The sequence below is a fragment of the Rattus norvegicus genome, chromosome 6 (assembly GCF_036323735.1).
Source record: "Rattus norvegicus strain BN/NHsdMcwi chromosome 6, GRCr8, whole genome shotgun sequence".
Classification (NCBI taxonomy): Eukaryota; Metazoa; Chordata; class Mammalia; order Rodentia; family Muridae; genus Rattus; species Rattus norvegicus.
The window spans coordinates 121,033,560-121,177,738 of NC_086024.1; the positions used below are offsets into that span (position 1 = coordinate 121,033,560).

Here is a 144,179-nt window from a genome sequence, read left to right on the forward strand (position 1 = left end):
TCTGACCTCATAGGTAGCAATGAATATCCTAGTAAGAGCACCAGTGGAACGGGAACCCTGGGTCCTGCTAAGACTGAACCCCCAGTGAACTAGATTGTTGGGGGGAGGGCGGCAATGGGGGGAGGATGGGGAGGGGAACACCCATAGGGAAGGGGAGAGGGGAGGGGGATGTTTGCCCGGAAACAGGGAAAGGGAGTAACACTGGAAATGTATATAAGAAATACTCAAGTTATTAAAAAAAACATATATCTATGATAATTCCAAATTCATCTTTTGCCACATCATGCTAATACAGTGTAAATATAACAGAAATATATAAACAAGGACTGCAACGTAGAAACAAGACAGGAAATTCTAACATCAAAGTCGGTGTGGCAATCATCAAATAGAATTGAGAGCAAAATATTAGATCGCATGGCATAGAAACATTAGATATAGAAACACTAGATATGAACGCACACTGTTTATGAACAGCACAAACACAATGCATTTATTTGGATTACAGCTCACCTGATGCATTGAAATTTAATAATGCAACGGTTATAAAGAGAGAATTATGCCAGAAATATTTATTTCAAAATGTTTTGGAGAGTGTGTTAATATTTGTTAATTTTCCACTAATCATAAAATGAATGGTGTTTTTGATGATGTGCAGAGATATATCATTAATCCATTTCAATCAATGAACTGTGGAGTCACACATAGTGTCACCACCATGAGAAAATGAAAGAAGCATACACATATGTGTCATTATTGAAAAATAAGCTATTAATAACTTTAGATCTAAGGCATATTATTTTCAACTGAACAATATATCTACATAAAGAGTTGAGTAGTGTCTGACTCAAAATTGAACAAGAGAGACTGGTATAATATGAAGACAGATCAGAGAGAGTGAACTCTTTATTCTATTGTATTTATTTCTTACATATCTGCAGAATGCATGAAGGATAAATATTTGACTTTAGTTATTCTTTTTTAAAACTATCTTTAATCTTTTTTTTACAGTTCAGCCAGTATTCCCCTCCTGTTCTGCCCTCTGACAGTGCCTCCTCCCATTCCTCCTACCCCGTCTCCAAGAGGATGTACACACACACACACACACACACACACACACACACACACACACACTGACAGGCTTCCTGACTCCATGGTGCATCAAGTTTCTCACTGAGGTCAGAGCAGGCAGTCCTCTGCTGGATCTGTATCATGGCCCTCATATAAATTGGTGTATGCTGCCTGGTTGATGGCTCAGTGTCTGAGAGATGCCATGGTTCCGGGTTAGTTGAGATTGCTGGTATTCCTATCGATTGCCCTCCTCAGCCTCTTCTAGCTTTTCCCTGATACAACTACAGTACTAATCCTACATTTTGGGGAAGATTTGTTTTTGTTCTCTTCAGGGCATTTTAAAAGTCCTTTACTGTTATATGACTTCCTTGAAAGATGCGCTCCTCCACATCCTATCTCTTATTACCTACTTAACTTCTGTTTCTCTAACTGAAACACACATATGTGAATCATAAAGGCTGTCATTCATATACTCGAGAAAACATACAGTGTTTCCCTTTTGATTCTGACTTACCTCACTCACTCATAATTGTTTCCAATTCCATTGATATTTTTTCTCATTTATTGTATAAGTTTTCATTTATTTTTTCTTAAACTATATTCTCATCACATTCTTTACCATTGCCCAACTTCTAACATAGTTTTCCTAACACCCTGCCCACTCATATACATTCTTGATTTCTGAATGAAAGCAAAACAAAGCAAACCACACACACACACACACACACACACACACACACACACACACACACACGGAAGAAAGAAAGAAAGAAAGAAAGAAAGAAAGAAAGAAAGAAAGGAAGGAAGGAAGGAAGGAAGGAAGAAAGAAAGAAAGAAAGAAAGAAAGAAAGAAAGAAAGAAAGAGAGAAAGAAAGAAACCTGCAGTCCATTTTGTGTTTGGGCAAATATTCATTGTCATCAAGCCTGACCTAAAGTGTGGATCATTTATTTGGTGACACTCCAAAGAAGATCAATTACAACTAGTTTTATGATTATGAGTGGAAATTTGTATCTACTTTCCCTGCTCAGTTCTCAGATTGTTGCCCACTTTTAAATTGTACAAATCTTCTTCAAAGGGTTATCATTCCTGAGAATTCTGGATCACATTTTCCCTTGGAGTCACCATCAACTTTGGAGCTTATAATCGGTCTCCCTATATTTTCTTATAAAACTGCTTGCTTTGAGGGGAAGGGTTAAATAAAGACTCTTTGCTCTGAAAAATAAATAAATAAATAAAGATAATAAAAAAGGAAAAAGTGAAAAATATTCTAAAACATTCTTAGTGAGACTGAGTTAAAATGAAATAGAAAATTTGAATAAAGCAAAACATGCAAGGGAATTGAATCAGTAATGAAGACATCCCATAAAGAAAAGCACAGAAGATGATGATGTTCTTTCAAGGGAATGTCTACCAAAGATTTGAAAAATAGTCACCAAGTATTTAAATGATTCCATCAAGATTATGTAGTGTCAGTAGTAAATTGATTTTGAAGCCAGCATTGCCTTTATCCTAAAATTATAAAAAAAAATCACACTAAAAGTAAGTAAACTCTGGGTTTGGGGATTTAGCTCAGTGGTAGAGCGCTTGCCTAGCAAGCCCAGGGCCCTGGGTTCGGTCCCCAGCTCCGAAAAAAAAAAAAAAGGAAAAAAAAGTAAGTAAACTCTGTGAATGAATGAATGAATGAATGAATGAATGAATGAATGAATAAAGAGGTTTTAGAGTTTTGTCTGATTCTATTCAAGTTCACCACGAATATGCAGTGCCTGCTGTTGTCAAAAATGTTTTTGAACGCTAGGAACTGGAGTCCCAGGAAACAACTGTTGGATGGTGGGAAGTTACCCTAGGTCCTCTGCAAGAATGGGGAGTCATTCTTACACAGTGAGCCATCTCCCTTCTCCTGTCCTGCGAATAAATTATTAAATAGATCTATTTTGCTTTATTTTTGTCATTTACTGATGATTAAAATCTACACTAAATATTTTATAAAGCTCGATAAATTGTTAGTAAAATTAAATTAGAAAAGATTATTATTTTTATGAGGGATTAGCATATTTTATGTTAAAGATGACAAACATATCCTGTTAAGCTATTAGGATAGAATAAAATGCTCAATCATCAAATCTTCTGTCATAATATTATAAATGCCGATGATACGAATAAAGAGAAAATTAATTGTCTCTATGAATATTAACTATGATGAATTATAAAATTATAGCACTGTGGTTGCAGCTTCATAGTAAGTAGTTTGTTACCATACAAGAATCCTTCGTTTAGATTTTAGAATTATGAGACAAAATGAGAAAAGGAAAAAAATCAAAATAATATAAAAAGTGGTTATGTCCTCAATAGGTAATACAATCTGTTTAAAGAGTAGATTCTTGGGCTGGAGAGATGGCTCAGTGATTAAGAGCACCGACCACACTTCCAGAGGTCCTGAGTTCAATTCTCAGTCACCTCACAGTAGCTCACAACTATTTGTAATAGGATCTGATGCCCTCTTCCTGTGTGTCTGAAGGCACACAAATAAAACAAATAATCTTTAAAAAAGATTAGAAAATTTATAATTCTTCATTTATATCCTGAATCCACAAGTGAATACCAGTGCTACAGCCATGGAAGTAATTGAATAACCAAAGAGAAACATGACCAGAATGCAAAATTTATTATAGGTCTGAAGAAGAATGACAAACAGAAACACGTGTGTGTGTGTGTGTGTGTGTGTGTGTTTAATGGCTAAGTATAATTATATTGCTTCTGAAGTTTCACAGTAAGATTGTGCCATGGATTTAGGAGGAGAAATGTAGCAAGAATTAAACAATAACATCGTTTAGTTTGCTTAAATGAAGGGTAGTCCGGAGAGAGTAGCTTAGGTTGGGAGGGTTCTGCCATTTGCTCAAGAGCACACCACTGCTCCACCATCTTTAGATACCTCTCCTTGTGATTAGTTCCACTTGGCTGTGGTACTTCAGATTCCATGGTTCCATATATAAAAAGTAATTATCTTGATGAAAATGAGATTTCCTCATATTTTTAATTTGTTTCTAGAAATTGAAAACATAATAATCAATTTAAGAAAAGGGGGTATCAATTTGAAAGAGAACAGGGAAGGTTATATGGGACAGTTTTGATCAGAGGGGTAAAGATGAGATCATGTAGGTGTACTGTAATTTAATTTTTTTGTTTTATCCTATAATTCCAAAAAAGAAAATAATAATAAAACAAGCACACACAAATTCCTCAAATTATTCCTGAAAACTCAAGTTGTCCTTGATCACTAAATAATTATTGGCTAATGGAATGAGTATCCTTAACAATTTGTAATCATTTTGGTCAATATTAAACTTCATTTTTTATAAAATTAACACTTATTAAATATATAGTCTTTAAACCTATTTGATTATTTCATATAAAGGATGCTATTTATAGTTTATTACCAAGCAAACAGCTATGAATAATTTCTTTTTGCTTCTTTGGTTTGACTAATTGGCCTCTTCTTGGGGGATCTTCTGATTCCAAAATAATGCATACTGAATGAACCTCACTCATAACTGGTTAGCCAGGATCCTATTGATGTAGCTTAATTTCCTAAATCATTATTTACATTCAACTTTATTATGAGATGCAGAGTAATTGTTTACCTGCATTTTATTTTGTTATTGCTTTCTTTGTATTTCTTATATTTAGTTGTTTTACATGAGAGGGAATAAGAATGGGTAGGATTGCATACTCACTGGAATGAAGAAAGATCTTCTTCAGTTTTGAATTCTCATTCCCTCTAGGATACTAACAAAATATTCTCTACTGGTTTTGCTTTATTATCATGAAAGACAATGGAGTTTGTCTACATAGATTGAAGACACCACCAGGAGATGGAGAGTTCAAATAGGGATGTATATGTAACATTTTACAGCTTTGAAGTAATGCTGGATGTCTTCAAACTATTATAGTGTACTCATTTGAAGTTTGAGGATGGCAACGTTACTATTATTTTTCTGTGCCTGGAAGATTTGATGTTTATCCAAAAAAAAAAAAGACTGTTTTAAATGAGTGGTACTTAAATACAGTGGGCAAAGACAGACTTATCTACAATGTTATTAACATTATACAGACTATATTACTTTCATTTTATGCACACACACACACACACACACACACACACACATGAACATTCAATGAACACTGAATCTTATTCTTTTCAGGGGCCAGAGATGTTAAAACAGATTGAGGTCAGGAGTTAGTAGAAAAAAAATACAATGCAGATGATGAAAAGAATTCTGTCACTTGTCTCTTACACAAATATGTTAAGTTTAACTGCTCTTGTTTTTGTTGGACCTGAACAGAGGGTGAAGTGTGTTAATCTTTTTTCTTAAATATAAGGAGTTGTGGAAATGTAAGGTAACAGCTGTTCAACTGTCAAGTCACCAACAAAATTCAAGACTTAGAACAGAAGACAATCTGTTTAAATGAGACCTTCTTTGAAGAAAGGCCATTGGTTTTTCTCATTTGTGCTTAAAATCTTTTTCTTTCCCGAGCAAGAACTTGCCTTTAATATGTTAGAAAATCAGATTTCTTGATAATAGCCATGTCACTGAGGTGCGTAATCTCAGAATCATTTTAATATGAATTTTTGTGATGACTATGGATGTAGAATAATTTTATAAATTCTTATTTTCAGTTTGTGTTTCTTCCTTGAAGAGTCTTATATTCATTTTGACCCAAAGTTTGATTGAAAGTTTGGCTTTGGCCATATGTACATGTTTAATTTTCACAGTTTTTGGTAAATTCTGTGTATTCTCAGCTATAGATGAACAAGACTTTCCACCATGTTGTGAGCTGTTTACTTTCTTTGCTAATAGTTTATTTTGCTATGCACAGCCTTTTAACTTTCCCACAGTGTACTCTGATTATTGGGATTGGTACCTATTCCATTGAAATTCTGTGCAGGAAGTTTTTGTCTACACAAATGTTTTCTGCTATGTATTTTTCCACTTTACCAAAATTAGCTTATCACAACTTTGTCAATTTATATTTAGGTTCTCTGTGGTGTTCTCTATGTCCATCTATTTTTATGATATTGTAATGCAGTCTTCACTGCTTCCAATCTGTAGTATAATTTAGGTAAGATTTTGTGATTTCTCATCTGTATTCTTTCTCCCTGTTAGTTTATGTGTTTATGGACTTTTGAGATCCAATATGAACAGTTGAAATTTGCTTTTTCTTAGTTCTATGAACTATGTTATAGGAATTCTGACATGTATCACATTGAATCTGTAGGGTAACCTTGGAAGTATAGTCATTTTCAAGACACTAGTCCTTCCAACACAGAGAAGATTATGACTCTATGGAGGATTCAAAGAAATTACAAAGAGAATTACTATATGACTTGAACAAATCATTGTGGGCAAACATACAAAGGAGGTTATATACCACTAAAGGGACATTTTCATATCCATACTTATGGCTAATATATACACAACAGCAAAAAAATGGGAGTAGACTAACTTTTCATCAACAGAAAAGATAATCATCATGACATGGTTCATATCCACTCTAAGAATATTATGGAGCTGCAAAATGTAATAATGAAGAAAATGGATGAATTTGTGAACTATAATAATAAATGAAGTGACCCAAAGTTACAAATGTGTGCAGACACACACACACACACACACACACACACACACACACACACACACAAACTTATAGACACACACACATATACAAACACACAAATACAACAGTGGGTATTGGTTAAAAGTTTAGAAATGAGGTCAAAAGAGGACAATATTATGATAAGGGAGAATAAATGTTAGTCAAATGGATACATGAAATGTAAAAGAATGAAAAATGAAAACCGTGGAACCTACAAGCACTGAAAATGGCCTAGCAGGGTTTTACAAAAATTGAAATGGTGAAGAATTGAAACACAGTTTGAAAATGTGATAATGACATCTAGTACATGATTTAAAATTTTTTTCTGTCCCAAAGAAGATCAGGGACAAAAAAGTGGAGCAGAGACTGAAGGAAGGGGCATCCAGGGACCATCCCACCTGGGATCCATCCTGTCTGCAGACACCAAACCTGACACTGGTGCCATTGCCAAGAGGCCTTTACCAACAGAACCTGGTGTGCTGTTCGAGCAGCACCTGACCAATGCAGATGTGGATGCTTACAGCCAATCATCAGACTGAGCTCAGGGACCCAGATAGGAGAGCTGAGGGCTATTACAACCCCATAGGAAGAAAAACATCAGCTGGCTAGACCAACCAGTGATCCTAGGGTACAAGAACACCAATCAAAGAGTGCAGAGGGAGAAATCCATGGTTCTAAATACATATGTAGCAGAGGATGGCCTTGTCTGACTTCAATGATAGGGAAGGTCCTTGGTCTGGTGGATATTCGATGCCTAATTTAGGGAGATGCTGGATCAGTAGAGTGAGAGAGGGTGGGTGAGTGTGGGAGCACCTTCACAGAGGCAAATGGAGAGAGGAGAGGACAGATGCGGGATGAGTGATTTGTGGAGGGATAACCGGGAAGTGGGATATTATTTGAGATGTAAACAAATGGAATAATTAATACAAAATTTAAAAAAATACATTTAAAACATTAGGATATCACTATTCACCCTGAACCAAAATGATCAGAATGCGTCCTCTGCGGGACCATCAGAATGTGTCCTCTGCGGGACCATCAGAATGTTCAGGAAATAGAGTACCATCATGTGACAAATTCCTATGACAGAGCTTGTTCTATAAAACGATTGTATAAGTGGTATTATTGAAATCCCATGGTGGCAGAGTAAAAAGGACAGAAACAAAGATCTTCTCTTCAGGTTTGCTATTTATAAATAAATTCCCACATGCTCCACTGTGGTATTAGCAGCCTTCTTCATAATACCCAGGAACAGGAAACAACCCAAATGTCTCTAAACTGAAGAATGGACACAGAAAATTGTTTATTCAAACAATAGAATGCTATTCTGCTATTTAAAAAAGGACAACATGAATTTTGCACCAAATAAATGGAACTAAAAAAGTGTTAATCTGAGTGAAGTAATACAGATCTCAGTGGACTCACTGATAAGTGATTATTAGCCATAAACTACAGGATATGCATGATACACTCCAGATATCCAATGAAGAAAACAAGAAGGCCCAAAGGAGGATTCATGAATTTCACGTAGAAAGGAACTCTATCCAAAAGAGTGAGAGATCTATATGACAAGAACTTCAAGTCTCTCAAGAAGAAATTGAAGATGTCAGAAAATGGAAAGAACTCCCATGTTCATGGAATAGTAGAATTCACCTGGTAAAAGTGACTCCCCTACTGAAGGCAATCAACAGATTCACTGCACTATCCATCAAAATTCCAAAACAACTCTTCAAACACATAGAAGCAGCAATTTTCAAATTCATCTGGAAGGGGGGGGGGACAGAATAATGAAAACAATTTTTTCTCCGTCTTTATTAAATTGGGTATTTCTTATTTACATTTCAAATGTTATTCCCTTTCCAGGTTTCCAGGCCAACATCCCCTAAACCCTCCCCCACTTCTATGTGGGTGTTGCCTTCCCCATCCTCTCCCAATTACCACCCTCCCCACAACAATCTCATTCACTGGGGATTCAATCTTGGCAGGGCCAAGGGCTTCCCCTTCCACTGGTAACCTTACTAGGCTATTCATTGCTACCTTTGCAGTGGGAGCCCAGGGTTAGTCCATGTATAGTCTTCAGGTAGTGGCTTAGTCCCTGGAAGCTCTGGTTGGTTGGCATTGTTATTCATATGGGGTCTCAAGTCCCTTCAGCAATATCAGTCCTTTCTTATTCCTTCAATGGGGGTCCAATCCTCAGTTCAGTAGTTTGTTGCTGGCATTTGCCTATGTATTTGCCATGTTCTGGCTGTGTCTCTCAGGAGAGATAAATATCTTGTTCCTGTCAGCCTGCACTTCTTTGCTTCATCCATCTTATCTAGTTTGTTGGCTGTATATGTATGGGCCGCATGTGGGGCAGGCTCTGAATGGGCATTCCTTCATACTCTGTTCTAACCTTTTCCTCCCTGTCCCCACCTAAGGGTATTCTTATTCCCCTTTTAAAGGAGTGAGACCACATTTTTGTCATCCTTCTTGAGTTTCATGTGTTATGTGCATCTTGGGTAATTCTAGCATTGGGGCTAATATCCACTTATCAATGGGTGCATACCATGTGTGTTTTTCTGTGATTGGGTTACCTCACTCAGGATGATATTTTCCAGTTCCATCCATTTGCCAATGAATTTCATAAAGTCATTGTTTTTGATAGCTGAGTAATATTCCATTGTGTAGATGTACCACATTTTCTGTATCCATTCCTCTGTTAAAGGGCATCTGGGTTCTTTCCAGCTTCTGGCTGTTATAAATAAGGCTGCTCTGAACATAGTGGAACATGTGTCTTTGTTGTATGTTGGAGCATCTTTTGGGTATATGCCCAAGAGAGGTATAGCTGGGTCCTCAGGTAGTTCAATGTTAAATTTTCTGAGAATCTCCAGACTGATTTCCAGAATGGTTGTACAAGTCTGCAATCCCACCAACAATGGAGGAGTGTTCCTCTTTCTCCCCATCCTCGCCAGCATCTGCTGTTGCCGGAGTTTTTTATCTTAGCCATTCTGACTGGTGTGAGGTGGAATCTCAAGGTTGTTTTGATTTGCATTTCCCTTACGACTAAAGATGTTGAACATTTCTTTAGGTGCTTCTCAGTAATTTAATATCCCTCAGCTGTGAATTCTTTGTTTAGCTATGAACCACATTTTTAATATGGTTATTTGTCTCCCTGCGGTCTACCTTCTTGAGTTCTTTTTCTATTTTTGATATAAGCCCTCTATCTGTTGTAGGATTGGTAAAAGTCTTTTCCCAATCTGTTGGTTGCTGTTTTGTCCTAATGACAGTGTCCTTTGCCTTACAGAAGGTTTGTAGCTGTACGAGATCCCATTTGTCGATTTTTGATCTTAGAGCCCAAGCCATTGGGGTTTTGTTCAGGAAATTTTCTCCAGTACCTATGTGTTCGAGATTCTTCTCTACTTTTTCTTCTATTAGTTTGTGTGTATCTGGTTTGATGTGAAGGTCCTTTATATGTGCGGACTTAAGCTTTGTATAAGGTGATAAGAATTGATTGATCTGCAATCTTCTACATGCTGACCTCATAAAATACCTTGGTGTGATTTTAACCAAGCATGTGAAAAATCTGTATGATATGAACGTCACGTCTCAGAAGAAAGAAATTGAAGAAGATCTCAGAAGATGGAAAGATCTCCCATGCTCATGGATTGGCAGGATTAATATAGTAAAAATGGCCATTTACCAAAAGAAATCTACAGATTCAATGCAATCCCCATCAAAATTTCAATCCAATTCTTCATCGAGTTAGACAGAACAATTTGCACATTCATCTTGGATAACAAAAACCCAAGATAGCTAAAACTATCCTCAACAATAAAAGGACTTCCCGGGGATTCACTATCCCTGAAGTCAAGCAGTATTGCAGAGCAATAGTGATAAAAAGTGGAAAGCTTTTGTAAGGCAAAGGACATAATCAATATAACAAATCAGCAACTAATAGACTGAGAAAAAGACTTTACTACCCCACATCCCATAGAGGGCTAATATCTAAAATATAGAAATAACTCAAGAAGCTGACTACCAAAAAAACACATAACCCAATCAAAAAAATGGTTTATAGTACTAAACCGAGCATTCACAACACAGGAATCTCGAATGACTGAGAAACACCTAAAGAAATGTTCAAAGTCTTTAATGATCAGAGAAATGCAAGTCAAAATGACCCTGAGATTCCACTTTACACCAATCAGAATGGCTAAGGTTAAAACCTTAGGTGACAACACATGCTGGTGAGGATGTGGAGAAAGTGGGACACTTCATTGCTGGTGATATTGCAAACTGGTACAACCACTCTGGAAATCAATATTTGGGGTTCCTCAGAAAATTGGAACTAATTCTACTTGAATACACAGCAATACCACTCTTGGCCATATACCCAAAAGACGTCCCACCTTGCCACAGGGAATGTGTTCCACTATTTCAATAGCAGCCTTATTTGTGATAGCAGAAGCTGGAAACATTCTAGATGTCCCTCAACAGTGGAATGGATGCAGAAAAGGGGTACAGTTACACAATGGTGTATACTCAATTATTAAAAGCAATGACTTTATGAAATTTGCAGACAAGTGGTTGGAACTAAGAGGGGTAACTCACAGAGAAACGGACATGCAAGCTATGTACTCACTAATAAGTGGACACTAGCAAAAAATAATACTCAAGATACAGTCCACAGAACTCAACAAGTAAACAAGTTGAAGGGTTCAGGTGAGGATACCTGTTTTCCATTAGGGAGGGAGAAGGAAGCAATCACATGTGGGGAGGGAAGGAGGAGCCTAGGAGGGAAAGGCGATGGGGGGAAGGGGAGCATGATATGATATTGGGAGGGGGAAAAGTACTGAATCCCTGAGGGCCAGCAGAAAGAATGGAAACAGGCAACCTCAGGAGGTAGGAGTTTGGGAGGACCCTCCAGAATTTACCAGAGACCTGGGAGGTAAGACTCTCAGCACTCAAAGAGAGGGACTCTAGACAAAATGTCCTATACTAGGCAGAGGGAACTTGTAGAGCCCTCCTCCAGGAGAAAGACAGAGCATTAAATGAGGGATGGGGTTGCTATCTCACAGTCAAAACTCTGACCCATAATTGTTCTTGTCTGAAAGAACTGCAGGGATGGAAATGGAGGAGAGCCTGAGGAATAAAAGGTCCACCAACAGGCCCAAAGTGGGATCCAGCAAGGGAAGACCCCAAAGCCTGACACTATTACTGAGGGTATGGAGGGCTCACAAAAAGGGACCTATCATGACTGTACCCCCAAAAGACCCAACAAGCAGCTAAAAGAGTCAAATGCAGATATGTGCACTCAACCAATGAACAGAAGCTGCTGACCCCCAGCTTTTGAATTAGAGAAAACCTGGAAGAAGCTGAGGAGGAGGGTGATTCTGTAGGAGGATCAGCAGTCTCAATCAACTTAGACCCCCAAAACTCTCAAACACTGAATCACCACCCAGGCAGCATACACCAGCTGATATGAGGACCCCAACACATATACAGCAGGTGACTACTGGATCTGTATTCAGTGAGTGAATATGCACTTAACCCTCAAGAAACTGGAGGCCCCAGAGAATTTAGAGGTCTTTTGGGGTGGGTGAGGTGGGTGGGGTGGGGAAATACTTGTGGAGACATGGGGTGGGAGGAGCTATGTGATGTGGAACAGCTGGAAGGTGGACTGGGAGGGGAATAAAATCTGAAGTGTAAGAAATTAATTAATTAATTATCTGGGGGAATAATTAAAATAAAAAAATTAAAAGAACCAATATGACAAAAGAACAACCAAACAAAAAAATAGTAAAACAAATGGCCAGTTCAGACTTATATCTTCCATACTAGGAGTCCTGACCAGATACCTCCTCACATATTCCAGGAGTTTCCATTGCACTGTTTCCATCTCATCCCCTACATGTCCCCATAATACTAGGTGACTCTACTTGCACTCTCTCTCCATGGTCCACAAAGCTTTTCCCATCCCCTCCAATCACCACCTACTCTAGTCCATTCAGAGTACCTATTCTATTTCCCTTTCTCTTGGATATCCATACCCATTCCTCTAGCTATTCTGTTTTCCTACCTTCTCTAGGTCTGTAGATTATCATTTTCTTAATAGCTAATATCTACTTATAAGTATCAGTATATCAAATTTGTCTTCCTGGGATTGGGTCAATGCACTCAGGATGATTTTCCCTAGCTGTATCAATTTACATTCAAGCTTCATGATATAAATTTTTAAGGGCTAAGTTTTACTTCACTGTAATACTCTGATGTATGAGACCTGGAAAAGTCTGAGATGTCTCTCAGTGGAGAATGGATAGAGAGTAGTAGATCCTTCATTGGATCTAAGGTAAATCAGTATTGGGCATTATCAAAGCATCTTTTGTTCTCTTGGTGTTCAAGAAAGTGATCTTCATGTATTTCTTAAATTATTTTACTTATTTGATAAAGGTTGTGATTGCTATTTTACTAGGGATTATCTACACATTAGTCACCAATGAGAACTTGCAGAGGACTAAGAGTTTTGAGGAGAGACCTGTTATTTTGGCTATGCATCTTGTTGGTGTTTTTGTGATGTGACCTGAATAGGGAGATATTTTCCTTTTATTGTATGTTTCTAATTAAATTCCAGCCTTCCTTAGGTTGGGCTTATGCAAAAAATATATGGCCTGACCTAGGCCAGGTAAAACTGATAGACAAGCAATGTGACTGATTAAGACAAACACAGGACTGGATCTAGGCTTCATGGTGCAGAGCTATTTGTGTGCAGAGCACAGGATGAGAGAAGAGATTCTCAGCAGTCAATGCAAAGAAGGTATTCATGCATGGAAATGGCAACATGAAGGAGAGGATATATGTGGGTGATATGGGGTGGTAAAAGATAAGGGATAATACAAGTACCTAACAAAGTCATCTTAGGAATAAAGGGGTACCTATATCACAGATCTCAAACTCAACCTGTGATGTTTTGCATGTGCTTGGCCCAGGGAGTGGACTATTAGAAGGTGTGACCTTGTTGGAGGAAGTGTTTCACTGTGGGGTAGGCCTGGAGAAGCCCCTCCTAGCTGCTTGGGGATGCTCAGTCTGTTCCTGGCTTCTTTCAGGTGAAGATGTAGAACCCAGATCCCCCTGCACCGTGCCAGCCTGGATGCTGCGATGCTGCCATGCTCATGCCTTGTTGATAATGGATTGAACCTCTGAACCTGCAAGCCAGCCCCAATTAAATGTTGTCCTTTATAAAACTTACACTGATCATGGTGTCTGTTCACAGCAATATGTCCCTAACTAAAACACAACCTATGGGTTTATAGATGATACCTGGTTGTGGTAAAGGAAGAGAAAGGGAAGAAGGAAGTTAACTAGCAAAGGCTGTTTATGAAAAATTGGAGACATGAGGCAGAGGGTTCTGGAACTGATTTGACTTGTTCCGTGAAAACTAAAGCACCAGTTTGTCTAGGTTAACTGGCTAAGGATTTTCTGTCCCCCCAAGTGTGCTCCAATACACCCAGAATTTGTGTGGACACTAAATACCAAATTCAGGTTTTTATACATGTGCTCCAAGCATTTTATCAACTGAGTCTCCACTTTAATTTTTAGAATATTTTATTTTTGTTTTAAACTGTTTCTTTTATTAATTCTTCTAGATGTAAATTGAAAGTACAAATGTCATACATTACTGGATAAGTCTAAAATACTCTTTCATACTCAAGAACTAAATTTTTCTCCAATTGTACACTGATCAATCATAATTGCCAACTTACAGAATGGTGCCTTACTTGCATGTATGTTAAATTTTAACATTTATATGACAGTTGGATGTAAATGAAGATCTCTTTGAGATACAGATGAAAATATTGAGTTAAAGCAATAGAAATTTTTCTAAAGATAATGTATGTAGCTTTGTCTCCTTTTAGTGATTTTGCTTTGTCCTTCAAAGTAGGAAATATATAAAAAAAAATCAAACCTCTACAAACCTTTTCTTCTCTTCTTACTTCTACTGTATATATTTGCATATGACACTGAAAAACTGTTGAACTTATCAATAAACAGTATATAGAAATATATGCTAACCTGTGTTTACATGTATTTGCATATATATACATATATACACACACATACATATTCACATTTATATATATATATATATTCACATTTATGTCACTATAACACTAGAGATACTACTTATTTAGCTCCCTTGTCCCTTGTAGGGACAGCTGTTCCTTCATTCATAATTGTTCCCAAGGGTTATTCCCAGTCTCCTGAATCACAATCTCATTCTTAGACACAATGTATCATCTATTGTAATTCTTCTTTTTGTATATGTCAAGTATGGATATACTATAAGAATTCAGAATCAGGAAATGTAGTGTTATGTCTGATTCAGGATCTCAGATACTATCTACTTTTTTATTTATGTTCTTTAAAGCACAATGTCCACTTATATTTCCTGTATATGTGCACTGGGATGTTGAGAACTCTATAATCATGTTGATATGAATGTTGTCAAAAATTTTGGTGCTGTTTTATAATTGCAAAGGGACTCAGTCATCATCGTTCCCTTCCCTACACCTCTTATCCTTGGAAATCATAATTCCCATTGTTCTCATATGCTAGTTTCATTAAATTTAAGTAGTTAGATAGCCTCTAAATATTAGAATTCGAACTGCATACCATTTAACAAAAGCACATCTCATGCACACAATAGACATATATATATGTATATATATATTTATAATTAGATATATGATAGTGGGTTTTTGTGTGTATGTGTGTATACAGTTAGACCAATGAGTAGAAAGATCAATACTAATGAATCTTTATCTCATGTATTTTATACTACTATACAACTTGTAAGAGTTAAACACATCACTGAGAATGTGATGGAAAAATGTAAAGAGTATTATGAAAGCATATAAGAAGTGATATTTACTTTTCCCTAAGCATTAAATTTTGCTACAGTGAGAAAACCTGTAACTGAGATTTTAACAGTCAGAATAAATTCACCCAAGAGACATAAGAAGAAATGAACTTCCAAATGCAGAATCACATGAACTAGAGGTATAAGGCATAAATATTTATACAAGCTCCCAAGTGCTTAGAGTAGAGATTAAAATCTCAAATATTTCTGGCCTCAGAAAAATATTACACTCATACTAGCTAGAGTTTAATACATAAAAAAGAGGTTCTCTATAAAAAAATTAAAGTTCAAATCTAGTTAAATTCTGCCATTTTATAATGATGGACTGGCAATAATAGACCTAATTTATCTAAAAAATAATTTTTCACTACCAAATATTCTATTCAAAAATATAGTTATCACAGACGTTTTTCTTTAAACTCTTGGAATCTGTAAAGGCTGGTACTGTTAGGCTAAGTAAAGCATGACTTTGAGATCATGTTTCTTAGGAATACTGGTATGTAAAGTGAGCACATTATGTGATGCTAGGGCTGACAATAAATCTCAGAGGTAGAACACTCACCAAGGATGTATTGAAAAGAGACATTCTTGCTAAAATAGCTTGGCTGTCCCTAAATATACAGCAACGACCTAATTTCATTGTCTAGTCCAACTACAGTATTCGAAGAGTAACAGCCAGAGGGGATGGAAGACACCAAAAACACAACATCCTCTAAGTAAACCTGATTGATGCTCATATGACCTCATAAAGACGGAGGCAGCACTCACAGCTCCTAAAACGTTCTGTACCAAATGTTGTCCAAGTCTTGAAAGGAAAAGTGGAAACGTGTGTGCATGGCTTACCCTAAAGCTATATCTAACTGATAGCCATTTGAATGACCCTGAATTACTGATTCTTCTGTTTTTGAATCACATGTTCTTGGATGGGTGATTTGTGCAGCTTTTTGGGAGGCATGAACAAGAAAGCTTCACCAATAACAGGCAGGCACTCTATTAACAGGACAAGTTCCAACCCCTCTAGTGATCTCTACTTCATGAAAGGTCAGTGACCTGAATAATATTGTCTGTTCTTCTGATGGTTAATTCAGATGTTGATCAATACTACTTTCCAATTTTCAACAGTTATTTTAATCCTTTGTTGATTGTAAAATCTCAGTTCAGGACTTAAATAATATGATGCATCTCTTTACCCAATTCAATAAATTCAGCTCTTGATAATCATTTTTTCATTTTTTTAGTGTTTTCAGAGGGTTTGCAGAGAGTTGCATATTTCATTACAAGAACATAATCAAGAAACAGAATTTATAAATAGAATGCATTATTGTATTTCATTAGATATAGAGAGGAAGACTGAAAGGGAAGAGAGAAGGTGAGAAAAGAGGATTGGAAAAAGTGTTGTGTGAAGAAAATGATTGAAGGGGAGAAGAGAAGAGAGAAGAGGAAAGGAGAGGAGAAGAGAAGAGAAGGGAAAAGAAGAGAAGAGAAGAGATAGAAGAAAGAGAAGAGCAGGGCAGGAAAGAGAAGAGGAGAAATGTGTTTTGAAGAATTGGTCCAGGCAAAACAATAACAAAAAACAGGTAGCATACTAGTAGTGTCAATGTCTTAGTACTGAGTAAATGATGTTCAAAGGCTGATCACCATCTTTTTATGAAGAACTGATGTCTTTACAATTAAAGTCTTTAGCTGATTATTTGAAGCATCTCCCTTCTCCATGTCACAGAATAATATAGGCGAATAAATATCCCTCCAATTCATTGACTTACTGTTCCACTGCCTCTTAATCATATAACTTATTTATATAGAGGAATATAGCTACTACCATATGTCTAAGAGAGGTTTGAGGATTCAATGGGGATGACCTTAACTGAAATCCCCAAAAGGGGAAAAATGGAAATTAAAAAGATCACCTCCAAAAGGTAAACCGGGCCCCTAGGGAAGGGATGGGTTCTCCACTATAATTCTACCTCTAACAACCAAAGTAACAGGAAACAACAATCATTGGTCCCTGATATCTATCAACATCGATGCAATCAATTGCTTAATAAAAAGACATAGACTAAAGACTAGGTACATAAAGAGGACCCAGCCTTTTGCTGCATACAGGAAACACACCTCAGTGGCAAAGACAGAAACTGCCTCAGAGTAAAAGGCTGGAAAACAATTTTCCAAGCAATTAGTTCCAAGAAACAAGTTGGAGTAGCCATTCTAATATCCAATAAAATCAACTTTCCTTATCAAAAAGGATAAGGAAGAGCATTTCATATTCATCAATGGAAAAATCCACCAAGATGAACTCTCAATCCTGAATATCTATGCTCCAAATGGAAGGACTCCTACATTTAAAAAAAAAAAAACAACAACAACAACAACAAAAAAAAACCTTACAAAGCTCATAGTACATATTGCACCGAAAGTAACAGGAATTATCAACCAAATGGATTTAACAGATATCTATAGAACACTTCATCCTAAAACAAGATACAAGATACTATACCTCCTTCTCAGCACTTTATGGTACCTTCTCCATAACTGGCCATATAATCTGTCACAAAACAGGCTTAATAGATACAAGAAGATTGAAATAATCCCATGCATCTCATCAGATCACCATGAACTAAGACTGGTCTTCAATAACAACAAAAATGACAGAAAGCCCACATACTCATGGAAGCTGAACAATGCTCTACTCACTAACTTGGTCAAGGAAGAAATAAAAAAAAAGTATAAGACATTTAGAATTTAATGAAAATGAAGCACAACATACCCAAACTTATGAGACACAATGAAAGCAGTCCTAAGAGGAAAACTCATAGCTCTGAGTGCCTCCAAAAGAAACTGGAGAGGGCATACACGAACAGCATAACAGCCTAGAAGGACTGTCCTCTGAGAGGCTCTAGCAGCAACTGACTGAGACAGACATAGATATGTTACATTAAATACTAAATAATGCAGCATCCCACACCAGCGCTTTCTACTCTCTGGCCCAGAGGTACCGCTGCTTTCATGGCAAGTCCTACACAGCGACGACCCATATAGTGGTTCTCTTGTGTGGATTCTACTCACATTCACAGCCATCTGCCCTCTGTGGTTAGCAGTCACAGATCCCTGTAACCCGGTAAAAATCAAAACTCTAGAGGCATGTAATTAATCGATCAGATTTAAATCAGTAAATTCTCATTCCACAAACCATCCACTCAATAAACTCAGAGCCCATTGATATTGACATAGACTGCCCACCTAGATAAGACAGATTGTACTGTAATTATCCACTCCTTATAGGCTATTCATACCCACCTGTGACTATATAGACTCATGCAGAATATGGATCGCCTTTCTTCTCCATTTTCCTTCCTTCTCTCTTGTCTCTCTAATCCTCTCTGTACTTGGCTCTAAAATTCTCAGCCTGCCTTCTTTTTCCACTGCCCAATCACAAGCTCTCACCTTATCTTTTGCCTGTCCTCACCTGCATGTATACAGCAACCCACAGAGATACTTACAGCCAACCACTTGACTGATGTCAGGCACTCCTATGGAAGAGTTACAGGAAAGATTGAAGGAGCTGAAGGGAATGGTATCTTATATGAAGAACAGCATTATCAACTAACCTGGACCCCAGACAGCTCCCAAAGAGGAATCTACCAACAAATACCATACATGGACTGGTCCATGACCCCTGGCACATATGTAGGAGAGGACTGCCTTGTCTGGCCTGAGTGTGAGAGAATGCACCTATTCCTACAGAGATTTCATGCCCTGGGGATGCAGAGGGACAATGGGAGTATGTGAATGCTTGAGGGAAAAGGCACTCTCTTAGAGGTCAAGGGAAAGGGGTGAAGAACTCTGGGATGGGGACCCAGAAAAGCTGTACTACTAAGGCTCATCTTAAAATATGTTGTAAAGAGCGATGACCAATTGTTCTGAAAAATCAAGTGGTAGGCTTTTGCATCTGCTTGCTTGCTTATTTATTTATTTATTTATTTATTTATTTATTTATTTATTTATTATTTATATTCTTTAACCTGTTTTTAATTAATTAATTAATTAATTAATTTTTAAATTTATAGTCCAGTCATTATTCCCCTTCTGGTCTGCCTGGTCTGCCATCTAACAATTCCTCATCCCATTCCTCCTCCACTACCTCACTAGATGTTTCTAATACCTGGGGCCTCAAGTCTCTCAAAGATTAAGTACGTCTTCTCTCACTGAGGACAGACCAGCAGTCCTCTGCTGTATATATGTTGGGGTCCTCATATTAGCTGATAGATGTTTCCTGGTTGATGGCTCAGTGTCTGAAAATCTTGGGAGTACAGGCGTAGTTGACACTGTCGATCTTCCTATGTGTTTGCCTCCCTCCTCAGCTGCTTCAAGCCTTTCCCTAATTCAACCTCAGCTCTGTTCATTGGTTGGGTGTAAATATCTGCATCTGATTCAGCTGCTTGATGGGCCTCTCAGAGGGCAGCTATGCTACACCAGGTTGTTGTTTGCTTTGAGTACTAACCTTTTAGAACGCTTTTTTTCCAAATAGCATTGGAATTTTCATTGCTGTTAGAAGAGAAAAGCAAAGCAAAACAAAAAGTAAACCATTTTTGGAAGCATCTTAATCTGACAACAACAACAGAACGCATCCTTATTTTGTACAATCCACTTAAATAATATACTTTAAGCAATTTAATTGAGTTTGTTGCTTAATTATTCTATTTCCATGAATTAAGACAAATGGAAACAATGAAGCAAATAAGATGGTAAGAGTACTTTCTGGGTTTGTGAGATGTCTCAATGAGGAAAGGCCTTGTTTTGCAAGTGTGAGTCCCTGAGTTGAAGTTCTAGAACTCATGTAAACCTGGCTATGATACCACCTAACCTATAATATCAGTGCTTCTATGGTCATATGGGAGATGGAAATACGGGAATCCTAGAATGCTTGCTGACTAGCTAGCTCTCTATTAGCATACACAGTGAATAGTCACAATCCACCTTGGCTCAAACAGGACAGAAAGTAGAAGTTTATAACTGAGGTTGTCCTATGGCATTTACATGTGAAACATGAATATGTATCACTCTAACACACACACACACACAGATACACACACAGACACACAAACACACACACACACACACACGAAGGACGGAGAATTTATTGATGAGTCGGTATTAATGATCATTTCACTTTGCATACATGAAGTTTTTCTTCATTAGCCAGATTACATAGTATCTAAAAGTTATAATTAATATTTTAAATACAATAAGCATCTGTTAATTATACATATTTGTAGATGGCGTTGACTGTCAAATCAATTGTAGTTTTTTTTTTTAATATTTTAAAAACTATTACCTTAGCAACTCATCATTCTCAGGTGGCTTCGTAATCATTTGTGGTTTTCCTGTATATTTTCCAGGTTTTTGATCCAGAAATCCTTTCTCTCCAAAACTTTTTATGTGAGCCTGGAGTTTTAGTAATATTCACTGCACAAGTTTTTTTTTTTTTTTTTTTTTTTTTTTGAAGCTGAATTTTCTTTATTTTTTTTTTTTATTAACTGGAGTATTTCTTATATACATTTCGAGTGTTATTCCCTTTCCCGGTTTCCGGGCAAACATCCCCCTCCCCCCTCCCCTTCCTTATGGGTGTTCCCCTGCCAACCCTCCCCACATTGCCGCCCTCCCCCCATAGTCTAGTTCACTGGGGGTTCAGTCTTAGCAGGACCCAGGGCTTCCCCTTCCACTGGTGCTCTTACTAGGATATTCATTGCTACATATGGGGTCAGAGTCCAGGGTCAGTCCATGTATAGTCTTTAGGTAGTGGCTTAGTCCCTGGAAGCCCTGGTTGCTTGACATTGTTGTACATATGGGGTCTCGAGCCCCTTCAAGCTCTTCCAGTTCTTTCTTTGATTCCTTCAACGGGGGACCTATTCTCAGTTCAGTGGTTTGCTGCTGGCATTCGCCTCTGTATTTGCTGTATTCTGGCTGTGTCTCTCAGGAGCGATCTACATCCGGCTCCTGTCAGTCTGCACTTCTTTGCTTCATCTATCTTGTCTAATTGGGTGGCTGTATATGTGTATGGGCCACATGTGGGGCAGGCTCTGAATGGGTGTTCCTTCAGTCTCTGTTTTAATCTTTGCCTCTCTCTTCCCTGCCAAGGGTATTCTTGTTCCCCTTTTAAAGAAGGAGTGAAGAATTCACATTTTGATCATCCATCTTGAGTTTCATTTGCTCTAGGCATCTAGGGTAATTCAAGCATTTGGGCTAATAGCCACTTATCAATGAGTGCATACCATGTACGTCTTTCTGTGATTGGGTTAGCTCACTCAGGATGATGTTTTCCAGTTCCAAACATTTGCCTACAAATTTCATAAAGTCATTGTTTTTGATAGCTGAGTAATATTCCATTGTGTAGATGTACCACATTTTCTGTATCCATTCCTCTGTTGAAGGGCATCTGGGTTCTTTCCAGCTTCTGGCTATTATAAATAAGGCTGCAATGAACATAGTGGAGCACGTGTCTATTTTATATGTTGGGGCATCTTTTGGGTATATGTCCAAGAGAGGTATAGCTGGATCCTCAGGCAGTTCAATGTCCAATTTTCTGAGGATTCTCCAGACTGATTTCCAGAATGGTTGTACGAGTTTGCAATCCCACCAACAATGGAGGAGTGTTCCTCTTCCTCCACATCCTCGCCAGCATCTGTTGTCCCCTGAGTTTTTGATCTTAGCCATTCTCACTGGTGTGAGGTGAAATCTCAGGGTTGTTTTGATTTGCATTTCCCTTATGACTAAAGATGTTGAACATTTCTTTAGGTGTTTCTCAGCCATTCGGCATTCCTCAGCTGTGAATTCTTTGTTTAGCTCTGAACCCCATTTTTTAATAGGGTTATTTGTTTCCCTGCGGTCTAACTTCTTGAGTTCTTTGTATATTTTGGATATAAGGCCTCTATCTGTTGTAGGATTGGTAAAGATCTTTTCCCAATCTGTTGGTTGCCGTTTTGTCCTAACCACAGTGTCCTTTGCCTTACAGAAGCTTTGTAGTTTTATGAGATCCCATTTGTCGATTCTTGATCTTAGAGCATAAGCCATTGGTGTTTTGTTTAGGAAATTTTTTCCAGTGCCCATGTGTTCCAGATGCTTCCCTAGTTTTTCTTCTATTAGTTTGAGTGTGTCTGGTTTGATGTGGAGGTCCTTGATCCACTTGGACTTAAGCTTTGCACAGGGTGATAAGTATGGATCGATCTGCATTCTTCTACATGTTGACCTCCAGTTGAACCAGCACCATTTGCTGAAAATGCTATCTTTTTTTCATTGGATGGTTTTGGCTCCTTTGTCAAAAATCAAGAGACCATAGGTGTGTGGGTTCATTTCTGGGTCTTCAATTCTATTCCATTGGTCTATCTGTCTGTCTCTGTACCAATACCATGCAGTTTTTTCACTATTGCTCTGAAATACTGCTTGAGTTCAGGGATAGTGATTCCCCCTGAAGTCCTTATATTGTTGAGGATAGCTTTTGCTATCCTGGGTTTTTTGTTATTCCAGATGAGTTTGCAAATTGTTCTGTCTAACTCTTTGAAGAATTGGATTGGTATTTTGATGGGGATTGCATTGAATCTGTAGATTGCTTTTGGTAAAATGGCCATTTTTACTATATTAATCCTGCCAATCCATGAGCATGGGAGATCTTTCCATCTTCTGAGGTCTTCTTCAATTTCCTTCTTCAGTGTCTTGTAGTCCTTATTGTACAGATCTTTTACTTGCTTGGTTAAAGTCACACCGAGGTACTTTATATTATTTGGGTGTATTATGAAGGGTGTCGTTTCCCTAATTTATTTCTTGGCTTGTTTGTCTTTTGTGTAGAGGAAGGCTACTGATTTATTTGAGTTAATTTTATACCCAGCCACTTTGCTGAAGTTGTTTATCAGCTTCAGTAGTTCTCTGGTGGAACTTTTGGGATCACTTACATACACTATCATATCATCTGCAAACAGTGATATTTTGACTTCTTCTTTTCCAATCTGTATCCCCTTGACCTCCTTTTGTTGTCTGATTGCTCTGGCTAGAACTTCAAGAACTATATTGAATAAGTAGGGAGAGAGTGGGCAGCCTTGTCTAGTCCCTGATTTTAGTGGGATTGCTTCGAGTTTCTCTCCATTTAGTTTAATGTTAGCAACTGGTTTGCTGTATATGGCTTTTACTATGTTCAGGTATGGGCCTTGAATTCCTATTCTCTCCAGGACTTTTATCATGAAGGGGTGTTGAATTTTGTCAAATGCTTTCTCAGCGTCTAATGAAATGATCATGTGGTTTTGTTCTTTCAGTTTGTTTATATAATGGATCACGTTGATGGTTTTCCGTATATTAAACCATCCCTGCATGCCTCGGATGAAGCCTACTTGGTCATGGTGGATGATTGTTTTGATGTGCTCTTGGATTCGGTTTGCCAGAATTTTGTTGAGTATTTTTGCATCGATATTCATAAGGGAAATTGGTCTGAAGTTCTCTTTCTTTGTTGTGTCTTTGTGTGGTTTAGGTATAAGAGTAATTGTGGCTTCATAGAAGGTATTCGGTAGTGATCCATCTGTTTCAATTTTGTGGAATAGTTTGGATAATATTGGTATGAGGTCTTCTATGAAGGTTTGGTAGAATTCTGCACTAAACCCGTCTGGACCTGGGCTCTTTTTGGTTGGGAGACCTTTAATGACTGCTTCTATTTCCTTAGGAGTTATGGGGTTGTTTAACTGGTTTATCTGTTCCTGATTTAACTTCGGTACCTGGTATCTGTCTAGGAAATTGTCCATTCCCTGAAGATTTTCAAGTTTTGTTGAATATAGGTTTTTAGAGTAAGATCTGATGATTTTTTGAATTTCCTCTGAATCTGTTGTTATGTCTCCCTTTTCATTTCTGATTTTGTTAATTTGGACGCACTCTCTGTGTCCTCTCGTTAGTCTGGCTAAGGGTTTATCTATCTTGTTGATTTTCTCAAAGAACCAACTTTTGGTTCTGTTGATTCTCTCTATGGTCCTTTTTGTTTCTACTTGGTTGATTTCTGCTCTGAGTTTGATTATTTCCTGCCTTCTACTCCTCCTGGGTGTATTTGCTTCTTTTTGTTCTAGAACTTTTAGGTGTGCTGTCAAGCTGCTGACATATGCTCTTTCCTATTTCTTTCTGCAGGCACTCAGCGCTATGAGTTTTCCTCTTAGCACAGCTTTCATTGTGTCCCATAAGTTTGGTTATGTTGTACCTTCATTTTCATTAAATTCTAAAAAGTTTTTAATTTCTTTCTTTATTTCTTCCTTGACCAGGTTATCATTGAGTAGAGCATTGTTCAATTTCCACGTATATGTGGGCATTCTTCCCTTATTGTTATTGAAGACCAGATTTAGGCCGTGGTGGTCCGATAGCACGCATGGGATTATTTCTATCTTTCTGTACCTGTTGAGGCCCGTTGTTTGACCAATTATATGGTCAATTTTGGAGAAAGTACCATGAGGAGCTGAGAAGAAGATATATCCTTTTGCTTTAGGATAGAATGTTCTATAAATATCCGTTAAGTCCATTTGGCTCATGACTTCTCTTAGTCTGTCGACATCTCTTTTCAATTTCTGTTTCCATGATCTGTCCATTGATGACAGTGGGGTGTTGAAATCTCCCACTATTATTGTGTGAGGTGCAATGTGTGTTTTGAGCTTTAGTAAGGTTTCTTTTATGTATGTCGCTGCCCTTGTATTTGGGGCATAGATATTTAGGATTGAGAGTTTATCTTGGTGGATTTTTCCTTTGATGAATATGAAGTGTCCTTCCTTATCTTTTTTGATGACTTTTAATTGAAAATTGATTTTATTTGATATTAGAATGGCTACTCCAGCTTGCTTCTTCTGACCATTTGCTTGGAAAATTGTTTTCCAGCCTTTCACTCTGAGGTAGTGTCTGTCTTTGTCTCTGAGGTGTGTTTCCTGTAGGCAGCAGAATGCAGGGTCCTCGTTGCGTATCCAGTTTGTTAATCTATGTCTTTTTATTGGGGAGTTGAGGCCATTGATGTTGAGAGATATTAAGGAATAGTGATTATTGCTTCCCGTTATATTCATATTTGGATGTGTTTATGTTTGTGTGCTTTCACTCTCTTTGTTTTGTTGCCAAGACGATTAGTTCCTTGCTTCTTCTAGGGTATAGCTTGCCTCCTTATGTTGGGCTTTACCATTTATTATCCTTTGTAGTGCTGGATTTGGAGAAAGATATTGTGTAAATTTGGTTTTGTCATGGAATATCTTGGTTTCTCCATCTATGTTAATTGAGAGTTTTGCAGGATACAGTAACCTGGGCTGGCATTTGTGTTCTCTTAGGGTCTGTATGACATCAGTCCAGGATCTTCTGGCCTTCATAGTTTCTGGCGAGAAGTCTGGTGTGATTCTGATAGGTCTGCCTTTATATGTTACTTGACCTTTTTCCCTTACTGCTTTTAATATTCTTTCTTTATTTTGTGCGTTTGATGTTTTGACAATTATGTGACGGGAGGTGTTTCTTTTCTGGTCCAATCTATTTGGAGTTCTGTAGGCTTCTTGTATGCCTATGGGTATCTCTTTTTTTAGATTAGGGAAGTTTTCTTCTATGATTTTGTTGAAGATATTTACTGGTCCTTTGAGCTGGGAGTCTTCACTCTCTTCTATACCTATTATCCTTAGGTTTGATCTTCTCATTGAGTCCTGGATTTCCTGTATGTTTTGGACCAGTAGCTTTTTCCGCTTTACATTATCTTTGACAGTTGAGTCAATGATTATTATGGAATCTTCTGCTCCTGAGATTCTCTCTTCCATCTCTTGTATTCTGTTGGTGAAGCTTGTATCTACAGCTCCTTGTCTCTTCTTTTGGTTTTCTATATCCAGGGTTGTTTCCATGTGTTCTTTCTTGATTGCTTCTATTTCATTTTTAATTCCTTCAACTGTTTGATTGTGTTTTCCTGGAATTCTTTCAGGGATTTTTGCGATTCCTCTCTGTAGGCTTCTACTTGTTTATTAATGTTTTATTGTGTTTCCCTAAGGGAGTTCTTCACATCTTTCTTGAAGTCCTCCAGCATCATGATCAAATATGATTTTGAAACTAGATCTTGCTTTTCTGGTGTGTTTGGATATTCCATGTTTGTTTTGGTGGGAGAATTGGGCTCCGATGATGCCAAGTAGTCTTGGTTTCTGTTGCTTGGGTTCCTGCGCTTGCCTCTCGCCATCAGATTATCTCTAGTGTTACTTTGTTCTGCTATTTCTGACAGTGGCTAGACTGTCCTATAAGCCTGTGTGTCAGGAGTGCTGTAGACCTGTTTTCCTGTTTTCTTTCAGCCAGTTATGGGAACAGAGTGTTCTGCTTTCGGGCGTGTAGTTTTTCCTCTCTACAGGTCTTCAGCTGTTCCTGTGGGCCTGTGTCTTGAGTTCACCAGGCAGCTTTCTTGCAGCAGAAAAGTTGGTCTTACCTGTGTTCCAGAGGCTCAAGTTCGCTCGTAGGGTGCTGCCCACGGGCTCTCTGCGGCGGCAGCAACCAGGAATACCTGTGCCGTCTCTTCCGGGAGCTTCAGTGCACCAGGGTTCCAGATGGCCTTTGGTGTTTTCCTCTGGCATCCGAGATGTATGTACAGAGATCAGTCTCTTCTGGTTTCCCAGGCTTGTCTGCCTCTCTGAAGGTTTAGCTCTCCCTCCCACGGGATTTGGGTGCAGAGAACTGTTTATCCAGTCTGTTTCCTTCAGGGTCCGGGCGGTGTCTCTGGCAGGGGTCCTGCCGCTCCTGGGCCCTCCCCCACGGGACCCCAGAGGCCTTATACGGTTTCCTCTTGGGCCAGGGATGTGGGCAGGGGTGAGCAGTGTTGGTGGTCTCTTCTGCTCTGCAGCCTCAGGAGTGCCCACCTGACCAGGCGGTTGGGTCTCTCTCTCACAGGGTCTGGGAGCAGAGAGCTGCTGTGGGCCGGGATCCGAGGGTGTGGGACTTCCAGTAAACACAGAACGTGCCCGATCCTAGAGGAATTCTGCTTCCGTGTGTCCCAAGCTCACCAGGCAGCTTTCTTGCAGCAGAAAAGTTGGTCTTACCTGTGGTCCCGAGGCTCAAGTTCGCTCGTGGGGTGCTGCCCACGGTCTCTCTGCATCGGCAGCAACCAGGAAGCAAGCATTCACATTTTGATCATCTGTCTTGAGTTTCGTTTATTCTAGGGATCTAGGGTAATTCAAGCATTTGGGCTAATAGCCACTTATCAATGAGTGCATACCATGTATGTCTTTCTGTGATTGGGTTAGCTCACTCAGGATGATATTTTCCAGTTCCAACCATTTGCCTACGAATTTCATAAACTCATTGTTTTTGATAGCTGATTAATATTCCATTGTGTAGATGTACCACATTTTCTGTATCCATTCCTCTGTTGAAGGGCATCTGGGTTCTTTCCAGCTTCTGGCTATTATAAATAAGGCTGCAATGAACATAGTGGAGCACGTGTCTCTTTTATATGTTGAGGCATTTTTTGGGTATATGCCCAAGAGAGGTATAGCTGGATCCTCAGGCAGTTCAATGTCCAATTTTCTGAGGAACCTCCAGATTGATTTCCAGAATGGTTGTACCAGTCTGCAATCCCACCAACAATGGAGGAGTGTTCCTCTTTCTCCACATCCTCGCCAGCATCTGCTGTCACCTGAGTTTTTGATCTTAGCCATTCTCACTGGTGTGAGGTGAAATCTCAGGGTTGTTTTGATTTGCATTTCCCTTATGACTAAAGATGTTGAACATTTCTTTAGGTGTTTCTCAGCCATTCGGCATTCCTCAGCTGTGAATTCTTTGTTTAGCTCTGAACCCCATTTTTTAATAGGGTTATTTGTTTCCCTGCGGTCTAACTTCTTGAGTTCTTTGTATATTTTGGATATAAGGCCTCTATCTGTTGTAGGATTGGTAAAGATCTTTTCCCAATCTGTTGGTTGCCGTTTTGTCCTTAACCACAGTGTCCTTTGCCTTACAGAAGCTTTGCAGTTTTATGAGATCCCATTTGTCGATTGTTGATCTTAGAGCATAAGCCATTGGTGTTTTGTTCAGGAAATTTTTTCCAGTGCCCATGTGTTCCAGATGCTTCCCTAGTTTTTCTTCTATTAGTTTGAGTGTGTATGGTTTGATGTGGAGGTCCTTGATCCACTTGGACATAAGCTTTGTACAGGGTGATAAGCATGGATCGATCTGCATTCTTCTACATGTTGCCCTCCAGTTGAACCAGCACCATTTGCTGAAAATGCTATCTTTTTTCCATTGGATGGTTTTGGCTCCTTTGTCAAAAATCAAGTGACCATAGGTGTGTGGGTTCATTTCTGGGTCTTCAATTCTATTCCATTGGTCTATCTGTCTGTCTCTGTACCAATACCATGCAGTTTTTATCACTATTGCTCTGTAATACTGCTTGAGTTCAGGGATAGTGATTCCCCCTGAAGTCCTTTTATTGCTGAGGATAGCTTTAGCTATCCTGGGTTTTTTGTTATTCCAGATGAATTTGCAAATTGTTCTGTCTAACTCTTTGAAGAATTAGGTTGGTATTTTGATGGGGATTGCATTGAATCTGTAGATTGCTTTTGGTAAAATGGCCATTTTTACTATATTAATCCTGCCAATCCATGAGCATGGGAGATCTTTCCATCTTCTGAGGTCTTCTTCAATTTCTTTCCTCAGTGTCTTGAAGTTCTTATTGTACAGATCTTTTACTTGCTTGGTTAAAGTCACACTGAGGTACTTTATATTATTTGGGTGTATTATGAAGGGTGTCGTTTCCCTAATTTCTTTCTCGTCTTGTTTCTCTTTTGTGTAGAGGAAGGCAACTGATTCATTTGAGTTAATTTTATACCCAGCCACTTTGCTGAAGTTGTCTATCAGGTTTAGTAGTTCTCTGGTGGAACTTTTGGGATCACTTAAATATACTATCATATCATCTGCAAATAGTGATATTTTGACCTCTTCTTTTCCGATCTGTATCCCCTTGATCTCCTTTTGTTGTCTGATTGCTCTGGCTAGAACTTCACGAACTATATTGAATAAGTAGGGAGAGAGTGGGCAGCCTTGTCTAGTCCCTGATTTTAGTGGGATTGCTTCAAGTTTCTCTCCATTTAGTTTAATGTTTGCAACTGGTTTGCTGTATATGGCTTTTACTATGTTTAGGTATGGGCCTTGAATTCCTATTCTTTCCAGGACTTTTATCATCAAGGGGTGTTGAATTTTGTCAAATGCTTTCTCAGCATCAAATGAAATGATCATGTGGTTCTGTTCCTTCAGTTTGTTTATATAATTGATCACGTTGATGGTTTTCCGTATATTAAACCATACCTGCACGCCTGGGATGAAGCCAACTTGATAATGGTGAATGATTTTTTTGATGTGCTCTTGAATTCGGTTTGCCAGAATTTTGTTGAGTATTTTTGCGTCAATATTCATAAGGGAAATTGGTCTGAAGTTCTCTTTCTTTGTTGGGTCTTTGTGTGGTTTAGGTATAAGAGTAATTGTGGCTTCATAGATGGAATTCGGGAGTGATCCATCTGTTTCAGTTTTGTGGAATAGTTTGGATAATATTGGTAAGAGGTCTTCTATGAAGGTTTGATAGAATTCTGAACTAAACCCGTCTGGACCTGGGCTCTTTTTGGTTGGGACACCTTTAATGACTGCTTCTATTTCCTTAGGAGTTATGGGGTTGTTTAACTGCTTTATCTGTTCCTGATTTAACTTCGATACCTGGTATCTGTCTAGGAAATTGTCCATTTCCTGAAGATTTTCAAGTTTTGTTGAATATAGGTTTTTATAGTAAGATCTGATGATTTTTTGAATTTCCTCTGAATCTGTAGTTATGTCTCCCTTTTCATTTCTGATTTTGTTAATTTGGACGCACTCTCTGTGTCCTCTCGTTAGTCTGGCTAAGGGTTTATCTATCTTGTTGATTTTCTCAAAGAACCAACTTTTGGTTCTGTTGATTCTTTCTATGGTCCTTTTTGTTTCTACTTGGTTGATTTCAGCTCTGAGTTTGATTATTTCCTGCCTTCTACTCCTCCTGGGTGTATTTGCTTCTTTTTGTTCTAGAGCTTTTAGGTGTGCTGTCAAGCTGCTGACATATGCTCTTTCCTGTTTCTTTCTGCAGGCACTCAGCGCTATGAGTTTTCCTCTTAGCACAGCTTTCATTGTGTCCCATAATTTTGGGTATGTTGTACCTTCATTTTCATTAAATTCTAAAAAGTTTTTAATTTCTTTCTTTATTTCTTCCTTGACCAGGTTATCATTGAGTAGAGCATTGTTCAATTTCCACGTATATGTGGGCATTCTTCCCTTATTGTTATTGAAGGCCAATTTTAGGCCGTGGTGGTCTGATAGCACGCATGGGATTATTTCTATCTTTCTGTACCTGTTGAGGCCCGTTGTTTGACCAATTATATGGTCAATTTTGGAGAAAGTACCATGGGGAGCTGAGAAGAAGGTATATCCTTTTGCTTTAGGATAGAGTGTTCTATAAATATCCGTTAAGTCCATTTGCCTCATGACTTCTTTTAGTCTGTCGATATCACTGTTTAATTTCTGTTTCCATGATCTGTCCATTGATGAGAGTGGGGTGTTGAAATCTCCCACTATTATTGTGTGAGGTGCAATGTGTGTTTTGAGCTTTAGTAAGGTTTCTTTTATGTATGTCGCTGCCCTTGTATTTGGGGCATATATATTTAGGATTGAGAGTTTATCTTGGTGGATTTTTCCTTTGATGAATATGAAGTGTCCTTCCTTATCTTTTTTGATGACTTTTAATTGAAAATTGATTTTATTTGATATTAGAATGGCTACTCCAGCTTGCTTCTTCTGACCATTTGCTTGGAAAATTGTTTTCCAGCCTTTCACTCTGAGGTAGTGTCTGTCTTTGTCTCTGAGGTGTGTTTCCTGTAGGCAGCAGAATGCAGGGTCCTCGTTGCGTATCCAGTTTGTTAATCTATGTCTTTTTATTGGGGAGTTGAGGCCATTGATGTTGAGAGATATTAAGGAATAGTGATTATTGCTTCCCGTTATATTCATATTTGGATGTGTTTATGTTTGTGTGCTTTCACTCTCTTTGTTTTGTTGCCAAGACGATTAGTTCCTTGCTTCTTCTAGGGTATAGCTTGCCTCCTTATGTTGGGCTTTACCATTTATTATCCTTTGTAGTGCTGGATTTGGAGAAAGATATTGTGTAAATTTGGTTTTGTCATGGAATATCTTGGTTTCTCCATCTATGTTAATTGAGAGTTTTGCAGGATACAGTAACCTGGGCTGGCATTTGTGTTCTCTTAGGGTCTGTATGACATCAGTCCAGGATCTTCTGGCCTTCATAGTTTCTGGCGAGAAGTCTGGTGTGATTCTCATAGGTCTGCCTTTATATGTTACTTGACCTTTTTCCCTTACTGCTTTTAATATTCTTTCTTTATTTTGTGCGTTTGGTGTTTTGACAATTATGTGACGGGAGGTGTTTCTTTTCTGGTCCAATCTATTTGGAGTTCTGTAGGCTTCTTGTATGCCTATGGGTATCTCTTTTTTTAGATTAGGGAAGTTTTCTTCTATGATTTTGTTGAAGATATTTACTGGTCCTTTGAGCTGGGAGTCTTCACTCTCTTCTATACCTATTATCCTTAGGTTTGATCTTCTCATTGAGTCCTGGATTTCCTGTATGTTTTGGACCAGTAGCTTTTTCCGCTTTACATTTTTGACAGTTGAGTCAATGATTATTATGGAATCTTCTGCTCCTGAGATTCTCTCTTCCATCTCTTGTATTCTGTTGGTGAAGCTTGTATCTACAGCTCCTTGTCTCTTCTTTTGGTTTTCTATATCCAGGGTTGTTTCCAAGTGTTCTTTCTTGATTGCTTCTATTTCATTTTTAATTCCTTCAACTGTTTGATTGTGTTTTCCTGGAATTCTTTCAGGGATTTTTGCGATTCCTCTCTGTAGGCTTCTACTTGTTTATTAATGTTTTATTGTGTTTCCCTAAGGGAGTTCTTCACATCTTTCTTGAAGTCCTCCAGCATCATGATCAAATATGATTTTGAAACTAGATCTTGCTTTTCTGGTGTGTTTGGATATTCCATGTTTGTTTTGGTGGGAGAATTGGGCTCCGATGATGCCAAGTAGTCTTGGTTTCTGTTGCTTGGGTTCCTGCGCTTGCCTCTCGCCATCAGATTATCTCTAGTGTTACTTTGTTCTGCTATTTCTGACAGTGGCTAGACTGTCCTATAAGCCTGTGTGTCAGGAGTGCTGTAGACCTGTTTTCCTGTTTTCTTTCAGCCAGTTATGGGAACAGAGTGTTCTGCTTTCGGGCGTGTAGTTTTTCCTCTCTACAGGTCTTCAGCTGTTCCTGTGGGCCTGTGTCTTGAGTTCACCAGGCAGCTTTCTTGCAGCAGAAAAGTTGGTCTTACCTGTGTTCCAGAGGCTCAAGTTCGCTCGTAGGGTGCTGCCCACGGGCTCTCTGCGGCGGCAGCAACCAGGAATACCTGTGCCGTCTCTTCCGGGAGCTTCAGTGCACCAGGGTTCCAGATGGCCTTTGGTGTTTTCCTCTGGCATCCGAGATGTATGTACAGAGATCAGTCTCTTCTGGTTTCCCAGGCTTGTCTGCCTCTCTGAAGGTTTAGCTCTCCCTCCCACGGGATTTGGGTGCAGAGAACTGTTTATCCAGTCTGTTTCCTTCAGGGTCCGGGCGGTGTCTCTGGCAGGGGTCCTGCCGCTCCTGGGCCCTCCCCCACGGGACCCCAGAGGCCTTATACGGTTTCCTCTTGGGCCAGGGATGTGGGCAGGGGTGAGCAGTGTTGGTGGTCTCTTCTGCTCTGCAGCCTCAGGAGTGCCCACCTGACCAGGCGGTTGGGTCTCTCTCTCACAGGGTCTGGGAGCAGAGAGCTGCTGTGGGCCGGGATCCGAGGGTGTGGGACTTCCAGTAAACACAGAACGTGCCCGATCCTAGAGGAATTCTGCTTCCGTGTGTCCCAAGCTCACCAGGCAGCTTTCTTGCAGCAGAAAAGTTGGTCTTACCTGTGGTCCCGAGGCTCAAGTTCGCTCGTGGGGTGCTGCCCACGGTCTCTCTGCATCGGCAGCAACCAGGAAGCAAGCATTCACATTTTGATCATCTGTCTTGAGTTTCGTTTATTCTAGGGATCTAGGGTAATTCAAGCATTTGGGCTAATAGCCACTTATCAATGAGTGCATACCATGTATGTCTTTCTGTGATTGGGTTAGCTCACTCAGGATGATATTTTCCAGTTCCAACCATTTGCCTACGAATTTCATAAACTCATTGTTTTTGATAGCTGATTAATATTCCATTGTGTAGATGTACCACATTTTCTGTATCCATTCCTCTGTTGAAGGGCATCTGGGTTCTTTCCAGCTTCTGGCTATTATAAATAAGGCTGCAATGAACATAGTGGAGCACGTGTCTCTTTTATATGTTGAGGCATTTTTTGGGTATATGCCCAAGAGAGGTATAGCTGGATCCTCAGGCAGTTCAATGTCCAATTTTCTGAGGAACCTCCAGATTGATTTCCAGAATGGTTGTACCAGTCTGCAATCCCACCAACAATGGAGGAGTGTTCCTCTTTCTCCACATCCTCGCCAGCATCTGCTGTCACCTGAGTTTTTGATCTTAGCCATTCTCACTGGTGTGAGGTGAAATCTCAGGGTTGTTTTGATTTGCATTTCCCTTATGACTAAAGATGTTGAACATTTCTTTAGGTGTTTCTCAGCCATTCGGCATTCCTCAGCTGTGAATTCTTTGTTTAGCTCTGAACCCCATTTTTTAATAGGGTTATTTGTTTCCCTGCGGTCTAACTTCTTGAGTTCTTTGTATATTTTGGATATAAGGCCTCTATCTGTTGTAGGATTGGTAAAGATCTTTTCCCAATCTGTTGGTTGCCGTTTTGTCCTTAACCACAGTGTCCTTTGCCTTACAGAAGCTTTGCAGTTTTATGAGATCCCATTTGTCGATTGTTGATCTTAGAGCATAAGCCATTGGTGTTTTGTTCAGGAAATTTTTTCCAGTGCCCATGTGTTCCAGATGCTTCCCTAGTTTTTCTTCTATTAGTTTGAGTGTGTATGGTTTGATGTGGAGGTCCTTGATCCACTTGGACATAAGCTTTGTACAGGGTGATAAGCATGGATCGATCTGCATTCTTCTACATGTTGCCCTCCAGTTGAACCAGCACCATTTGCTGAAAATGCTATCTTTTTTCCATTGGATGGTTTTGGCTCCTTTGTCAAAAATCAAGTGACCATAGGTGTGTGGGTTCATTTCTGGGTCTTCAATTCTATTCCATTGGTCTATCTGTCTGTCTCTGTACCAATACCATGCAGTTTTTATCACTATTGCTCTGTAATACTGCTTGAGTTCAGGGATAGTGATTCCCCCTGAAGTCCTTTTATTGCTGAGGATAGCTTTAGCTATCCTGGGTTTTTTGTTATTCCAGATGAATTTGCAAATTGTTCTGTCTAACTCTTTGAAGAATTAGGTTGGTATTTTGATGGGGATTGCATTGAATCTGTAGATTGCTTTTGGTAAAATGGCCATTTTTACTATATTAATCCTGCCAATCCATGAGCATGGGAGATCTTTCCATCTTCTGAGGTCTTCTTCAATTTCTTTCCTCAGTGTCTTGAAGTTCTTATTGTACAGATCTTTTACTTGCTTGGTTAAAGTCACACTGAGGTACTTTATATTATTTGGGTGTATTATGAAGGGTGTCGTTTCCCTAATTTCTTTCTCGTCTTGTTTCTCTTTTGTGTAGAGGAAGGCAACTGATTCATTTGAGTTAATTTTATACCCAGCCACTTTGCTGAAGTTGTCTATCAGGTTTAGTAGTTCTCTGGTGGAACTTTTGGGATCACTTAAATATACTATCATATCATCTGCAAATAGTGATATTTTGACCTCTTCTTTTCCGATCTGTATCCCCTTGATCTCCTTTTGTTGTCTGATTGCTCTGGCTAGAACTTCACGAACTATATTGAATAAGTAGGGAGAGAGTGGGCAGCCTTGTCTAGTCCCTGATTTTAGTGGGATTGCTTCAAGTTTCTCTCCATTTAGTTTAATGTTTGCAACTGGTTTGCTGTATATGGCTTTTACTATGTTTAGGTATGGGCCTTGAATTCCTATTCTTTCCAGGACTTTTATCATCAAGGGGTGTTGAATTTTGTCAAATGCTTTCTCAGCATCAAATGAAATGATCATGTGGTTCTGTTCCTTCAGTTTGTTTATATAATTGATCACGTTGATGGTTTTCCGTATATTAAACCATCCCTGCACGCCTGGGATGAAGCCAACTTGATAATGGTGAATGATTTTTTTGATGTGCTCTTGAATTCGGTTTGCCAGAATTTTGTTGAGTATTTTTGCGTCAATATTCATAAGGGAAATTGGTCTGAAGTTCTCTTTCTTTGTTGGGTCTTTGTGTGGTTTAGGTATAAGAGTAATTGTGGCTTCATAGAAGGAATTCGGGAGTGATCCATCTGTTTCAGTTTTGTGGAATAGTTTGGATAATATTGGTAAGAGGTCTTCTATGAAGGTTTGATAGAATTCTGAACTAAACCCGTCTGGACCTGGGCTCTTTTTGGTTGGGACACCTTTAATGACTGCTTCTATTTCCTTAGGAGTTATGGGGTTGTTTAACTGCTTTATCTGTTCCTGATTTAACTTCGATACCTGGTATCTGTCTAGGAAATTGTCCATTTCCTGAAGATTTTCAAGTTTTGTTGAATATAGGTTTTTATAGTAAGATCTGATGATTTTTTGAATTTCCTCTGAATCTGTAGTTATGTCTCCCTTTTCATTTCTGATTTTGTTAATTTGGACGCACTCTCTGTGTCCTCTCGTTAGTCTGGCTAAGGGTTTATCTATCTTGTTGATTTTCTCAAAGAACCAACTTTTGGTCCTGTTGATTCTTTCTATGGTCCTTTTTGTTTCTACTTGGTTGATTTCAGCTCTGAGTTTGATTATTTCCTGCCTTCTACTCCTCCTGGGTGTATTTGCTTCTTTTTGTTCTAGAGCTTTTAGGTGTGCTGTCAAGCTGCTGACATATGCTCTTTCCTGTTTCTTTCTGCAGGCACTCAGCGCTATGAGTTTTCCTCTTAGCACAGCTTTCATTGTGTCCCATAATTTTGGGTATGTTGTACCTTCATTTTCATTAAATTCTAAAAAGTTTTTAATTTCTTTCTTTATTTCTTCCTTGACCAGGTTATCATTGAGTAGAGCATTGTTCAATTTCCACGTATATGTGGGCATTCTTCCCTTATTGTTATTGAAGACCAATTTTAGGCCGTGGTGGTCTGATAGCACGCATGGGATTATTTCTATCTTTCTGTACCTGTTGAGGCCCGTTGTTTGACCAATTATATGGTCAATTTTGGAGAAAGTACCATGGGGAGCTGAGAAGAAGGTATATCCTTTTGCTTTAGGATAGAGTGTTCTATAAATATCCGTTAAGTCCATTTGCCTCATGACTTCTTTTAGTCTGTCGATATCACTGTTTAATTTCTGTTTCCATGATCTGTCCATTGATGAGAGTGGGGTGTTGAAATCTCCCACTATTATTGTGTGAGGTACAATGTGTGTTTTGAGCTTTAGTAAGGTTTCTTTTATGTATGTAGGTGCCCTTGTATTTGGGGCATAGATATTTAGGATTGAGAGTTCATCTTGGTGGATTTTTCCTTTGATGAATATGAAGTGTCCTTCCTTATCTTTTTTGATAACTTTTAGTTGAAAATTGATTTTATTTGATATTAGAATGCCTACTCCAGCTTGCTTCTTCTGACCATTTGCTTGGAAAGTTGTTTTCCAGCCTTTCACTCTGAGGTAGTGTCTGTTTTGTCTCTGAGGTGTGTTTCCTGTAGGCAGCAGAATGCAGGGTCCTCGTTGCGTATCCAGTTTGTTAATCTATTTCTTTTTATTGGGGAGTTGAGGCCATTGATGTTGAGAGATATTAAGGAATAGTGATTATTGCTTCCCGTTATATTCATATTTGGATGTGATGTTATGTTTGTGTGCTTTCACTCTCTTTGTTTTGTTGCCAAGACGATTAGTTCCTTGCTTCTTCTAGGGTATAGCTTGCCTCCTTATGTTGGGCTTTACCATTTATTATCCTTTGTAGTGCTGGATTTGGAGAAAGATATTGTGTAAATTTGGTTTTGTCATGGAATATCTTGGTTTCTCCATCTATGTTAATTGAGAGTTTTGCAGGATACAGTAACCTGGGCTGGCATTTGTGTTCTCTTAGGGTCTGTATGACATCAGTCCAGGATCTTCTGGCCTTCATAGTTTCTGGCGAGAAGTCTGGTGTGATTCTGATAGGTCTGCCTTTATATGTTACTTGACCTTTTTCCCTTACTGCTTTTAATATTCTTTCTTTATTTTGTGCGTTTGGTGTTTTGACAATTATGTGACGGGAGGTGTTTCTTTTCTGGTCCAATCTATTTGGAGTTCTGTAGGCTTCTTGTATGTCTATGGGTATCTCTTTTTTTAGGTTAGGGAAGTTTTCTTCTATGATTTTGTTGAAGATATTTACTTGTCCTTTGAGCTGGGAGTCTTCACTCTCTTCTATACCTATTATCCTTAGGTTTGATCTTCTCATTGAGTCCTGGATTTCCTGTATGTTTTGGACCAGTAGCTTTTTCTGCTTTACATTATCTTTGACAGTTGAGTCAATGATTTCTATGGAATCTTCTGCTCCTGAGATTCTCTCTTCCATCTCTTGTATTCTGTTGGTGAAGCTTGTATCTACAGCTCCTTTTCTCTTCTTTTGGTTTTCTATATCCAGGGTTGTTTCCATGTGTTCTTTCTTGATTACTTCTATTTCCATTTTTAATTCCTTCAACTGTTTGATTGTGTTTTCCTGGAATTATTTCAGGGATTTCTGCGATTCTTTCAGGGATTTTTGCGATTCCTCTCTGTAGGCTTCTACTTTTTTATTAATGTTTTCCTGTGTTTCCCTAAGGGAGTTCTTCACGTCTTTCTTGAAGTCCTCCAGCATTATGATCAAATATGATTTTGAATCTAGATTTTGCTTTTCTGGTGTGTTTGGATATTCCATGTTTGTTTTGGTGGGAGAATTGGGCTCCGATGATGCCATGTAGTCTTGGTTTCTGTTGCTTGGGTTCCTGCGCTTGCCTCTCGCCATCAGATTATCTCTAGTGTTACTTTGTTCTGCTATTTCTGACAGTGGCTAGACTGTCCTATAAGCCTGTGTGTCAGTAGTGCTGTAGACCTGTTTTCCTCTCTTTCAGTCAGTTATGGGGACAGAGTGTTCTGCTTTCGGGCGTGTAGTTTTTCCTCTCTACAGGTCTTCAGCTGTTCCTGTGGGCCTGTGTCTTGAGTTCACCAGGCAGCTTTCTTGCAGCAAAAAAGTTGGTCTTACCTGTGTTCCCGAGGCTCAAGTTCACTCGCGGGGTGCTGCCCACGGGCTCCTTGCGGCGGCAGCAACCAGGAAGACCTGTGCCGCCCCTTCCGGGAGCTTAGGCAGCCTCAGGAGTGCCCACCTGACCAGGCAGTGAGGTCTCTTTCCCAAGGGGTCTGGGAGCAGAGAGCTGCTGCGGGCCGGGATCCGCGGGTGTGGGACTTCCCGTAAACACAGGACGTGCCCGGTCCTAGAGGAATTCTTCCTCTGTGTGTCCCGATTTCACCAGGCAGCCTTCTTGCAACAGACAAGTTGGTCTTACCTGTGGTCCCGAGGCTCAAGTTTGCTCGCGGGGTGCTGCCCACAGGCTCTCTGTGGCGGCAGCAACCAGGAAGACCTGTGCCGCCCCTTCTGGGAGCTTCAGTGCACCAGGGTTCCAGATGGCCTTTGGTGTTTTCCTCTGGCGTCCGAGATGTATGTACAGAGAGCAGTCTCTTCTGGTTTCCCAGGCTTGTCTGCCTCTCTGAAGGCTTAGCTCTCCCTCCCATGGGATTTGGGTGCAGAGAACTGTTTATCCGGTCTGTTTCCTCCACAAGTTTAAGCTGCAATGAAAGGTTGAATTGCTGATTATGCCTATAATGCCATTAATATTATGAGTATTAAACATTGATTAAATGCCCACTGTACAATAAATTAAGATGTAGAATACCAATAACCTTGCTAGAAAGTTTCCATACTTTAAAACATGGTAGATCCCTTCTATTGAAATATTCCCTGTACACCATCCAGTTGCCTCATCCAACTGTAAAACCCAGACAAGGAAAGGTTAGTTACCAGTTACTCAAAAGTGCCTTGTGTATTTGAATTCCTGACAGCATTTCTTTTTGAAATAATTCCATTATTTTCCAGGAAGCCAAATCCATTGCCAAAGAGCATTAAGTGTTAATAGCATCCATTCTTGTTTTAAGATAAGTCCTGAGGTAAGACATAAATACATATAAGACAGGAATATTAACGATCAATGAAGATTATTAGGCATCTTATTTTAAACATAAGACAGACATTATTTTCTACTAATTTATACTTTTTTCAGAAGAATAAGTTAGGCATTTGTAGAGTTTTAGGATAGTAAATCACCTGGCCAAGGCAGAAGGGATATCCACAAGACAGATGTCTAACTGCCAGTTTAGAGTCATTACTTAATTCATAGATAGGAGTGAACAAGAATGATCAAAGTTATCATATTTGCTGTTTGAAGTGACTTTCCCAGATTATACAAAATACTAAATTTATTCTGCAATATATGTCAGTGGATAGATCTTTAATTTAATCTGATTACTAATCAGAACATGAATTTATTTGAAAGATTACTTTAGGTATTACATTACTAGTGCCTAATAAATACTGAAAGCAAATTAATAATGCCAGGAAATTAATTATCTTATGTTATTCGTTGAAAAAGTCCAAAACCAGAGTCCCCATTATCCTCTTTTGTAGGACCATGGCTGAGAAGCCATTTCAGCTCCCCATGATCTGAGTGCTTGTGGACATCTGTCGTTCTCCAATTCTTGTAGATTTCTATCTAAACAGCTCCTTTCACTTTATTACACATTAAATTTGCACCACATTTCCTATTTAGTAAGAATGAAAATATTTGTCCATGAAAGGTCCACCTTAATTCAAAGGATATTTTCATTCTGTAACGACTCAAATTACAGCCACAATCTAAGTGACTCAATGTTGGTGCGACTGATAGTAATGGTTAACCATGAATACAATTAAACGCAGAACAGATATGCAAACAATAAGTGAACTTCTCCTTTAAAAACAGGTCTCTAACATTTTAAAATCATGCCAAATAAGCTAAAGGATTAGAAATGTCTAACAAAAAGAATATTATGAGCAAGATTAGAAAGAAAAGTAAAAATTGTTGTCATAATATAATCAAGATTAATGCTTGCATGGGTCTTCTCTGCGTGATGAACTAAAGGGGATGTGCTTTCCTTTGATGGATATAGAGGGTAGTAAGATTTAAGTTAGGAAATTGAAGAGAACGTGTTATATACAAGAAAATAAGGAAACTAAAACCTGCCATTTAGAAGAAGAGAGACTCAGTCTCACCTAATCAAGAAGAGATTTAAATGTATATGTTTAGTGTTTTTATGTGGTTCCTGGGTGTGTAGATGAGGGTTTCTCTGCTTTTTGCACCTTCTATGGGATCTTTTCCTTCTGCTTGCTTATTTTGTCCCATTCTGATATGGTAGCTTTTGTTTTTCTCATATTCTGCATTATAATATTTTTTATTATTTATCAAAGGCTGTATATTTTTAATGGGATACAGAAAAGAAGTCAAGTGAGATGGGGAAAAGCTGGGAGAATTACAGGATGTGAAAATCATAAGCAGTATACTTTATAAAAAAATTATTTTCAACAGAAAGAATAAATTCAGACATAGCCAAAAATACAAAGAAAAAAGTCTTCAATTACTTAACAATCAAATCTATACGAATGGACGAATGGACGCATTTCTTTTTTTTCCTTTTTTTTTTTTTTTTAGTATTGCTATTAAAGTTAGTTTTGGGCATCTGGCCGGATAATAGAACAGAAGCAACACCTTTTCAATTCATAACCTTTGCTTCATTTCAAAATAATTCTTTAAATTCCAGAAGCCTTCCCACTTAATACCTTCAAGTCATTTTTAACTCATTTATTTTTTTAATGTGTGAGGGTTACATAAACAAAGGTGATGGAAAAGGAGTTTTGACTATTAAATGCAAAGAATCAAGTCAAGCTATATAAACTATTCATCTGCTTTCAGCTTTAAGAAAAAAAAAACGGGAACAGAATAGACTTGTTTTACTTTGTGGGCTTGATTGGTGGCTCAGTGGTTAAGGGCACATTCTGGTTTGAGGAGGCCAGGGGTTCAGTTCTGTGACATCTCATAACTGTCTCTAACTCTAGGACCAGGAGATCTGAAATCCTGATGAAATCCTCATCTGTCCCGTGTCTGCATTGTATACATGTGGTACACTAACATAAACAGAGGAAAAACATTGATACACATAAAAGAAAATAATTAAAACACGAGCTTCACTTTCTATGGGACATATTGAAATATTGCAATATTCTTTGCCATACTGATCTCTTTACTTGTCCATCAGTTGGTTTTATTTATGAACTCAGGATTATTGTTGAGCCAAATGAATTAAAGGTAAGATTTTATAAAATTATGAGTGCACATGTTGATATAGGTATATCTGTTTTTTAATATGGTGGATGTATCATGAATCTGTAGCTCTCAGATACTCAAATGGTAAAATCTGAAACTTTATTTTCATTCCACTTTAAAAGAGTAAGCCCTGGTTTTGTGTGTACTAATCTGGCAACAAGATTGCTGGGAGCAGTCAGTATACCACGGTCATAGGAATATTACAATTCTTTGCCATCTGTGAGCACACAGGGGAGACGCTTAGTCTCATATGTAAAGTCCCTAAAATTCTGAATCAATCAAGCTCTCCAAGTTCCCAATCTCTATTCTCTTCACCTAGAAAAACCTAAGCAATATTATAAACATCACAAAAGCACACATGTCAGGGACCTTCTGGTTGTTCATTTTCCTGTATGTCTGGAGCTGACCTAATGTTTCATTTTGTACATAAAGAAATTCATACTTTCTGGAAGAATAAAATTGTTCTATTTTCCTACAAGAAGACTTACAATCTTGCTGTCAATTCAGATGAGACTTTCAACATGTTTGCATCATAAGAAAATCCACCAACAATGTTGATACAGAGTTTAGTATGGCCAGTATTGATTTTTAGTGATGACCATGAATGTAATTATTATGATGACTTTTAGAATAATTCACTTATGACAGGGAAAAATGGTACTAAGAACATGTCTGCAAGGCTGGAAACTTTAATTCATTCTGACATAATTATAGGCATGGGAGTTAATATGCTACAGGGTCAAGTGAGATTTTTTGACTTCTAAGATTGAAAAGTTGTATGTTAGATGAAGCAAATCTCCAGGGAGAGAGCTTCATAATATCCCCAAATCTTAACAACTTTTCTCTGATGGGTAAAAATTTCATTTTCTCTGCCTTCATTCTAATGGCCAAAAAGCATAATCCCACTGTAGTACTCTAAATAATTCAACAATTTTGCTCCTAATAGAGGATGCATTTCACTGCTATTTCTGGAACTCATACTATCCAATCATACCTTTGGTTTAAATTTGCTGTGTTTAGTATTTTTAATTTTCTTCTGAGGACCACAGTCTATGATTAACATGGCTTTTACTACCAGAAGCTTTTGTATTAAGTATGGTCAGATTTATTTAATGGCGATAATAATATATTTTTATACAGAATGAGGATAATATGAAGCAATTTGTGTATTTTTTGCTAACAGCCTTGGTACATTATAGGTTGTATCTGCCAACAGCCAGCTGCCTTGTGATTTCCACAAGGACAAGTAAAACCAATAAAAACAATGAGCACAATAATTTAAAAAAAAGAAACATCAGTACATTAAAAAATTAACAGTAGCACACAAAAAATTGACTCTCTGTTCTATAATTAACATTTGGCATTTTGCTATTTTTGCTTTCTTTTGTTTTTCTTTCCTCTTTTCTTAGTAATATCTTCTGGAACATCTTGTTTGAAAAATTTCTAAACTCTCTCTCTCTGTGTCTCTATCTCTGTCTCTGTCTGTCCCTCTCCCTCCCTCCCTCTCTCTCTCTCTCTCTCTCTCTCTCTCTGTCTCTCCCTCTCCCTCCCTCTCTCTCTCTCTTCCTCTCTCTCTCTCTCTCTCTCTCTCTCTCTGTGTGTGTGTGTGTGTGTGTGTGTGTATGTGTGTGTTTTATCGATCCCTATTCATGGTAATAAGCAGAATCTGTTGGCAATATTGTTTTCTTTTGTTATACCTTGTACCACTGTTCATGATAGGACACTGAATACTACACAAATCTATACCAACCAAAAATTACAATACTGTGATGGAAACATAGAAAATACATTGTATTTAGATAATGTATCATGCCAACTATCCAGAAGTAGAGATTGAAGTTTGGGGGACAGAGATAAGGTATGATTTGCTTACTACTACTAGATATAACAATGCCAATATGCTAATGACTCTAAATTCACTTACTAAGAGTGTGGTGAAGATATTTAAGCCAATTCTGACCTGTGTCAGAGATCAACATGATTATAAGTTGTTCACTTTTTCTCTTTTCATGTTTTGAGCCTGAGTTGCCCTTCTCACTTACTGTGATCAGTAGACATTAAGGAAAGAGTCATAATGATCATACTGGAGATGACATCTCTAGACTTTGCAATGTCTAGACTTGTATAGGAACACCCAAATTACCATAGCAATTCTTCTGACCCAGGCTTTGGAGAGAAAGGGGCAATACTACAACAAAATGCAGCAGTCAGTTTGACACATCATCAGAGAATAGATAGTGCCTTAGGAGTGCACCCCAGAATGCAGGATGACAATAGCAGGATTGACCTCCACATGGAACCATTAGAATTACTCAATAAGGAAGGACTGCTTAGCGAAACAAGAATCATGAACAAAATATTTCATACTACATTTTGAGAATAGTTAGTTTTGGGGTTGGGAATTTAGCTCAGTGGTAGAGCGCTTGCCTAGGAAGCGCAAGGCCCTGGGTTCGGTCCCCAGCTCCGAAAAAAAAAAAAAAGAGAATAGTTAGTTTTACAGGCAAGGTAACTGATTTGGACATACACGAACCTGTGGATAATTTGACTAAGTGGTAGGCATACGTCTGAAATGTTTTCTGTGGTAACATAAAGACAGATATTTCCTGAAAGTTTTCACTAGAGCTACTGTAATATCAGATGTACAATAAGCAAAGTCAAGTGATGACATCACTACACAGCCCTAGGTGCATCTTTCTCAAGGTCATAGCCATGCTAATTCAGACCCTTTAATTTCAAAAGATTATTCAAACTTTCAAACATGTCTGGCAGAACCACTGAAATAAACTAGATACTAAGAAAATCAGATGATGGCAGGCACATTTTGGCATTTAAAATTTTTAACTGCAGCTGAGTATCATATGTCTAAATATTTATATTTTTATTTCCAATCATTTCCAATCCCTATTTCTTAGTTATGACTCCCAAGCTGCTCAGTTCTCTCCTCTACTATTTACTCTTGCCTCTTTCAAGAACTCTGTTTGAGTGTAATACATTCTGATGTTTCAATTTTAGATGTTTCTTGACTTCCTAGCACGGGTGAACAGGATTTAGCATCAGAGCATATATTAGCATTCTGGTTACATACTTGACTTTTCCTCTTATCTCAACATATTACTTTGGGTTTAACTAATATGTATCATTAAATCATCATTATGATGTAAATAATCTTCAAAGTAAGAGCCGTATATGTACTTCTTGTCATCATTTTTCAAGTGTTTCTTTTAAGTTAATAGTTGTTTCCATTACTCATTTTCTTAGACTTCAGTTTCCTGTCTCCTAATTTGGAGCAAATTCCTTCTTTGGAGAGGCAAAACTTGTATAAAATAATGAAACACAACTGGAGATGAATGTATTTATTTATTTATTTATTTATTTATTTATTTATTTATTTATTTATGATTTCACTGGTAGATAGGCAGTTTGTATTTTTTATTAGTTTATGTATTTACATTTCAAATATTATCCACTTTCCCAGTTTCCCCCTCTCCCATCCCCCCTCCCTGAGCTTCTATAAGGATGCTCCCCCTCCCACCCTTGTACTCCCACCTCAGAACTTAGGCATTTCCCTACACTAGGGAAACAAGCCTTCACAGGACCAGTTCTCCATCTAGAATGTTTCACTAACAGTAAACATTTTTCTGAATCCCAAGTTCTTTATTTCTTGTTTTGACGCCTTTCCCGTTAATTTATCATATTTTCAAATGGAAAATGAAAGCAGAATGACCCTATTTTGGTACCAGAAATGTCACCCACCTGTAGTCTCATGATACCAACACCTCAGAACAGGCATAGGAAGGCCTGCAGGCATTGCTTTAGGCATGAGACTTGTATGAACTTTGTTAGAATTCTTGACCACACTAGATTTTTGTTTGGTTTGTGAAGACAAATTTATAAATTAGACATTATATATGGGGGGATTAAAGAACTATCGTTTCAACGTTTGAAACTATTGGTATTCATATTTCCTAAGCTGTTAATCTATACTTTTTCTGGCAAAAAAGTTTTAGAGAAGTGTGTTCTAAGATATCGCAGCAGTATAAACTGATGTATGCATTCTTCACTTTAATTTTCTGGTCTTTGTCATACATCTTTATCATTTTAACAGACATTTCTTCAGATCTACAAAAATGATTTTGTATTCGTGAAAATATTATGAGCTCATTCATGTTAGAATTATTTTGAATAATTTCGTGAGATGTTCTTCAATTAATGCCCTTCAATATCATTTTGATTTATATTTATGTACACATTTTATGTGTGTGTATGTAGGTGTCTGTGAATGTGTGTGTGTTTGTGTGTGTGTGTGTGTGTGTGTGTGTGTGTAGACTCCTGTGTACCACCATTTGTAGGCAGAGATAAGAAGGTACCTTGCTGAAGTTGCTATCTTCATTTTCTTTTTATGTCATGAGTCCTGGAGACCTAACCCCAGTTGTCACACTGGGCAACGAATGTGTTTTCCTCTGGGCAATATCATGCATTCTACACATTCCAACTTTATTAACTTGAAAAATTATTTCTATTATTATTAGTATTATGCAAGTAGATCAATTCCCAAAGTCTTTTCTCTCTGTCCAAGCCCTCTTATGCACCCTTCTATGTTTTCTTTCAAATTCATGTCCTCTTTTTGTCTAATTGGAGTTATTTGAATATAAGTATATATACTCATATGGAAATATCTATATCTATATCTATATATATGCTTGTATATTTATATATGCTATATATAATATGTATATATGAATACATACATTCTCAAATGTAACTTGGTCAATATTAATAATAATTATATTTACACTAATACACATTCAAATAATAACATTTGAATGTATATTTTCAGGGTAATTATTAGGTAGCTATTAGATAATTATTTTGTTTTACCCTAGGGAAGAATACTTTTACTACTTGTCCATTCTATACTTACCTACTGTTTTTTAGGTAGCTTTGCGTCCATGTTGTTTATTTCCCATATACTTTTCATGCCTATTGTTTTCTTTTTAAAGAGGGTAATCCCAGACTAAGGCCATCTGGCCATGGTTTTATTTTTTTAACCTGCTCTTGATTTAACTTCGTATGTGATACATGTCTAGAAAAATCATTCATTTCATATAGATTTTCCAGTTTTGTTGAACATAGGCATTTGTAGCAGGATCTGATGATTTTTTTTTAATTTCCCCAGTTCCTGTGGTTATGCCTCCTTTTTCTTTTCTGAATTTGTTATTTAAGATACTGTTTCTGTGCCCTTTAGTTAGTTTGGCTAGGAGTTTACCTATATTGTTGATTTTCTCAAAAAAAAAAAAAAACGCTTTTGGTTTGTTGATTCTTTGTATCTTTCCTTTTTTTTTTTTTTTTTTTTTTTACACTGGGTTGATTTCAACCCAGAGTTTGACTATTTCCTGCCTCCTACTCCTCCTGGGTGTGTTTGCTTCTTTTCGTTTCAGGGAACTTTTAGGAATGCTGTTTAGTTGCTGGTGTAATTTCTTGCAGACGGCACTTGGGGCTATGAATTTTACTCTAAGCACTGCTTTCGCTGTGTCCCATAAATTGGGTTATACTGTGTCATCATTTTCATTAAAATCCAGGAAGTTTTAATTTCTTTCTTATTTTTTCCCTGACCAAGCTATCATTGAGTAGAGAGTTGTTCAGTTTCCATCAATATGTGGGTTTCCTGTTGTTTTTGTTGTTATTGAAGTTTAGCCTTAGCCAGTGGTGATCTGATAGGATGTGTAAGATTATTTCAATCTTCCTTTATCTGTTGAGGCTTATTTTGTTACCAAGTATATAAATGATAAATTGGCTGAGAAGAAAATAGAGAAACAACACTTCGCAATAATCACGAATAATATAAAATATCTTGTTGTAACCAAACAAGTGAAAGATCTGTATGACAAGAACTTCACATCTCTCAAGAAAGACATCAAAGAAGACTTCAGAAAAATGTAATCATCTCCCATGCTCATGGATTGATAGGATGGGTAGTAAAAATGGCCATCTTACCAAAACCAATCTACATACAATTCAATTGAATCTCCATCAAAATCCCACATATTTCTTCACAGATATGGAAGCATTTCTGAGATTCACATGGAAAAACCAAAAACATAAAACCCAGTTTAGCTAAAACAAGTCTTAACAATAAAAGAACTTCTGAAGAAATCACCATCCCTGACCTCAAACTGTACTACAAAGCAATAGTAATTAAAACTGCATGGTATGTGTACAGAGACAGACAGGTCAATGAATGGAATAGAATTGAAGACCCAGAAATAAAGCCACACAATTATGGACACTAGATCTTTAACAAGTATAAAGACCCAAGTTAGGATGCCTCAGTTCCACTTGGGAAAGAGAATAGAGCAATCATGGGGGTGGGGTCTGGGTGAGAGAGGGGAATGGGAGGAGAAAAGGGGAACATGATTAGATATGGTAGGGGGACCCTCTATAAATTACCAGAGACTTGAGAGGTAAAAGGGTTTCATGACTCAAAGGTTGTGACCTTAGAAGAAATGCCAAATGGTCAGGTGAGGGAACTTGTGAAGTTTATCTGTGGTAGAAAGACAGGGCATCAAGTGGAGGGATGGAGTTAGCATCCCACCAGTCAAAACCCTAACCCAGAATTGTTAGTGTCTAAAAGAACTGCAGGGACTAAAATTGAGAAGAGACTGAGTGAAAGGTGGTCCAGTGACAGGTCCAACTTGGGATTCATCTCTGATGCTATGGGGTGCTTAAAAACAGGGGTCTACCATGACTGTCCTCTGAAAGGTCCAACAAGCAGCTGACCGAGACAGATGAAGATACTTACACCCTACCATATAAATGAAACCAAGGACTCCTATGGTTGAATTAGGGAAAGGTTGGAAGAAGCTGGGGAAGAGGAAGACCCTATAGGAAGACCAGCAGTCTCAACCGACACATAAAATCTCTGAGACTTTGAGCCAACCACCAGGTACCATATACTAGCGAGTCTGGGGCCCCCAACACATATACAGCAGAGGACTGTTGGTGCGGCCTCAGTGTAAGAAGAAGTGGCTTTTTCTTGAGAGACTTGAGGCCCCAGGAAATGGGGAGGCCTGGTGGGGTTTGGAGACATTGTCCTTAAGACAGGAGTCAAGGAGTAATGGGATGAGGAATTGTGGGAGGGCAGAACCAAGAAGGGGAGCAACTAATGGAATGATAAAATAAAACTAATAAAAAAATGCTGAAATTATTCTTACATGTTTGGACTTAGACACTTTTATCTTGATACACAAGAAATTCTGGTATATAAATGAAAGGTGATACCAACTGTTTTTGCTTTCCAGTGTAATCAATATTGTGTTTTGCCTGTAAATAATGCTGTTCTTTTTATTTTGTAGTTAAATGTCTTGGTTTTCATACTTAAAGGTCTAGATTTTTGTTTATCTTTTCCATAAGGGTATTGCCCTCCATTTAAAAGTAACCTATTCTGTGTTCTCTTCCAGTCCTGTTATCTGAGAATGTATTTTTTTCAATAATGGAAAGAATGTAAGAGACAAATATGAAATGGAAATACTATGTTTTACAAAGTTATTTATTTTTAACCTTTTTATTTACAGTCTCATGTAATTAAATATGACATATAGTACTTTAATTCCTTTCTGCAATCTCCACACAATATTCTATTGTTGATCATTATTATTTCATATAAGAAGCTGAAATGTAAATTCTGTAGCATACCTGAATGACATAGCTTGTAATCCTAGGCATCGTGGTCTAAAAGCCTAGCTTTCTCCTCTCAGTTGTACTTCTCTTAAGCACCATAGGGTCTTGAGTCATAGAAGTTCTCACTATTTTCTATCCGACCCTTCGTTTTTCTCATCTTGCTTTACTCTGATGATAGTTGGAATTGTCAAAGTTCAATACTATAAATCAAAGCCTTCCAACAGGTTCAAATTCAAGCCTCTCCTTGCACTAGCATTATTTATCTGATAAAAGATCCCTGAGCCTCCAAGTGTTTTGTATCAAAAAAAAAAAAAACAAACAAAAAAAACAAAACAAAACAAAAAAAAACTGTAGACGAGAAACACAGAAATTGATCCGTTATCTCCTAAGATTTGAGTTCTGGGAGACAAAGACATCTATAGTCATACCACCTAGGTCTCTATAAATAATGGAGGGTGGGCCTATCATGGTATGGGGGGAAAAGCAGCAGATTGCTTACTGATTTCTGAGAAGAGGAGTTATTCAATCTGTAAAATAGATGAAGAGCTTTTAAATTCTTTGTACTCCAGCCAGAGCTCCTCTTTTGTCTTCATTATTTATGAATTACTGTATTCCTAACACTCCCTTTTCTACTTTTATAAATCACTACCCTTCTAATCATCTTTTAATTATTTTATTCTACACGTGAATAGATTTATGATGTTCAAATTTCCTCCTGCTTTGTTTTCAAGAAATAATATTATAAACTGACACTGTTATTTTCAAAAATGTTTGCTTACTCTTCAAAACCTCAATTTTGCAGGAAGATAAGGAAAAGAGACCAATAAATGCCTATACAAAGTCAGATGAGTTTAATGGACACTGAGATACTTGGCAGATATATATTTAAAGGATAAAATATTCTGGTATTATGAATGCCTAAACAGGATAACTTCAAATTAGTTAATCCAATGCTAACATTAAGTAATCCAGTGTGAAGACTTGGTGATCAGTCAATTAAAAAGAGGAAACACTGAGAAACCTGTTTGTGTTCATTAAATGCTGTTCACCATAATTGTGTGGCAATCACTGTGAAGTGGAAAACCAGTGTGAATGACTTGAGTAGCAGGGATATATATTGATAAACATGTATGAAATATTGAAATACATTATCTTGCCATTCTTGAAATAAAATATCTGCAAACCAGAAGGTAGAATACAGGGCACAACCACTGGGGAACATGATTTCTTCGGCCCATTTATCTGTATTCAAAGATAATATTTCTATGCTTCTAGAAGACAACCACCTCTTAAGACATTCTTATATCAGTCGCCATCATCTATACTTCACCCCATACCTCTGAAAAGTAACATGAACATAGGTTTTTCTTTATCTGAGAACCAGCAAGTCAGAAAATGAACACATATGAGGCACATTGAACTTTGAAATTCAGGGAGCTACTCTCTTTGGACCAGTACATGATTCTCTCCTAGATTACAATCATAGCTGGCAAGAAAGAAAAAGAGAAACAATTTGTCTATTGAGGCCCTTGTCCAGAGCATTGATAGGGCCAAGATTTGAAAGGGAGCTGAAATTGCATTACTTTCTTGCAAATGTGAATTATCATTTTTCTTGTCAAGTTGTTCTCATCTTTTGATAACACAGAGGATGATATGTTCTTGGAGTATTTATCATGGCACTTAACCCACTCTGAAAGCAAACTCTAATTCCCTTAGGAGAGCTTCCATTACCAAGTTATCCAATATTCATTTTGCCCTAAGTGCAACCTCTAAAGATAAAGTCCAATTTAAATAATCAATTCTTCTTAATCATCCCACCCAACAATGACTGGAAATGACTCCAAAGAAAAGAAGAGTAGGCTGATCAACTTGGAATACTGCATTATATCTCAAATTTGGAAGTGATTTTCTTCATTGTGAACAAATTTGAGCGGACATGTAATTCATTGAAATTGTTTCCAGAGGAAATACAATGTAAAGTACATCAAATTATTCAAATCAATTCATGAGTTTATCTTAAATCCTGCAATTATTTTTGAATCAGATTTTCATGACATGAACATATAATCCAAGTGTATGTTTTTGTTGTTGGAATGATTTCAGAGTTAGATAATAGAATTTGGAAAATTAACTGACTGTGTTGACATTACAAAAAATCTAAAAGTGTAAGTTTATTTAAAAAATATACATGTTGGGGCTCGGACAATTCCATGAAGTGATGATATGTGGATTACTTTTGCTTTTTAATGTTTCATTGATCAAGACCCTCAACAGCAACTGCTCACAGTGGCACTGTGAAGTTGTAGGCACCAGCACTGAAACAAAAGAAAAAAAATAATGCATGATTATAATAATTCAGTTTTTCATGATACCCTGCTCTTGATTATTTTTTAACTTTGTTCTTACATATAACCCACAAACTGGGCAAAAGGAGAACTGAACTCATGAAAATCTATAAGTCTTTGAGAGAAGTCTTATAGTCACAAATGCAAATGTCATATTTAAATAGCTTCAGAAATCTGGACAAAGGCATCCTTATAATTAGCTTTAAGATATCACGGGCATCCATTCCTGAGATGCGTGCTCAATTTACAACCAGCTTCTAGTCCTTCAGGCTCTCACTTTAATCCTTCAGAGAAATCCTTGACTGTCACTCCCCAAAGATCCTCTCATGTAATAGTCACCAATTAAACTTTTTAATTGTGTAGTAGAAGACAGAGAATATTAAGGGTACTCGCCAGAAGCAGTTGAAATTTTTAATTAAATCTTTATCATAAAAAGTTGTAATATCTTTTAAAACTTAGCAAATGACAGTAAGTCGAGAAATCAAATTGGAGTTACTATTCAAGATCACTGAAAGTGTGTGTTTGTGTGTGTATATGTGTGTGTATGTGTGTGTGTGTTTGTGTGTGTGTATTTAATATACATTTTTGTGTGGTCATCTTAATCTAGGATATGGATGACTTTTCATTTATTTTGATTCACTTTTTTCACACTCAATATATAATAAAAGGAAAAACTGCTTTTATCTCAATCCTGTTCAATCATATAACTCTCCATTGCCCTTGTTGATTTCAAGAAAGTGAAAGCGGGAAAGGGTGGGTTGCAATTCTTAGTTGTAACTTTTCTTGTTAGGTGATTGTGTATCAAGTTTTTCATTTACAGATAAAGGTACAAAATGATTGTGAGGGTATAATATCTGAGGTCACTAGCAGGAAGAAATAAGAGCAGGAGAATATGTATATATCACATGTGTATGTGGATATACATGTACATGTATGCACATAAATGTTATTACAAAGAGACAGCCTATATCGTTCTAAGACTGACACAACTTCTCCAATCATCAGTCAGTTTGGAGATGATTGGAAGAAGACAAAAGTTCTAGGATTAATCTAAAATCTAGAGGAGGAGCAAGGGTGATAAATGAAGTTAATCTCAGTCTCAAAGAGACTGATGTATGTTAAGATCAATGACAATGAGTTATTCCATCCCAATCTTCATCAGACTTGACAAGGCTATTTCACATTAGAAAAAATAATCTACTTGTCTCAATCTGTGTGGATCAGAAGCATCCTTATATATTCACCCACCCCATGTAGTATCACCTCAAATTTCTAACAATCTGTGGGATGAATAAGAAAAAATTTAAAATTAGTTATCATGTGGAGGAGAGCTATGATAATTTAAGGTAAATTATATCTCAGAATGTCACCTCTCTGTAATGATTCATGTCCATTGCAATGAGATGTTTGCTCTGAAAATTTCTAGCACATTTATACTTGCTGAATACAATGCTGAATTTTACAGAAAGTAAAGTGGGCAATGATTCTGAATTAATAATTAGATATCAAGAAACATGTTTCTAATTTATAGAGTAGATAGAATATGGTGACAGAAGATTGGAAGAGACTAATTTCAAAAGTTAAAAGTGGAATAAAGAAATAATTGTTTTAATGAAACAAAGAATACACCTATGGTCTAACTCTTCCTATAAAATAGAGGATGGACCTGAAGGTCTGGATGGGAGTGAGCTTGTTATAACTCGTCAGTTTTCAACAATTTGAAACAAATTTGACTCTGAAGCCCAGGGTATTTCTTGAATGAAGAAATGTGGATTGTTATTCCTCTCATGTGATTTTCGTTGAGCTATTTTGAAGGTCTCAAATATTTCAATGGAATCCTATAGACTTTTCAGAGCATATAATTTGCATTAAGATATTTCTCATCTTTCTACAAGTTTCTGGCCTTAAAGGTATGGTTATTCAGGGAATTTGTTGCTCATTGAATACAACTGGCCAGTAAAATAATAAATATCCATTATAAACTTGAAATCAAATTCCAAACATTTTTTGCATGAGCTGATTACTGTTAACATATGTAGTTTCTCCACTTAGATTATGTCATATTAGCCGTTGTGTTTAACATGTCCATAATTGTGGGACAGTGAAAGGTATCCTGGTTTCTGGTTGAGGAGGCCTGAGATCCTGGTGACCCTGAAGAGATGGTAGGTGTTTCGTCTGACTCCCAGAAAACCAGGCTGTTCACTAGCTGCAGTCCTCCATCAATTTGTGACCACCAGTCACATAAGGGCCCTTTACAGGTAAAGGATGTGACCACTCACTTAGGTTCAAAACAGATCTCTATGATAATGAGGTACCCGAAGGCTTGGATGCTTAGTCAATTAATTTCTCGTCTTAATCACTGCTTCCTGCAAAAGGTATTTAATTTCAGGCCCACTCATATAAGTGGGGTGTGGCTTTATTCATCCACTTTCCACCATAAAAATAAACACCTTGAAACCATGGATTGCCTCTTTTAAAACAAAATTCTCATAAATATTTTCTGTATTTACATTTCCTTTCCCCCCAAAGCCCTACCCCTGCTTCTATGAGGATGCTCCCACACCCACCCTACTCTAACTTCAACCCCTTGCCATTACCGTACATTGAGGAAATAAGCCTTTATATGACTAAGAGCTTTTCCTCCTATTGATGCTGGACAATGCCATACTCGGCTACATATGTGGCTGGAGTCACGATCCCTTCCATGTGTACTCATTGGTTGGTGGTTTAGTCACCGGGAGCTCATGTGTGGTGTGGTTGGTTAATACTGTTGTTCTTGTGAGGTTGCAAACGCCTTCAGCTACTTCAGTCTTTTCTCTAGCTCCTCCACTGGGGTAGCCTTGTTCAGTCCAATGGTTAGCTGCAACCACTGCTCATCTGTATCAGTAGTGCTCTGGCATCCTTAGTTATTGGGAAAATGCAAATCAAAACAACGCTGAGATTCAATCTCACACCAGTCAAAATGGCTAAGATCAAAAACTCATGTGGCAGTAGATGCTGGTAAGGATGTAGAGAATAGGAACATTCCTACATTGTTGGTGGGATTGCAAGATGGTACAAACACTCTTGAAGTCAGGCTGGAGGTTCCTCAGAAAACTGGAAATAGTACTTCCAGAGGACTCAGCTATACCACTCCTAGGCATACACCCAAAATATGCTCCATCATATAACAAGGATAAATGTTCCACTATGTTCACAGCAACCTTATTTATAATAGCCAGAAGCTGGAAAGAAGCCAGATGTCCTTAAACAGAGGAATGGATACAGAAAATATGGTACATCTACACAATGGAATACTACTCAGCTATTAAAAACAATGATTTCATGAAATTCTTATTCAAATGGACGAAATTAATAAATATCATCGTGAGTGAGGTCACCCAAACACAGACACACACAGACACAGACACAGAAACAGACACACAGACACACACAGACACACACAGACACACACAGACACAGACACACACACACACACACACACACACACACACACTCGGTATGATAAATGGATATTAGCCCTAAAGTGCAGAATTCCCAAGATACAATACACAGACCACATGAAGCCAAAGAAGAAGGACGACCAAAGTGCGGATGTCTCATTCCTTCTTAGAAGGGAGAACAAAATACTTATGGGAAGAAATACAGGGACAAAAAGTGGAGTAGGGACTGAAGAAAAGGCCATCCAGAGACTGTCTCACCTGGGGACCCATCCCATATGCTGCCACGAAACCCAGTCACTGTTGCTGAAGCCAAGAAGTGCTTGCTGACAGGAGCCAGATATGGGTGTCTCCTGAGAGGCTTTGCAGGGCCCTCCTGATACAGATGAGGCCTGCCTCTTTTTATCCGTTTCTGCATTGGGAGCCACAGAGAAAGCCTTTGCCTACACAGCTGCAGCCCAATTTTCCCGTTGTCCAACCAATGACTACTCCCATCAGGACCAGCTGGAGGCAAACCTTCTTTTCCCCCTGGGCTCCAGACTAGATCCAGCTAAGGGGCCGCCACTGAATTCTTAGCTCTTTGGCAGTGTTCCAGTGGTGCCTGGATGCCCAAGAGCCAGAAAAGATGAAGGTTGCAGCCTCCTCGCAGGTCTGGGAATCCCCAAGCCAGTTCCTACTGTGTCCTGATCCCAGACTGTGCTTCCCAACCTCTGGAGTGGTGTCCTGCTGCTTCCCACAGCCTGACACCTGCCTGGAGGAAGTGGTGCAGAGGTGGCACGAAGTAAGCTTCCTCAAACTTCCCACCTTTGGCCTCCCAGAGCTTCCCGATCCCTGTGGCGCGAGGGACACAAAACCCCACTAATGCTACAATGGGCATCAGATAATCCTACACATAGTAAATAGTAGAAAAAACATATGTAAAACCATTTATTATTTTATTCGCATATTAATTGAATTTTGAAATATTTTCTGTTTCTTTTTGCATTTTTAAGAAAATATAATTGTACTGGTCAATATTTCTCTACTAGCTAATATTTGATATATGTTGATTCTGTTCTAAAATCTGTTCTTTCATTACTAATTAAGATATTATGTATTTCCAGACAGACTTATCAAAAACTATATATAATATGTATATAACATATAGAGATATAAGGAAATATATAGTCTCTCTATATTGTATATAAACAAAAGATAAAAATCAAGCAAGATATATGTGTTATTTGCCAAAGACAGTGTCTAAAAACAGAGAGAATTTTTTTTCTTTTAGGAGCATTAATGGTTATGCATGTTCCTTGTTGGTTAACATTTATTAATCTCAGCGTTACACCTTTTAACACTTGGAGCGTTTGCATTATTTGTCACATGTTAAACAAAGAATCAAGGGGTAGGTGAGATGGCTGAGCCGTTAAGATCATGTCTTGCTCTTCCAGAGAAATTGGGTTTTGAATTCCATCACTAACACGGTATCTCAAACTATCTATATCTCCAATTTGAGGGTATCTAATAGCCTTTACCGGCCTTCATGAGCACCAAAAATTCAAGTAATAAACAGAACTGTATACAAAGAAAAGACAAAATTGGAAATATTTTTAAAAAACCAGACCTTGGAAAAAACCAAAATAAGCATATATATTTTTTTTTCACAGAAAACAAGTGACATTGGTAGGATGCACCAACAAGCTCAATCTTTCTTCATTTGATCTCATTTTCACATACTTCCTTTTTTCTTCTATTTTCTCATGAAATTTTTGTGTAAAGTTCGAACTCCATGTTGTGAAGTAAGAAGACGACACTAACTTATGGATTAGATACTGTGCTCTTGAACTGGGTGATTATAAGAGAGCTTCAGGGGTTAGTAGGGAAAATCCAGCAGGTGTTAACAGTGATGTTATATGGTATATACTCATGGTAGCAGTCAAAAAATGTAGGAGGAAACAAAGTAAAAAGAAAGAAGTTTCCCTGTCTGCCTTCCCCAATCCTATGTCTTTTAGTATAGGATATACTGACCCTTCTTTATTTTTCTTTCTATTCTTTTCTTAGATTATTTTAATTCACATTTCGAATTTTATCCTCTTTCCTTGTTTTCCCTCCAGAAATCCCCATCCCACCCCCTCTCTCCCTGCTTCATTGATGGCATTCCCCTACACTGGGACATCAAGCCTTCACAGGATCAATGGCCTTTCCTCGCATTGAGGCACTACAAGGCCATACTCTGCTACATATGCAGCTGGATGCATCAATCCCTCCATGCGTACTCTTTAGTTGGAGGTTTAGTCCCAGGGAGCTCTGGTGGGTCTGGTTTGTTGATACTGTTGTTCTTCCTATGGGGTTGCAAACCCCTTCAGCTACTTCAGTCCTTTCTGTAACTGCTCCACTGGGGAACCTGTCCTCAGTCCAATGGTTGGCTGTGAGCATCCACATCTGTATTTGTCATGCTCTACAAAAACCTCTCAGGAGACAGTTATTCCTGGCTCCTCTTGGCATCCCCAATAGTATAGTGACTTTATATGGAATGGATCACCAGCTGGGGCAGTCCTTGGATGGCCTTTCCTTCAGTCTCTGCTCCCCTCTCCAGCTGCTATGAACAGAGTGGAGCACTTGTCTTTGTTGTATACTGGAACACCTTTTGGGTATATGCCCAGGAATGGTATAACTGGGTCCTCAGGTAGTTCTATGTCCAATTTTCTGAGGAACTGCCAGACTAATTTCCAGAGTGGTTGTACCTGCTTGCAATGCCACCAACAATGGAGGAGTGTTCCTCTTTCTCCACATCCTCACCAGCATCTGCTGTCACCTGAGTTTTTGATCTTAGCCACTCTGACTAGTGTGAAATGGAATTACAGGGTTGTTTTGATTAGCATTTCCCTGATGACTAAGGATGTTGAATATTTCTTTAGGTGCTTCTCAGCTATTTGATATTCCTCAGTTGAGAATTCTTTGTTTAGCTCTGTACCCCATTTTTAACAGGGTTACTTGATTCTCTGGAGTATAACTTCTTGATTTCTTTGTATTTTGGATATGAGCACTCTATCAGATGTAGCAGATATAGGTAGACTTTTTACCAATCTGTCGGTTGCCATTTTGTCCTATTGATAGTGTACTTTGCTTTACAGAAGCTTTAAATTTTATGAGGTACCATTTGTCTATTGTTGATCTTATAGCATAAGCCATTGGCATTCTATTCAGGAAATTTTCTCCTGTATCCATGTGTTTGAGGCTCTTCCCCACTTTCTCATCTATTAGTTTTAGTATATCCTGTTTTATGTGGCGGTCCTTGATCCACTTGTAATTGAGCCCTGTACAAAGAGATAAGAATTGATCGATTCACATTCTTCTACATGCTGAACTCCAGTTGAACCAGCAACATTTTTGAAAATGTTGTCCTTTTTCCACTGAATGATTTTAGCTCCTTTGTCAAAGATCAAGTGACCATACGTGTGTGAGTTCATTCCTGGGACTTCAATTCTATTCCATTGATCTACACTGCCTATCTCTATTCCAATACCATACAGTTTTTATTACTAATGCTCTGTAATACAGCTGGAGGATAGGGGTGGATATTCCCCCAGAAGTTTTTTTTTTTTTTGAGAATAGTTTTTCTATCTTGGGTTTTTTTGTTATTCCAAATAAATTTGCAATTTGCTCTTTCTAACTCTAAGAAAAATTGAGTTGAATTTTGATGGGGATTGCATTGAATCTGTATATTGCTTTCAGCAAGACGGACATTTTTATTATATTAATCTTGCCAATCCATGAGCACGGGAGACCTTTTCATCTTTTGAGATCTTCAATTTCATTCTTCACACTCTTGAAGTTCTTGACATACAGACCTTGCACTTGCTTGGTTAGAGTCACACCAATCATACTAATAGCGGCTATTGTGAAATTAGGCTATTGCCCTAATTTCATTCTCAGCCTGTTTATTCTTTGAATAGAGGAAGATTGGTGATTTGTTTGAATTAATGTTATATCTAGCCATTTTGCTGAAATTGTTTATCAGGTTTAGGAGTACTGTGGCAGAATTTTAGGGGTCTCTTATGTATACTATCATATTATCTGCAGATAGTGATATTTTGACTTCTTCCTTTTTAATTTGTATCCTTTTTCCTAACATGCAACACTGAGCTCATATGATAACATCTAAACTAGTTCATCTATTTTCTTCTTAAAATGCCCTTGGTATGCATGTATCTCCTTATATTCTTCTTCTATTTTTGATCCAAGCTAAAAGCATTGTTAATTCTTGTATTGTCTTAAGTGATTTTCAACAATCCTTTTCAGTTCTAACTTTCCACGTGTGTTGCCTTTTAACTTAGTTATGCATAATCCATGTTTACCTAGATTTGTGATGGTATAAAAGAATACTGTAGCCATTTACTTGTGAATAACTGATTTGAGGTAATGGACTACAAACAGGCAAGCAAGGGCTTGTTTTCACAATTTAATATTTTTTCACTGACTTTTAATCCCAGCAACTAGAATAATTCTTGTTTATATAAATTCACTACAAAAAGTTATAGTATAAGTCAGAGGAATTAGGAATTTTTTGTCCCTAAATATTAGAATCATGTCTTTTAGGGATATGGGGGATACACATTGCCTTACTAAATCTACAATTTTAATTACATAGAGATGGCTTACATAGAAGATGAGATTCATGTACACAATTCCTTAAAAAAGTGCATCCTAGTAATAAATGGTTCCTCTTGGGTATGAGTTGGATTAAGGAAGAGCAAATTGTAAATAAATGTAGTTTGCAGCGTAATTTAATTACCGGATGAGGAATTCAGAGATATGATTATTACGATCTTTATAGCACTAAGATATTCCTTCATGATTTTATGGAAAAAACAATGCATTGGACTGGTTTCATCGATTGCCTTCAAAATGCTTTATTTGTCCCATTCACTCCATTTTTACTTCTGTCTTTTTAGCACTATATCTTTATCATAATACTGGTTGAATAGCTGAGGCAAGGTGTTTCTTTAAAATAAAGAAGCAAGTCAATAACAATTCTGTTTTAAACAACAGAAAATGCATGACTGCAGGACAGAAAATATTAGTCCTATACAGGACCGTCTTTAGGTCAATATTACAGTTTTCTCTAGTTGCTTAGTTTCCTTAACAAATAGTTCACATTCTCCAGTGTTTAGTGCACAATAAATCCCTGACAGGGCTCATTTAGCAGTCATAATGCAAAGATTTATTCTCTCTGCAGCCTTAGAAGCTCTGCCAATACTCACACAATTTTATATTTTAAACTTCTGCAATTCAAAGCTATGTGATAGGAAGAAACTACCATCACAAACTTGGAGGTGAAAACATTCTAGAGAGTTTAAAGTGACTGATGAATACACCAAGGGCATACCCTTCCAGCTTGGAGAGGCTCTTTTTCCTCAGCTCTAGGGTACACATTTCTTTTCTCCAACAAAAATCAATCAACTTTGACCCAAGTGATGATTTAAGCTCTAGACTTCTGTAAAAATTCTGCTGTCTTTTAGATGTGAGACTTTTGTAAACTGGAAATAAAAAATTAAACTCCGAGATTAGACAGTGGTACATCCTGTTGAAAATCTTGTGTCCTGCCATGTCTCATAGTGAACATACTAAGAGAAAGCCATAAACTCACCACAATGTCCTTATTTGAGAAATATAACAATGCCCAGTGTATTGCTCCTTAATTCTATTCTATAGGAACTCTGGCTTGATAAGTGTTTATCACTATACAACACTTACATGGCCTGCTTCCTTTGCTTTTACGATGTTTTAAAAATGTGCTTGTAAATTTCTCATAAGCCTCTGAGCTTTAATTAAATGTTATTGTGATTTGCTGATTAATAGCTTACTGTTGGATGAATAAGAAATCACATCCATATTTTGGTTCTCCTTACATACTTTTGTCCAATTGTAGATGAGACAGTCATACTCCTATTTTAAGAGTTTCTTGATATTAACATAAGCTGACCAATTGGATAAAAATCACAGAAAAAATAATGTATGTAATTAGTTATATTATGTGTAGGTTAGTCACTAGGCTATAAAGAAGTTCACTTCATAACATGAATATGTCATATCATTGCTCTACTATTTGTTTAAACCTTTTAGGAACCCCATATTTCTTTACTAAGAGATAATTGCCATTAAGCTAAGCTAAATTAGTTTAAAATATATTTAACAATATTTTGATCTGGAAACTACTCCAAGAAATGTATTTCTTCCATTTTACAAAATTTCATAAACTAAAATATGTGCATCATACTGTAGACACATATCCAAGATTTCAATGGGCACTGCCTTAGCTTCTGAAAAGGCCAATTCCGTAATTATACATTTGTTAAAACTCATGCACATTATGGGAATAGCCATATAAATTAAGACAGACAATGACACCCATAAGTCTCTAATATGATGAATCATGTTTTTTAAACATATTTCAATATAAAATATGTTACAGGCATGTTACATAATTCTATAGGAAAAGCTTTTATAGAGAGATCTAATTCAACTGTAAAAGCAATGCTTAACAGACAAGGGGGGAAAACAAAAGCCCTCAGATATAAATTGCCTAGTGCTTTCTTAACCTTAGATTTTTAAATGCGGTTAATGAACAAAACATTATGGCTGCTGAAAGACATTGGATTGTGGGGGAAAAACTGCTAAACTTAACCAGCCTGTTTATTTTAAGGATGTTCTGACATCAGAATGGAAAACTGGAATGTGTTATACTGGGGTAGTGGTTATAATCATATTTCCACAAGAACAGTAAAACTATGGGTTCTTTCCAAGTTGATAAAAGTGAGACATGACAAACGGAGAACTCCTTAAGACCATGGTTATGGACAGGAAGAACAAGACTAAAGATTAACAAGATAGGTGACATATATGTCTCTGTATGCTGAAACATTTTACATATAATATATATACATATATATACACATATATATATACATATATATGTCCAATAACACTTATTGAGTAACAAGTTCTCATGACTTGTTTTTATATACCATGCTTTAAGATTGCATAAATGGAAATTTTTTTTATCTTTATTAACTTGGGTATTTCTCATTTACATTTCGATTGTTATTCCCTTTCCCAGTTTCCTGGCAAACATCCCCCTAACCCCTCCCCCTCTGCTATATGAGTGTTCCGCTCCCCACTTCGCCCCATTACCGTCCTCCCTCCAAAAATCACTTTCACTAGGGGTTCAGTCTTGGCAGGACCACGGGCTTCCCTGTCCACTGGTGCTCTTACTAAGCTATTCATTGCTACCTATGAGATTGGAGCCCAGGGTCAGTCCATGTATAGTCTTTGGGTATTGGCTTAGTCCCTGGAAGCTCTGATTGGTTGGCATTGTTGTTCATATGGGGTCTCGAGCCCCTTCAAGCTCTTTCAGACCTTTCCCTGATTCCTTCAACGGGGGTCCCGTTCTCAGTTCAGTGGTTTAATGATGGCATTCGCCTATGCATTTGCTGTATTCTGGCTGTGTCTCTCAGAAAAGATCTACATCTGGTTCCTGTCGGCCTGCACTTCTTTGCTTCATCCATCTTGTCTAATTGGGTGGCTATATATTTATGGGCCACATGTGGGACAGCCTCTGGATGGGTGTTCCTTTTGCCTCTGTTTTAATCTTTGCCTCCCTATTCCCTGCCAAGGGTATTCTTTTTCCCCTTTTAAAGAAGGAGTTATCCATTGTTGGTGGGATTGCAGACTGGTACAACCATTCTGGAAATCAGTCTGGAAGTTCCTCAGAAAATTGGACATTGAACTACCTGAGGACCCAGCTATATAGTGTATCTCTCTTGTGTATATACCCAAAAGATGCCCCAACATATAACAAAGACACATGCTCCACTATGTTCATAGCAGCCATATTTATAATAGCCAGAAGCTGGAAAGAACCCAGTTGCTCTTCAACAGAGGAATGGATATAGAAAATGTGGTACATCTACACAGTGGAATATTACTCAGCTATCAAAAACAATGACTTTATCAAATTCATAGACAAATGGATGGAACTGGAAAATATCTTCCTGAGTGAGGTAACACAATCACAGAAAAACACACATGGTATGCACTCTTTGATAAGTGGCTATTAGCCCAAATGCTCGAATTACCCTAGATGCACAGAACACTTGAAACTCAAGAAGGATGACCAAAATGAGAATGCTTCACTCCTTCTTTGAAAGGGGAACAAGAATACCCTTGGGAGGGAATAGGGAGTCAAAGTTAGAACAGAGGCAGAACCCATTCAGAGCCTGCCCCACATGTGGTCCATACATATACAGCCACCACACTGTTAGCTGGATGAAGCAAAGAAGTGCAGGCTGACAGGAACCAGATGTAGATCTCTCCTGAGAGACACAGCCAGAATACAGCAAATACATAGGCGAATGCCATCATTAAACCACTGAACTGAGAACGGGATTCCCGTTGAATGAATCAGAGAAAGGACTGAAAGAGCTTGAAGGGGCTCGAGACCCCATATGAACAACAATTCCAACCAACCAGAGCTTCCAGGGACTAAGCCACTACCCAAAGACTATACATGGACTGACCCTGGACTCCAACTGCATACGTAGCAATGAATAGCATAGTAAGAGCACCAGTGGAAGGGGAAGACCGTGGTCCTGCCAAGACTGAAATCCCAGTGAACGTGATTGTTGGTGGGAGGGCAGTAATGGGGGTAGAATGAGGAGGGGAACACCCATAGAGAAGGGGAGGGGGAGGGGCCAGGCGGATGTTGGCCCGGAAACCAACCGGGAAGGGGAATAGCAATTGAAATGTAAATAAGAAATACTAAAGTTAATAACGATGAAAAAAATAAAGGAGTGAAGCGTTCGCAGGTTCGCAGCATAAATGGAAATTTAAACTGTAGTTTGATTGTGTGATCAAACTAATCTCTAAGGAAAGGCAGTTGCCTGTTGATTTTCCTTAACTGATTTGTGCATACTGCCCATTCCACATGGATGTCTTTACAGAGCTATGTGTTGCTCATAAAGTTTACGTATTGCAGAATGAAAGAGGAAAAATACAGCCCTGACAAGGTTCACCCTCTGGGATGCTGAGTTTCTAGGACCTTCCATTCGAATTACTTGTTCGATTCTACCTCCACAGCTGTTTCCTCTAGGCTGTTTCCTCTAAAGACTTGCTTCCAGGACATTTCCACAAGAGGTAGCTCACCTATCCAGATTTCAGGCTCTTATAGTCAGGATGCAGCTGAGTCATCAACTTTCTCAGCACAGAGACACTTGAAAGCAAATGATGCCACCTTGCTCTCCTTTGACAAAACCAATATCCATTTTCCTTTGGGCCCTCAATTTGGCTAGAAGCAAGCAAATTAAGATCATTGTCCCAGTCCCTTCAATTGGGATTGACGGTTCTTCTTATTTTGTGAATTATAGATAGGTTGTTATTTTAAGGGATAATTTACAAATGTGACTATGGACAGGGAGGAAATTAGAGAGCTTAGAGTCAGAGATTTCTACCTTTTATTTCTTCTTCTCTATCTTTTCTTACGTAGAGGAAAGGGGGGTTAAAGAGAAAGGGGGAATATCATAATATCATAGAAACTAGAGGAATAGACAAATAGGGATAGGTTATCAAGTGTATACTTTTTAAAAAAATTATTTAATCTTCTTTACAGTCTAGATTTTATCCCCCTTCTAGTCCACCCTCTGACAGTTCCATATCCCATACCTGCTTGCCCTGCCTCCATGTGTATGTCGCTTCCATCCACTACCACCCCACCCTACTCCCTGGGGCCTCCAGTCTCTTGAGAGTTAGGTGCATCTTGTCTGAGTCCAGCCCATGCAGTCCTCTGCTGTATAACTGTTGGGGGCTTCATATCAGCTGATGTGTGTTGCATGGTTGGTGGCCCAGTATCTGAGAGATCTTAGGGGTCCAGAGTAATTGAGGATGCTGGTTTTTCTCCAGGGTTACCCTCCTTCTCAGCTTCTTCCAGCTTTTCCTGCATTCAACCACATGGTTCAACAGCTTTTGTTCATTGCCTGGGTGTAAATATCTGCATCTGACTATTTCAGCTGCTTGTTGGGTCTTTTGAAGGGCAGCCATGAGAGGCCATAGCCTCAGTAATAGTGTCAGGCTTTAGGATCTCCCCTTGAACTGGATCCCAATTTGGATCTGTCACTTGGACTTCTTTTTCCTCAGGCTCTCCTGCTTTTTTTGTCCCTGAAGTACTTTCTGAACAATTATGGGTCATGGCTATTGACCATGTGATTGTCATCCCACAGTCAACTTTACTCTTAATGATAACATTGTATAGCCATATATTACATTGGTAGAAATCTTTATAATTAATGCAAATTGAAGTTACAATTTGCATTGGTAAAGAATTTATACATTGGTAAAGATTTACAGTTTTCACTGGTGTGTATTTCTTATGTTGACACAAAATTTAAAACTAATATTGTTATTCTTTGATAGGCATTGTGTCTATGCAACCCATCTAAGAATCCAAGGCTTAGACCCAGCCCTTCCAGTAACTGTCATTGCAAACTGTTTAGGATGATTAAGTAGCACTTGTGGAGTGCCAGATAGTAAACTCATGGTCGTATAAGATTCTGATATTATTATAATAAAGTGTTTTTTATTTGCTCAAGTAGAAATTACTAAGAGTAGCTAAGGTTTAACAGTTCATATTTACTTTACATTGATAGTCTTTAAATGTGTCATAAGTCCACAGAATACAACATTTAAGGTCATTTCATTATTAAAGATCATTTGATTAGAGGCATGTCTGCTTCTATCAGCACCGCTTCTTGGTTCAGAGTAGAAATTGAGTATCAATGGAATTATTCTTGTTGTGGAAAGATAGCCACTGGGGAGGAATTGCCTTAATTTATCTAAAGACAGGAATACTGTCCAGGAAAAAGACGCACTATGCAGAATAGTCAAGGTAAACAGTTCTCCTAGTTCTGCTTTACAAAGGTCTGTCAGATTATCCTGGGCCAGAAGTCTGATGACTGATCCTCCACTATTTTGAGGAATGAACTCTCTACATATTGGTTAAATTTTGGAAGAAATGTTTTGTGACTCCTATAATTTTAGATAATATATAAGTCGTTCTTGGATTTCTGACAGGGTTACAGACTAGTTGTAGCCTCATAGTGAAGCTCACATTTTTTAGTATTGAGAGAGATGATAGAGATTTGAGAGGATGATTTTCATATGGTAGAAAGAGCTAAAACCAGATCATAATTCAGTTAAAGACTTGTAAGCTCTTTATGTTTAGATAGATGGTAGAGTGCTTTATCTAATTTGACCAATATTGTGGACTTGGTATTAAGTGTATCTTATACTTTACAATTTGCTTAATTTTAATGGTCATATTCAATTTATGTCTGAGAGAAAAGAATATTTTTTATCGGACTAAAAGGGGGAAATGTAGTGGGTTACTCTGGTGCTGTTTGTATTCTGATATTATTGCTGCTTCTTCAAGAGGGGTTGTCCCAACCAGAAATGGATCGTGTACTCAGGTGATTTCATGTGAACCTTCTCCTTATTCTAACTGGTCAAATAAAGGCAAAAGCCTGATGTTGGGAAATGGAAGAGAAAGGTGTGATTGGACGTCTTAGAGACTGGAGGAAGCAAAGGGGTATGATGGAAGAAGAAGTTGAAGGAAGATGCAGCAGAGCCATATGGACTGTAAAAAACACAGGTAGTAAGGGATTGATCTCATAGCTGGGGAATAGATTAATGTAGTGGTAGATCTTCCCAATCCAGGTGTATAGCTTATAAATATAATAACTATGTTTTTTTTTTACACAAGCTTATTAAGGTTGGAGATTTTCTGCAACACTAACAATGTTTTAACAGATTTTCAGAGCACTTTGGATAGTGTGTTTTATTTTATTTTGTTATTTATTTGTTTATTTTTATTTTTGACAACAGAGGAGCAAACACTTTACACAAGTCTGTTTAATATCTTAAAGCTTTTGTTGAAGAACTGCATGTAAACAATCTATTTCATCGAAGAACTCAATTCAGTGCCATCGCCTATAGTGTGCTGAGCAACATAAGCAAGGTCAACATCATTCATTAAGCTATGTGCTTCTTTGGGTAATTTCTGCTCAAGCTAGGAAAACATGAGTGTCTATGTGTTAGAAGACTAATTACAGGAAATTATATATCAAGATGTGCTTTTCAAATCATTTCTAAACAGAAATTTATACATAGATATACTTTGTATGGTTGTAAAAAGGGCTGAAGAAGTGCCAATCTTAAATGATTTTATATTTTTAACAAAGTCACAAGGTATCGCTTACATATGTGAGGAGAATGAACTGGGCTGTGTATTGTTAAAGTGCATGAAGAAATGCAAAATGTTAGGTCTCAAAACTAAATGTGTTAGTAATTGAGTAATTTCTTAGTTTTGTGTGTGTGTGTGTGTGTGTGTGTGTGTGTGTGTGTGTAATATACATGACCGAATATATATATATATATATTTTTTTTTCAGTTATTGCAGAATGGATATTCAGAGCACAAAATTTTCACAGAGATTTAAACTCTTGTCATAGGTAGTCACGACTATGTGTCATAGGGAAAATTGTCCTCCATAGATCTACGTCAGAGTGACTTTGTGTGAGGAGTAGAACCGCATAACACATTAACATTATTCATTATTTTATTACAAATATTGTTAGATGACATAAATTACAAATTATGTGATTAAAATCAGTAGGTCAGCTTTACAGACCAATTTACAGTACAATTAAATATATTTTGAGGGTCAAACGATTGTTTATTGTTAAAACCCACACGCTCATATGAGGTTGTGTTCACTGCCATATGATGCAATTGTAGTCAAAGCAAATATGCTATGTCTTATAAATTTATAATGGTATCACAATATATCCTATCATTTATTTCTGTAAACTACTCCCCCTTGCAACTCCCTCTATGTTTATGAGCATATTGCTGTAGAGAAACACATTATACTGTCCGTTCCTCATAAGTACAACATGTATAATCATATGCAATACAGAACCACCCATAATGATAAGACATGACTGTTGTTATTTTATGTATTTACCATACAAAGACTTTATTGCTTTTTCCCCCAGATTGTGCCTCCACAAAATAAGACCTTATTGAAATAATCTACAATTTTATAACTCATGCATTTCTGTAAGACATAATTTTGAAGATTTTTTAATCCTTTATCATCAAGGACTTTACCATCCAGATGCATGTAAGGATACTCTGTGTTACACTTATACAGAATAATATTTGTGCTGAGCTTTTAAAATATGGAAGAATTATTACTATGAAATGCAAATTAAAATAACACATGCTTTCTTACTCAGACCCAAAATCTTTGACAAAATAGCCCTGGTTTACTTGTTTTATAACTAAACTGAAGTTTTATTATAGACAAGCTTCATTATTATATGTTGTTCTTATACTCATGAATGTTCATACAATATACATTATAATGATATTGGAACGCATCAATCCTACATATCTTTTCCTCACCATTTTTCTTTGTGCATTTTAAAATTTACTCATTTATTTATTTAATTTATATCACAATCATTTCCCCTTCCTCCTCTGTTCCCAGTCCCATCCTTACAAACTTTCCCCTCATTATCCTCTCCCCTTCACTGAGGAGAAGGGAAGCCTCATTAGGAACCACCTGACCCTGACACACCAAGTTGCAGAGGACTGAGCTCATCCTCTCCCACTGAGACCTGACTTGGCAGTCCAGATAATAGAAGGGCCTCCAATGCCAGGCAATAGAGTTAGAGATGGTGCAATAGTTAAGAGACCCATGTGAAGACCAAACTGCACATCCATTACAAATAGGTAGGACCTAAATCCAGTTACTGATTGCTCTTTAGATGGTGGTTCAGTCTCTGTTAGCCCCCATGTGTCCAGGTTAATTGACTCCGTAGGTCTTTATCCGATATTCTTGGTCCATCTATCTTGCTCAATCCTATCCCGTACTCTTACATGAGCATCCCCAATTTCCAGGTGACATTTGGCTGACGGTTTTTACATCTGTTTATATCTGATGCTGGATACAGCCCCTTAGGAGACAGCTATGATAGCCTCCTGTTCCCAAGAATGAGAATCATTAATAGTGTCAGGGGTTACTTCTTCCCCATGGTATGTGTCTCAAGTTGAGGTGGTCATTGGTTGGACATTCCTACAGTCTTTGCTCCATTTATATCCATATATGTTGTCTGGGGACACAGCCAGCAGAGGTAAATTGTGTGCTGTTCCAAGACCTCCACTGTCTGGCCTATGGCTCTCTCTGCTTCCCAAATGTGGGCAGCAGGGCCCAAGGTATCCTGGTTATATGCCTCCCCAACAAACCCATTCCTGCCTGGTAGGCCTGGGGTAGAGTCTACTGAGGTGATCTGTACACTGTGTTCTAATCTTCATTGTCTGTCCTACAATTCTCACTTCTTCTGTAGTATCCTCTATCTTAGACCTCTCTCTGTCAATCCTGTGCCTTTTGAGTATACCTGGGGCATAGCCAGCAGAACTGAGCAGTTTACTGTTCCGTGAGATCCATTGTCAGGCTCATTGCTCTGCCTGTCCCTTGAGGAGTCTTACTGCCATCAGGAGCATCCAGTCATCTCCAAGGACAACCTGATGGCTAAATGATAGCATAAGGACATAATCAACAAGAGCCAGGTCAATATGGTACCACCTGAGCCCAGCTATCCTGCTATAGCATGCTTTGAATATCCTAACACAGACAAAAAGCAAGAAGATGGCCATAAATCCAGTCTTATCAAGATGATAGAAACCTTTAGAGAGGGAGAAAAAAACTTGTTGAAGGAATACATGAAAATACAATAAAATGATGAAGAAAATGAATAAAAACTTTTCAAAAACTAAAAACCAAAATGAAATCAATTGAACACACATACACATTAGTATGTCTCAAACCAATGGTCACAATTCCTTAAAAGACAAAGACTAACAGAATGAATGTGAAAAAAGGATCCATTAGGCTGCATACAAGAAACACACACAGATCATGGTCCCCTCTCCTTCCACTTTCCATCTAAGGTCCCTCCTTCCCTCCCCTCTTGTAGTTACCTTTTCTCCCTCCCAAGCTTAATGACACTTGTGACTTCTGTGGACTGTATCTTAAATATTTTTGGCTATTATGCACTTATTAGTGAGTACATACAGTGCATGTCCTTTTGGGTTTGAGTTACCTCACTCAAGATGATATTTTCTAGTTTGATCCATTTGCTTGCAAAATTCTTGTATTGGTGGGGGAAACGGACTGAAGCCCTGTGGGCCAGCAGAAAGAATGGAAACAGGCAACCTCAGGAGGTAGGAGGCAGGGGCAGGGACCCTCCAGAATGTACCAGAGACAAAGGGAAGGGCCCTAGATGAAATGCCCTTCAGTGGGGAAGGGAAACTTTTTGCACCAACCCCCATCAGTTAGACAGGGCATAAAGTGTGGGATGAGGTTGCTATCCCACAGATAAAACTCTGACTCTTAATTCCTCCTGTGTGAAAGAACTGCAGGGATGGAAATGGAGAGGAGCCTGAGGAAAAGTAGGTCCAGCCACAGGCATAAAGTAGGATCTAAAACAAGGGGAGGCTCCAAGGCCTGACACCATTACAGAGGTTATGGAGTGTTCATACAAAGGGACCTATCATGACTGCCCAATCAAAGACCAAACAAACAGCTGAGTCAGCTGCAGATATTTGTACCTAACCGATGAACAGGAGTTGCTTCCCCCTGTGGTTAAATTAGGTAAAAACTGGAAGAAGGTGGGGAGGAGGGCAACACTGTAGGAGGAACAGCAGTCCCAATTAACCTGGACCCGGAGAACTCTCAGACACTGGATCACCAACCAGGCATACATATACCAGCTGATATGAGGCCACCAATACATATACAACAGAGGATTATTGTGTCTGGTTCAGTCAGAGAAGATAATTCTCAAGAGATTGAAGGCACAAGAGATTAGCTATCTGGTAGGGTGGGTGGGTTGGGAGACATCCTCATGGAGACAGAGCAGACTGGGAGGAGCAACAGGATGTGGACCGGGAAGGGAATAAAACCTGGAGTGTAAGGAAAAACAAAAACAAAAACAAAATGAACAAGCAAACAAATTAATTAATTAACTATGTAGTGGTCTGGGGAAAATTAAAATAAAATAAAAAGAACCCTGTCAGTAGGGTGGACCAGAAAGGGAATAAAATCTGGAGTGTAAGACAAAAATAAATTTAAAAAAGAAAGAAATACACCCAAACAACAAAGACTGATATTATCTTTGAGAAAAGAAAGAAAGAAAGAAAACGTTTTTTTCTCTTAATTTTTTTTCATTTTATATTAATTGGATATTTTATTTATTTACATTTCAAATGTAATCCCCTTTCCCCCATCTCCCATCCTCCTCAGCCCTCTCTCTGGTTCTATGAAAATGTTCCTACTTCCACCTACCCATTCCCACCTCAGCAACCTGGCATTCCTCTACACTGAGAAAATGAGCCTTCACAGGACCAAGGGCTTCTCCTACTGATGCCAGACAATGCCATGCTCTGCTATATAAGGGGCTGGAGCCATGGGTCCTTCCATGTGTACTCATTGGTTTGTGGCTTAGTCTTTATGATCTCTGGGATCGACTGGATTGTTAATATTGCAATTTTTCTTATGGGGTTGCAAATCCCTTCAGCTCCTTCAGTCTTTTTTCTAAGTTCTCCATTGGGGTCACTGTGCTCACTCTGATGGTTAGCTGCAAACATCTTCATCTATATCACTGAGGTTCTGGCAGAGCTTCTCAGGAGACATCCATATCAGCCTCATGTCAGTAAGCATTTCTTGGCATCAGCAATAGTGATTGCATTTGGAGGCTGCATATAGCCTCCACATGGGGCAGTCTCTGGAAGACCTTTTCTTCAGACCCTGCTCAGGTGACAGTAGATGTGGGGGAACAGAAATAGAAGCAGTCCTCCTTTGTTGGTGTGATTGCAGACTGGCACAACCACTTTGGATATCAGTCTGGTGGTTCCTCAGAAAATTAGAAATAGTACTACCTGAGGAACCAGCTATACCACTCCTGGGCATATACCCAAAAGATGCTCTAACATATAACAAGGACACGTGCTCCACTATGTTAGTAGCAACCTTATTTATAATAGCCAGAAGATGGAAAGAACCAAGACGCCCTTCAACAGAGGAATGGATACAGAAAATATGGTACATCTAAGCAATGAAATAAAAACAGCTAATAAAAACAATGACTTCATGAAACTCATAGGCAAATGGATGGAACTAGAAAATATCATACTGAGTGAGGTAACCTAGTCACAAAAGAATACACATGGTATGCACTTACTGATAATTGGATATTAGCATAAAAGCTCAGAAAACCCAATAAACAATTCACACAACATATGAAGAGAAAGAGGAGAAGAAGAAGAAGAAGGAGAAGAAGAAGAAGAAGAAGAAGAAGAAGAAGAAGAAGAAGAAGAAGAAGAAGAAGAAGAAGAAGAAGAAAGTAAAAGAAAAAGAAGAAAAAGAAGAAAAGTGTGCATGCTTTAGTACGTATTAGAAAAGAGAACAAAATACTCAAAGGAGGAAATACACGGACATAGAGTGGAGAAGAAAATAGTATTTTAAAGCACAGAAACACAAGAAACAAAGCAGAATAGTCATCTAATATCAATAAAATAGTCAACCCAAAATAATCAAAATTGATAGAGAGGGACACTACAATTCGTCAAAGAAAATAGTTTGCCAAGATGACACACAAATCTGAAAATCTATATCCAGAATTCAAGAATAACCACAGCTGTAAAAGAAAAGTGACTAAAACTTAAATCACACATCAAACCCCCACATTAATAGTGGGAGACATCAACAATGCATTCTTACCAATAGTCAGTTTATCACGATAGAAAACAAATAGAGAAATAATGGTTCAATGAATTTATGAATCAAGTAGACCTAACAGATATGTACAGAACATTTTGCCCAAACACAAGGATAAAACAAATTTGAAATAACCCCTACAAATTGAAAAAAATTAAATCTTATAAATTCATAAATCTAAACAACTCTCTACTGAATGAACATGGGTCAGAGAAGAAATAAAGAAATGAACTACTCTCTAGAATTCAATAAAAATGAAGTCATAATATATCCAATTTATAAGAGACAATAAAAGCAGTGTTAAGAATAAAGTTCACAGCATTAGGTGCCTACAGAAAGAAATTGGAGAGATCTCACATGAGCAACTAAAAGGCATACCTGAAAGCTCCAGAATAAAAGGGGGCAAACATATCTAGGAGGAGTAGATGGTGGGAAATAATCAAAAAACAGGACTGAAATCAATAAGTTAGAAACAAAACGAAAAATCCAAAGAATCAATGAAAACAGGTGCTGGTTGTTTGAAAAAGTCAACAACATAGATAAACCCTTATCCAGACTAACTGAAAAGAAGATAGTCAAATAAGAAATGATGAGAGGTGGTCTTAGGGTTTTACTGCTGTGAACAGAAACCGTGACAAAGGCAAATCTTATACAGGGCAACATTTATTTGGGGCTGGCTTGTAGGTTCAAAGGTTCAGTCTAGGATCATCAAGATGGGAGCATGATGGCATCAAGGTAGGCATGGTGCAGGCAGAGCTGAGAGTTCTAAATATTTTTCTGAAGGCTGCTAGTTGAAGACTGACTTCTAGGGAGCTAGGATGAGGGTCTTAAGCCTCACAGTGACACACCTCTTCAACAAGGCCACAACTCCTAATAGTGCCACTCCCAGGGTCAAGCATATGTAAACCATCACAGGGCTTTATAACAGACAGTGAGAAATCCAAAGAATCATCAGGACTTACTTCAGGAGCCTATCCTCTACAAAATTTGAAAATCTAAATGAGATGGAAACTAAATCAAGATCAGGGAGAAAAATGCAGATAGTCATGTATGCCCTAAGGAAATAGAAGCAGCCATTAATTATCTCTCAACAACAAACAAAAACCAAACAAACAAAAACCCAAAACAAACAAACAAACAAAAATACCATGGGGGCCAGAAGATGGATTTAGGACAGAATTATACCAGACTTTTCAAGAAGAGCTAGTTCCAATACTCCTCAAAATGTTTCATAAAATTAGAAACATAAGTAACATTGCAAAATCATTCTATGAGACCACAATCACCCTGGCACCTAAACCACACTAAGACTCAAGGATAAAAAGAGAATTTCTGACCAATTTTCTTTTTGATCATTGTTGAAAAACACTCAATAAAACACTTGCAAAAACAAAACAAAATAAAATGAAATGAAAAAACTCAATAAAATACTGCAAGGACACATCAACAATATCATTCACCATGGTTAAGTAGGCTTTATACCAGGGATGGTTCAATATATGAGAATCTATCAACTTAATATACCATATAAGCAAACTGAAATAAAGAGAAAAAAAGGAAGTTCATCTCATTAAATGATGAAAAACCCTTTGGCAAAACCCAACACACTTTCATGAAAAAATACTTATAAATCAGGGATTTAAGACCCACATTTAAACACACTAAATACAGTACAAACCAATGTAAACATCAAATTAAACAGCAAGAAACTTAAACTTAAAACAGTTCCACTAAAAAGGGACAAAAAGGCTGCCAACTTGTATCAATTGAATACAGTACTTCAAGTAATAGTTAAAGCAATAAAACATCTAAAGGAGATACAGAGATATAAATTGGAATTAAGTCAATGATTAGTTTATAGATGGTATGAGAGTATGCATAATAGACCCCCAAAATTCTACCAGAGTACTTCTACAGGTGATAAAAACTTTCAATAAAATATCTGGATAAAAATGAATTAAGGACAACAATTACAATAACAGCAACAACAGCAACACACACACACACACACACACAGAGACAGAGACAGAGACAGAGACACACACATAGAAAAAAACAAACAGTGCCCCTTTTTAACGATGCAATAAATGCTAAGAAAGAAATGAGAGAAAAAGGCCAATCACAATAGCCATAAATAATATAAAAATATCTTGATGTAATTCTAGCAAGGCAAGCTAAAGTCCTGTATAACAAGAACTTCAATGTCTGATGGATATACTCCCATACTCATGGATTTATAGGATTAACATATTACAAATAGCCATTTTAACAAAAGCAATCTACAATGCAATTCCCATCAACATTCCTCCAAAAAATCTATAGCTATTGAAAGAGCAATTCTCAACTTCATTTGAAAAAGCAAACAAGACAAACAAAACCCTGTGATATGTAAAACACTTCTGTACAATAAAGGACTTTTGTAGGTATCACCATCCCTTATTTCAACTCTACTATGGAGCAATAGTAATTAACCTGCATTGTGTTGGCATAAAGACTGTCACATTGATCAATACAATAGGATCAAAGACCTAGAAGTAAGCCCACATATATATAGAAACTTGATTTTTGACAAAGAAGTCATTCAATAGAAAACAACCTCTTCAATAAATGGTGCAGGTCTAGTTGAATATCTGTATGTGGAAGAATGAAAGTAGATTCATATTTTTCACCCTGCACAAAACTCAAGTCCAAGTGTATCAAAGAGCTCACCAAAATTCCAGATTCTAAGTTTATAAAAGGAAAAAAGTTGGAACAGCCTTAAAAACAGCGGCATAGGAGACAGTTTTCTCAGCAGAGCACCAATGGCTCAGGCACTAAGTGTGACAATTAAATAAATAAATGGACTGCAAAAAAAATGAAAAGTTTCTGTAAGGCAAAGGATACCATCAAAAGACAAACAACACCGTACAGAATGGGAAGGGATCTTAACCATCTACACGTCAGACAGAGAACTAATATCCAAAATAAAATAAAGAACTCAAGAAATTAGACACCAATATACCAAATGACCAAATTAAAACTGGGGTACAAAACCGAACAGAATATTCTCAATATAGGAGTATCTAATGGTCAAGAAGCACTTAAAAATGTTCAGCATCCTTAGTCATCAGGGAAGTGAAAATGAAAATGATCCTCAAAATGGCTAAGATTAAATACTCAGTGAGGGCTAATGCTGGTCAGGATGGGGAGCCAGGGGCACATTCCTCCATTGCCTGTGAGAATGAAAACTTGTACAATCACTGAACAAAAGAATGGAAATAGAAAATGTGGTACATTTACACAACAGAATAATATTGAGCTTTTATAGATAAAGACATTGTGAAATTTGTAAAACAATAGAGGGAACTTGAGAATATCATCTTGAGTGAGGTAACCCAGACATAGAAAGACATGTAGGATATAAACTCACTTATAAGTGGATATTAGAGAGAAAGTATGGGATAGCTATGCTATAATGCAAAATAAAACAAATAATAAGGAGGGCACAAGGGAAGACGCGTGAATCTCACTCAGGAGGGGAAATAAAGTAACCATGGGAAGTGGATGAAGGGAATGAACTGAGTGCGAGAGCAGGTGAGAAGAGGACAAGGGAAGAGGATGGCGATCTGTGTAGGAATGAGGAGTGGGAGAGGTCTGAGCGAGAGAATGGAAATAGGTTTGGGAGGTATTTTTGTGACAAGCCAGGTATCTGGGATGACAGAGACTCCCAGGAGTCTATAGAGGCTACCCTAGCTGTGACTCCTATAAGCTGATGAGATGAAAACTGAAGTGGCCACCTCGTATAGCCAGGTGGGTCTTTTAGTGGAGGGATGAAACCAATCCTCCTTTGTCACACCTATACGATGTGCAGCAATAAAAATGGGGCAGAGTTTGAGTTAAGGCTCAACCAATGACTGGTGCCACTTGAGAATTATCTGATAGGAGAGATCCAGCTGCCGATCCTATTAATAATACTCTTTTATGCTTGCAGACAGGAGCCTGTTATAACTGTCTCCTCGGAGGTTTCAATCAGCAGCTGATGGACACAGATACGGAGACCCACACCTAAACATTAGGTGGGGCTTGGAGACTCTTGTGGAAGACTACAAGATGGGAATGAGAGAGACTCTTGTGGAAGACTGGAGGATAAGAATGAGGGACTCAGGGCTGGGGATTTAGCTCAGTGGTAGAGCGCTTACCTAGGAAGCACAAGGCCCTGGGTTCGGTCCCCAGCTCCGAAAAAAAAAAAAAGAACCAAAAAAAAAAAAAAAAAGAAAAAGAATGAGGGAGTCAGAAATGTCAAATACACCACGAGAAGGCCCCACAGGAGACTGAACCACCAATCAACAAGCGTGCAGGGGCTGTATCTACGTTCCCTACACATTTAAAGCAGATGTCCAGCTTGGTATTCATTCTGGAGAAACAACTATTTCTAATTCTATAGCCTGCCTTTGGATCCCCTTTCCTAGGTGGATAGTCTGGTCAGGCCTGAGTGGGAGAGAATGAACTTATAACTGCTGAGATTTTTGTACCCATAGTAGACTTCCCCTTCTCTGAGCATAAGAGAAGGCAATAATTGGGGTATGGATTTGTGAGGGTGAGACTGAGAGGAGAGTAGGGAAGGGAGCTCAAATTGGGATATAAAGTGAATAAATAAATTGATGAATTAAAAGAGAAGAAAACAACAAAACAGAACCACATATGTAAAGATTGAATAAATGGGTAAACTATTTATTGAAAAACATATTTCCAGATTTACCCTTCCTGCAACTGGAGTGAAACACAGAATTCAACAACTTTATGAACTAACATATATGTCACCAGAATAAACTCAGAATGATTTCAGCACACACTACTGTGGTTAAGTGAAGGTGGGGCACACCCTGACTTTTCTGTATGCAAATAGTCTACAATAGGTGTGCGCTGAAAATTAATTTTGTTTCCCCTTGAACATACACACCTCACAGGCATTCCTACTCTGTTAAAATTCTACTTATTGGATGACGTATACATAGATTGTTTCAGTAGTATGAGTAGAAATGTGAATGTTCAATTTTAGAAAGTTTTACATGAGTCCCATATATAGAAATCATACTTAAAATACAATAATTATTTACAAATGCTGATACATTCATTATCAAACTGATGTTATTTGCATATCATCATTTACTTTCCTGAAATATTTCATATTTTGGTTGAATTTGTTTGTTAATTTTACATAATTAAATATTGTCATATTGTCTATTTCTCATGAATTATACTGTATATTTTTTTTGGATTTCTGACATTTTTTTTATTAACTTGAGTATTTCCTATATACATTTCGAGTGTTATTCCCTTTCCCAGTTTCCGGGCAAACATCTCCCTCCCCCCTCCCCTTTCTTATCGGTGTTCCCCTCCCCACCCTCCCCCCATTGTCCCCCTCCCCCCAACAGTCTAGTTCACTGGGGGTTCAGTCTTAGCAGGACCCAGGGCTTCCCCTTCCACTGGTGCTCTTACTAGGATATTCATTGCTACCTATGAGGTCAGAGTCCAGGGTTTTATTTTTATAATTTTATGGTGTTTTTTATTATCTCTATTGTATATATCTTAATGCCTTTCATTAGCTTCTATGTACTTAAATATTTAACTTTCACATTTATACGTACTTATTTTGTTTTGAATATGGATTTGTGGTTTTGTTTGGTAATACAGGAATAATGACTTTATTTGATGATTAAAAATAAAATTCATCATTTTTTCCTTTGAAATATCTTGTTTTTATAGTTATTATTCAGGTTTTCAAAATTTAGAGTTTTCCAAGTGAACTATATGTTTTTATAAAAACAATTTAATAGTTTCTTTCACATTTAATTCTTGAATATATATAAATTTATAAAGAAGGTAATGGCTGAAGTGCAAATAGCATTGTTGTTCTAATTGCTTCTTCACAATTTATCTGAGAGTCTGTATTGAGAGCCTGAACCTTTTTGCTTTGAACATAGTTTCTTAATATTGTAAAAAGCTAACATTAATATCTTCCTCCCTCCCTCCCTCCTTCCATTCTTTCTTTCTTTCTTTTTTCTTTCTTCCTTTCTTTCTTTCTTTCCTTCTTTCTCTCTTTCTCTTTCTTTCTATTGTGTTTATAATGCTGTTGTTGGATTTGATAATTTTTTATCAATTATACTTCTAGTTCTTTTTAAGCCTTATCATTTGTCTTCAGGGTAGAAAGTGCAGTAATCCCTTTCTGTTTCCATTGTAGCGTGTGTATGGATATGCATGAGAACTAAGCAAGAATTGCTCAATCTCCTCAAGTCCCAGAATAATTGAGGATGAAAAGTAATAGCAATTTTTTTTCTCATTTTACCTTTGAGCAATGAGACTCTGACGGGCTACATATATTTTTCCTTAGTGAACAAGTCAGGTTTAATGTGTCTGAAAGCTATATATCTCCCAAATGATGTTCTTTGAAAATCATTTTCACAACCTCTTGCCCTGCGAGTACCCAAGAATTTTGTCCTATCACTTATTTATACCTAGTTTATAAGTGGATATACAAAAATATTTCTTTCAATACTTGTGCATATGGGAGATATAAGGCAGAGAAATGGTTTGGATTTTTTAAGGTAACTATAGTTTGAAATGAATATAGTTATGTTTGAGCACATGTTTGAAGAGAGGAGGGACAGAAGGAAAGGGAAGAGAGGGTATGTGGGTAAAGAAAGATGTATGTTAGAATTCTTTCACAGGCATTATCCATCAGCTGGTATTTAGAGATATTATTAACCCATATTAGAAAAACAAACTCGTATTTGTCACCTTCTTGAAGTATCATTGCACAAATATAACTCTGCTGCTCTTCTATTTCAAAAAATACATTGCAATAATAGTATGTGTTATTCAGTATTTTTCTTCCTCATCTCAAATGGAGGTGACCCCAACAAGAGAAAGTGGTATGTCTTGTTTCAAACAAGTATATTCAGCATTTATGGAAAATCAAATTGATGGAAAATGTTGAATCGAACATTTAGTAAGAAAACCTAGAAACTTTAAATATTACTTGATTTTTAATAATTAATTTCCACTGAAAAATGTCTTTTAACCTTGCAAGATAGTGCATGCTAAAGGATACGGGAACTATCTATACCATTTTGCTTGTGAAGTATATGGAAAAAAAACAATAAACACTAGGTCTCATAAATGTCAAAGCAGGTTTTGCAGCTCTAATTTGCAGGTGTATCTGTCTTGTCTAAGTTCTTCCTTATCACTTGGTATTAGCTCTTTAACATTTCACACATTTAATAATTATTTGCTCATAAATGAGTGATTAATAGTTTAATGATGCAATAAGATTCACCATGTTTTTATGGATGCTCTATACAAAGAGGGAAGAATAGCAGTTTGCATATACACCAACAAACACACACAGAGGAAGGATAGGGAAGAAGGGAGAGAGGGAGGGAGGGAGGGAGGGAGGGAGGGAGGGAGGGAGGGAGGGAGGGAGGGAGGAAGAGAGAGAATCTACTTGTCATAAAAGGGCATGGCATTCCCTGCTCTGCAACCCAATGGCCACTAGGAAAATGGACAAAATTTTCACATCAACAAACTAAGATGTTTTTAAATAATGCAATTAGTTATCATGTGTGTCTGAGGTTATGTGAGAGGACTTTGTGAAATGTGAATAGATGCATGTGACACATTCTTGAGCTCTGCTTTTCCAGTGTATCTTGGTGGTCAGAATTCAGCCAAAAGTTAGTGAAAGCTCTTTGGAAATGTGAGAACGTGCAAAGAAAATATAATCTGAAGCTGAAAACTTTCTCCAGGGTTTCAGGAAGGCTAAACCTATTGAGGATTGCACATAAAAGCTAGACAAGTCCCAACACCATGTCAGCAATCAAGTAGACATATCTTTATATGACAGTAGCCATTTACAGATGATCAGAAGAAACCTGCCAGGAAACATGGCTACGTTAGCTTCTGGCAGATTTCCTTTTCTGCTCTTACTGCTGTGGGAAGATTTCTGTTTTCTTCTTTATGCTTTTCTTACAATACTCATGCGTATTCCATATGGGTCTACTTAGTCTGTGCTCTATCCATTGTTTTAGTGTGTGCTGGAAGGACTCCACTATACCACTAAATATAAGACAATTGAAATAAATCTGTGGACAAATGTATACTGGTTATATTTCATAATGCTGATAATATTATTGGTGCTATTACAGGAAAAAAGCAAGAATTAATCATACCCAACGGTATACTTCACAATCTTCCATAATGTTTTGCCTGGCAAGACAATCCCCTTGGTGAAAAACTGGGACAAGCATTATAGGTGTAACCAACTGGTTCCTCATTTTATTTATGTCATAATTCATAAGATGAAACCTGTGCTAGCACCATTTTTATGCTAAGGTAATGGATCATAGATCAAAAATGAGAACCTATCATTAAAATGTTATTAAGTAGACATTGTGTTAAACTGATAAATAATGACCTAGTTATAGCTATACATGAATGAATCTCTGAACACACATCAAAGAAGTTTGTATTTGCAGTTGATGGTGATAAAGCAGAAGAAAGTGCATCTGTGCAACATTAAGAGAATAGGGGATCACAGAAAGACATACATGGTATGCACTCATTGATAAGTGGCTATTAGCCCAAATGCTTGAATTACCCTAGATCCCTAGAACAAACGAAACTCAAGACGGATGATCAAAATGTGAATGCTTCACTCCTTCTTTAAATGAGGAAAAAGAATACCCTTGGCAGGGAAGGGAGAGGCAAAGATTAAAACAGAGACTGAAGGAACACCCATTTAGAGCCTGCCCCACATGTGGCCCATACATATACAGCCACCCAATTAGACAAGATAGATGAAGCAAAGAAGTGCAGACTGACAGGAGCCGGATGTAGATCGCTCCTGAGAGACACAGCCAGAATACAGCAAATACATAGGCGAATGCCAGCAGCAAACCACTGGACTGAGAATAGGACCCCCGTTGAAGGAATCAGAGAAAGAACTGGAAGAGCTTGAAGGGGGTCGAGACCCCATATGTACAACAATGTCAAGCAACCAGAGCTTCCAGGGACTAAGCCACTACCTAAAGAATATACATGGACTGACCCTGGACTCTGACCTCATAGGTAGCAATGAATATCCTAGTAAGAGCACCAGTGGAAGGGGAAGCCCTGGGTCCTGCAAAGACTGAACCCCCAGTGAACTAGACTTTTGGGGGGAGGGCAGCAATGGGGGGAGGGTTGGGAGGGGAACACCCATAAGGAAGGGGAGGGGGGAGGGGGATGTTTGCTCGGAAACCGGGAAAGGGAATAACACTCGAAATGTATATAAGAAATACTCAAGTTAATAAAAAAAAAGAAAGACAAAATAATAAAAAAAGAGAATAGGGGAGTGTATGTGTCTGTACATACACATATGCACATACACACACACACAAACACACACACACACACACACACACACATACACACACACACACACACAGATGACATCTCCAGATCCCTCAGAGTCATTAAAGTCTTCATTTCAGGACACCTTTGTTATGAGCTCATCTCAAGAAAGTCAAATGTATTACTTTCTGGATATTTATAAAAGTTTGACACTACTCTACAATTTATGAAGTAGGCAGTGTCTAACTAAAGGTATACCTATCTTAACTAAACATAGTTATTGCTATAGATCATCACTTCTCAACAGGTGGGTTGTCACCCCATTGGGAAGTTGACTGAATTTTTCAAGGGGGAAGCACATTAGATGGCTTGTGTATCATTATGATTCATAACAGTAGCAAAACTAAAGTTATAAAGTAGAAAAGAAATAATTTAATGGTTTGGGAGTCACCGAAATTTGAGGAACTGTGTAAAAGAGTCACAGATTTAGAAAGGTAGAAAACAACTGGAATAGAGTCTAATAAACACTGTGGCCTTCAATGAATTGTAATACTGTGCTAAAAATCTAGCCTCGATGTAGAAGGCTGTTGATTAACCTAGGTGATGATTGCTGACATTTGTGTTGGCCACTTCTTCAAATGCTGTGAGTTTTAATATCAATTAACATTTCTTTGAGGTTATTTATTTTTTAATTTTATTTTCCTTGGATATTTTATGCATTTATATTTAAATGTTATCACCCTTTTCACCTCTCCCATACCCCCACCCCATCCCCTTGCTTCATGAGAACATTTCAAGATTTGATTCTATGCAGCTCATGATGCTGGTTGCAAGCAAAGGAACCGCATTAGAAGTTTTCTCAAAAATGGAACTGGTATTCTAAACCCTGCTGCTTCTTGATCAACTAAGTTTTTTACAATATTTGTAATTTCTTATTATCATTTCTAGACTCAAGTAACATCATTAGCATCATCACCTGGTTTCAGGTCACACAGACATCTTTGTTTGTGCTCATCCTTAGTACTCCATTATATTTCATCATGGGACTAGAACAATTCACTCACTACTTTGTTCTCTCTCTCTCTCTCTCTCTCTCTCTCTCTCTCTCTCTCTCTCTCTCTCCATTTCAACCACATATTCAGCTATTACCTCTAGGAATGAAGTCTTTAAAACCTAAAAATTACAAATGAGTTTTGGAAAAACTCTGATATGTTGATATTCTAATGACTTCCATGCTGCAAATGTTCTCATTAGCATTTAGGTTGTCTTTACCTGTGAGGCTTAATTTACTCTGTTCCTCTCTCGTGGAAATCACTATGGCATTTAGGATCATATATAACACATTTCCAAGATAATCAGATTTAGACTGCAAGTGAATTTTCACCAATGGGCTGCATAATGATTGTGGTGTTACCAGTGTGAAAACAACCTTAAAACTCACTCTACATCACTTTAAGAGACCAAACTAATTAATAAGAGCGATATTTCAAATGCAGAGTTTTTCCCTATGGTAGGTCTGAACTGTGCACTGCACTTAAAATATTCAATAAAGTTTGCTGAAGATAGATTTCAAGGATTCAGGGTTTTGGATACATTTATAGAGAATAGACCATATATAACTTTTTTTGTCATATTCTTTTGTGATACTTGATTTTACTAGGTAGCCCAGACTAACATTCCCACTCCTACTTCAGCTTTCCAAAGGCTGCGATGGCAGTTATAAACAAGTCCTGGCAATATTTAATATTATTCTTAGAAGTAATAGTTTTAAATTTTATTTTGTGTTGACAGATTCATGTATTTATATGATAAATTTTAGTCATTTATATAACCCTCTCTTATTGAATTCCTTCTTCTAAAAGGATTCACCCCTACTTTCAAGTCTTCTTTTAGCACAATCCACTGATTTCATTTTGAGCTTATTGCCTATGTATGGTGAAAGGTTATTTATTGGAACAAGTTCAACTTTTCTTTGGCTACACCATTGAAGAAAATGACAATCTCAGTAGTCATAAACTAGCAATAGTTCCTAAATTAGGGTTACTGTACCTTCTCTGATTCATATTGAAGTTTTGGTGGGTCCTTTCTTGTGGTGAGACTTACACAAGCCTATTTAGTGTCTGACTGTCACTACTTGGTCATGTGACAAGACATCTTTTTGCTGATCATCTCTTCATCAATTGGCCCTTATATCTTTCTTCTGCCCTAACTTCTGTCATGATCAATAGCCCTGCATCCAGTGATATAGCTGTTCTATTGAGAACAAAGCACTTTTCTATGATTTATTCTCAGCACATTTCCACATATGTGCTCATCTTGTTATCTAAGGTTTTCACAATGCTGGACGTGTGTTGGCTTCAACTGAAATTTGAGCCATATTAGCCCCAAAGAGAAGAGTTTGTTCGCTTTTTAGCTTTGAAATGAAAGACTTGCTACTTTCTAGCTCTGAAAGTCTTAAGTAGAAGTCTTTTCAACCACATACAGAAAGTGTTGCTTGGTATAACTGGATACATTTCTCAGGCTTTCATAACTGCACTACCGGATTTATTTTGCACTGTTAGATAGCAATGATGGTTTCTTCCCCTAACCTTTGTAAACTGACCTCTGTGAGTAGAAAAGTTGGTTGTTTTTTCCTCATTCTATGCCATTTCAACTTTCTTAGCAGTGATTACTCAGACTAAGTATTCATTTTAAAGATGAACTATAACTTTATACATTAATTTTACATTAATTCTCTTTCAGTAAAACATATTAGTTAGAAAATATTATTAGATGTTCTCTGTGGATTATTAAAAAGGTAATATTAGTGGTTTTCCAATATTTACAGATAGTATCATACATAGAAAATTTTATCAATTATTGTGAACTATCCATAAAGCAAAAATACCAAAATCCAAGTAAGGAGAAAAATAACAAAGGACAACTTTTATTACAAAATTTTAACAAATTAAGAAAGTAATCATAAAAGTATATATAGGGCTTGGGGATTTAGCTCAGTGGTAGAGCGCTTGCCTAGCAAGCGCAAGGCCCTGAGTTTGGTCCCCACCTCTGAAGAAAAGAAAAAAGAAAAAAAATAAGACAGGTCTTCCTGGTTGCTGCCGCTGCAGAGAGCCCGTGGGGAGCACCCCACGAGCGAACCTGAGCCTCGGGACCACAGGTAAGACCAAATTTTCTGCTGCAAGAAAGCTGCCTGGTGAGCTTGGGACACAGGAAAGCAGAATTTCTCTAGGACCGGGCACGTTCTGTGTTTACCGGAAGTCCCACACCCGCGGATCCCGGCCCGCAGCAGCTCTCTGCTCCCAGACCCGGTGAGATAGAGACCCAACCGCCTGGTCAGGTGGGCACTCCTGAGGCTGCAGAGCAGAAGAGACCACCAACTCTGCTCACCCCTGCCCACATCCCTGGCCCAAGAGGAAACTGTATAAGGCCTCTGGGCTCCCGTGGGGGAGGGCCCAGGAGCGGCAGGACCCCTGTCCCTGAGACACCACCGGAACCTGAAAGAAACAGACCCGATAAACAGTTCTCTGCACCCAAATCCCGTGGGAGGGAGAGCTAAACCTTCAGAGAGGCAGACAAGCCTGGGAAACCAGAAGTGACTGCTCCCTGCACACACATCTCGGACGCCAGAGGAAAAAGCCAAAGACCATCTGGAACCCTGGTGCACTGAAGTTCCCGGAAGGGGCGGCACAGGTCTTCCTGGTTGCTGCCGCTGCAGAGAGCCCGTGGGCAGCACCCCACGAGCGAACCTGAGCCTCGGGACCACAGGTAAGACCAAATTTTCTGCTGCAAGAAAGCTGCCTGGTGAACTCAAGACACAGGCCCACAGGAACAGCTGAAGACCTGTAGAGAGGAAAAACTACACGCCAGAAAGCAGAACACTCTGTCCCCATAACTGACTGAAAGAGAGGAAAACAGGTCTACAGCACTCCTGTCACACAGGCTTATAGGACAGTCTAGCCACTGTCAGAAATAGCAGAACAAAGTAACACTAGAGATAATCTGATGGCGAGAGGCAAGCGCAGGAACCCAAGCAACAGAAACCAAGACTACATGCCATCATCGGAGCCCAATTCTCCCACCAAAACAAACATGGAATATCCAAACACACCAGAAAAGCAAGATCTAGTTACAAAATCATATTTGATCATGATGCTGGAGGACTTCAAGAAAGACATGAACACACTTAGGGAAGCACAGGAAAACATTAATAAACAAGTAAAAGCCTACAGAGAGGAATCGCAAAAATCCCTGAAAGAATTCCAGGAAAACACAATCAAACAGTTGAAGGAATTAAAAATGGAAATAGAAGCAATCAAGAAAGAACACAGGGAAACAACCCTGGATATAGAAAACCAAAAGAAGAGACAAGGAGCTGTAGATACAAGCCTCACCAACAGAATTCAAGAGATGGAAGAGAGAATCTCAGGAGCAGAAGATTCCATAGAAATCATTGACTCAACTGTCAAAGATAATGTAAAGCGGAAAAAGCTACTGGTCCAAAACATACAGGAAATCCAGGACTCAATGAGAAGATCAAACCTAAGGATAATAGGTATAGAAGAGAGTGAGGACTCCCAGCTCAAAGGACCAGTAAATATCTTCAACAAAATCATAGAAGAAAACTTCCCTAACCTAAAAAAAGAGATACCCATAGACATACAAGAAGCCTACAGAACTCCAAATAGATTGGACCAGAAAAGAAACACCTCCCGTCACATAATTGTCAAAACACCAAACGCACAAAATAAAGAAAGAATATTAAAAGCAGTAAGGGAAAAAGGTCAAGTAACATATAAAGGGAGACCTATCAGAATCACACCAGACTTCTCGCCAGAAACTATGAAGGCCAGAAGATCCTGGACTGATGTCATACAGACCCTAAGAGAACACAAATGCCAGCCCAGGTTACTGTATCCAGCAAAACTCTCAATTAACATTGATGGAGAAACCAAGATATTCCATGACAAAACCAAATTTACACAATATCTTTCTACAAATCCAGCACTACAAAGGATAATAAATGGTAAAGGCCAACATAAGGAGGCAAGCTATACCCTAGAAGAAGCAAGAAACTAATCGTCTTGGCAACAAAACAAAGAGAATGAAAGCACACAAACATAACCTCACATCCAAATATGAATATAAAGGGAAGCAATAATCACTATTCCTTAATATCTCTCAATATCAATGGCCTCAACTCCCCAATAAAAAGACATAGATTAACAAACTGGATACGCAATGAGGACCCTGCATTCTGCTGCCTACATAAACACACCTCAGAGACAAAGACAGATACTACCTCAGAGTGAAAGGCTGGAAAACAACTTTCCAAGCAAATGGTCAGAAGAAGCAAGCTGGAGTAGCCATTCTAATATCAAATAAAATCAATTTCCAACTAAAAGTCATCAAAAAAGATAAGGAAGGACACTTCATATTCATCAAAGGAAAAATCCACCAAGATGAACTCTCAATCCTAAATATCTATGCCCCAAATACAAGGGCACCTACATACGTAAAAGAAACCTTACTAAAGCTCAAAACACACATTGCACCTCACACAATAATAGTGGGAGACTTCAACACCCCACTCTCATCAATGGACAGATCATGGAAACAGAAATTAAACAGTGATATCGACAGACTAAGAGAAGTCATGAGCCAAATGGACTTAACGGATATTTATAGAACATTCTATCCTAAAGCAAAAGGATATACCTCCTTCTCAGCTCCTCATGGTACTTTCTCCAAAACTGACCATATAATTGGTCAAAAAACGGGCCTCAACAGGTACAGAAAGATAGAGATAATCCCATGCATGCTATCGGACCACCACGGCCTAAAACTGGTCTTCAATTACAATAAGGGAAGAATGCCCACATATACGTGGAAATTGAACAATGCTCTACTCAATGATAACCTGGTCAAGGAAGAAATAAAGAAAGAAATTAAAAATTTTTAGAATTTAATGAAAATGAAGATACAACATACCCAAACTTATGGGACACAATGAAAGCTGTGCTAAGAGGAAAACTCATAGCGCTGAGTGCCTGCAGAAAGAAACAGGAAAGAGCATATGTCAGCAGCTTGACAGCACACCTAAAAGCTCTAGAACAAAAAGAAGCAAATACACCCAGGAGGAGTAGAAGGCAGGAAATAATCAAACTCAGAGCTGAAATCAACCAAGTAGAAACGAAAAGGACCATAGAAAGAATCAACAGAACCAAAAGTTGGTTCTTTGAGAAAATCAACAAGATAGATAAACCCTTAGCCAGACTAACGAGAGGACACAGAGAGTGCGTCCAAATTAACAAAATTAGAAATGAAAAGGGAGACATAACTACAGATTCAGAGGAAATTCAAAAAATCATCAGATCTTACTATAAAAACCTATATTCAACAAAATTTGAAAATCTTCAGGAAATGGACAATTTCCTAGACAGATACCAGGTATCGAAGTTAAATCAGGAACAGATAAACCAGTTAAACAACCCCATAACTCCTAAGGAAATAGAAGCAGTCATTAAAGGTCTTCCAACCAAAAAGAGCCCAGGTCCAGACGGGTTTAGTGCAGAATTCTATCAAACCTTCATAGAAGACCTCATACCAATATTATCCAAACTATTCCACAAAATTGAAACAGATGGAGCACTACCGAATTCCTTCTACGAAGCCACAATTACTCTTATACCTAAACCACACAAAGACACAACAAAGAAAGAGAACTTCAGACCAATTTCCCTTATGAATATCGACGCAAAAATACTCAATAAAAATCTGGCAAACCGAATTCAAGAGCACATCAAAACAATCATCCACCATGATCAAGTAGGCTTCATCCCAGGCATGCAGGGATGGTTTAATATACGGAAAACCATCAACGTGATCCATCATATAAACAAACTGAAAGAACAAAACCGCATGATCATTTCATTAGATGCTGAGAAAGCATTTGACAAAATTCAACACCCCTTCATGATAAAAGTCCTGGAAAGAATAGGAATTCAAGGCCCATACCTAAACATAGTAAAAGCCATATACAGCAAACCAGTTGCTAACATTAAACTAAATGGAGAGAAACTTGAAGCAATCCCACTAAAATCAGGGACTAGACAAGGCTGCCCACTCTCTCCCTACTTATTCAATATAGTTCTTGAAGTTCTAGCCAGAGCAATCAGACAACAAAAGGAGATCAAGGGGATACAGATCGGAAAAGAAGAAGTCAAAATATCACTATTTGCAGATGACATGATAGTATATTTAAGTGATCCCAAAAGTTCCACCAGAGAACTACTAAAGCTGATAAACAACTTCAGCAAAGTGGCTGGGTATAAAATTAACTCAAATAAATCAGTTGCCTTCCTCTATACAAAAGAGAAACAAGCCGAGAAAGAAATTAGGGAAACGACACCCTTCATAATAGACCCAAATAATATAAAGTACCTCGGTGTGACTTTAACCAAGCAAGTAAAAGATCTGTACAATAAGAACTTCAAGACACTGAGGAAAGAAATTGAAGAAGACCTCAGAAGATGGAAAGATCTCCCATGCTCATGGATTGGCAGGATTAATATAGTAAAAATGGCCATTTTACCAAAAGCAATCTACAGATTCAATGCAATCCCCATCAAAATACCAATCCAATTCTTCAAAGAGTTAGACAGAACAATTTGCAAATTCATCTGGAATAACAAAAAACCCAGGATAGCTAAAGCTATCCTCAACAATAAAAGGACTTCAGGGGGAATCACTATCCCTGAACTCAAGCAGTATTACAGAGCAATAGTGATAAAAACTGCATGGTATTGGTACAGAGACAGACAGATAGACCAATGGAATAGAATTGAAGACCCAGAAATGAACCCACACACCTATGGTCACTTGATTTTTGACAAAGGAGCCAAAACCATCCAATGGAAAAAAGATAGCATTTTCAGCAAATGGTGCTGGTTCAACTGGAGGGCAACATGTAGAAGAATGCAGATCGATCCATGCTTATCACCCTGTACAAAGCTTAAGTCCAAGTGGATCAAGGACCTCCACATCAAACCAGACACACTCAAACTAATAGAAGAAAAACTAGGGAAGCATCTGGAACACATGGGCACTGGAAAAAATTTCCTGAACAAAACACCAATGGCTTATGCTCTAAGATCAAGAATCGACAAATGGGATCTCATAAAACTGCAAAGCTTCTGTAAGGCAAAGGACACTGTGGTTAGGACAAAACGGCAACCAACAGATTGGGAAAAGATCTTTACCAATCCTACAACAGATAGAGGCCTTATATCCAAAATATACAAAGAACTCAAGAAGTTAGACCGCAGGGAAACAAATAACCCTATTAAAAAATGGGGTTCAGAGCTAAACAAAGAATTCACAGCTGAGGAATGCCGAATGGCTGAGAAACACCTAAAGAAATGTTCCACATCTTTAGTCATAAGGGAAATGCAAATCAAAACAACCCTGAGATTTCACCTCACACCAGTGAGAATGGCTAAGATCAAAAACTCAGGTGACAGCAGATGCTGGCGAGGATGTGGAGAAAGAGGAACACTCCTCCATTGTTGGTGGGATTGCAGACTGGTAAAACCATTCTGGAAATCAGTCTGGAGGTTCCTCAGAAAATTGGACATTGAACTGCCTGAGGATCCAGCTATACCTCTCTTGGGCATATACCCAAAAGATGCCTCAACATATAAAAGAGACACGTGCTCCACTATGTTCATCGCAGCCTTATTTATAATAGCCAGAAAATGGAAAGAACCGAGATGCCCTTCAACAGAGGAATGGATACAGAAAATGTGGTACATCTACACAATGGAATATTACTCAGCTATCAAAAACAACGAGTCTATGAAATTCGTAGGCAAATGGTTGGAACTGGAAAATATCATCCTGAGTGAGCTAACCCAATCACAGAAAGACATACATGGTATGCACTCATTGATAAGTGGCTATTAGCCCAAATGCTTGAATTACCCTAGATCCCTAGAACAAACGAAACTCAAGACGGATGATCAAAATGTGAATGCTTCACTCCTTCTTTAAATGAGGAAAAAGAATACCCGTGGCTGGGAAGGGAGAGGCAAAGATTAAAACAGAGACTGAAGGAACACCCATTCAGAGCCTGCCCCACAGGTGGCCCATACATATACAGCCACCCAATTGGACAAGATGGATGAAGCAAAGAAGTGCAGACCGACAGGAGCCGGATGTAGATCGCTCCTGAGAGACACAACCAGAATACAGCAAATACAGAGGCGAATGCCAGCAGCAAACCACTGAACTGAGAATAGGTCCCCCGTTGAAGGAATCAGAGAAAGAACTGGAAGAGCTTGAAGGGGCTCGAGACCCCAAAAGTACAACAATGTCAAGCAACCAGAGCTTCCAGGGACTAAGCCACTACCTAAAGACTATATATGGACTGACCCTGGACTCTGACCCCATAGGTAGCAATGAATATCCTAGTAAGAGCACCAGTGGAAGGGGAAGCCCTGGGTCCTGCTAAGACTGAACCCCCAGTGAACTAGACTATGGGGGGAGGGCGGCAATGGGGGGAGGGTTGGGAGGGGAACACCCATAAGGAAGGGGAGGGGGGAGGGGGATTTTGCCCGGAAACCGGGAAAGGGAATAACACTTGAAATGTATATAAGAAATACTCAAGTTAATAAAAAAAAAAAAAACATAAAAAAAAGAAAAAAAATAAAAGTATATATAAAGTTAACACTTTATCATCATACATAAATGTTTTTATTCCAGAAAAATGTTTACTTTCTACCTATATCTCAATTTATTCTATTAACTCTATTTCCATATATCTCTCACATAATATAATAACAAAATAAAACACTTGAAAATATTATATGCTGAAAGCAATCTGGTGTAATTTGAATATTAAAAATACTGTTAGTAATTATATTTTGCTAAGTGTATTATCTTCTATACCTCAGTATACGTATACTTAATGATAACAATCTATTTCTATGTATATATTCAGTGTATATACTAGTCATATGAACCGTCAAATAATAAAATACACAATAAGCATTAAAGGTTGCAAATCAAAAGTAGAAATATCATGATATTGATCAACGTCAGAATGAATAAGTGCTTTATGATGTATCCTTCCTATACACTAGTAATGTTGTAATATTAATACTAAACACATGAAATAATACAAAATTATAATAGTAACAAATGATTATTTGCAAAGATATACACAAGTTAAGCATATTGTTTAGTTTTACTTATCAAATCTTGAACATGAGCAGAACTAATACATAATTTTAGAATTTAGATCAGAAATAATGTGGGTGAAAAGACTACTTTATTGCCACTACCCCGAGATAATCTTCTGTTGAGTAACTAATGCAGGACACAGCGCCCAAATCCTTTTGGAGGAGAGAGCTGGACCCTCAGAAGTGTGCTGCGGACTCTCTTGAGAACTCAGAGGACACTACTCTCTGCCCACATTCCCAATTCAAGAGGAAATCATCTAGTGCCATCTGTGCCCCTGGGCACAGGAACATAGGAGCAGTCAGAGAAGGAACCTTCAGGTTTCTGCCTGCACCGAGAGCTGAAAGCCAGTTGCCAAGAGCGCCTACATCCCTCAGAGCAGAGCTCTCTCTTTCCAGATATGGCTGAAAGAAAACAGGTCTAGAGAAAGTGCTGATAGACAGGACTACAGGAGGGTCAAGCCACTATCAGAGACAGCAAGACAAGCTAACACCAGAGACAACCTGATGGCGAGAGGCAGGTGCAGGAATCCAAGCAACAGAAAGGCTACAAGGCAGCATCAGAGCCTGGTTCTTTTACCAAAGCAAATACTGGATATCCAAACACAGAAGAGAAGCAAGATTTAGATTAAAAAACATATTTTACAATGATGATGGGGGAATTTAGGAAGAACATTAATAACACCCTTAAAGAAATACAAGACAACACAAACAAACAAGTAGCCTTTAAAGAGAAAACACAAAGATCCCTTAAAGAATTATAGGAAAACACAACCAAACAGGTGAAGGAATTAAACAAACCCATCCAGGATTTTAAAATGGAAATAGAAACAATAAAGAAAGCACAAAGGGAGATAATCCTGGAGAAAAAAACAAGAAAGAGATCAGGAGTCATAGATGCAAGCATCACAAACAGAATACAAGAGATAGAAGAATCTCAGGAGCAGAAAATACTATAGAAAATATTGACACAACCATCAAAGATAATGTAAAATGCAAAAAACTCCTAGCCCAAAAATCCAGGAAATCCATGACACAATGAGAAGATCAAACCAGAGGATAATAGGTATAGAAGAGAGTGAATACTACAAACTTAAAGGGCCAGTAAATATCTTCAACAAAATTATAGAAGAAAAATTTCCTAACCTAAAGAAATACATGCCCATAAACATATAAGAAACTTACAGAACTCCAAATAGATTGGACAAGAAAAGAAATTCCTCCAGTCAAATAATAGTCAAAACACCAAATACACAAAAGAAAAAATATTAAAAGCAGCAAGGGAAAAGTCAAGTAACATAAAAAGACAGACCTATCAGAATTACACCAGACTTCTCACTAGGGACTGTGAAAGCCAGAAGATCCTGGACAGATGTCATACAGAACCTAAGTGAACCAGGATACTGTATCCAGCAAAACTCTCAATTAACATAGATGGAGAAACCAAGATATTTCATGACAAATCCAAATTTACACAATATCTTTCTATGAATCCAGCCCTACAATGGATAATAGATGGAAAGCCCAAGAAGGGAAACTACACCCTAGAAAAAGCAAGAAAGTTATCTCCTTGCAATGAAACAAGGGAATAGAAAAACATGGACATAATTCCACCTCTAACAACAAAAATAACAAGAAACAATAGTCATTGGTCCCTAATATCTCTCAACATCAATGGATTCGATTCTCCAATAAAAAGACATAGACTAAAAGACTGGACACATTAAGAGGACCCAGGATTTTGATGCATACCAGAAGGAGAACTCAGAAACAAAGACAGACAGTATCTCAGAGGAAAATGCTGACTGGAAAACAATTTCCAAACATATGGTCAAAAGAAACAAGCTGGAGTAGCCATTCTAATATCGAATAAAATTGACTTTGAACCAAAACTCATCAAAAAAGATGAGGAAGGACACTTCATATTCATCAAAGGAAAAATCCACCAAGATGGACCCTCAATCGTAAATATCTATGCTCCAAATGCAAGGACACCTACATTTATGAAAAAAAAAAACTTAATAAAGCTCAAAGCACACATTGCCCCTCACACAATATCAATAGGAGATTTCAACACCATACCTTCATCAATGGACAGATCATGGATACAGAAATGAAACAGAGACATAGAGAAACTAATGGATGTTATGAATCAAATGTACTTAACAGATAATTACAGAACATTCGTTCCTAAAACAAAAGGATATACCTTGTTCTCAGCACCTCATGGAACCTTCTCAAAAATTGACCATATAATTGGACACAAAACAGGCCTCAACAGATACAGGAAGGTAGAAATAATCCCATGCATCCTATCACATCACCACAGACTAAGACAACAACAACAAAAATAATGACAACACCCATATATACATGGAAGTTAAAGAACACTCTACTCAATGATAACTTGGTCAAGGAAGGAATAAAGAAATTAAAGACTTCTTAAAATTTGATGAAAATGAAGGTAAAACATTCCCAAACTTATGCAAAACAATGAAAGCAGTCCTAAGAGGAAAACTCACAGCACTGAGTGCCTCCAAAAGGAAAGGGGAGTGAGTATACATCAGCAGCTCAACAGCACCCCTAAAAGCTCTAGAACAAAAAGAAGCAAATGCACCCAAGAGGAGGAGAAGACAGGAAATAATAATAATAAAGGGCAGCTGAAATCAACCAAGTAGTAACAAAAACGTATACAAAGAATCAACACGGCAACCAACAGATTGGGAAAAGATCTTTACCAATCCTACAACAGATAACTTATATCCAAAATTTACAAAGAACTCAAGAAGTTAGACTGCAGGGAGACAAATAACCCTATTAAAAATGGAGTTCAGAGCTAAACAAGTAATTCACAACTGAGGAATGCCAAATGACTGAGAAACATCTAAAGAAATGTTCAACATCTTTAGTCATCAGGGAAATGCAAATCAAAACAACCCTGAGATTTCACCTCACACTAGTGAGAATGGCTAAGATCAAAAACTCAGGTGACAGCAAATTACAGCAAATGAGGAGAAAGAGGAACACTCCTCCATTGTCGGTGGGACTGCAGACTGGTACAACCATTCGGGAAATCAGTCTGGAGGTTCCTCAGAAAATTGGACATTGAACTAACTGAGGACCCAGCTATACCTCTCTTGAGCATATACCCAAAAGAAGACCCAACATATAACAAAGACACATGCTCCACTATGTTCATAGCAGTCTTATTTATAATAGCCAGAAGGTGGAAAGAACCCAGATGCCCGTCAACAGAGGAATGGATACAGAAAATGTGGTACATCTACACAATGCAACATTACTCAGCTATCAAAAAATGACTTTATGAAATTCATAGGCAAATGGCTGGAACTGGAAAATATCATCCTGAGTGAGGTAACACAATCACAGAAAAACACACAGGGTATGCACTCATTGATAAGTGGCTATTAGCCCAAATGCTTGAATTACCCTAGAGGCACAGAACACATGAAACTCAAGAAGGATGACCAAAATGTGAATGCTTCACTCCTTTAAAAGGGGAACAAGAATACCCTTGGCAGGGAATAGCGAGGCAAAGTTTAGAACAGAGGCAGAAGGAACACCCATTCAGAGCCTGCCCCACATGTGGCCCACACATATACAGCCATCAAACTAGATGAGATGGATGAAGCAAAGAAGTGCAGGCTGACAGGAACCGGATATAGATCTCTCCTGAGAGACACAGACAGAATACAGCAAATACATAGGCGAATGCCAGCAGCAAACCACTGAACTGAGAACGGGACCCCGTTGAAGGAGTCAGAGTAAGGACTGGAAGAGCTTGAAGGGGCTCGAGACCCCATATGAACAACAATGCCAACCAACCAGGACTTCCAGGGACTAAGCCACTACCCAAAGACTATACATGGACTGACCCTGGGCTCCAACCTCATAGGTAGCAATGAATAGCCTAGTAAGAGCAACAGTGGAAGGGGAAGTCCGTGGTCCTGCCAAGACTGAACCCCCAGTGAATGTGATTGTTGGGGGGAGGGTGGTAACGGGGAGAGGATGGGGAGGGGAAGCCCATATAGAAGAAAATGGGGAGGGGTTAGGGGATGTTGGCCAGGAAACTGGGAAAGGGAATAACAATCGAAATGTAAATAAGAAATACTCAAATTAATAAAGGAAAAAAAAGATACAACAAATCCAGGAGCTGGTTCTTTGAGTAAATCAACAATACAGATAAACTCTTAGCCATACTAACCAGGGGGCACAGAGAATTTGTCCAAATTATCAAAATCAGAAAAAGGAGACAGAACAACAAAATCTGAGGAAATTCAAAAATTATCAAATCCTTTGATAAAAGCCTATATTCAATAAAACTGTAAAATCTGGAAGAAACACATAATTTTTTAGGCAAATATCAGGTACCAAAATTAAATCAGGAACTGATAAACCATCTCAATAACACCATAACTCCTAAAGAAATACAAGCAGTTATTAAAAGTCTCCCAACCAAAAAGAGCCCAGGAATAGATGGGTTAGGTGCAGAATTCTATCAGAACTTCATAGAAGACCTCATACCGATATTGTCCAAATTATTGTACAAAATAGAAACAGATGGAGCACTACAAAATTATTTATATGAAGCCACAATTATGCTTATACCTAAACAACACAAAGGCAGAAAAAAGAAAGAGAACTTCAGACCAATTTCTCTTATGAATATCGATGCAAAAATACTCAATAAAATTCTTGCAAACTGAATCAAAAAACACATCAAAACAATCATCTATCATGATTAAGTAGGCTTCATCCCAGGGATGCAGGGATGGATCAATACATGGAAATCCATCAATGCAATCCACTATATAAACAAACTCAAAGATAAGAAACACATGGCCATTTAATTAGTTGCTGTGAAAGCATTTGACAAAATTCAACATCCTTTCATGGTAAAAGTCCTGGAATGATCGGCAAGTCAAGGCTCATACCTAGACATAGCAAAATCAATTCACAATAAAACAGTATCTAATATTAAACTAAATGGAGAGAAATTTGAAGTAATCCCACTAAAATCAGGGACTAGACAAGACTCCCCACTCCCTCGCTCTACTTAATCAATATAGTACTAGAAATCCTACTCAGAGCAATCAGACAATGAAAGAAAGTGAAAGGGATATAAATTGGAAAGAAAGAAGTCACATATCACTACTTGCAGATGATATGATAGTATATTTAAGTGACCTCAAAATTCCACCAGAGAACTACGAAGCCTGATAAACAACTTCAGCAAAGTGTCTGGGTATAAAATTACCTCAAACAAATTAGTAGTTTTTCTCTACTCAAAGGATAAAGAGGCTGAGAAAGAAATTAGGGAAATGACATACTTCACAATAGTCCTAAATAATATAAAATACCTTGGTGTGACTATAACCAAGAAAGTGAAATATCTGTATCACAAGAACTCTGAAGAAAGAAATTGAAGAAGATCTCAGAAGATGACAAAACCTACCGTGCTCATGGATTGGCAGGATCAATATAGTGAAATTGGCCATTTTGCCAAAAACAATCTACACATTCAGTGCAATCTCCATCAAAATTCCAACTCCATTTGTCATAGATTTAGAAAGAGCAATTTTCAAATTCATACGGAATAGCAAAAACCCAGGATAGCCAAATCTATACTCAACAATAAAAGAACTTCTGGGGAATCACCATCCCTGAACTCAAGCAATATTACAGAGCAACTATGATAAAAAGTATATGGTGTTCATACAGAGACAGGTAGTTAGACCAGTGGAATTTAATTGAAGACCCAGAAATAAGCACGCACACCTAAGGTCACCTGATCTTTGACAAAGGAGATAAAACCATCCAATGGAAAAAAGACAGCATTTCCAACAAAGGGTGCTGGTCAAACTGGCATGTAGAAAAATGCAAATTGATCCATTTTATCAGCCTGTAGAAAGCATAAGTCCAAGTGGATCAAGGACATCCACATCAAACCAGATACAGTCAAACTAATAGAAGAAAAGTGGGGAAGAATCATGAACACATGGGCCCTGGTGACAATTTCCTGAACAAAACACCAATGATTTATGCTTTAAAATCAAGAATTCACAAATGGGATCTGATAAAACTGCAAAGATTCTTATGTAAGGCAAAGGACACTCTCATTAGGACAAAATAGCAACCAACAGATTGAGAAAAGATCTTTACCAGTCTTACATCTGATAGAAAGCTTATATTCATAAACATACAATGAACTCAAGGAGTTAGACTCCAGAGAGCCAAATAACCCATAGGCAGCAATGAATAGCCTAGTAAGAGCAACAGTGGAAGGGGAAGCCATTGGTCCTGCCAAGACTGAACCCCCAGTGAACATGATTGTTGGGGGGAGGGTGGTGATGGGGGGAGGATGGGGAGGGGAACGCCCATATCGAAGGATAGGGAAAGGGGTTAGGGGGATGTTGGCCTGGAAACAGAAGGGGAAGAATAATCGAAATATAAATAAGAAATACTCAAGTTAATAAAGATAAAAAAACAGAGTCATATCAGATGGAAAAAATGGGGTATAGAGCTAAACAAAGAATTCTGAACTGAGGAAAATTGAATAGCTGAGATGTACCTAAAGAAATGCTCAATATCCTTAGTCATCAGGGAAATGCAAACCAAAACAACCCTGGGATTCCACCTGACACCACTCAAAATGGCTAAGATAAAAAACTCAGGTGACAACAGAATCTGACAAGGATGTAGAGAACGAGGAACATTCCTCCATTGTTGGTGGGATTGCAGACTGGTACAACCACTCTGGAAATCATTCTGGAGCTTCCTCAGAAAATTGGACATTGCACTACCTAAGGACCCAGCTATACCATTCCTGGGCTTATACCCCAAAAGGTGCTCCAACATACAACAAAGACACATGCTCCACTATGCTCATAGCAACCTTGTTTATAATTGCCAGAAGCTGGAAAGAACCCAGATGCCCTTTAACAGAGGAATGGATTAAAAAAATGTGGTACACCTACACAATGGATAACTACATAGCTATCAAAAACAATTATTTATGAAATTCATAGACAAGTGGATTGAACTAGAAAATATCATCCTGAGTGAGGTAACCCAATCATAGAAAAACACACATGGTATGTACTCACTCATAAGTAATATTAGTTCAAATGCTCGAATTACCCAAGATACAATCCACAGACCACATGAAGCTCAAGAAAAAGGATGACCGGTATGCGGATGCTTCACTCTTTAAAAGGGACAACAAAAATATTCATAGGAGGAGATATTGGGGCAGAGACTGAAGGAATGCCTATTCAGAGCCTATCCTACACTGGTGCCCAACAAAGGCTTCATTTGCTACTTATGCAGTTGGAGCCATGGGTCAGTCCATGTATAGACTTTGGGTAGTGGTTTAGTCCCTGGGAACTCTGGTTGGTTGGCATTGTTCTTATGGGGTTGCAAGCCCCTTCATCTCTTTTAATCCTTTCTCTAATTCCTCCAATGGGGGTACCTTTCTCAGTTCAGAGGTTTCCTGCTAGCATCCACCTCTGTATTTGACATGCTCTAGCTGTTTCTCTCAGAAGACATCTATATCCACTTCCTGTCAGCATGGTTCCTGTCAGCATGTACTTCTTAGCTTCATAAACCTTATGTGGTTTGATTGGCTGTATATGTATTTGTATACACACACACACACACACACACACACACACACACACACACACACACGCACACACACCCCAAAAGAAAGTTGCACTAATGCTTTTTACAGTGCTAATATAAAATTAAAGATTTCCTTCAGTTTGTATCTATCCTGGGAAGCTTTTGAATCCTGTTCAATTATGAAGGAGAGCTTTGTTGAACATAGTAATCTGAGATGATAATTGTTGTATGCGTTCTCTAGGCTTTTCTTTTTTTCTTGAAATAAAACAATATATTTTTCTTAGATATTTCTTTATTTACATTTCAAATATTATTCGCTTTCCTGGTTTCCTGTCCCTAAGACCCCTATCCCCTTCCCCTCCCCTTCATCTATGAGGTGTTCCCCTCCCCATCCACATACCTTAACCCTTCTCTCTGATGTCCCCATGCACTGGGGGTCCAACATTGGCAGGACCAAGGGCTTCTCCTTCCATTGGTGCCCAACAAGGCCATCCTTTCTAGGTTTTTAAAGAATCTTTTCCCAACTCTGCTATTATTCTATTGTGTTTCCTTTTCTATGAGATTTTGTAATTTACCCTCACAATTTTTATTCTTTCGTTATTCTGTACTGTTAGTATTTTAACTGTAACAATAAATGGAAGCATTTACCTCCTCTGTCATTCTAAAAGGCTTCTGTATAGGGACAGCCATCTATTTTCCTATATACGAGAAATTGTCTCGTATAATTTTGAATATTTTTTCTGTGCCTTTATCCCATAGTTCTACTTTTATACCGGGGATTCAAAAAATTTATTTTTGATTGTGTTTCATATACCTCATATTATCATACTTTATGAATCATTCATCTCTGTCATTATCTGAATGTTATAATTCACCTATCTTGTCTTCCAGCCTTGATATTTTTCATACCCACACATGTTTGCTCTTTCTTTAAGATTTCGGTCTGTTTGATGGAGATGTTAATTTTAATACAATAGTTTGTCATTTCTCAGTGCTTCTATTTAGTGAAATCTTTTACTCATATTTAGTTTTGAATTCATTATTCTTTTCAACTTTAATTGAATTCTCTGGAATTATTTCAGAATTTTATTTGTGTTCATTTTGTTTTCATTGAACATTTATAGAATTAGTTAATTTGAAGACTTGTCTGGAATTTTATATAACTTATTTCAATGAGGTATATTATATTTAGGTCTGTCCAGACTGTCTAGACTCTGAATTTTTTTCTTGCAATTTCATGACCAGTTTCTCTGTATTGTTTCTGGATTTTGATGACAGCTATTTCCTGTAATTCATTTTTTTTGCATGCTTCCCATCTTTTCCCCTTGGTTGAACTAGTCATGAAGTTAATATTTTTACTTATTTCCTTTCTATTAAATTGTCACCAGAATGGAGTGTTCTTACAGGCTAGCATTCTAACACTTTTCTTCATTTAATCTTTATTTCATGTATTGATTACAACCTCAATAATTTCATATTATCTGTCTTATCACAACCCTTGTCATTTTTAACTATCCTGGAGCAAAATATCTCTGTGCTGTACCTGTCAGTCCTATATGGTTTCCCTTAGTGTATTGTTCCCTTCCTTGGGGATGGAAGGGCTTTGTTTTGACATTGAACGAAGAACCTCTCCAGCAGGCACGTCTTTTTTTTATTTTTCAAAAACAATATTTACGTATGCTATTATGCTAGGTTATGGCACAAGATGCTTATGAAAACAAAGCTTGAGCAATGGCTTTCAAGAGGCAAAGAAAGTACAGTTTGTGAAATAGTAGTTACAAAAAGCAGAAAAGATTATTTCGGTTATTTCTTTCTATCAAAATCATTTGTTAATTGGTTAAATTTGTTTTTTTTTATTCATTCCTTAATTTTGAGGTAGTTCTCATGTGTGCCAGTCATGCCCCCAACATGTCACCTATCAAAGATGAACTTGAACTCCCAAACACCTTGTCCTCCAGAACATCAACAAATGCCAACATGTCTGAAACATATGGTAGTGGTGACTGAACTCAGGGCTTAGTGAAGGCTAAGCAGGTTCTCTACCAATTGCCCTATACCCTCAGGCCTGAGAGTTTATACTATAATTTTGTTTACACTATGTTTTTTAAATTATTTTACTTAATACTTAAACTCATTGATTTCTTTGAAGTATTTTATTATTTATTAGTTCTAATTATGAAGTATATATAGCAGTTTAAAAATACAATGTACATTTAACAAAAGAAAGCCTCTATATTTTACTGATACTCACATTCAACAATTTGGTGGTATACATATTTCCTCTTTGTTTTCTTTTTTTTTTAACCTTTATTAACTTGAGTATTTCTTATTTACATTTCGATTGTTATTCCCTTTCCCGGTTTCCAGGCCAACATCCCCTAACACCTCCCCCTCCCCATCTACATTGCGGTTCCCCTCCCCATCCTCCCTTCATTACCGCCCTCCCCCCAACAATCACATTCACTGGGGGTTCAGTCTTGGCAGGACCACGGGCTTCCCCTTCCACTAGTGCTCTTACTAGGCTATTCATTGCTACCTATGAGGTTGGAGCCCAGGGTCAGTCCATGTATAGTCTTTAGGTAGTGGCTTAGTCCCTGGAAGTTCTGGTTGGTTGCCGTTGTTGTTCATATGGGGTCTCGAGCCCCTTCAAGCTCTTCCAGTCCTTTCTCTGATTCCTTCAACGGGGGTCCCTTTCTCAGTTCAGTGGTTTGCTGCTGGCATTCGCCTATGTATTTGCTTTATTCTGGCTGTGTCTCTCAGGAGAGATCTACATCCGGTTCCTGTCAGCCTGCACTTCTTTGCTTCATCCATCTTATCTAATTGGGTGGCTGTATAAGTATGGGCCACGTGTGGGGCAGGCTCTGAATGGGTGTTCCTTCTGCCTCTGTTCTAAATTTTGCCTCGCTATTCCCTGCCAAGGGTATTCTTGTTCCCCTTTTAAAGAAGGAGTGAAGCATTCACATTTTGGTCATCCCTTTTGAGTTTCATGTGTTCTCTGCCTCTAGGGCAATTCAAGCATTTGGACTAACAGCCACTTATCAATGAGTGCATACCATGTGTGTTTTTCTGTGATTGGGTTACCTCACTCAGGATGATATTTTCCAGTTCCATCTATTTGCCTATGAATTTCATAAAGTCATTTTTTGATAGTTGAGTAATGTTCCATTGTGTAGATGTACCACATTTTCTGTATCCATTCCTCTGTTGAAGGGCATCTGGGTTCTTTCCACCTTCTGGCTATTATAAATAAGACTGCTATGAACATAGTGGAGCATGTGTCTTTGTTATATGTTGGGGCATCTTTTGGGTATATGACCAAGAGAGGTATAGCTGGGTCCTCAGTTACTTCAATGTCCAATTTTCTGAGGAACTTCCAGACTGATTTTCAGAATGGTTGTACCAGTCTGCAATCCCACCAACAATGGAGGAGTGTTCCTCTTTCTCCACATCCTCGCCAGCATTTGCTGTCACCTGAGTTTTTGATCTTAGCCATTCTCACTGGTGTGAGGTGAAATCTCAGGGTTGTTTTGATTTGCATTTCCCTTATGACTAAAGATGTTGAACATTTCTTTAGGTGTTTCTCAGCCATTCAGCATTCCTCAGCTGTGAATTCTTTGTTTAGCTCTGAACCCCATTTTTTCCTCTTTGTTTTCAAGTCTATCTATATTCATGTAGATATTACATCTGTAAATATAAATGTATATATATATGTATATATATATGTGCTGTGTGTATATGAAGCTGATTATCAAGACAGTCAAGCACATGTGCTTTATAGGTTGTATAGATGGACTGCATATTTCTATGAGAAGATCTGAAGAACTTTGTATGTTTAAAAGTACTCTGAATCTTAGTGTTATAAAAGAGAAGTGTTTTATCATAAAAGATACAGAAAATGGAATAAAATCACAGCATGAATTAAGGGCGAATTTTATCTCCTAAAATATTTCTACAAATGTTGATGCTCATACACAATTTTTAACATATTATATTATTTAAAGTGCTCCTCAGATGTTGTTGTGTGCTTACAAATAGAGCTAGATCCTGGATGTAAAGGGAATGCTAGAAAGTACAAAAAAATACTCAGAACATTTCCACAAATTTTATAAATATATTCATCTATATCTTTAAAACTATTCTTTACCAGTTCATTGATTTTTCTTCTATTTGAATAGGAGGAAATAATGCCTTTGAAATTGCATATATATATATATATATATATATATATATATATATAACTTTTTCGCTCTTTGTTTCTTTTTATTGAATATTGTATGTATTTACATTTCAAACATTATCCCCTTTCCAGATTTCCCCTCTGAAACGCCCATCCCATCACCCCTCACACTGCTTCTATGAAGGTGCTCTCCTTCTATGAAGGTGCTCTCCTTCCCATCCACCCACTCATCTCACCACTCTGATATACACTTACACTGGGAATTCAAGCCTTCATAGGACCAAGGACCTCTCCTCCTATTGAAGCCAGACAATGCCATCCTGTACTATGTATGCTGCTGGAGCCATGGGTATTCTTTGGCTGGTGGTTTAGCCCTTGGGAACACTGTCAGGGGTTTGTTGACACTGTTGTTCTTCCCATGGGGTTGCAAACCTTTTCAGCTCCTTCAGACCGTTCTCTCAGTCCTCCATTGGGGTCTCCATGCTCAGTACAATGGTTGGATGTGACCATCTCCCTCTATTTGTCAGGCTCTACAAGACTGACAACTTCAACAGGCTCCTGTCAGCAAACACTTCTTGGCATTCTCAATAGTGTCTGGGTTTGGTATTTTCATATAGGATGGATCCCCAGGTGGAGCAGTCTCTGGATGACCTTTTCCTCAGTCTCTGCTCTACTCTTTGTCCCCTTTTATTTCCTTTAGACAGGAGCTATGCTCAGTTAATCTTTTGGAGATGAGTGGGTGGACCCATCCACCAAAAGGGGATTTTGCCTAATCTCTGAATATGGTCTCTACAGGTTCTCCCTAGCCTTTGTTGGGCATTTCAGCTAATCTCCTCTCTATTGAGTCCTGAGAACCTCTTGTTTTCCTTGAATCTAGAACTTTCTTGTGGCTACCCCCAGTTCCCCATCCTCCATTGCTACACACCTCTGTTCAATTTTGTGCCATTCTATACATCACCCTGTCTCCTTCCACACCAGATAATGGCCCCTTTCTCATCCCTCTAATCTCTTCCTTCCAAGTCCCTCCCACCCTATACCTCCAGTGAGTATTTTGTTCCCCACTCTAAGAAGGACTGAGGCATCCACACTTGGCCTTCCTTCTTTTTGAGTTTCATGTGGTCTGTTAATTGTATCTTGGGTATTCTGAGCTTTTGGGCTATTATCCCACTTATCAGTCAGCATATACCATGTGTGTTCTTTTGTGACTGGGTTACCCTACTCAGGATGATATCTTCTAGTTCTATCCATTTGCCTAAGAATTTCATGAGTTATTGTTTTAATAGCTGAATAGTACTCCATTCTGTAGATATACCACATTTTCTGTATCCATCCCTCTCTTGAAGGACATCTGGGTTCTTTCAGTTTTTGGCTATTATAAGTAAAGCTGATATGAACATAGTAGAACATGTCTTGTTGTTATATTTTGGAGCATCTTTTGGGTATATGCTCAGGAGTAGTACAGCTGGGTCTTCATGTAGTACTATGTCCAATTTTCTGAGGAACTGCCAGGCTGATTTCCAGAGTGCTTGTACCAGCTTGCAATCCCAACAATGGAGGAGTGTTCCTTTCACATCTTCACTGGACAAAAGGTCCAGCTGGAAAAAATTGGAAATTGGAAAAATTGGAAAAAATTCTTTACAACTGAACTTTCTCAATGGCACTTTTAAAGATTTCTACAAGAGTCCAATCATCAGAGAAGCAGAAAATAAATATCATAAAGAAATATAATTCCAGCATCTACTGCTATATGATATTGGATGAACTTTTCTCTTTCTCAAAAGCTCCAACATTATGGTGCCTTGAAAATATTTCACAGGGCTTTATTATTCTCTGTATAAAAGTATGAAGTATAGCAGTGGTTAAATCTGCTATTTTCATAAATGGAGTAACAAGTAAAGCAGGTTTTATGAATTATGTACACACACCTGATTCCCTAAATCTTAAGATATTTACAAACTCATTTATATTGTTTTCTTCCTTGTTTCTTTAAGAATAAGTGACAGCATACTTTCTACTAAACTTTTCTGTTAAAGAAACACTAGTGACATAAATAAATTTTACCAATTAAATACTAGTCTTCACTAACGTTGCTCAATTAAGACTAAAACCATGGCAATTATCAATATGTACCAGAAAGATGAATATAAATTCTTGAGCACTTGTATTATTAGCATACATTTTTCTGAGCTCAGTTGACAAATAACTGTGAAAAAAGTAATGAAAGTTTGATGATGGACTGTCTAACACATCTCATGATCATTGAGGGATGAAGAATCAGGATTAATTAACATGTAAAAATATTTTTAAATGTGTAGTAGCATAAAAGCTCCTTCATACATCTAATAGGCATGATGGTCCACAATTGGCAATGATCTTGGGAATACCTTTAATGAAAATATGTACCTTGTAATTACTTGTATGATTCTTTGATATCTTACCCCTGACATTTAACTTTAAATATATAAATGCATGAATGAAAAATATCCTCAGTTACCAAATTATGTGCTTACATTTTTCTTATGTTACATGGAAAAAGAGAAAGAAAGAAAATGAACCAACAAGAAACCCTTTTCAACTCAGTGTGTGACCTCAGGCATCAGATTCAAGTCAGGGGAGCCTCTAGGTGTGCTCGTCTTCATCAAAGATCATATCTGTTTGGTTTTCGAACTGTTAAATTTACCCACTCATTCCACAGTGCAACAGTGACTGGAGGAGAACACATGCTACAAAGTTCTTATTGAGCTTTTACCACATAATCAGAATGTACAGTTCCTGAAAATGTCTCTAATATTTGTAATGTCATCATCACAGAACGGACTTTGTGTAATGATCATATTGTTTTTAAAACATAAGAATCAATTCTGCTCCTTATTTTCCTGAACTTTGTCATGCCCAACCTCGACCAGCAAGGAAGACACGACCGAGGAGATCTTCTTCAAGCAGTTTACTCAGGAACCTTGATACAATCTTCTACTATGCCGGGGAATGCCCTACATCAGCTTAAAAGTACCCAACGCCAAACAACCCCAAAGTGCCACGTGGGTCATGCAGACAGGCTGTCACTATGCGGAAGCTAGCAGGCCAGGCAGGCACAGCCAAATAAGGACTTGTTTACTACAAGGAGCGCACACCATCAGGAGGGTGGAAGGCGGAAACCTACACGTCGCAGCTCCCTACAGAACTCCATCTCGATTGATGCGTACAATACAACTGTCCAATACAGGAATAAAATCGAGAAGCTTCTTTTATCTGTTTATGTCATATACAGATAGAATTCATATTGCTGTTTATTTTAACATCATAGGGACTGGCTTCAGTAAGCATGTGTACTTTCTTCTGTATAGTAACTTGTACTTTGTGGGAGAAGGGAAAGTGGAACTTAGAGGAAGTAGGTAACTAGGATGATATTAGTTATTAGGTACCATGTCAGAGGAATGCCATATAGACGGAAATGATCTCCTAAAAAACTGATGAATGAAAAGTATCAGTAATTATCAAATTAAATGCTTATATTTTTCTTATACTAAATGAAAATATAAAGAAGATAAGAAAAAACATATATATTGTAGCTACTAATTACATGCTTCTATGAATTGTGTCAGCACTGCCCTATTTGATCACTCTATGAGGCTTTTCACGTTCAGGAAACACATTGGTATTAGAAGTTTATTGTGATTCAACATTTCTAAAGCTACAATTCCACATTTTCCCACTAGAACTTTGTAATTTATTTGCACATAGAACATCTGCTCAGCTCTCAGCATTAAATGAACTATCATGAACTTGTTCGTAATTGGAGTGTTATAAATTTTCATTTACATATGTTTCAATATAAAATGTATACAGAAACAAGTCCAGGCACACATGTACATGCTTATGTCCTACTACCTGCCAAGGCTTCATGTTGCTTTTCTCATGGACCACTTCTGGTGATCTGATTTTTTCCTTGTGATGTGTCAAATATATGGGAAGTGAAACAGGTCATAGAATTGACTATTTAAAGACTCTTTAACTGACTGTTTAAAGACTTGCCTACTCATTTATCAATGTATAAGATATTTGCCTCTGAGGAAGGGAGGGTGGACGGAGGTCAGGATCAAGCTGACCCAACAGTAGCTACAGGGTAGGATGAGGTGACTCTCAGAGAAGAGTGAGCAGATAGAGAAAACTGTCACTGTCAAGAACACTGACAAGGATCATCTTGGCTGTTAAAATAGTAAAACAGGATCAATATAAAATGCAATAACTAACCCAAAAGGTATCTTTCACAATATGTATAAAAATATTAAAGACACTAATTTAAATAAATTGTATACAATGTCACAGAATCGGAACATTCAATCAAGGCTATTTTTGTCACAATCAAGAATATTGAGCAAAAGCAGTGATTTGTGGATTTCAATACTGATATGGATATGGAAGTACATTAGATGAATGCAAAGAGGGGGGGGGCAGGCAGTGTCGTGTCAGCTCCATCCCGATGTCCATATGCCTGAACTTCTACATCATAAAGCAAGGTTAATAGACAGACTTTGAAACACAAAACAAGCAACTAGCAAGAGAAATATATAATCTTCAGTCAGTGACCCTGAATGTGAGAAAATATTAAATATAAAAATTAGGAAGATACAACTGATTCTGGAAAGCATAGACATTTTTTAAAAAGCAAACTCTTCTTAGACATAAAACATTCATGAACATTAACCACATATCAACAGACAAACCTGTTTTTAAATACCAAAGAGTAAAACTAGCAAGTTATTGCTGATCATAATGCCAAATAATTCAGTAAAGTAATAACACTACAAAAAAAATCCACCTACAGAATCATTAATGTGCCAACTATTGTGATTAGAAATGAGAAAAATGCAAATAATATAGACTCATCTCAGAAAACTAAAATAATAAGTAAAATATAATTGTTCAGAACCAATAGCAACAAGCAGAACAATCACTCACAGAAGATGTATAATTTTGAATCATTATGCTAAAGTTAATGAAGCATCTATATACACATGCACACACAAACATTAGAATAAGAGGGCTCAAGAGATGTTGGCATTGGTAAAGCAATTAATACTCTGTGTCTCAGTCTACTACCACTCATAAAGCCACATTAAAAATAAGTATCTGTAATCGCACCATGTGGAAGTAAAGACAAATGATTCCCAAAGCACCACTGACCAAAGAGTCTAACAGAATAGATGAATAACCACTTCGGTGAGATACCCTGTTGCAAAAATATGATAGAGAGTGTCTGAAGATGTCAAGCTAAATGTCAAGCTATAGTCCCTAAGTGCATGTGCATATGTCTGCCTACACCCAGGAACACACAAACACACACACACACACACACACACACACACACACACACACAAACACAAACACACAAACAAAATGAAATAATTAACCAAAATATTAGAGCAAGAACTACTAAAATCTGAGTAGAATATAATGAAAATAATCAACAAATATATAAAATATATAATGCAATTAATAAAAAGAAAGCAACAGGTGAGCGTTTATGTATTGGGCTCTGGAGGTAAAAATCATTATCAAAATATAAGGACAGGAGTTCAAGTCACCAAAATCCATGTAGAAGATTAGACATGTTCTTGCACGTGCATGAGAAAACATGGCTTTCAGGGACACAGAGAGGAGGAGGAGTTGAGTTAGTGGATTGCCTCCCTTCCTCCATATCCAGTGACAGATCCCCTCTCAGGAACACAACTGGAAAGTGATAAAGCAAGACACATGATGCCATCCTTTTGTATTCAAGACACGCACACACACACACACACACACACACACACACACACACATACACACACACACACAAAGTTCTGAGATCTGTCTGCAGTATTCATTATGAAAAAAGTTTTATAGAAATCTCATTATTACGTTTTTGTCAAGAGTGAATCCTGTGTGAATGTATTTAACAGTGCAGAAGCACACACGCACACACACACACACACACACATACACACTTTGTCAAAGAAGAATAATTTATCTTTAGAAATAAGAGTTATGTTTTCACATATAGACATAACTCAATTGAACAGAGTCACAAATTCTAACAGTAGTCCCTCAAAGGAAGAGTTAATAGTATTCCAAAATACTCTTTAGAGTGTTCCATTAAATAAATACAGATTTTTAAAAAGGGAAATTGTTGAATTTAAAATGCCAGTTTTGAAGTTTGAACACTCACTTACAACTTGTTAAATGTACTAATGTCATTGTCAGAATGAACCACTTTTGTTTCAGTGATTCTCAGCGACAGGGACAAAGATCAGATGCCCTTGTGTATACAGAAGCGCTTTGCACATTTAAGGTCTTAGTTCAATTTAGGTTGTTATTAGGTTGTTATTATGAATTAGTCATTTGCTAAATTACATTCCAGGGTTATTAAAAAAATGAATGGGCTTTCTGAAACAGAAGTCACCTTGTCACCTTTTGTTTATTTTGTATAGAGATTTTAAAACCTTTAACCTGGCTACTAGTAATTGCTGTTGCCATAACCGAGGCACTGTTATAGGAAAAGATAGTTTGATGCTCATGAGGGGCAATTGTAAGGAGGCAGGACTGAGAATGAAGAAAAATGAAGTCAAAAGTATGGGAGAAAGGAGACCCTGTGGAAATGAGAATCTAAACATCTCTATCATCTCTATTAATGTCAGAGGTATAGCTTTAACAGATTTTCAGGCTAGAAAATGACTACACTATATTAAAATTATTATTATTATTATTAGTAGTAGTAGTATAAATTATTGGTAGTAGTAGTTGTTGTAGTAGTAGCAATGTTGTTATTGTTGTTGATGTTGCTACATAGGTTTAGGGATGATTATATATGTCGGAATCTAAAATGAAAATGAAGAAATTTTAAAATTGTTTTTAAATGTGCAAAATGGCACTAAAAATGATAGCTTTTTACAATGATAGAATATATTCTCAGACTAATCAATTAATTTGGCTATTTCCTTTTAAAGTGGAAAACCGACCTTTCAAGTTTACAGAGTAATAGTTCATATTATCACGATACTGAATTTTATTATTTTATGGCTCCTTTTATTGTTAATATCTTGATCCAAGCAGTGATGGGCTGGCATGTCAGTCTGTCCTCCTCAGTTTTCTGTGTGCTAACTTGAGTGGTTTGTTCCATTCAGAATTCAGTCCTTTTGAATTTACTCCTGGTTGCTACAGCTGTGTGTCTCATTATGATAAGTCTCAGAGATGACTTATCATAAAATCAGGTGAGGAGCGCATGGGTTTTCCTCAGGCTAGAAGAGATTCTACAGACCACAGAATTACAATGATAAATTGTTATACTGAAGTATTATGTGTTTCCATGGTGTTACCACAAACTAAGAAAAACTGGCACTGACAAGGCAACCTTTGATTCTCAGATTTGTCTACAGGGTTGGATTGAATCCCAAAGTGACTTTTGCATAGTTTTCTTCAACCAGAAGAGTGAACAAAGAGAGTCAGGAGCCAGGAGATAAGCAAAATGATCTTTGTCTATCTACTGTAAACTTGGACAATGTTTCCTTAATAACAGCAAATGGCATTATCCCTTCTGAAGGCCTGTTTGCTGATGTTACAGATGACAGTTTGTGGATTTTAGTAAAAGTGTTGAGAAATATTTCAGCAGATCCCCTCAGGTGATGATATGGCATCTCTAGAAACTGTAAGCAAGGTGTGTTTATGCTCTACCATGTCTGCATTACAGTGCCTGTGGAGCATTTAGGAAAGTAGGAAACCAGCACTGGATAATGCACAGAAAACTAACAAGCATATGACATTTAACATTTCCTTAGGTGTACTTTAAAATGAAATCATCATTTCAAAATGCAAGCAAAGAATTTTAGGAAGAAAAGAAATTAAGTTTGAGGAAGAGAGAAGGAGGGAGGGAGGTAAGGGAGAGAAGAGGAAGTGAGGGGGAAGGAGGGGAGGGAGCAGGAAGGAGAGAGAGGAAGAGACACAGAGGAGGGGGAGAGACAGAGAGACACAGAGAAGGTTGGAGACAGAGAGAGACAGAATGGAGAGAGGGAGGAGGGAGAGGAGAAAGGAGAGAAAGGGAGAGAAAGGAGAGAGAGAGAATGGAGAGAGGGAGGAGGGAGAGGAGAAAGGAGAGAAAGGGAGAGAAAGGAGAGAGAGAGAATGGAGAGAGGGAGGAGGGAGAGGAGGAAAGAAAGGGAAAGAAAGGAGAGAGAGAGAGAGAGAGAGAGAGAGAGAGAGAGAGAGAGAGAGAGAGAGAGAGACACACAGAGAGGGCTCTTTTAGAATTGCAAAGTTTTCCAGCAATGTTTCCTTCTGTCCTGGAAGTTTCTGGTTTGAAAAATAATTACTGCCGATGGCAGGTCAACAAGACTGTTTTAACAGACAGACATCGTCTTGGGTGTTCTCAGGAGCAATGGCCTTTGGACGTCAGCTCAATGAAAAATGGTAGGGACATTTCATGTTACGAGACACTTGGTGCCTTGCTCAGAATTGTGGAAGTTTTTTTTTTTTTTTTTTTTTTTTGAGATTTTATTTCTAAGTTAGTCTATAACTCACTGTGCAGCCCATGGTGTCCTTGAACTAGTGGTAACTCCCCTGCCTCAATCTCCCAAGCATGCAGGAGGTATCATGCCAATTGTGGAAGTTTTATATACTAAAATATTCAATGTGAAATCGTATGCATACTTTTCAATATAAAATAATATAATGAAAGAAACTGAATACTAAAAAAAAACAAAAAAAAAAAAAAAGAAAAAGAAAAACAGAATTCTCCATGCACCGTAGTTTTCTTGTTGGCCTAGCATCAGCCTCACCACTAGTTAAGCACCTCTTATACTGCCTATCTGTATTGTAATGTATAATTAAAATAAATTATTTTATTATTATAATGGCAAAACTACCAGTTGGACTTAGCCCACTATTTTAACATCCATAACATCTGAACCCCTGGCAATTTTTATGACAAACATTTTCACTAAAATCCAAATGATGTTGATTAAGAAAATGAATAAAGGCACTAATAAATATAGAATGCATATATGAGCTATTATGCACAAGACATCATAAACTTTTATTTCACTTTCATAATAGTCCTGAATTTAAATTTTTGTTTCAATATTTTATGCATACAGGAGGCAAAGCACAGAGAGGAAAAGGAACTACTCGGGCTGCATGAAAAGGGCCTGATAAAGCCTCATGGGCATCTCACGTGTTGCTCCTTTCCCTCTGAGCAAGCACAACATGTGCCCAACGCTGAAAAGTAAGAGTGAGAAGGAAGTGCCCAACGGGTGTCAGGCTCCATATCACTTGCGCTTTCCACAGCGCCACACTTTTGGTCTCTTCCTGTGGCTCTTCATCATTGTACTTCAAGCTCACCGGCTTCCCAATCTGTCAGGCCTCGAAGATGTAAGTGAACAGTACTTGTTTCCAATATAGATATTTATGATATGTCTTAGAAAACAGTAGAATTTTATAGTAGTCTCCTTGGATACTTTAATCTTCAGTTTGAAATTTTACTTTAAATATTTAATTTTTTTTTATATTTGAGACATGGTCTTATGAGCCTAGGCTTTGAATATCTATGTATCAGAAAACAGCACTGAATACCTGAACCACTTGCCTCCATCTCTTCTATGAAAGTTTTTTATGAATTTTAATTTTACATTGCTTTGTACCATAATATCTATTGTACAACTATAATCTGTTTTCTGTTTTTCTACTTATCTGCCTGTTTATCTATCTATCTAATCATCTATCTTTCACCAATCTACCATCCTTAATCTTCTGTCATCTGTCTAACACATATTTGCAATATGTAACATGTTTGTAATATATTATGATTTACATTATATATTTTATACATACTACGTAATATATATGTGTATATGTGTGTTTGTGTGTGTGTATAATTTACCTGTCTATCCATCAATTCTCCCTTAAATTTTTAGTCATGTACAGATTGCTCGATTTACTGATTTAATTTTTAGTGTATATAGGACAAGACGTAAATTCAGAAATAACTCTGTCCTCACTTAGATAAATGCTAGGAAGACAATCATACATTAATATTTCTAAATAGAACTAGGTCTTTTGGCATTACTACGGGTAATGATTACTTACAACAAATTTGCAAAGGAGACTTGCAGTGGATTTTGAAACTTACAACTCAAATGCATTCTCATGAATGAAAAATACTCATTTTTGAGAAATAGACTGAAGAATACCCCAGGATCTCAGTTATGACATAGAGAACAGTCATTACTTGGTGAGTTAAATTATAGTGATCAAATTCTCTTAAGAGAACTATGGACAAAATATTATTTGAAAATTATGAAAGTTATAATAATTCTATGAAAACTTGTATCATTTTAAATCTATATACTATTGAGTATAGCACTAAGCAAATATGGAAAGAAATGTGTTTTTGATATCTAAGTGTGACTAAGCTTTAGTAAGCATCAACACTTTTAAAATAAAGCCAATTGAACACAGGACAAATTAAGAATGCATGGAAATAAGTTCATGTGAGAAAATTGAAATATTATGAATAACAAATTCAAAGTAATTAAAAGAACACACTGGTAGGTGATCCTGAAATTAAGCATTAATAACCACATGGTTATTTATAAAGTATCCATTTTAAAAATGTAAAGCAAGAAAATAGATATGTAAGAATTCTCGTCTGTAAGATGAATTGTTTCTCCTCAAGGGCCATATCACAGCATGGGTTAATAATGGACAGAACACTTTGGTTAATATACCAAATTCTCTTAATAAGAACTTCCAATCTCTCCATTGCTGCTCATTCACTGGGAGGGTCCTATTAATGTACCATCCCCACACACTGGCATGCAAATAGCAAACCATATGCTGTATAGTATACAGACTTACTTGTCGCTGGAGAAGTGTGAACTTCCTTCAAATATCACTGGATGTATCGCTTGTTTTTATCATAACAAATCAAGATTATCAATACAATGGCCAACCCTGAGAAGTATTTCTGATCTGTTTTTTCCCTTGTCCTAGATCACGTCTTCTGTTTACCTTAGTCATGAACATTATTTGGTGACTGCACACACTCCTTGCATCCCTTGTCTATGAAGAAAGCAGGGCATGGTACAGTGCAAGTAAATGCACGCATTCAGTCTCCTGGGCTACAGCACCTGTTTATGAGTTACTAAGCTTTACAGTTTAGCTAGAAACACATCTTGGTCTTTAAGGAAAAGCAGGTTTACTCCCATTTTTCAGGGATTATTCTGAGACGTGTAACATTTGACATGTTGAGAGAGAAAGGTTGGAAAGTGAAATTTCCAGGATGTCAGTTAGATATATGTTTAGATTTGACTAGTTTAGGGAAAAATAAGAACTATAGAAAAATATCAGGAAGTTGATATACACTGCTAAGGTAGGATGGGCGAAGGAGGGAAAGAAGATTGAGAAGAAGAAGAGGAAGAGGAGCCCAGGGAGGGAAAGGAGAAAAGAGAAGAGGAGGGTTTAAGAGTGGCAAAGGTGTAAAGGACTCAAATCCATTTCCTAGCATCCAAGTTGTAGAGCTCCAATGTGCCTGTGTAGCTCTGGTTTCAGGGCATTTGACACTTCCTTCTGGACTCAAAAGTCACATATTCTCACCTGTACATACCTACCCCTAGACACAAACCTAAAATAAAAACAATAAACATAAAACCAAAAGAATGCACTTTCTGGTGCATTCAAGTATGTAGAAAAACAAAACACAAGATAAGCAGTAGTAATACTTAAATGCAAATGCATATTGGAAAAGCAGGAGAGAATGCATGGCATCATAGAGACAGGAGCCGGCCAGTCTCACCCCCGTCGTTCTCTTGTCACATGCCTTTAACACTCAGAATTATCTATCACCGCATCAGGCACATAGTAGGAAACACTTTCAGTCTTTATTTATTAGACTGTAGTTAACTTAAGGTGTATGTAAGATAAAATTTCATGGAGGTCATGAAGAGAATTGTTCTTATCTTAACAGTAGTGCTGTTACCATGCTTTGATATATAAATCAAATTCATTCAAACACAAAGTTACAGTATTTTGACTTTCTCACCTGACCATGCTTTTTATGTAGATCAGGTAGTTGCAAATACCCCAATGACCATAAAGGCATATTGAGAACTTACAAGGAAAAAAGGGGGAGAGTCCGATTTGATAAAATGCAGCTTCAATTTGGAAGGTGTTTTCATAGAAAAGGATGACCAGTAAACACTTTCACACATATAAGGAGTATGTCTCTCCTCAAAAATTGAGACTGCGTTAAGCAGTTAGTGATGTAAGAGTTTAAGCAGTAGTAAGCATTAGTTTAGGTAACCAGGAACTTCCTGTTTCTTAAGACTTCATTTGGAAATGATCCCTGGGTAGAGACACACAGTGAAGATATGCTTCCAGCCTCAGTCTTAGGGGATTCCTGATTTAAAGCAGATAAAGGTGATAATATATAAAGAAATTGTGAAAGAGTAGCTCATAAGGCAAGAGAGATGACTTTAGGCTCTAGGGAACAAGAATAAACTGAGTATTTTGTGAAACAGGAAGTAGATTCTGTTGAATGCTATTGAGAGACGTAGTGAAATAAGAGTCAATGTAGAACTCATCAGGAGTAGAGAAGCTGTAAGATTGCATGTGTGGTCCTGAATGTCATCAGGGGATGACAATATGATCGTATAAACTAATGACAGGCTGAGAGGTTAGAATATATTTACACAAACCAGTGGTACAAAAGAAGAGAGAGCCAACAGCCAGAGGCATTCATTTTACTTCCATATCCCCAATTATCCGATAATATATTACTAGCTAATACTATGCACGCTGGATAGTGTGCTAATTGACTGCGTGTCGACAGCCACAAAGAACTGCCTATGGGGAAAAAAAACAATGAATACTTACTCAGAGACATTGGAGAAAATCAAGAATTCGGGGAATTCATAAGTTTTTGAAGAATATGGTTGGTATGGATGCAAATTGCAAATTTCCTTTCCACATGAATAATGAGTGTGTAGAGCTCTAAGCTTCAGACTCTTAGTTGTATATAAATCATTGTAATCACACACACACACACACACACACACACACACACACACACACACACATATATATATATATATATAATTTTTGCTCTCTGATGTTAGACTGTAAGGGTCATAGAGAAAAGACACTCAGGCATTAAGCTCATCAGTAATAAACCTCTGAATGGAAATTTTATCCATTCCTATTTGAGGCTACCGTTATGGAAGAAAAGAAATATTCTCTTAGAAAACCTGTTTTACTTTTTCTTCTAAATGAATGATGATTATGGTAACTTATAGAGCTTCTCTATCCTCATACATTTTCAAGAAAGGAGAGTCATGTTTTGTGAAGATAATACAATCATCTGAGGACATACCCTGGGTTGTAGTTTGGGAAGATTATAAAAGGAGAATCATATTCCCAACCTTGCAAATTCTGTGGTGAAACATGAGAGAGCTGAGGAGATTCCGGTCTTAGATGGGGAAGGTCAGAAAAGGGTCTGGATTCCATAACTAAATGGTCCCCTTAAGGAAGAGGAAATAGGCAGTTTCTATTGGTGATTGTAAACTTGTGTCATGTTTATTATATCAAATGTTGTTCTTTCAAATAACATTAGTATTATTTGGGGATTTTATTTTTCAATAAATCTAACTTCTTTATGAGTTGACTCCTTCTTTACATTGGTAATTATTTGATTACACATTAAGTAAAATTCTGTAAAAATAGCTACATTGTTTATTTATTTTGTTGCAAACACTTAATTATTAACCAGAACATAGCACATTCAGGCTCCAAGATGGGGGCAATTGTGATTTAAGTATACATTTCCAGTAACTTATCAAATACTCCCCTTTGTTTTGAGATAGTTACCATGAAGCCAAGGAAACACTTAAATAGATTTTTAATCCATGTCACAATAATGATAAATTAACAAGAGTTTGAAGATTATATGATTTTATTCAAATGTACTTAAGAATAAAGAGTTTTTTAATCTAGAAGAACTAAATTTTAAATGGCTTACAATTCATTACTTTGTCCAGGGCCACCATTATACAACAATAAAATCCTGCAAAGAAAGTTGTTACTACTGACTTGAAGGGCTAGCCAGTGTCCTTTACAGTCCAGTGTCTATGTGCCAGCGCCCCCTGGTGGGTATTGCCAAAAAATAAAATTTTATTAGGATAGTTTGTGTAGTCATAAATACCATTGAACTTACTGTATCAGAATTCATTTGGACAATGAAGATATCTTTGTCTTGCTTTGTTCATACTGACAGTGAGACCTAACCTCCTTACGAGTACACCTCAGGAATTGACTCTACACTGTAAGTGTCAATTTTAAATATTTTCATATTCTTTTGTGCTTATGTATGTTTGTATGAAAATTGCAACGTGAATTCTTAATTTGTATTTATACCAAATGTTTTATTTATTTTTACTTTACATATCTATATGTGTTATTAAGTTACCAAAAAAGCAATGGTGAGCAACACAATAAAATCTCGAGCTTTAAATCAAAATTTTCTCATTCATTATCTTTGTAACATGCATTCTTGTTTTGGTGAGGCCAGTCACGATATCAAAATGGGAAGATTCAGGCCATTCTCAAAAAATTCAGACAAGCTTTCCAGAATTATGTCTGTTGCTGTGGTTAATAATTCAAGTGTTAAAAAATACATAGAATGGGCACATTCTCACCATTTAATGCTAAAAATAATGATAACACTAGGGATTCCAATGACCCAAATTCTTTCTAAACGGGGCTCTGGATTTGAATGAATACAAAATGAATTGCAGGATCTTGTCTTGAAAAATAAATTAAATAGATATTACAAATTATATTATTATCCAAAGAAAGATAATGTATCATATAGATACAGATTAGCTTATAACAAATTCATATTAATTGATTAATAAGTTCTATAAACAGCCAAATAAAGTTCTACAAACTTATGAATAAGATGACATTGAACTTGACTCTTTGCAAATACTTCTGGAGACTATTGGAGGATAAAACAATCATATTAAATTGCAATCCTAAAACATTAGCTTTTATCCTTATTCTCATAAAAATTCTGAAAATTTTTGTTCAGTAATTAAAACTTGATACTGTCAGGCAACTTCTCTGATAATGAAGTTTTGTGCAATATCAATAGAGATATAAAATAGAAAAGGAAAGTCACAGCCACTAACAAGAATGTAGAGACTATGCTGGTCTCCATTTTCTGTAAAAAGAGACTTCTCTGGTGAGCAGCTGTAACTCCATTCATCATTAGGTGAAGGACTTAGAATATGAATATATATATATCTCACTATCCTAGTATAATGGTAGCAATAATGTTACTAGCTCCGAGCAGCCAGCTAACTTTCTAGTAACAGGCATGATTCCATTCCTGTTTTCAGTTGCCATTGACTTGACTCTTGCTACATAAACTGTATGCACACCTTGTCATGATGATAATTGTCCTGGTCTATGTGTGTTGCAGGTGGGTGGACCTGTCCAATTATTTCCTTTCTTTGTAAGATTGTGTGGTATTTTCTGGAAAGATAAAACCCAGGAGAAAGATTTGGGAATACATTCACTTTATGCCATTTGAATCATATTTCATAAGTACGTGATATCTTAAGCAGTAAAATTCTGTGCACAACCTGAAAGACAATAGAGGGCTACAGCTATAATCTCTATTGTTTGGCAGAGTATCAAACTTAAAACAATACACACTCAGACAACAGAAATAACATTAGTGGGCTCTGTTTATAGGACATTTCTCTCCTGCTCACTCTAACTCTCTTTGGGTAACACTCTGTGTATGTCTCTTAGAGAGAGGGGGGGCACCCAGCACAAAGACAGACAGAGACAGAGACAGGGGCAGGAAGGAATCCAAATATAGTCCAAGAAAAAGACACCTTCAATTTGAGACTTCTGGTGGGGGATGGAATGGGTTCCAGGGAAGGTAGCTAGGGGTGGCTGGAGGGAAGAAAGGGAATGGGAAGTGATGTAATTCTATTTCATTTAAAACCTAAAATTAAATTTCAAAGAGAGAGTTGTTTCTGGGAAAGGGGTAGAATAACCCATCTTCTAGCAGTGAGTCCTGCAATGTTTGGAAGCTGCATGGGAGCATGAACTGACTGCAGTTCAGGATTCTTGATTTCATGCCTCCGAATCAAGTTGCTTCATGGTTAATTGAATAAACTTGATCTACTTTGACCACAATGGTCTGTGGTAAGGCTGTCAAGCCAAGTAGATTCCAACATTAATTTCCATTGACCATGATTTTAATTAAGGAAATATTTCATGGTATTTTGAATGTTTTTAATAATCTATATTCTCCTCACTTGATGACAGGAACTCCATCAGAGCATCAATAATATATTTTTTTCCCTTGGTGTCTAATGTTAGCAAAAGGGCTGATTTTCTAGTAAGTTTGAAATTGTTTTATGACAAATCTTTCCAAATATTTGTAGTTGTAAGAATCACCCAGAATCATGAAAAAAAACCAACAAATAAAGTAAAACAAAACAAAAAGAAAAAAACAAACAACCTTATGAGAAAGACCAAGTCTTAAATTTCAGTTAGAGAGACAAAGCAATCGATATTTATAAGGCACAGATGAATTTATGCGTGTTTAGTTCAACATTGTACTTTTGTTCACTGATTGCACTTCAGATAGATTTACATCAATTAGGTATGACCCCAGGAAGTTCAAATGATATGTTTAGAAAACTTGAAGTTATAAAATAATTTATTTTAGTGCATCTCTTTTATTTAACTTTGCATATCATTCTTTACAGTAAAATTAAAGAAAATACAATGGGTTCCCTACATCCATCTGCAGTAGCTTTTCTCTGCTGGGCTGTGTGGGGGTGTGTCAGGAGAGGTGTGTATATGCACATGTGTGTGCTTGGCCAGAACAAGCCACAAGAGGAAGGCAAGAGGAGGATACCAGGTGTCCTGCTCTGTACTCTGCTGTATTCCTTCAAGACAATATCTTCAAATGAACCTGAAGCTCATCAATTTGGACAGAGTAGCTTGTCTTATCTACCCATCTCATGAACACTGAGGTTAGAGCAGTACAAGACAATGCACCTATTTTATGGGGTTCCTAGGGATTCAAACTCAGATTCTGACATATGCACAGCAGTCTTCTTACTGGCTGGACCACTTAAGTTACCTGAACACCACTACAATTCTAAACAGGAAATATCCAATGAGGAATTTGCTTTTCTTTCATTTTCTTTTGTATACAGAACACTAAAGTCTTGTAGTAAGCAAGCATCAACAGATTTGAATGTGATGAAGTTAGGTAAATGAGCACTCCAGAGAGACCCAGAATGATATGGATTCATACATAATTGCTATCTGTTGTTTAGAATATCAAAATGCTACAAATTTAGCGTTTTAGCATGTAAACAACATACTCCCTACTCGAAGTTTTTAAGTCAATATTTCTTTACCCTTTTATATTGCTCTGAATATAATACTGTAGTCAAGCCGTCAGACAGCTGTGTGCTCAAATAAAGCCCTGACTAGAGAAAACTCTGTATATGTATTGCTAACTATCTTACCATTTCTTTCATTCTGTTGAACCTCGGACACCACTGTACCCTTGATTCTCCTGTGTGTGTCCCTTTCAGCTTCCACACATTGCTGAGATCATGTGGAATTTGTCCTTCTCTGTCTAGCTTATTTCACTGAGCATAATGTTGCCAAGGTCCAGGAGGACTATAGAGACGGGCAGGATTCCTTCCTTATAATGAATAAACAATATCACTGGAGCTTATCACTCTGTGCAACGACATGAGGAGACTTAGTTTGCTTACATAACTTATATATGACTTTTGAAGTTACTGAAGCATTTTCTTTGTTTTTGAATCACAGGGGTGCTATAGTTGAGAATTATTCTAAAACCCACAACTGAGCATGCTCATTGCACACATACACACACACACACACACACACACACACACACACACATGCATGCACACACATACATTATTACTACTACTGCTGTTGCTGCTGCTGCTGCTATTACTACTACTACTACTACTACTACTACTACTACTACTACTACTACTACTACTACTACACTACAGTATGTTAGAGGCCGTTTATCCATTCCTAAAGTCTGTTGACCACTCAAGATAGAATTCTGATGGTATACCTAGCTAAATTTATCTTCCCTTTTTTAAGTAAAGAACACCTAAATTTACCGTTAACATAAGATGCTAATTGTTAGGAAAAAACAATGAATTGAAACTTTATTTGTTTGCAAGTAAGTCACAATCCATCTATTTGGAGAACATTTTACTGCTCCACTCCATGTTCAACTTAAGTCACTGTCACTGATCATACCCACAGGATCAGAAGTCTTATGATACTGGAAGATGTCTGAATAGCAGTTCATTGATTACACATAACAACAGGATCCTATTACCAATTGAAAAGCACATTGGCTGTAATGCTGAATGTTCTTATTTCAATCACATAAATGCAGTAGATGGTCATGTGAAAAGAAAAATCAGCCCGTATGCAGGATATTTAAGAGATTTCCTCAGTAGCTAGCTCATGGCTGCCAGCTGCAAATGCTCTCAAAAAAGGTATGAGTCCCCCCGACTCCGGATACAGAATGTAAGGTCCAGGCTGCTTGTTAATTGGTGACAATGATTATCTTACTTCATGACTCTGTGGCAAATGCGTGCCTGCTTTAGGAAAGTCAAAAATTAAATACAGACATCAGAAGGTTAGGGCAAAAGGGATTTGTTAGGTGTTTGTACTGTGATGCAGAAGAACTCCCATTAAGTTCCATGTTGCAATGATTAAAATATTGCTTTGAATTGGTTTCAAAACTTAAACAGATCCAGGGAAACTAGGGAGGGAATTAAGGACTAATTACATTAAGGTACCCCATATCAATTTCTCATGGCTTGGTGGCTTCATGTGGTTGTTGTTTTAGGTAGTTGGACAAATATTATGAAGAAATATCAAGAGATTATTTTCTAGCGCTCTAAACTATTCATAACTATTAAATAAATACACAGTTTGATTTTCTTTGTGGGGAATGTAGTAAACATTGTGTGCCCTGTAAACTTTACTATTGTTCTTAATGTCTTACCTTTCCAAATACATGTATGGGTTGAAAATTATCAGTTTGCCAGTGCAGAAGAATTGACAGATTGACAGAGCAAAAATATTTTCTGATTATTATGAGAATTAATATTTCTTAGGACTAATCAAATCTGTTATCACAATCTTCCTCTTCCTCTTCCTCTTCCTCTTCCTCTTCTTCTTCTTCTTCTTCTTCTTCTTCTTCTTCTTCTTCTTCTTCTTCTTCTTCTTCTTCTTCTTCTTCTCCTCCTCCTCCTCCTCCTCCTCCTCCTCCTCCTCCTTCTCCTCCTCCTCCTCCTCCTCCTTCTTCTTCTTCTTCTCCTCCTTCTATTTAACATTTACACCCACGTTTTATTTTCTAAAACTCATTTACATTCCCCACACTTGAAGTTGAGAAAAAAAAGAGAGTCAAAACCAGACAGACAGGGACAGAAGGGGAGAGAGAGAGAGAGAGAGAGAGAGAGAGAGAGAGAGAGAGAGAGAGAGAGAGAGAGAGAGAGAGAGAGAGATTTGTGTGCCTGTTCAATACACTTATGTATCTATATTATATTTCAGAGCACAGCATCAGGTGTCAGATTTTAGCATTTTTGCTTTAAAAAGGGTCCTTTATTCTTACTTAATTGTTTAAAGAAGAGCACCATCCTACAAGCATTTAGAGGTTCTCCTTTTTCTGCCTGCCATATCATCACAGTGGCACTGGAGTCATAAATATATGGTATAAATTCATCTTTTATAAAAAGTACTGAATTTCAAATGCAGATTCTCAAAGACACTATGCACTCTCCCCACTGATACATTTTGCCATCCATCAATGAGTTATTGTTCTCACACTAGAGAGCATTGCATGTGAGTAAGAGTAGTGCTATCATTATTAACATACTGGTGATGTTTCTGGTGCTATGCTACTTTATAAAGTTCAGTTAGTCATCTAGAAGAGTGATACATATATACATATCATATACATATATATGATATTTATGACAGTCATAATGATTATCCTTGCAATTTCCAGAGAGAATGTGATAGGGGCTGTAGTTGCTTACCTGCCTTATTTAGTAGAAATACGATGGTACTGAACAGATCATGTATTCCCTCATCACTACCTCATTCCAGGCTGCTATGTAAAGAATAGCAGGAATCCTGTGGCAAGCTTAGCGTTGCAGACACCAGAATCCTGACATAGCTGATTTTGGATTATTTGCAACTCTGGAGGCAGGTGGTGGGTTTTGTAGTACTTCTAGAAAATCTCAAAGACCTGGGATGTTAGAGGCTCCCAGGACTCATTGTGGGTATTCTAAGTCAAATTGCCCAAGAGTGAGGAGATGGATCCTGAAGAGACCACATGCATTCATTATGCATGGCCCCAGTGGAAGATGAGGGCACCAAGTCACCTTCAATGTTTTTTACCCTGATTTGTTTCTGTCTAAAAGAAATGCAGCAGACACTGACCGAATGGCCATTCAGTGACCTTCCCTATTTGGGGTCCATCCCATGGGTGGTCGTCAAACCTTGCCACATTTAGTGACCCTATGTTGTACTCTCAGAGAGGAGCCTAGCATGGCTGTCCTCTGAGAAGCTCTACTAGCAGGTGACTGTGACTCATGTAGATACTTATAGGCAACCATTGAACTGAAGTTGTGGACCTCTCTGGATGAGTTAGGTGAATAATTAAAAGAACTGAAGGGGATGGCAACTTCATAGGAAGATCAACCTTGTCAAATAATCTGGAGTCCTAGGAGCCCCTAAGGATTAAGTCACCAAACAAAAACCATACAGGTACATATGTAGCAGAGGACTGCTTTGTCTGGCCTCTGTGGCAGAAGATGAGCCTTGATGCCCCAGCAAAGGGGGATACCAGGAACAGAGTGAGCATCCTTTTAGAGGCAAAGGGCAGTAGAAATGGGTTGAAGAAATCTGGAAGGGAGAATCAAGAGGAGGGGCAACATTTGGGATGTAAATAAATAAAATAATTAATCAAAATAATTTAAAAAATCTAAAAAGAATAAAACATCAGTAATCCTGCAGGCAGCAAGCTTAGTCTGGAAGACACCAAACTCCTGACACAGTTGATTTTGACTAAAGAATTTGTGAATCTCTTTCAAAACTTGATTCATTCATAAGATCTCCTGAATTATTATGTCTGTGTTTCCATCCATTCCTTTTTTGTACCTAGGTTAAGACTCTGAAGACTAAAGTACTCTCAGCACACCAACCTCCCCTTAACAAATATAGAGTTAATCCTGCATCACTGCATTTCTCTCAAAGGAGGCAAACTATCAGAGCCTTCTAGTAGAAGTTATATACTACAAAGACACTAGGTATAAAGCAAAGAGGAAGAAAATGATACTTTAAAAACATATAGAAATGCTAAGTGGAATCACATATCAATGTGAGCAAAAATGAGCCTAATCAGGGGAATAATACTGAGAAAGTTCAGGTTCACTGCTGAAGGCCAGTGTCTCACTGTGGCATTAGTAGTTTCGCAGTGACAAGAATGTCTGTCTATTGGACTTTATTAACTCAGGCCTTCCTGGCAATCTAAAAGTACTTTGTGGTATGTTTACAGAATTATTGAATTTAAGGTTTATGTCTGAATTTACAAGCAGAGCATAGATGGGGCAAGCTCTATTGTATTTCCAGTTTATTCCAACTGTGTTATTTGATGTGACTTTTCTTTTCGTTGTCTGCAGCTCAGCATCCAACCTTTACCAAACCAAACACATCATGACCCAGTAATATAAAAGATAAAAGCTCCCATCTATGAAGCTTGCATTCACAGAATTATCCCTTTCATGAAGGAAATACAAGGTTCACTAATATTGCTTTCTCAGTTCTCGGGAGAAAACAGAATTTCCTAATAAGAACTGTGCACAACCTGTACCATGTACAGAGTCTTCATTCACTTAAATTAGACAGCCTCCTTTGGAAATAAATATTTACAATGGTAACACAATACACTCTAAAGTATTCTGCCTTAACTTTCCAAGTTATCCTTTAATTAAACTTAATGTAAAGGTTTTATTCTATATATTTAGAGCATCTTTATATCCTGGGAAAATAGGGACATAGAGACTTTTGATATATAAAACTATGCAGGTGGATATTAACTATGTTTAAATTTGATAAATTCATATATGTAAAATTAATATTACATAAGACTAATCAGATTATATTTCTATACACCAGTGGATTAGATTTCAAGACTCACTGAGCTTCACGTGTGCAGCACTAGAATGAAGGATCACATTACATATAACATACCTGACAGCTTACTTTCTAGTAAATAGAAATTTTCTAAATATATGATCCCAGAGATAATTTAATGGCAAAAAAAATCGACTGAAATGAGATAAGGCATAGAATTTTAGCATATATTTTGTATATGATAGTCTAAACAAAATTCAAGTTTTTAAAACAACAAATGATTTTTATGTATGTACTAAGCTAGTTTTTTATCCTGCTAAATTGCTTCATAAATTGAGGAATGGGTTTTACATGTATTGTACTGCTATTCACAATGATGCTGTGTGTTTCCTGCAAGATCAAATAAATATTAAGACTCTGGACAACAATAGCTCTCAGAGTTTTTTGACTTCCTAAAAGGAAACGATCAGCCATTGGAGACAATTTTCTTTTATATTTAACATATTTTTAAAACTATGAAGTCTATCAGAGTGCTACATTTTAATCTGAAACCACAGGTACACCCCATACACAGGCACCCATGGTAATATATGCACACAAAGGATTATGATATTCAAAGTCAATGTTGCCGACTGCAGTTTTGATCAACGTGTGGATGTGGTTGGAAAAATATAATGTTTACTACAAGTGGAGATATCATATTTGTGGTTGCAGGAGCTATTTAAAAATCCTCTCGTAATTTGCCCTTGTCATTTATAGTTTGATGAGATATTTGTATTCAGAATTATCTAACCTTGGGCTAAAGTCCACCTTAATAGGGAATTCTGCTTAATAGTCATGTATGGCCTTCCAGAGCAGAAAACAGAGATGGTGAATAGATTTCAGTCATCATTATTTTTCTTAATTCACTACTTTAACTGAAGCAGGGAGTATTGACAGAATTGATAAAGAGCTGTAGAGGAAAAAAATACTGAATTATGGAATACATTGATGAAATGGTTAATAGTGGGGAGAGACAACATGGCATGGTGAAAGGACTTCTACAACTATAACGCATGAAGACACGTACAACAACCTTAGATACTGTTTTGCTGCTACATTACAAGGATTGTATTTTTGAGTGTCCTGAATTTCCTTTGTGAGGGAAACACTCTCCAGACACTAAAAGTCCTGCTATTTATTGGTATCTTCTGGCAATAACCCCATTGTGCTCCCATATTCAAAGTCCACACAAATGCACGGTGAAGATTTACATTTATAACAAGGCAGGAAACCTGAAGGGGAGGGCAGGGGCTCTGAGATTTACCTCCTAAACTCAGAGCGTTTCCTTGGCAGGGAATATAAGTTACATTAAGTTTTCTTCTGAGCCCTCCTCACCTTTGAGAAAAATAATGTTCTTAATTCTACTAAAACACTAAAATAGCTATTCTGAGGCCAAGAATCTGCCAAGAGGGAAAACTGCCAGGTGCTTAAATGGCACAGACCCATGGGATGGAGTTGAATGGATAAAGATGAATGGGATGATGCATTTTGTTGGAAATGAATTCAAGGGAAAAATTAAGCCAGAGTACGAGTGAAATATAATTTAATCTGCTCACTTTATGCTATTTAACCCCCACATACAAAAATGAGCACTCAGAAAACAGAAACTCAGTGCAATGTATATATTATAAAAACATATGGTTAGTATCCAAAGAGAATGGTAGGCTTCAGACCCAAGCAAATGGAGTGCTCCCACCGGACAAAAATGAAATCTGGGAACCATGTGAAAAGTGCAGAGAGAAAATGATATGACATATTAAAGGAAATGGCAGAGATAAACCAAATAAGGAAAGAGCAAACTTTACAGGGAATTTCACCAGTATGGATCCTGGCTTTCACACTCTGGCGATCATTTCCTTAGTGGAAAACTGAACAAAGAATTGCCACAGAGCCAAAACTTTCCTCTTTCTTTGATAGAAGAGAAAATATCCAAAAAACATACATGGAAAAAACAGACTCTTTCCCATGTTACCACTGTAGAATAGTGTTCTTTATTATGGTGGAAATTTACTAAGGTGCTGATTTACTTTTTCTAAAAAATTAATTCGAAATAATCTCCGTTTTAGAACAATTATAAGAGTTGGAATATTAGATAGCAAAACATTTAGCATTAATTCCACAAAGAAAGAGTATATACCTAAGTTTTTGCAGAGAAAAAGCATTAATTCCACAAAGAAAGAGTATATATCTAAGTTTTTGCAGAGAAAAAGCAGATGGAGAAGGGTACGTGACTGTTGCATCCATGCAGAAAAAAAAAAGGCCAAGAAAGAACAGAGGCAGATAAGATAGAAATTCATTTCAAGCAATTGTTCTTGATAATAGTTTTGTGAAGTCATGTTTCTGAACGTAATACGGTGATGGAATTCCTACTTTGTCAGAGGAACCCAGTCTTTTTCTAAAGACCCTGAACTGATTGATAAAATCTATCCACAGCACAAAGAGTGTGTTTGTTCAATTCTGAGTTCAATATTCTAAATATCCACATCTACGTGAAATCATGACATTATTTATACTGACATTATCTCGTTGAGGACCGAGGTACAATCACTTTGACACCAAGATAGACTCTTCTGCTTATGGGAGAATCAGATCTAACATTACAAGTGGGGATGAATGAGAAAAATCAAACTTTGGAAGGATTTGTTGTTTTGGCTCCACATGGTGCGTGTGGAGGAGAATAGATATCAGGAGATATAGTCGTACACAAGATGTTTCTGTGGCTTGTGATATTCAGCCTTTTGCTGTTATAATATGGAACAATACTACGTCTTGAGTCTTAAAGCTTCTCATATAATAGTGTTAGAATTGTGTGGGAATAATGGACAATGGTTGCCGTTTGCTCCAGAAGGTTTGAAGTCAAAGTGCTTTTTCTCTAATTGTTTGTCGCTAAAAGAAGAAAGAAGCATGTCTAACAGGGAGTACATATCATATAATTGTACATATTATAATATACACAACATAGTATATATGAAGCAAGAAATATAATGATGGCATATGCAACTATGTATCTGCTTCCTACCGAGTCCATTAGCACTGTTCATATATAAATGTGTGCGCAAATGTGTGTATGTGTGAGCGTGTATGAGTTTGGTGTATGGATATATGATTGGGAATTTCCAGTTGCAAATAGATAACATATCAGAGAGCTTCTCCTTGGAGAAAACTGATTATTCTACTCTAAGCAGCCATAAATTGCTGTTATCTGTCCATGCAGGGGTGGATTCTTGTGAGATTTCTCCCATTTACACTGTTATAGAAACTCCTATTATCTCTTAGCTGACCTGGTTTAGGCAGTCCTACAGTTAAATCTCATAGGCTCAACTCCCAATATATAAAGTACACTCAGTTACATAAGAGCAATCCTGTGTTTTTTAAGCGAGTAAAATATCAGGCTAACATGATATAAGGAATATATCATATTATGATGAATAAAAGCATACACACTTTTTGTTAAAATCATCTGTTCTTAGTTTTTCAATCATCTTCTTCAGTGATTTATAACAGCAGAGATAAATGGAAGTTAATAGGCAAATATTTCTAATATCTTGTATTTTATTCCACTATTTGAAATTACATTAATAAGTATATGGCTTTCTTAAGATGACATATGAGGGGGTTGGGGATTTAGCTCAGTGGTAGAGCGCTTGCCTAGCAAGCACAAGGCCCTAGGTTCGGTCCCCAGCTCCGGAAAACAAAACAAAACAAAACAAAACAAAGATGACATATGAATGACTTTTAGTCATACATGGACACTTTCATTCACTATCCTTGTGTTTAATGCATAATATTGTAAGGAGGTATATTTGGGTTGATTTGACAAAGAGAAGTTCTTCAGAAGTAGAAATTGATAATGATAGGTATACCTAAGAAAATATAAAAACAGTTATTTTATACTTAGATAGATTTCAAAATAATATAATTGTAAATACATAAGATATATTAATCACACAATCATTACCAATTTATAATTTCAATATCTATGATGTTTTCATTGCTCAGAGCTGAGGACTTATTAAAGTTCACCATAACTGAGAAGAGTAAAGAGATTTCCCCTGGTTTCACACTATTAGATATGTAAATTGTTTTTGTTGCATATGCTTATATTTTAAACATGAAAGATATAAATGAATTCCATTCATTGAATAATAAATGGATAATGGATGAGGAAAGAATCAACAGGGGTGGCCTTAGCTGTGACTCACTATATTGGGAATATGGAGCTAGAAAAGGCTACCTTCTTTAGCCAGGCAGGAACCCCAGTGGAGCAATAGAAATATCAACCCACCCACAAAACTTTCAACCCAAAATTTATCCTGTGTACAGGAAATGCAGGCACGCGGGATGGAACAGACTGTTAGAATGGCCAGCCAATAACTGGCCCAACTTGAGATCCCTCTGTGTGCAAACATCAATCCCCAACACTGCTAATGATACTTTGTTATGCATCCAGACAGGAGCAAGTTGTCCTCTGAGAAGCTGCACCCAGAAGCTCACTTAGACAAATACAGACACCCAAAGCCAAGCAGCAGATGCAGCGTAGGGACTCTTATGGATGAAAAGAAGGAAGGATTGCAGGCCCAAAGAGTACAGGAATTCCACAGGAAGACCAACATAGTCACCTAACCTGGTGGGGTTCTCAGATTATGAACCAACAAGCAAAGAACACAGGCTGGACCTTGGTCTTTCCAACATATGTAGCAGATGTGCAGTTTTGTCTTCGTGTGAGTCCCAAACGAAGTTCAAAGAGCTGTTGCCAGTATGTGGGATTTGTTCTTCTATCTAGGATGTCCTGTCTGGCCTCAATGGGAAAGTGAAAAGCCAGAGTGGGGGAAGATTCAAGGGGAGTATCTGTTCAGAGGAGAGGAAGAGATGGCATGGGTGGAAGGGGGCGACCACGAAGGGAAAATGAGTGGGATGTAAAGTGAATAATTTTTTTAAAAAATTTAAATTAAAATTTAAAGAGAATGCATATCCTAATGTCCTAGCTTAGACTGTTCAGCTCCTCTATTATCTGAGTGTGGCTTGAGAGCAACAGAAGTAATGTATACCTCATCATTCTGGAAATTCTGATAGCCGAGTGTTTCCAGAGAGGCTCCATTTCTTTGTTCTTAAATATCTGATTTTCCCATTTTCTCATAGCAGAATGTATGAGGAATTTTTCCAGCATCCTTACCTGCCTTTGCCTTAAGGGCATTATTTCATAAAGAAAAAATATATATCTTTACAACATACCCTATTCCCGAGGTTCCTCCTACAATTTCGCCCACTTTAAAGGATAGCTTTAAAAAAATAAATTTGATATGATGAAAAAAACTGAGTCTCCATAATCAACAATAACTTTCAATGCCATGCAGTTGAGAGCTGGTATTTGGGGAGACGATGCTGATTAGAAGAATTATTATGGAAAGAGCCTTTAGAGCCTTTATCATGAAGCATTGAACCCGTGTGTCTGTGTGTGTGCCCCACCCCGTGTGTGCACATTATAAAAATTATATCTGCATCATATCTTTTTCTACTGGCTTCCGACTATGAGAAAGTAGAGGCAAGGCACCTATGATGCCAATAATATCAGCAGTCAGGTATCAGATTTCTAGACCAACACCAATTTGTCTGCTATTACCGAATGCAAATTTGAACTGAGCATGACAAATAAATAACAAAATTAATTTCAATCTTAAGTTATCAGAGATGCTGATACGAAGAAAATTAAATCTTATCTTTTCTTAACCATCATTACAACTGAATTCAGCACAATTACACCGAGGAATGTGTCAGAAGAAAGTAGAGCAAGAGGTGTTTGTTTGAAGCTCGCACAGGTGCCATATTTCTGCCTTCTCCTTCACTTGCATTTTACAAGCATAGTGTACATAGAATGCATAAATACTTATACAATTTCAAAGCATTCGGAGAAGTATCAGTTGAGGATTTTACTGTAGTTTTTAAATCAATTAACTCATTTCTTTTCTTGCTTGTAGTTCAAGGTTAAATTTTGAAAATATTAATTATAAGTGGATATTAGCCCAAATGCTTGAATTACCCTAGATGCACAGAATACATGAAACTCAAAAAGGATGACCAAAATGCAGATGCATCACTCCTTCTTTAAAAGAGGAACAAGAATACCCTTAGGAGTGGATAGGGAGGCAAAGTTTAAAACAGAGACTGAAGGAACACCCATTCAGAGCCTGCCCCACATGTGGTCCATACATATACAGTTACCAAGCTAGATAAGATGTATGAAGCAAAGAAGTACAGGCCGACAGGAACCGGATGTAGATTCCCCCTGAGAGACACAGCCAGAATACAGCAAATACATAGGCAATGCCAGCAACAAACCACTGAACTGAGAACGGGACCCCCGTTGAAGGAATCAGAGAAATGACTGAAAGAGCTTGAAGGGGCTCGGGACCCCATATGAACAAAAATGCCAACCAACCAGAGCTTCCAGGGACTAAGCTACTACCCAAAGACTATACATGGACTGACCCTGGGCTCCAACTACAGAGGTAGCAATGAGTAGCCTAGTAAAAGTACCAATGGAAGGGGAAGTCCTCGGTCCTGCCAAGACTGGACCCCCAGTGAATGGGATTCTTGGGGGGAGGGTGGTAATGGGGGAAGGATGGGGAGAACACCCATATAGGAGAGGGGGAGGGGTTAGGGGGATGTTGACCCGGAAACCGGGAAGGAGAATAACAATTGAAATGTAAATAAGAAATACTCAAGTTAATAAAGATTAAAAAAAAAAAGAAAAAATAAATAAAAATCTGTAAGTTCACTAGGATGTTTCCTACTGTCATCCTAGTATAATTCATAGAATTTGGACACTTTTAATGATTTTAGATATTACTATACTGTATCTTCTTGTTAACTAATAAAACCATAAGTTTGAACTCAAATTCTTCTAAACAGGATGTCCCCTATAACCCTTACCCTTACCACACCCCAATAACTTCAATTTTTTTCATCAAATGACTTCTGTATCCTAAATGCCAAAATAAACATTTTTAATAGAAAAAAAACCATTCTGTATTTTACTTCTATACAAATATCGCACTATTGTTTTAGTTGGATTACTAATGGCATTTAGTCAAGTAGACTATAGTTTAAAGAAAGATTGATTTATTTGGCCAAACATTTGTCCCAAACTCACATTTCTTTGGTGTCCACTTTTGTTCTCATGACCAGGATAAGGATTCTCAGATTCATTCTTCCTACACATGAAAGGAGTCATCTATTCTCCAATATATAACAAGGAATACATGTTCATAGATGCCTTATGTATAATAGCCAGAATCTGGAAAGAATCAACATGCCCTTCAACTGAGGAATGCATACAGAAATTATGGTGTATATATATACACAATGGAGTACTACTCACCTATTAAAAACAGTGACTTCATGAAATTCTTAGGCAAATGGATGGAACTAGAAAATGTCATACTGAGTGAGGTAACCCAATCACAGCAGAATACACATTATGGTATACACTCATTGATAAGTGGATATTAGCGCCAAAACTTGGAATACCCAGGATACAATTCACAGACCATATGAAGCTCAAGAAGAAGGAAGACCAAATTATGGCTATGTCAGTCCTTCTTAGAAGGGAGACCAAAATTCTCACAGGATGTAGAGGGTTAGAGGGATTTTGGAGGGTGAGAAAAGGTGGGGTAAAAGGGAGCAGAATCAGGTATTGGAGGAGACATTGGGTCAGGAATTTGAACAGAGGTGTGTAGCAATGGGGAATGGGGAACTGGGGGTAGCCACCAGAAAGTATCAGATGCTAGGAGAGCAAGAGGCTCCCAGGACCCAACAGGGATGAGCTGAGCTGAAATGCCTAACAGATGGGAAGGAGAACCTGTAGAGCCCATACCCAGAGTTTAGCAAGGGCCCCTGGTGGGGGATGGACTCATGCACTCATTTCCAAATTTTTAACCCAGAATTTCTCCTGTCTAAAGGAAATACAGAGACAATGTGTGGAGCAAAGACTGAAGGAAAAGCCATCCTGAGACTTCCTCGAATGGGGATCCATCCCAAATAAAGACACCAAACTCAGATAGTATTGTGGATACTAGAAGTGCTTGATCACTGGAGCCTAATATAGCTGTCTCATTAGAGGATCTGCCTGAGTCTGACAAATACAGAGGCAGATGCTGGCAACCAACCAATGAACAGAACATGGGGATCGCAATGGAAAAGTTATAAACTGAAGGAGCTGAAGAGGCTTGCAACCCCATAGGAAGAACAACAATGTCAACCAACCAGATCCCCCAAGCTCCCAGGGACTAAACCACTAACCAAAGAGTACACATGGAGGGACCCATGGCTCCAGCAGAATATGTAACATGTTGGCCTTATAGGTCAACAATGAAAGGAGAGGCCCTTGGTCCTATGAAGGCTAGATGCCCCAGTTTAGGGGTGTGCTAGGGCCGAGAGGCAGGAGTGGGTGGGTAGGTTTGGGAGCACCGTCCTAGAAGCAGGGAGAGGGAGAATAGGATAGGGGATTTCAGAAGCAAAACCAGGAAAGGTGATAACATTTGAAATATAAATAAATACAACAACCAATTTAGAAAAAGTAGATCCATCTGCAGTTTTCAGTGAGTATAGGACAATTCATCTATGCTGATGGTTTTTATTGTTGTGGTTGGTTGTTTGCTTGTTTGTTTTTGTTTTGTTATTTCTTGATTATTTTAGGCAGAAAGATGTAGGGAGTGGTTATGAATCTCTGATTGACAATCTGCATGTGGCTGCTGTAGGTCCTGTTCCCCAAATGATTCTTTTTTTTTTTTGGTTCTTTTTTCCGGAGCTGGGGACCGAACCCAGGGCCTTGCACTTCCTAGGCAAGCGCTCTAACCACTGAGCTAAATCCCCAACCCCTCCCTAAATGATTCTTGATAGATCAATAAAGACACCAGTGGCAATGAACCCTCTTTTATTTAGCTGTACTTGACACAATCATATTAAACATAATATTTTATTTCATATGCAATTAGATTAATTTCTATGACTTTTAACTATGGGAACTCTCAAAAGCCTTCTTCTGACCTGTGTCATGAAGAAAGTATGTTTGTTAAGAAGACTACTTACTTGTGAAAGTGATATATATATATATATATATATATATATATCACCAGAAAAGGATATTATTATAATTTTAAGCAAGGCATGAAGTATAAAACTTTTAATGTGTGTGGGTTAATAGAAATAAAGAATGATAAAACAAAAGGAAAAGGAAAAACTAATCCACTCAAATAAGCAATGCTTTGTATGGTAGGCACACTACTCACCCTCTATTTTATAAAATTAACACTATAATCCCACAGTATAGTAGATCCAAAAGTAATCTCATAATAATGACTCAGCAGACACCTTTCCTGTTTAATTTCTTTCCAAATTCTCTTAATGTGTCATTTAAACAAATGGCAAGAATAGCATAAGTTGCTTTCTTGTAATTATTTCTTTAAAAAATCTGTATTCTTATGAGTCCTTAAATACTTCTGTTACTATTTTATGCACATCTCGTATGAATTTTATTTTATACCTTGGAAATTATGATATAATTAAAAGTTCTCAGAGTTGGAACAAAAAGACTGAAAGTTCTAAGTGGTCATTCTGCTACAGCTCCGTTGATTTGCCTTTGGAAAAGTCAGCCTTTTCCCAGTGTTCTTATAAGGACTTAAAAAGTCATACATTCGGATAGGTACGTGTGGGTGCACAAGTACTGTTCATTATGAGTTGTTTTCATCCCTTCATTATGAAACAGGGGTTTTTTGAGACTGTAATATGGTTGCATTGTTTACACCTTTCCTTCAAATCAATCTACCTACCCCTTCTTGTTCATTTTCAAATCAAATTCTTCTTTTTCACTAATTGTTTATATATATATATATATATATATATATATATATCTCCATATTCAAATACATTCAAGTACATCCATTTAGGTCTCTATAATGGATGTTACTTGTATGTGTCTTGAGAGTGGGAGACATAATTTTTCATAGGGATGACCACGGCAATTTGTTTTCTATTACCAATTACTCCTGAAAAAATATATATGTATGAATGTATATGTATGAAGTAGATTTTTAAATAACAGATGGTATATTGGATTAGGATTTATGCTCGTTTTTTTGCCTATTCTCTTTTTTTCTAGTCAAACTGTAACTGTCAACTAAAAGATTGAATAGGAGAAAAAAGCTGTATTTAAAAAGTCAAGGTGATTGATTTCTGCATTGGGCTCCTTCGCTTTCACAGTACAACATGGTTTCTTTTAAGCTTATAGCTGTGTCTGTTAGTGATACTCAAACAGTATCCAGGGAATGAATGAGGGACGAGGTGAGATGTTGGGCTGAAAAGGAAAGAAGGGAAGAGGCCTGTAGTTAGTCTCTAAAGTAAGTAAATACATTAAGGAGAAGAAAAGGTAAGAAAATAAATACCTATTGTACTTAAAATGGAAATACAGAAAGAAAGCAAGAAGAGGAAACACACGCACACACACACACACACACACACACACACACACACAGAGAGAGAGAGAGAGAGAGAGAGAGAGAGAGAGAGAGAGATATCACTAATAAAATGGATTAAACTAGACATTAACACCAATATTGGCAAAATGTCATGGAAAATAGTAGCTCATAATAGTACTTATATGTGTTTTTGAACATTGTTTTAAATAATAGTGTTTAAATAAATGTAAGCTATAAATAACTTGATAAACAATAAGTTACATATACACATTTCAAAGGCTTTGACTCGGGGTGGGGCTTTGAAACAGATGTTTCTTTTTCCTCCCTTGAACAAAGCTTTTACTGAAATTCTTGACACCAGACTTTACGAATTAATTTGGAAGAGAGGTGATGGGTTCGGCTGACACTCAGATCAGGAAGCAGACATGGAGTCCATTTATCCTGTGTCTGACAGCAGCGTCTGAGATCCTGGCAGGCTTGGTCACCCTCTGTTTGACATCCCAGGAGCTGCCCAGTTGTCAGTTTTCTGAGATGACGTTTTGGGGCTGTGGTTCACTTCATCATCTCATGTTGTAATTGTTCACATAAGGTCTAAAGAGGAACTCTCCTTCTGATTCTTCAGTCATACAAATGGAACGCACAAATGAGATTATGCTTCTCCTTCATACTGACATGACTATAAAAGTGCTTGGATTTTCAGATTCAGTTTTATCAGTGATATACTTGGAATATTATGCCAGGATGAATCAAATGGAAAGGAGTTAAAGCATTTCAAAGCAAATGAGGAGGTTGTTTAGTGAGGCCTTAGGGGAGAATGATTCAATTTGATGCCAAAGACAAACAAGGAGGTCTGCAAGGAAAATGAGGGAAGTCTGGGTGGGAAATCACAGCTGAATTGCTTGAATTAGGACGGGGTGAAAGGCCCCAGGGTGGAATCAGATAAAATCAGGCACAAATTCAATCTTTAATACAGAGGAGAAATAGAAGCAGGGAAGGGATTTCTTTTATCAATTAAAAAAGTACAAATACATTATTAAATTGGATATGATTATGAAAATTCATAATGATCTGGAGTGAAATCTATGTTGTACATTAGACAATTAGTGTTAATTTTTTAAACATCTGAAGCATATCCTCACTTTACATAGTTTATTTAATGATCAAAGCCCAGATGTTAGTTTCTGGTAATGATAAACTGACCAGGCAATTTTTGATAGTTAATAATTACAATTCTAGATATTCTGAATTCAAAATACATATTTAGTTCTTGCTTCAAAATATAGAATTTATCTACACAATAGCAAAAATAATAGCAAAGCCCATATATTTTACATCTAAATGTATTGAAATTGTAATGTTAAATAAGTGTGGTATACTCTCCGTGATTTTCCTTACATAATTATGTCTTAAGAGATGTCTTCCAACCATATAGTCTGGGCTATACATCTGTGTTTTTTTGAACATAAACAAGAACTGTATTTTTAAAAAATACACTTGCTTTTATTGACATTTTTACAAGAAATTTAAATTTTACTTTATGTGTATATATGTGTGCCTGCACGCATGTTTATACAATATTTGGTGCCTGCAGAGGCCAGAGGAGGCCGTCAGACACCTGTACTAAGTTTTACAAGGCTACAGTTAGCCTGCAGTCCTCCCTAAGACCAACAAGTGCTCTTAATTTTTGAGTCATCTTTGCAGTTGGAAGTTCTTATGACCTGTGAAAACAATAGGTAGGATCACCACCTCCTTGGCATTCTAAAGCTTTAGGTTTGAATTCAACAATACATTCTGGAGATGTCTCCATGCTAACATATGTATGAACTCCTTCATTATTATTGGTTTTACCTCATTTTCCATTTTATGATCACTGGTGACACATAGCTCTGAATTGTCCATCTCTAAGGCACCATATTTTGATGTTTATCTCCAAGAATACAAACTTGTTAGACAATGTAAACATAAACTTCTCAATATTTATACTAACGGGCAGCATAAAAACTTTTGCCAATGAAATAATTGTAAAAATGGGGTATCAGAGTTAACGAAAATATTTTAAATTTAGGTACACTTGTCTAGATGGGATCTTTGAGAATTTGAATAGTTTTCAACCTTTTGATAAACGGCAGGGTGCCATTCCTATTCTCACACATTATTTTTTTTAAATTTTTTCCCAAAAATCATTTTGATGTCTTACATATTTTTGTGTAGTAAGATTCTCATTTTCATTTTCATAACTCTTTCCCTAATTATGAATATGGGTGACGTTGTCATATCATTTGAATGCTTTCTATTCTGCATTAATGTTTATACAGATTCTTTCATCAATATAGCTTTGCTTATTAAATATACTACACATTTCTTTTTTAAAATGACTGGTTCATTGTAGAATTTGACTTTATGAAAGTGGAGTGTTGAGTTTTGGGGAAAATATAACTGTGATTTAGCTATTTGTATCTAAAGAATTTGGTTCATTTTAGGAAAATCTTTTATAATCAACAGTAGATATTTATAGTTAGTGTTGCTTCTTTGTACAGTATTTATTTAACCATTGGATATGGTATTTGGTAAAAATATTATTTAACATTTTTCCCTCATTAAAAGAAAATATATCACTTGTTATTACATTAAGATCTTAAATTATTTGAAAAATGTCCCCATACTTTTTTCAGAGTAAGACTCCTTAAGTAAGTTGATTACTTTATTCATTCTACAACCTTTGATTACTTAAGCATGAATAAAATTGAAATTATCAATGGATCTAGTCAACAAGTAATAAAAATAAAATAATTTTATTATGAACTATATTAATTGATGATACAGATTCAACCATTTACCTTAACTTTTGTTCAATCAAAAATAAATACGGTTGCCTTTAATTTTCCTGTACTCCTGTATCTTCAAATAAATGTGCTTTGAAAGATGTGGAAAATGCAGTCAGGGGCTATGGAATGTTTGGGAGAACTAAGACTGGCTTGCTTTCTTTTGACTTCAGTCAGAATCCTGTCTCCAGTGTTCAGGTAAGCCTGGCGGTTATCTTGAGCCATCCTGAGCAGTTTTGATGTTAGCCTGTTGTTCTTCATCCTTCTCTATTTCCATAGACATAGTTTTCCCAACTGTCATATATAAAGCTAAGAACACTGAGCAGTTTATGGGTCTTTTGTGAATGATTTACAAATTAGCTGTGGAGACAAGCAGACATTGTCGTCTCATCAGTGAGGAAATTTCTCTCAGGGCAACTTCTGGCTTAAAGAAACTTTAGTGGGATATTATTCATGTGTGTAACTGTGCCAGAGAGAACTGAAATTCATTCCCATTTACCACACCTCATTAATAGTAAAAGGAAAATACAAGCCATTTAGAACATCGTCTTATTTTCCTTGGAGTACTCTGTTTAGAGTAATGTGCATTTTGCATGGATTTTTATCAGTAAAATCTAAAGTGATGGCAGTGATATCCCCAATCATTCCGAGTATGTGCTCAGCAATGGAGTTTGTGAAACACAACTGAAAGTGTAATAGGAGTGACGTGAGATAACCAGGGGAACAAATCTCTGAATAGAATCCCCAGAGACTAAGCTCTCTTGATAGGAACATTGGAAAGATGGCTGGGACACGGACCCACACACACACACACACACACACACACACACACACTCATACACACACACACACACACGCATGCACACACACACACAAATCCTGGAGAGAGGGATGAAGAGAACTGGTCATAAACCTACTATAGACACAGCAAGGAGCCAATAAAGACAAGCATCTCGACAGTCTTTTATTAGCATCCCATTGCTGATATAACATTATTTTGACACGATGGCTTAAACAAGTCACATATTTCATCTGACAGTTTTGTATGTCAATGTTCAAGAAGGTTTCTCTAGACTAAACTAAGGATTCTCTAAGGTTGGCTCTGGGGCAGACTCTTTGAATTCTTTTCCCTGTTTCAAAAAATGGTTTCCTCCATTGGCTCATGGTTCCTACCCCTTTTATTAAAGCCAGTAAAGGTCTGGCTCTACTCTCTGCTTCATTTCTGACTTCTCTCAGGTCTCTTTTTAGCATTTCATTCTCAGTAGATTCTTCTGCCTTCATACACAAGAACTTATTGTTTCTGGCCCATACGTATATATTAGAATATCCTCTCCTCCTTACTGTAACCACTAGCATATATAGTTTGCCTTATCTCCCAAATGTAGTATCTTCTTACTCAGTTAATGGCTTCAGATTACCTTCCACACTGGATGGCACTATTTGACTCAGCCTACTTTCAGACAAGTTCTGTACATGATTACATGTTTCAGGGTCACTTTTACTTGTGTGAATATAAGAACCCAGACTACTAAAGCTAGGATAGATATACCAGGACATTGCATTCTATGATTGTTCTGGTGTTTCTAATAAGAAGTTATATATAGATATAACACACACACACACACACACACACACACACTACATATATGTATATATCCCCAAGGTTTTAGGATATGTTTCTGTAAGAACAGTTTCTGAAGTCTCATTTCACTTAAGAATGAGCTTCTAATTTAGATGCACAGTTAAACAAACAAACAAACAATAACAACAACAAAAACACCCAACTTTTCAGTGCTAGCTTGGCTCACTACAGATAATCAATGCTTTAGGACAATGCTTGTTCGAATTTTCCCTCTTATTCTCCTCTACTATGCTCCTATAATTTCATGTCCACAGTAACAAGTAATTTCTTCTACTTCATTAGACCAACGTGCTAGCGGATAGGATAACGATACAGCAAGCAGCAGCAGTGTCAGGAATGTATTAAGTATACAAATAATTTCTTTTCAATGTCAGTCACATGACAATATCAATGAAATATCAAGGAAAACATACTTTCATTAACATATTCAACACTTATTTTCAGCTTATTGGCATTTGGTATTTTCTAACTTTCTTTTAGTTGGGAGAGTTGCTGAAATCATTTCGTCCTTTGCTTCCTGCCCAGATGTCTTTTCTCTCTACAGTCTTATTTCTGTGACTTCCGTATGGAGGCTGTGCTGCCTGTTGATTTCTGTTCTGGGTCTTTGATTAAGAGGCTGTGGCATGTTAATCTTTGTAATGCATTTCTCTGCAGACTGTTCTTGTCAGTCTCTCTTTCATCTGGACCTCCTTTAGCCTTCAAAGGCAGTGTTTAGGGCCAAGCTTGAGGTGGGTTTGAGGCCTGGAATAAATCACATGGGAGGCCTGTTTCTCTCTGAAGAAGAAAAGGAGCGATAAGACATTGGGGGCAGGGGAGAGAAAGAAGAGAGAGAGAGAGAGAGAGAGAGAGAGAGAGAGAGAGAGAGAGAGAGAGAGAGAGAGCGCCCTGAGCCTGAGAAAAATGGTGAAGGCAAGCATATTCCTAGTACCTGTATTCTGTGTTCAACAAAGCTCTGTAACAGTTGTATGCATGTCGTGTCATAGCCTTTGAGATTCAGAATTTAATAACTGTTAAGCATGTTCTTGAATAAAGACAGCACCAAATGATTTTTAAAGACTAGCATTCATTTTCATAATTTTCTCTAAAAATTACTACAGAATAAATCATAAATTAGTTTAATTATCAAAAACTATCTTGTGTGTGTGTATGTGTGTGTGTGTGTGTGTGTGTGTGTGTGTGTGTACATATTTCTACTTGGCATCAGAGAAGCTTCATTTTATATAGAATAGCTGAACTATATTAGTTCTTAAGAAAAGACTCGATTACACTGCAATAAATGTAGCTAGTGAAAGAAGTTAAACATCTGGTCAAACAGCTGTATTTGGAGTGTAAGTCATGAAATTAAATTTGTGGATGATTTTACCCTTTTACTTAAATATATTGATCTTAACTCCTTTTACTTTGGAAAACATTTTTTCCATTTTCTTTAGAATGCATACATGTTGATTTCAATGTTGATGTCTTATAGTAGGAGAATATTCAAGTACTCTGTAACAGGTGAGAAAAAAAGAGGCTGCATTGAGTGTCAGGTCATCTTTGATAACAGAAATCAACTCATTGTTTTTTTATTTATTTTGCTGGTGTTATTTGTGATAGGATTTCTGTGTGTAGACCTGGCTTTTAGAGTTGTACTTTAGAATAGGTTATTGTCAACTTCAGAGAACTGCCTACCTCTGCCCCCTGAATACTGGGACTAAAGGCATGTGTCGCCCAAGCAGATTTCATTTCCACAAATGTTCTAAACAACCTTTTAAAATAGGATCCTACTTTTATCCTCTCTTGATGTTAGAATCAGAAATTGGTATCTATGATCATTATCTATGGAAATATTGCCTTTCTTTTTCTTAATGAACAAAAATCTTTGCAATTCCTGTGTTTTTAATTTGCTTAAAATTTTTGAGATTTTCATATGTAGATGATGTATTCATATAATCTCAATTCTTCCGTGTCCCACATCAAATGCCTCTGAGCCCTGC

At 37.5% G+C, this 144,179-nt stretch overlaps 1 long non-coding RNA gene across 1 annotated transcript; it reads right to left on the reverse strand.

Annotated features, from left to right (window-relative positions):
• Positions 1-52,023: 52,023 nt before the first annotated feature.
• Positions 52,024-103,118, reverse strand: LOC134479291 (uncharacterized). The gene is made up of 2 exons (XR_010052417.1): positions 103,028-103,118; positions 52,024-52,186 (listed from the first exon to the last, which is right to left on the reverse strand). It is a non-coding gene; the product is annotated as an uncharacterized LOC134479291 (long non-coding RNA).
• Positions 103,119-144,179: the final 41,061 nt, after the last annotated feature.